The sequence below is a fragment of the Rutilus rutilus genome (genome assembly GCF_951802725.1).
Source record: "Rutilus rutilus genome assembly, chromosome: 12".
Lineage (NCBI taxonomy): Eukaryota > Metazoa > Chordata > Actinopteri > Cypriniformes > Leuciscidae > Rutilus > Rutilus rutilus.
Window position 1 is genome coordinate 28,130,684 of NC_140217.1, and position 144,179 is coordinate 28,274,862.

The following is a 144,179-nucleotide window of genomic DNA, read 5'->3' on the forward strand; positions in this document are numbered from 1 at the left end:
AGCCATCTCATCTAGGAAAGACTGATCTTTACATGATGTTTAATCAGGTTTAGATTAGAAAATTAAGAATATACCAAATATTCATTCACTTCAGTGCATGACAGACTATTGCATTAGAATGCTCATTAATCATGCAAAAGGGTTTAAGTATGATCAGATATATAGGCCTACACAAATTATTTATCTTAGGGCTCACTTTTAGAAAATCGTGTCTGTTGCACAGTACATCAGCCTCGTAATTCATCATTTCCCTGCTCTAGATGCTCACTATCAATAGAATGTTGTATAAAGTGTTTCTGAGTGCAAAACTTGAAGAACAAGTACAAAAACAAAACACTATAGTTCCAAAATGTTACTGCAATACACTCACAGGACCTAATAATGCAATTGATGATATTGATAATGAATGATTTTGTTGGTAAGGACTCTGAACAGGTTTTTTCAATTTGCATATTTCCTTGTGTATTATCTTGAATACAGTTTACTCTGACAGAGAGGTTTGTTTGAAAAGAGAGAGGGAGTAGGCTAGAGAGAAATTTACATGAACACATACAGTATTCATTGCTCGTCTGTGTACATGCATGATGTGAAATTAAGTCGCAAGGTTATGACATGCTATCTGTGTTTTTAGAATGAAATTGTGAATGGAGTTTCTGTGTTTTTTGTTTTTTTTTAAGCGCAAACTAGTTGCAGACTTAAAGGGAAAGTTCACCTAAAAACTCAGTCGTGTGTTGTTTTAAACTTGTATGCATTTTATTTTATTCAAAAGAACACAAAAAATAGGTATTCTGAAGAATGTTGGGGTCCAGACAATATTGATTATCACTGTATGAAAAAATAAATAACTTCTTTTGTGTTCCACAGAAGAATGAAGGTCATACAGCTTTGAAACGAGTGAATGAATGATGAGAATTTTCATTTTTGTGTAAACTGTCTTATCACAAGCTTCGGTCTTGAATTGTGAATTTGGCTAGATCTGGGTGTCCGACGGTGCAGGTAAAGAGAAGGAATGAAAAAAAATATGTTAATGTGTCTAGTAATAAGGTAAAGTAATAGTGGAAAGAAAGGGATCTGCAGCAGGTCATAAGCACACTTCATTTAACCTGATTAAACAAATGAGTCTTCAGTGTGTAGAATAAATAAAAATGGTGCTTCCGCATTTTTGTGAGAATATTGGACTGATAAGCTCATATTTTCTGGATTTAGTTGATCTACTGCATTTTGAACAAGCTACAGCTTATTTATGGAAATACTGGGGCATCCAGCCAAAAGTACATTACAATAATCAAGTCTTGACCTTTTCTGCATCTCAAATAGAAAGATATTTTGTAACTTATATTTATGAGACGGGGAAATGCTGTTATGAATTATAAACATTGAAAAGTGGCCTTCAAATGCTAATGACATGCTTGCTAATATCACACAAAGAGAACATGTACAAGGAAAACAACAAAGAGCCTATAATGTGGCAGTTAGTGCCAATCCACGAATACAATCACAATTCTCAAACGCATCAAGAAAAAAGAAGTGTTGCTTCAAATGATCTTACATATGAAATAATACATGACAGATGAAGAAGAAGCAGAGGCTATCCTCATGTACATGAAATGTCCTTTGTTAACAATATTCATTGACTCATCCATGCACGTATGCATTCAACTGGTTAAATGATTATGGGTCACAGATTTCATTTTGAATTAATATTCAACACTATTAAGAATAAATCATTCATTTATTGCAATAAGGGAGTTATGCTTATCAAAGTAGGCCAACATGAGGTTTTAGGCCACCTTATCAGGGAGGTCATTGTCATGTAAATTCAGAACTATCTTATTAGCATACATAGACTGCAAACTATTGCTTTAAAGTCACCATGAAATCCAAATGGACCGTTCTTATTTGATGGAATATTGGAGTGTTTATTATAAATGATTTATCTGTGCCCATCATTATTTTTTAATTCACCTGCCCTCGTAATCTTTAATCAAAATAACTTCCCCTCTCTCTTGCAGTGAAATCTCTTCGCTTCTCTGATGATGGGTTTTAGGGTGGGACAGTCTGTCACTCATACGACATCACAGCAATAGCAAACCACAAACATCCAATCAGCTCCCAATGGACAAAATTAAGTCCCGCCCTGATTTTTTTTCTTGTTCGAGAAGCCGATATATTTCTGCATCCCAATTCAGAGGCTGCATCTTTCGAAGGTTGATTGCGTCACCGCATGCGCGACAAAGACTACCAACTCGAAGGCTCCAAATGCGGCATTCGTTTCCCGTGAAATGAAGGATACAGCAGATGGATCCTTCGCGGCCTTATACCCCAGAATTCATTCTGCGATGGTGACGACAGGATTTTTGAGAGAAATTGCCAAATTACACTTTTAAACGCAAGAACTTGGTTTAAACTTACTCAGATATCTAATGATACGTAAAAAAAAAAAAAAATGGTTCAAATGTTGACTCAGCTTACTAAGATGCGATTATGTATAGTTTATACTCTTTATTATGTACAGAAATGGACCATGGTGAACATATTTAGACAGTTTGTGAACCCTGTTTTGTTTTCAGTCAGTTTAATATAACTTTCAAAAAAGTCCAGTTCAAGCGTCAGTGTCACTCATCAACTGCTGCTGACCTGCAAGTTGCAAGATGCAAATGATGCAAGACAGAGTCTTTTCTCTGCATTGCCAAAAGCAAGTGTGGTAAGTGTGCAACAGGAAGCACTCGATCTGGGTGGAAGGATGGAAGTGAAACAATGCCTGGAGAACTGCCAGAAGCTCCAGGTGAGTGACGTATTAATCCCTGATCTGAGAGTTTCACTGCTGAAAAACTTTCTCTCACCTTAGATAATTTGCTCTTTTAGCAAACATAGCAATTCATTGTTGTCTCATTCACTGGAACCCTGTTGAGTGATACTGGGAAACTTTGTGACATCTTTGTGTTTGTGTATTCCCCCCCACCCCCCCCCCCCCCCATACATGAACAACATAAAATACAAAACTTTCTAATAGGAACCATTATTATGTGCAGTCAAAAATCATTTCACAATATCTCAACCATCTTAAAATGTAAAAGAGAAAAGAGGAACAAAATGACCAGAGATTCAAGTATTGTTTATTATAATCTTAAACTGGACACTGGAAGAATAATAGTAAATTATTAGTAGTAACTTTGTAGTAGTAGTATAATATTGTATAAGGGATCATTCAGGCCCGTTTCATATTCTTTTGGGATACAGAAAGTTAAATACTCGAGGGTAAATAGGACTGTAAAAATCTCTGCAGAGAGATGTACAAGGACACCAAATTAATTCTGACATTGCATTCTTCACCTCCTGCAAGAAATCCAGCACTAAATTAAAGTATCCCTTCTTCCTCCTCCTGTGACATGATACATCCAATCTGAAAAATGTCTCATTTGATCTAAATCTCAACATCAGCAATTCTTTGTGGAGACATTTTGTCCAAAAGAACTTTATAGATAACTGTTCAAACTTTTGGGGTCGGTAAGGTTTTTTTCTTTTTGAAAGACATCTCTCGTACTCGAGAAGGCTGCATCAAAAAATACAGTTACAAAGATTTATTCCTGTCATGTTAGATCTGAATTTTCAGCATTATTGCTCCAGTCTTCAGTGCCACATGATCCTTCAGAAATCATTCTAATATGCTGGTTTGGTGCTCAAGAAATATTTTGAAAACAGTAGCACTGCTTCGGCTAATATGTTTGTGAAAACTGATTTTTTTTTTTTTTTTAAGGATTCTTTGATTAATAGAAGTTTCAAAAGAACCTAATTTAACTGAAATATTTTTATTACAACGAAAAGGTCTTTAGTGTCATTTTTGAGCAAATTAATGTTTCCTTGCATGAATAAAATAATTAATTTCTTTAAAAAAAAAAGAAAAATCGTACTGACCCCAAACTTTTAACGGTAGTGTGTATATATATAAACGCACTATAGAAATATGTAGTATTATACAATGTAAGGCTAAATAAATAAAATGCAATTTAATGCATTTTACCTGAATCACATTTTATTTCATTATGTTCTGAATCACAAACACCAGTAATAATGGCAATGATGAACAGATCAAATTGCACAGAAATGTTTGGAGCAAAGCAAAGTATCTGGGCTGATGTAACATTATTCTACACATTACGCATATGCAAAACCTTTTCTTCAGCTTAAAAAGCTACCTTCACGCTTAAAGTAGTCAGTCTAAACAGTATGTCTGGCTGGCAGTGATCAAAAGGTTATGTTTTAGGAAAAGAAACCGTAAAACACTGGATATGACTACAATAGACAGTGAAACTAGGATAGAGAGACCTGCCCACTGGCCTAAATTCTCTCACTGAAACTCTTAAGATAATCACCCTTCTTGAAATAAAACTTTTAAATTCTGGTGAGCTGGGGAAGTGGACAAAAAAAGAAGAAGAAGAAATGAAATAGTAAATAGGCTTAAATTGTGGTCTAAATAATTGTTTTATTCAATTGTAAATTAAAAAGGTAAAACCAGGAAGATGACAGCTAATAATAATAAAAAAAGCAGTTTTAAGTTCACATGATATTGTGGCGATCTGAAAATGCTCTGCGGTGTCCATGTGCATGAATCTACAAAATAGTTCTTGAGTTGGACACTGCCGAAGCTACGGATAGGGTTGAATTGTGGCCCACCCAATCAGAAGTCGGTCATTTTCCAAATAGATTAATAAATAATAATAATAATTATATGTCTTATCACACTATACTATTATATATTTAGTTAAAAGAATGATTATTGCAATGGTCAATACAGGCAGTTTCCATGTTTTCCCTCTTCCTATAGGTGCATGCCATACGCTTGTCAAAATGAAGAGTTTAATATGATTTGATATTATTAACTTAGATCAACTACAAAATGACACTGCTGTTGGGGACAGGCATTAAAATGGATTAGATCGTACCTATCAGACCTTTACCATTTAGTGTATTTAAACAGGGAAAAATCTAAGATAACGTCAGTAAATTAGGGAGTGCCACAAGGATCTGTGTTAGGGCCTCTGCTATTTTCTCTATATATGCTGCCACTTGGTAATATAATAAGAAAACATGGAATTAGTTTCCACTGTTATGTCGATGACACTCAGTTATACATTTCATTACGACCAAATAAAATCTCTAAAGTTGCAAGAAATCTCTCCAAGTTGACAGAGTGTGTAAAACATCGGATTGACCAGTACTTTTCATCTATTAAATTCGGATAAGACTGAGGTATTACTTATTGGACCAAAATCCTGTACACAATCTCTTAGAATACAATTTGCATCTAGAAGGATTTACTGTTACTTCATCCTCTACAGGTAAAGACCTGGGTGTTATATTAGACAGCAACTTGATTTTCGAAAACCATATTTCATGTGTTACAAAAACAACCTTCTTCCACCTCAGAAACATTGCTAAGCTACAGAACGTTACCTGATTCGGATGCAGAAAAGCTAGTTCATGCATTACTAGGTGGATTTAGGGTGATGGCAGCTTCATGGTTAAGAATCAGGCCTGATAAACAAAAGCTTGCATGTTTAGTGGCATGTCTCAAGAGGCACTGCAATCATCATAGTCCTGCTTTATTGCTGTTACAATTATTACAGACCCTGTAAATTCCCTTTGAATTGAAAAACAAGTTGCATAAAATCCATTTCCTGAAAATAACGGCACCCAGACCCAAAATGTGTCATGAATAGACAATTTGTATAATGGGAAATCACTTTAATATATCCAGCTTCTCAAAATACATTTCAGTGCACCGAAAACCTTCATATACATGCGTTTTTCCTTCAACATTCTTTTTCCTTCATTCAAACAAACTGTGACAATGATGTGACCACTTTGATTGAAATTAAAATACAGAAATCATCACAGAAAAATTAGCAATAACATTCCCGCCATGTTAAGTTTCCATCAAGAATCTTCTCAACTCTAAACACCGTCTAAAAAAGCTAAAACATAAGATAAATATCCTTTTATTTCATTCATTCAGCTGTTGTTTTGCCAGCACTTATACATAGAAGTTATAAAGGCGTTTTATAAAATACTTTGACTTCATATCTGATGGCCCAGTAACAGTACAAGTGGTCCATATTAATTCAACTCATCACCTGCAAATGTACACTCTGAATTCTTATTTTAGTGTCCAAACTTGTAGAGTTTTTATGCATGATTGCACATATAGTATGACAACGGTAGTGTAACCAAAACATGTGGTACGGAAATACATTCATAAAGCGCATAGAGATTTATTAATGCTATGATGCCAAAACATACATGACAACTCAAAACTTTCGTTCAGTCTTTCATAATGCATAAAAGCTATTTTATGCCAAGACTTGCATCTTTGAATTGCAATCGACATCTAAGTACATCCGTACATATATATGCAGGCTGGCAGTGTATCTCTATAAATAAGGGGAGCGTAAATAGCGGCATTGTTAGCAACGGAAAAGCCAGAAATCTCTCCAGAGGAGCCATTCGGAGTGATAAAGAACAGGCCTGAGAGAATGTCACGGGAGTCGGGCTGTCTACACAAACAAAGAGGACGAGGATCGAGATTAGTGTCGAGTTATGGCATTCCAGGAAATTTCAGAACCCTTCTGCATACCTTCATGTTGACTGAGCCTCGTTACTGACATTCCTCAAGCCATCAGCACCTTGACGATTATCGCTAAGGTATGATCCTAGACTCTTTATGAGACTTTGAAAGTTGATCTAGAGGTCAGTGTCAAAAACAACACGGAAGCAGTACATACAGTACATACTGCTACCGTTAAGTACATACTGCTTCATGGACTGACCCAAGGCCATGTGATTATGACATTGAGCATAAGGTCAGAGTTGTGGTCATAAAACACAACACTAGCATCTATAAAGTCAAGCTTGTAAAATTGAAATGAAGCAAAAAAAAAACAAACAAAAAAAAAAAACATAAAGACATGAAATGCTGCCCACTTTTACAACAGTAAAAGACAGCTTCAGAGGTATTACAGTAACACTGCAGATTTTTTTTTTTTGTATTTTTGTCTAATTTTCCAGTACAAAATATCAAAAAAACCTTCAAAGAAGATAAATGTACATACTTTTTTAGAGACAAATTTTACAACACTGCATAAGTAAGACTGCACACTATTGTTCAAAAGTTTGCAGTTGGTACGAAGATTTTTTTTTTTTTAAATAAGTCTCTTATGCTCACCAAGGCTGCATTTACTTGATAAAAAAGCAGAAACATTTATCTGAAAATGTTTTTAAATGTAATTTATTCCTGTGATGGCTAAGCTAAATTTTCCAGCTTCATTACTTCAGTCTTATGTGTCATTATAGTGATCCTATAAAAATAATTTGAATATGCTTATTTGGTGCTCAAGAAACCTTTAGTATCATTATCAATGTAGAAAACAGCTGCTTCTTTGATGAATCAAGAACAAGATTCTTTGATGAATCGAAAGTTGAAAAGAACAGCATTTATATGAAATAGAAATCTTTTGTAACATTATAAATGTTTTACCTGTACTGTTTATACTTGTGTGAAAAAATATGTCATGTTGCAGAGAGAAATACAAAATACACTAATATTCAAGTTATAACGGGAAGTCGTCTTAATATCTTCTGCAGTGTTGCTTTTCAAGCAAATTAATTCATCTGTAAATTCTACTGGAATATTTGACTGGAAAAAAAGTCAAGAAATACTTTAAAAGTTTTTGCAGTGTAGTATTGACTTTGGTTTTTGTTAATTGATTCATCATGTGTTTTTTTTTTTAATTACAGGTCCACAAATACTTTAAAATACAATCTTTCAAAGAATTATGCTGCTATGATTACAAAAAAAACCTGTGATTTTCATCATCTGAATAATTATATCTACGAAATAACTAAGTACAATCAGTGGTACTTTGCTATAAAGGCAAAATATGAAATGCAGAATGAAAGCAGTCTAAATGACTGATTCAAGCCACTTTGGCCTCTCTTTTGTCATTGTGGAAGCCTGCTATTCAAATGACAGCAGGTCAGGGTGGGATTCTTCGTTCTCCAAGTTGAGGGTTCGGTAATCCACAGTGCCGTTCCCCAACAGTTCCCCCTCAGAGACGCTGATGCGGCAGCCCCCTTTCCCTGGACACGGGGTGGAAGCCATTCTAGTTTCCGAGTTGGCCAGTTTCTTTGGGTCCAGATTGTCTTTGTGAATGAGATCTGGAACAGAAAGCAGCAGCTGTGACTGATCGACAGCCTCAGAATTTTTCTCATCCGTCACCACAGCTGTGGGCTCGTTTTTTAGTTCTAATCCGGGCCTTTTCTCCATCTGGCTGTCGACACGGTCGCCGGGTTCTGAAGGGTTCTCAAGGCCGGACTCTTCAAGGCTCGCTTCAGACTGAAGCTCAGCTTTATCTTTGGTGATCTTGTCAGGAGAGGAGACGAAGGAGGATTCTGGGGAGGCCACCACGGGGTCAGAGGATATCATCATGTCCTGGGTGGTCTTCAGGGCACGTGGGAGACGCTTTTTACCGGTGGGAGGTGGGGGATCAAGCCGAGGGAAGGAGTCCAGGGACATGTGACTGTGTGAGAGAAGAAAAAAAAAAAAAGCAAAGACACAATGTGATCATGCAAGGCAGAATGACAATGAAAGACTAGAGCAAATATATGGTCTGAATTTCTTCAGTTCTCTTGCATGGTGGTCCAAAATGATACTACTAAAAAAAAAAGAAAGAAAAGATTTGTAAGACTACATCATCTCTCTTACTCGGTCTTACTGTTGAATTCAGAAGATCATTTTTGGGCAGGATAAAAAGATGAGGAGAAGACAATTCATGCTTTGCCTCAAAGTTGACAGCTGACATTATACTCCATGTAAAAGTTTTAATTGCATTTTGCTAATTCTTTTATAATAATTATACATTACCTTTTTAATATAAAATAGAAGGTAAAACACAGTGACAAAACTTTTACTTTAAACATTTTTTTTTGTCTGAAAGAAATAATACTTTTCAAGGATGCATTAAATCAATCAAAAGTTAGTTACATCAATCAAATAAAAGCTGTACTCACTAAAAAGTACTCATTCAAACTTGTAAATGGTAGAGTATAATATATATGTTGATACATTATAAAATTATGTTAAAAAGGTCCATGGATAGGAACATTATATGCAATAATGTCATGGTCTTCTCAAGTCACATGAGATGCTCACAGTCATTTAGTCAAATTCTTGTCTACGTAATTGTGAACTTACCATAAATCTCCCATGATAACTGCACAATTCCCTCAATAATGTCACATGCTATGCAATAATAGCCTTTCTAGAGATAAGAAGCTGGTTTCTTGTAAATGCATCATTTCATTTATTATTTTATGATAGTGGAATTTGCACTTGGTCTGTTGAAGATATGAAAACTGATGAGAATCAAAGTCTATGGGATATTTTTTTATCCGTTTAAACATATTCATCCCTGAGGCACGAATGGTGAAGGATGGCTAACATTAAAAGTAGGCATTTGTTTAAAGCGCTAACTCCAAGTATGAGACCTAGTAATGTCTTTCAACGACTGTCTTAGCAAGCACTACAATCATGATCATAAATGCATTATTTCCATAAAATTTATAAGCAGGTATAATAAAAACGCTGGAAGGAATGTGGATACTAGATGTTGCACAACTGGTAAGATTTCAGCCAATTAAACCAAACCCTTGACAAGTCAAAGTTTGCCTGATGCAACACATACACAATGACTCATAGACACATGTACATTCTCTTGAAGGCTGCTGATAATGATGGTGGACACAGTTGCCTTCATGAAAATACTTTTTTTTTCTCTCTCTCAGAGATGTCAGTCAAATCTCAGCAGTAACCCATGGGGTTCTCGCATAATAACAGTGTTCAAAGACATTTCTCCTGTTTTCGCATTCACTGCTGAAAGGGATGTGAACTGCAATAGAACAATATGATCGGCCATCTGTCACGATGAATGACGGTCTGTAAGGACTGAATGAACTGATCAATATATTAGTGCCATCAATCGATTTAACTGACTAATTAAAGCATACATTTTTCTGTTTTATAAGATTTTTTTTCTCAATTTCTGGAAGAAATGAGTAATTATAGCCATTCAACATATAACAGTAATATTTTTTAACATTTAATAGGCTTTAAAATGTATAACTTTTAATTTAAGTGAACTTAGATGCTAAATCTAAGACAGATGGGCTTTAAAATGTAGATAGGATTGTAGATAGGCTAGATAAATGTAGATAGGCTTTAAAATGTATAACTTTTAATGTAAGTGAACTTAGATGCTGGCCTTGGATGCTGCATTAATTGCATTAAATATTTTAACACGTTAAACTGAACATATTAATAATCGCAGATACTAATACGTTATTTTTGTCAGCCATAATATGTTATATAATATATATATATATATATATATATATATATATATATATATATATATATATATATATATGTGCAAAAGTTGTGTCTTTTGCACAGTACTGTATATATATATATATATATATACACCAAGGGTGCCAATACTTCTGACCAGGACTGCATATACACAGACTTCATAAACACACTTTGGATGGAATACATTCACTCAACATTAGTGGATGAAAGTGTACTGGAACTAGATCAACAATCACCCCATGTTTAGAGGAATATTTTGTTTACTTCCTTTTTTATTTGACATTTGTTAGACAGGACAGTAAAAAGAGAGAATCAGAATGGGACATATCGCAGTCCAGCCTTGAATCCGCTTCTGTAGAAGCACTATGGTGATTAAAATGTCAAAAGCAAGTGCAACGCCTGACAATTTCCAAGCAATTTTATTCTCAGCATGAAGTCAACTGAACATAATGAGCGCATTGAGGTCATTGCCGTTTGCAGCTGTGAGTGTGAAATCTTTACCTGTGTTTTGCTGTATTGTGTCCTATCTCAGTCAGGTTGGACCACACTGGCTCCACGTTCTTATTCACCTCTGTGACTCCGATGTCTCCAAAGCTGTTGGGATCTTTTCGGCGGAGCAAGTCGTTTACCTTCGCGCCCATGGCTTTGCCCAAGTTCAGGGCGTTTTTTAGGTGCTGGCTGCCACCCGTCCTGGATCCTGCCAGGGCAGACGTGTCTGTGGAGCCTGCTGGACGAAAGTTCATCTTCGGCTGTTCCGCAGCATTGCAGTTCTCAAACATGCTTTGGTCCACTAAAGAACAAAACAACAAAAAGGTTTTCAGACAAAGTGAGGCACTGGGGAACTTTACTGTATTTAAATGAACATTTAAAAGTGAGCTGTGTCTTCAGTGGCTTTTGTACAGACTTAAAGGAGAACTCCGGTCAATTTTAACATTGAGCTCATTTTTTTGTACATTTGGAGTGCTGTCAATACAGAGAACAACGACAAAAATCGGTGTTGCCTACACCGAGTTATTCTATTTTTAAAATTTGCACCCTATTGACTTCAATGGGGCAAGTAGTAAGCCTGCTTTTTAGCCTCTTAACATCCTTTAAGTGTCATTACAAGTGCACAGAAAATGTGAGTGATTCCTTCCGAGTGAACACGAGTGGATCTGACTGCAGTAGATGTTAGAGATATTAATAAAAATGAAGTTAATTCAGCCAGCGCTCATACCTTTGTTTACATCCTGTTTTCGGTGGAAGGCCATAGTAATCGATTGTCGAGTTCACGCGCATAGGTTTAGTACCTATGATCACGCGCGTGAACTCGACAATCGATTACTATGGCCTTCCACCGAAAACAGGATGAATTAACTTCATTTTTATTAATATCTCTAACATCTACTGCAGTCAGATCCACTCGTGTTCACTCGGAAGGAATCACTCACATTTTCTGTGCACTTGTAATGACACTTAAAGGATGTTAAGAGGCTAAAAAGCAGGCTTACTACTTGCCCCATTGAAGTCAATAGGGTGCAAATTTTAAAAATAGAATTACTCGGTGTAGGCAACACCGATTTTTGTCGTTGTTCTCTGTATTGACAGCACTCCAAATGTACAAAAAAATGAGCTCAATGTTAAAATTGACCGGAGTTCTCCTTTAAATGCATGACTGTTTAACACTGAAAGCACAACACTGCTAGACAGTGTTCATTTAACCAGTTTGTTCAACATAAACCCAATATTGCTGCAATTAACCTTGTTTAATCCATCAGATTAAATGTAGGGATGCACTTTATTATTATTATTATTATTATTATTTAGAATTATTATTATTATTAATTATCTTGTAATGGCTGATAACTGATAAATAATGATTATTACATTTCTACCCTATTTCACAGATAATCTTTTTCTTTTTAAAGCATACAAAAAAATCATTCTAAATCCTAAAGTGGATTTGGGCATCACCAAAAATTCTCATTTTGAGGTTGGCAAAAAATTACAGTGTAATTCAATTATAAATGAGCATTAGGTGATGGCAAATGGAATATAAATGTAAAAACATGCACAATGAAATATCCAATATATCATCAACAGCAACAGATACCAATTTAAAAAAGAAAACTAATACATTTAAACGACATATTGTGCATTCCTATTTTCATGCAGTGGTGATTAAGCATTTTATACATAAAATGTTGAACAATGGACACAAATTCATGCAAAAAAACAACACAATGACACCAACATAGGCAGAAAATCAAATGTGTCAAGTCACAACATGTCATGTTTCTTACCTCAGAACCATTATTTCATGGTTAGCAATCAAAGTGACAAAGAAAGCATGATTTATTGTTTGCATCTATATAGATATTCTTTAAAAAACTGTATATTAATGCTAAAATATGAAACTACAGTAGTAACTTTGAACTTTTACATCACAATATAAAAAGAAATGAAAATGTACCTTTTACCTAAAAGGCGACCGAAGAGAGGTAGACCGACAGTGTTAAAGATGGAAAGATAGAAACAGCAATTTGCCAACGAAAGTGGCTCTGACATGGCGTTCCATTTCAAATTCAGCTTCAATTTAGGCCATTCAAAGCGGTTTACAATAAAAGCTGTATGGCTCTAATCAAATGTGATTTCAAGAAACTCTTGATGTGGCATAGTTATTTCCAGCTTGTTAAACTCAAACAGTTTCAACACTTGCTCATGGAGGAGTAAGAATTCTCATTAGCTGGTGACAGTCTCTTGTTGACGACAAACACGGGCCACATACGAGACTAGAGAGGCTTTTCTACACAAATATTTGACAAAGGGAAGTTATTTTGATGCTGACAATGTCTTTGCTCTGCAGGCAAGGCAAACAGATGAATGAGGGAAGTTTGTGTGCCAAAACAGCATGTTGTTGTCATGGTAATCAGGGGAAAAAATTGACAAAAAAAAATGTTGTTACCCATTTGTGACGGGTCTGCCTTTCTTTTCCAGGCACACCAGTGGGTACCAAGACGAGTTTAAATAATTCACAGGATTGATCTTAAAGCGTCATCTGAAAGCATTTTACTATGAGGCTTAAACAAGCACAACATGCTGCTATAATGAGCTCTGGAGAGAAATGAGCAGGAGAAAAGTAGCCACTTGTCTGTGGTTTCATGTGATTGTATCACTGCACATATTGATCTGCAGTAGTAATGAAGCCATCTGAAATCCCAGGGACATTATTTACTATGCACTTCAATGGCCGACATGTTATTTCATCTGGTAATGTTACAATACCCAGATTAGTTCAACTATGTTTGTGTAGTATCAGCCACAGGCGGCCCACATTTCCTTCACTGACAGTCTGATGCATATTGCACACAAAACTGGAAAACACGTGAAAATCAAAAGCTTCATTTCAAGCTTCAAAATCATGTTTAAAAAGTCTGTTTTGTGCCATTTCATCCATTTCAGATTTATCTACTCCTAAAAAGCACATAAAACAAAGCAATCCGTGGTTGGTCTTGACTCGTCCTGAGTGTGTAGTTTTTGGACAGAATAAGTGCAAACTGGATAAGGCTTTATGACGTAAAATCAAAAGTATGGGTCTGTGAGACTAGATTTTGAGTGAGAAAGATGTATAGCAAATCATCAGCTTTCAATTTAGAGCGTGACGCAGTGATCATCGGATTTGAACCTTCTCCACAGGGCTGGGCATAATCGTGTAGCTCGAGGCAGCAGTATAAATACCTCAGTTAGGCTCCACCAAAGAGGCAAATGCTAGGAGGGTGTCTGACACGCTGCTATTCTGGGCTGGTTTATGAGCTCCTGATGTGTCCCAGCACGAAACCTCTGGACCCAAGGGTGTCCAGCCCACACACACACACACACACACGCTGCATGGTACAGGGTTCCCACTCTTTTATGACCAATGGATTTCTATGATATATCCAGTCGTTCGAGTTTAGTGCATAATGATTTTTAAAAATCATTTTACAGCAAGGACTGCACTTATAATTTTTAAAAGATAAAACATTTTAGTGTATTCATATTTTCACAATTTTATTTTCTATTTCAAATATGATATTGATATTTATTAGTGCTGTCAAAACTATTAATTGTGATTAAATCGCAACAAATGTAAACATTTGTTTATATAATACATGCGTGTATAATATTATTATATATGGGTTTGTATTATATTATATTATATATGGGTTATATTATATATGGGTTATATTATATATATATATACACACACACACACACATACACATATATATATACATATACATCCATAATTTCACTTAAATGCCAATGAAAATGACCTATTAATTTAAGTGAAATTACTGACCTTAAATATACGAGCTTGATAAAAATTTCAGATGGCACTTAGAGGCTTTTGCATCTGAACTAAATATATATAAATAAATACACACACACAGTAAACAATGACACGCACACACATCAGTATATAAATATAATATATACACACACATATATTATAAACAAAAACTTTTACTGTTAGATGCAATTAATTGATTTGACAGCACTAATTCTGAAGACATATTTCTCAGTTTTCCATTCCAGAGGGAACACTTATGATCAAGACCCCTATATTTATGAACTGTACACAAATAATTAAAAGTGGCCAGATTTTGTATTTCATGATGCACTACATCATGTGGTAAAGAATCAAAAATGAGCTGCTGAACAAAGAGCAAATATATCTAGACACCAAGCCAAACCACTACCATCTCCAACACTTGGAGAATAACAATGAATAAATAAAGCATTTTAACCCATTATCTCCAACTTGTTTGACCTAGCAGGTGTTCAGGTCAGCAGAAGATGGTCCAAACATCAATAATTCATTTGAACCCCCTTTCTAGTATGAATCTTTAAACACAACGGCAGGGGGAAGGGTAAAATAAGTTAGCCCTGGATAACACATGATGAGAGGGTCAAGGTGGAGTAACTCAGAATGCATTTGCTCCATTTGACTCACCATCCCTGTTATCAACTCCATCATTAACACAAACGAGGTGGAGAGCTATAATGGCACAGCGGTCCAGAATAAAACCATCAATCTCAGGACTCCTAAATGAAAAGGGCAGAGAACTCCACAAGTAAACTGCACTGTTAGGACTATCCATTTGCTTTATCTCTGTTGAACAGCACTGCTGGCTGACTAGTCTCCTTGGTACTGTAGATATACTGTAGCGCATTTAAAATGAATAAAACCTCAAAAGAGCAACAAAAGTGGCACCGCCAAAAACCTTGAGGCATGGAAACCCTTCTGGTCAATAGCTATTTGTATGTTAAGTAGCGTATTGGAAGCCACACCAGCACCAGAAAAAAAAGAAAAAAAAAAAGGATTTTTGAAAGATGATAAATCTCAAACTATATCAGAACAGTGTTAAAATTAAGATGAGACCAAAACCGGCACTGAACACATAAAATATAGATCTGAGGATGTTTTTATGACAATGTTCTGCCACTGAAAAAAAAAAAACACTGAACATAATGGGAGACAATGCCCCCATTTTCGTTCGACTTCTCAGATCAATAATTAATCAAAGGCTCTGCCACATCAATGTCGAGCAGGAACATGAATGCAATGCAACTGCAAGTTTATCACCGGTGAAATGAAGGGATTTGGAGCAATAGACTGTGATGCAAGACAATGACAGCTTATCCACTTGATCGACGCTCATGTGTCTTTGAATAAATCATTGGAACCAGATCTGACTAAAGGCGCGTAACAGAGCATTCTGTGAAATATAGCCAATTAATTTGCTTTATTTAAAGGGCAGTTTTAATTTCATGGTGTGTCACCCTTCTAGGGCATGGAGGAGTTCAAATCAACTGAACTGTATTGGAGTTCACTTTATTACATGAAGGATTTTTTTTCCAGTCAAGTGCAGCGACAATCTAAATAGGTCAGTGCCCCGGACTTCACAAATTCACATCTCCTTGAGGACCCTTGCAGGTCTTTTCTTGTAATCCTGAAAGGAAATAGAATGAGAGTTTACGGTCTCTACAATAGATGGAGCTGAACACTTAAAGTACTTTGCCAACTACAGTGCGAGCAGGCTGGCCCGGGCTTGAGCTTCTAATTCAGAAGCACCCGAGTTTCCAACAGCTTCTCTCAGAAGCGGCAGCTGTACTAAAATGAGATGTGATATTGTTATGCAATTTCAATTACGCCGCAGGGAGAAGGATCAATCCGACAGCCGCTCGTTTCCCCGAGCGTGCGAAGATGAGACAGCAATGCTCCAGAGCATCCGTTAAATTACACAGCGATTCGGAGGGTGTTCTCTGCACTTGCTGGTTTTGTGAGCACACGTTTTAGTGGTTATTTCTATTTCTTGAAGCAGCTGCGCTTGCATATGGCATCTGAAGTGCTTTCATTTGTGTGCCAGCGATTCTTGGAAAATGAACCTTGGATTGAACCTCATCTTAACTAGGAAAGTCGATCGACTGCAATATTCACGATAGATGTAGGCCGACGTGTGTTCAATTAGAGATGACTGTTAAAGTGATGCCAATTTGTATAGCCGTTTTTAAAAGCTAAAGAACACCTTGATCCAGTAATTTAACTTGATGCATGTCACTGAACATTCACTGACAATGACTCTCACACTGAATGAACAGTTACACAGTCACGCAGTGGCACTGCAAAAATGACAGAACTCATTGTAAATGGCTTTGAAATGAGTCATATACTTTGAAAACTTGCAGTAAGCTACAGGAGGGACAAGTGATGGTTTATTATTCATGACACCAAAGACTGTGGAATAAATGTTTTTTTCTCAAAAACTAGCAGTGAATAGGATTCAAGGACAAGATCAATGGCAAATTAATTTGAAATAATTAGCAATGATTCCTCAGGCATTAGTATCATAGTAGAGTATGCTCGTGTAAAAATGTTCATGTTTTGAGTGGTTTTCTATAGAGTGGTTAGGGCTTTGTGGGCAGTTCCAAGCAAATTACTTTTCAAATCAGGAGTCCACCGCCAAGGTTCTAGAAATGCGCTTACACATACTTTAAAGTCACAGTGAGTGCGTTTACATGCACGTTCTTAACCCAATTACGCTTAAGTCGACAATGCATGTTATCTTGTAAACACGTTAACCTGTTTTCCTTTATCGGAGTAAGCCCATAAACGGCTTAAGCATAAATTGATCAACACAGCTAGATTTTTGCACCTTACCCTGATTTATCTCGGCATGTAAACACATTAAGCTGCGTTCTGCCGTCTTATTGAAGTGTGCATGTGTGATATGTGACAGGAAAGCGGCCTTACTGCGGATTTAAGCACATCCAGACAGAGCGAGCCTTTCGAGGAAATATATAATCACAAACTCTGACTCTTTCTTGACATAAGAAATGATGCTTTCATCTCATGTAGCTGAATTAGAAGTGTTCAGTGGAAATGCTGCATCTGTAACATGAGAGTATAATATACGAGTTCATAAATTTCCTGCTGACATATTAGAAAACATTTTTATGCTTAAATGCACTACTGGGAAATAACCTGATTTATTAAAGTCTTGTAAACGCAGTTTACTTGCATTGCAGGGCTATAGGTTTACACGTAAACCGGGACAACGGGTTATTTCAAGAACCTGATTTTTGGGAGTGATCAGCATATTGGTGTGCATGTAAACGTGCTCAATGAAAAGGAAGTAGCGACAGATCTTTTCTTTCATATTGTGACATACATTTGAGTGAACGGACTATCAACAACAACAAAAAAACGTAGGGTGGGAACTAACAATTGTTTCATCAATAGGTTGTTGATTGAATGGAGGCAAATAATAAAGCATCAAAATATGTAATGTATAAGCTTAAGTCTTACTGAAAAACTATCAGTTCGGTTTTTGCAAAGTTAACTAACAGACCTAGAAAATTAAAATGTATTGTAGATCAGTTTCATCAAGCATCCATGACATTAATTAGACTACAATCGGCTTTGTCGCTTGTGTGGCCACTCCAAGTGACGAACAACGAGCATTAAAAGGGTTAGTTCACCCAAAAATGAAAACTCTGTCATTAATTACTCACCCTCATGTCGTTCCAAACCCGTAAGACCTTTGTTCATCTTCGGAACACAAATTAAGATATTTTTGATGAAATCCGAGAGCTTTCTGACACGGAAGAGAAGTGTCAGAAGAGTAAGTGGTAATAACATTGCAGTCTATTATTTCATCAGAAAATACCATAATTTGTGTTCCGAAGATGAACGAAGGTCTTATGGGTTTGGAACGACATGAGGGTGAGTAATTAATGACAGAATTTTCATTTTGGGTAAACTAACCCTTTAATACTTCAAATATTTGATTATTTACATACAAATGAAAACTTAAGCTGGGCTATGCAAAAAACTATTAAATATAGACACGACTTCAATGTAATTCTATGGGATTTCTTCACTTATTTTATCGTTCACCTTGCAAAAAATCAAGTGATTGGTAAGAAAAGTAACATCACACTTCTGATCAAAAAGCTGCATGATTTGAGTTATCAATCATGCATGTAACAAAAACTATGTGGGATGAATTATGCACTAATACTACTTATTTTGACTTGCTCAAATCCCCAACTTGCATATAACAAATAACTGTGAAGCTTGTCCCTTAAGCAAACACCACTAATACAAATGTACTGCGTCCTTGAAGGAGGAGAAATCAGAAAAAAGAAAAACACCAGTCTTCTTGTGCTCAGACAACAAGACGTTTCCCTGAGCAGGATTTAGACCACGGCTCACAGCTGGGTCTTGGCCTCCAGACCTGCTGCGAGACAACACGACTGGTCATGAATCCCTCAGAGATGCAGCCAAGAATCTGTGGGAAGATTTTGTTACAAGCCTAAGGGAGATTTAAAGATGGTAAATACTTAATTTTAGTTTTGTGTTAAGAAAAAAGATATGCATAAATGGAGTAAAATACAGACATTTAAGACCAACAATGCTTTCAAAATCCTGTATGTGTGGGAAGACTTGCTTACCACCCTATTATTACCAAGCTAATCGTGTGCACTTGTCTGGCTCTAAATGACACTGAGTACACAGAGAGAGAGAGAGAGAGAGAGAGGGGGGAACGGGAAAATATAAACAGAGAGGTTAAAGAGGCGAGTAGTTTATCAGAGAGGTACAGGTAAGACATTGAAATATCACTTTTTAGAAGTACAGAAGAAAATGAATGCAAGAAAGCAAAACATATGCATAGCAGTCAGACACGACAAGCTCTTCTGAGTATGAAAATAATGAATAAAGTATGTGGGTTGTGAAAATTCTGACACACTAATTGGGGTTCTTGTTGGTAAAGATCTGACCGGTTTAGGCGCCTCGTTACCCTTAGGGTATAATTAGCGTAGCGTCCTCAGTCCACAGTCATTCAATTAAGAGTCTGTTCTGTCGTGCATGCTAAAACAGATGTAGCTGGGTAATTGTCTTCATTCTGAGCACTTCTGATGAAAGGTGGTCTAAGTGGCTGAGCATATCAGTACATACATATCTAATACTGCCCAGAAACAAACCTGCAACTGTACAACTGATGTTATAGATACAATATCACAGGCTAATGTATAAAATTTGTTCTAAAGTTCATTTCATATAGATGTACTGTATCTCTTGTAGTTAAAAACAATGACTTATTTGTGAATATCCAGCAATTGCTTTGTGGACTCTAAAGGAGCGTTAACACGTACAGCGATTCACAATGACAAGGGTTTCCAGGGATGCAACAAAGTTTAGAACTTAATGCAAATGAGCATCAGTGTGATGTGGCAGCTACCAATAGGAGTGAAAATGTTTGACATGATCCGCCTTCTGTGAGCGATTTAACTTTTCTAGATTTGTCACTTGCCATACTGTAAAAAATTATATGATCAATAAGTTATGTCAACATATGTTTTTACATTGCTTTAACTCATCACGATAAGTTAAGACATTTTGAACTTCAATTTAAAAATTATACTAAGTTATACAAGTATTATTGTATTAAGTTATACAAGATTCAACTCGTCTTTTTTTTTTAATTCAGTTTAATGTAATTTAAGTTGAAATTACTTAAACATCCAAGTTGATTGTACTTAATTTAAGGTAGCAACTTTTTTTTTTACAGTGTATGAAGGGATATAAAATTAAGGGATATAATAATGTTAAATTTGTTAATTTATAAATAAAACACTTAAATATTATTCAATATAATATTAAATTGTATTATTACTAATAATTTGTATAGTTTATAATATATACTAATAATAATAATAATAATAATCAACATTATTATAATAATATAATAATAATAATAATTATAATAATATTAAATATTATTACTATATATATATATATATATATATATATATATATATATATATATATAATTATTCATTGTTAATTGATCGTTAAAAATGATCCGTCTTATTCATATTATGCATGATGCACTGTTGCAATTGTACATAGAATGTCAACTTTTAGTAGCAAAAAACTGAGTCTTTGTCAAATTAGAGTGAATCTTATATTCCCAAGCAATATATCTAACTTGTGATCAAAAGTTATGGTCAGTTGCACAGCCCAGCAACAACACTGAAGTGTTTGGAAGTAGGGGCGGCCATTATGACCAACAATACTGCCACTAGAATCGCTGACTGCGTGAATGTCCCATTAGAGGAGATACAAGAATCTGACATCTAACGTGTGTCCCTAAACTTCAAAATGGAGACAACATTATTTACTATGCTTTGGGACCGTTTCCTCTTCAATACATCACATAAAAGGTAACAAACAAAACAGCCACCAAATGGGTAAAGTCGCCCTGGTGTCCCAGAATTATCAGCAGTACAAACAGCATAAGGTGGTTTGACAATTTTGACATTGATTGACTTGAACCGTTTAAGCAGAGCATCAAGCAGTGTTTTTCGAAGACGTGTGCACAAAATCACATTAAACAGCAATTTCGTCCTCCAAGCAGTCAGAGGGGGCATGTTTGTTCAGGACATTGAGCAGACGCAGGCTGCTCTCGTCCTGCGGTCCCCAGCTTTCATCACTATCATCTGTGTTTGACTCGTACTCGGAAGCAATTCCCGACTCGCGGAATTTTAGCAGCTCAAGGCTACCCAGAAGCTCGTCCCGTGATGAGGGCGAGACGCCTTGGGATGACGTGTCGGGGCTCTCATCCTGTTGGGGTGGTCCAGGGAGAAAGCGGAAACACTCAAACTTGATCAAGCACTGGTCCCTACCTATTGGACTGCACAGCGGCAGGGAGAGCGGCGTCCCGTCGTTGAGCGGAGGTAGGATGGCGTCCTCTGGTCTCGGGGTGGTGGGGTCGCATAGGACTGGGGGCACGTTAGCACGGAAGGTGATTTCAAGGAGACTGTCTTGAGAGCCCACTGTTGAGAGAGAGAGAGAGGGAGAGCTTGAGGGCATTTTCACACTTGGTTCGTTTCAAGAGCCTGAGAGCGCTTCACATGAATTTTAAACTAAAGCTCCAAAGCAACTTTAAAGCAAACTGAAAAGTAAAAAGAAAAAAGATGGGAAAATACAATAAATACATAAATAAAAATAAGTAAAATACTACTGTGCAAAAGTTTGGGGGCAGTAAGTATTCATCAAGTACACATTAAATTGATCAAAAGTGACAGTAAAAACATTTATATTGTTACAAAAAATATATATTTTAAATCTATGCTGCTCTTTTGAACTTTCTACTAACCAAAGAATCCTGAGAAAAATGTATCACGATTTGCACCGTAAAAAAATATTTTTAATATAACAGCTCAACTGTTTGCAACTGTGATAAGACGTTATATGTTTCTTGAGCAGCAAATCAGCATATTAGAATAATTTCAGAAGGATGTGAGTAATGATGACGAAAATTCAGCTTTACAATCACAGGAATGAATTACATTTTAAAATATATTAAGAGTTATTTTAATAATATTTTTTTGAAAATACTGTTTTTAAAGTTTTTTTTGATCAAACAAATTCAGCTTTGGTGAGCTTAAGAAATTTCTTTTTTAAAACATTACAAAAAAATCTTACCAACCCCAAACTTTTGAACTTTTCAAAATGGACTAGTCAGTGGTCTGCCTGAACCCTGTCTAGTTGTCTAGTTCTTAAAGAATCCCTGTATGAACAGGCTGGTTTTAGAGTGTTTACATCAGACACACGTTCTTACACTCCGACAGAATGAGCTAAAACGTAGTTGACAGTGAGTTGCTGACTGACCAACTAGATAACTAATCAATATGGCATTCTTAGGGTTACAATTTTAAATGAACTACTTCAGAGTTGCTGAAACTACTTTCAAAGAATATTCCCTAAATCTGGTGTTCAGTCTTTCCATTTGATCCTCTCTATGGATGTCAATGTCATCTGCCTTCCCTCATATTAAATAACACTTCATAAATGTCAGTTCTGCACCACTTTATTTCCCCATTTACTCCATCAGGTTAATAACGGTGCTCTTACCCCAGCAACGCATCCTCACTTGCCCTCTCTGAATATATCTGATGCGTTTCAGCAGCTCTCCTTCACTCTCTTTGTCTTTTCACTCAGACCCTCCCATCTGTTCCTCTTCTCTCTCCCAATCACATTTAATGTCCGTTGGCTTTTTAACTTCTCTCCTATCATCGCATGCACATTCCCCACAGGGGTTAATTTCAGGCTTATTTTAAAGCAGTTCATTTGAGGACATTCTCATATAGACCAGCAGAACCTTGAGATGTGCTGTTTTTAACATTAGCTTGCATGATAAAGAGCTCCCATCCTTTTCTGTCCCAAGCATCATACTTAAAGGAGTAGTTCACTTTCAAATAACAATTTCCTGATAATTAACTCACCCCCATGTCATCCAAAATGTCCATGTCTTTCTTTCCTCAGTTGAAAAGAAATTAAGGTTTTTGAGGAAAACATTCCAGGATTTTTCTCCATATAATATATTTCAATGGTGAATAAGAATAAGAAATAAGAAATAAGAAAGGTGACCTTTCCAACATGGTGACGTAATGTGTGGCGCATCTCAGAGATGGTACAAGACGGGCATTTGTGGTTAAAAAGTATATAATTTAAAACATTTTTTAGAAAATGACTGATCGTTTTGCTAGATAAGAGCCTTATTTCTCGGCTGGGATCGTGTCGAGACTTTGAGGCTGCATTGAGACTGACATTTGAACCTTCAAACTGTTGGTTGCCATTGAAGTCCATTATATGGAGAAAAATCCTGTAATGTTTTCCTCAAAAACCTTAATTTCTTTTCGACTGAAGAAAGAAAGACATGGACATCTTGAATGACATGGGGGTGAGTAAATTATCAGGAAATTGTTATTTGAACGTGAACTAATCCTTTAAGGTCACCCTTTAAGAGATGGCTATAAACAACAAATCTTCAAATCTCTTCTCACATCCTCTTTAATTATTACACCATACACTGCTCTGAAGTGAAGGTTAGAAGTGAACAGTCTATATTTTTTAATATTTTTTGCATGTTGGGATAGTGTGAAGATTTTCTTTTACTAGTTTATGCATCAGATTCTTGGCAATAGCCTATATCCGACGCCTATCAATTATTTGCAGGTGTGCTAGGCTAATTGTTTATTGCTAGCATGAAGATAAAGAAATTACAACAGAAAAACAATACTGCTCTATTCTACGCATGAATGTATTGTACAGCCTGAGACTGTGAGAATAAAAATTATTAGTGAATTGTTGCATGATAACCTCTTTCTACTTTCTTTCTACTCTAAAAAAAAACCCCTGACTATAAATAAATATTTCCATACCAAAATGTGTTCAATATTTAATGCATTTGGTGTCTTTTAATCTATAACAAACTATCTAATAAAGATGTTTTAATGAAACAGACTCCTGCTTATTCTTTCATTATTATGACACAATTAATTTGGTCACAAATCACAGATTTTAGAAGTTACTCTCTAGCACTGCTGAACACAAGAAATCATACTCACTAGAGCCATTTCCAGCCATCTTGAGCTCCAGCTCCTGAACCTGTTTGACCAGTAGAGAAATATGCTGCAGTAGGTCCTTATTCTGCAACAGCAGCTGGTGAACTCGAGCCTGAGCCTCAATCCTTGCCGCAGCTTCTGCGGTGAGCTGATCCTTCAGCAGATGAACCTGAGGAACACATAAACGATAAGTACATCCAATAGATGGACAAGGAGAAAATAGAACGAACCAGCAAAGCAACAATACAGAGACACCCAGCAGTTTATTTGCTGTACATCCTAGAGTCTTCCCTGCTAGGAACAAAAGACTCAAACTCCATTTACTTTTCAACTTAAAGGATTATTCAAAGTTAAAGAGTTCAAGGAAACAAAAATAATTTTTTATCATTGTTATTCTGAGCATTTCAAAGTCCTACTTGAAAAAAATGATTCATATTCTTAAGGTCGGACATCTCTAAAAGCTCTGTAAATGCATCCTTTCATGCACGTTGTTATGTATTTCTATTTAATATATTTTGAATGGATTTATACTGAACATGATAATCTTTGTGAAGTGTTACTATGAAGGTCATTTCACTTACTGTGTGGGTAGCTGCCATTCATGCAAATTAAAGAGCGCTTTCATTCAAAAAGCTTCTTTAACACCACATCATGAAAGACCTTTTAGCGTTTTTTATGTCCCTGACATTCCTCTTAAAATACACCCGAAGAGCAACGGCAGAAGGACAAACGCCTCTTTTCACATCCACTTTGATGATGACATCATATACTGGAGGTTAGAATCTAATACCAGTTTCATTCTCTGGGAGTTCACACACTTACAGTAGTCCTCTATACAATAAAAAAAAGAAGTACTATGAGTAATTCAATATTTCAGTCCAGATTAAGGCTGTGAATACCATGTTTACTGGGAATAAAGTAATACATTTAAATTCATGAGATCAATTATCCAGTTAATCTATCCAGTTATCTAATCTATAATTAAATCAGTCATATTTTTCTGTGACATAAAAACAATGCTAAAGGTGTTTGCATAAATAAATCAATTAAATATCATGGCTGTTTGTTTAACTAAATACCCTCAGTATTAATTTATCACAGCTGTTTGGTCAAGTAATTATTATCTTAATTCAACTAGATAAAGGCATTATCCGTAATAGTCCCATTCCCATTAGTACCAGACACATAAGACAGTCCCTCCATACATTTTGTAATGAAATACTGCTGGGGTACGTCCTGCTAATGACAAACGTTGCCAGCTGTAAAGGTATTCAAAGTGATTATGATGCTCTTCAGTGTCCTTCATAAGTCCTAAGATTCTACCCAGCGCTAGGAGGGCGAATCCATTTCCGCAGTGTCTTGTCTTGAGCACCGTCTAAGTGTCTGCTTGCTCCTAAAGTCACAGCGGCCGGCCTCCGAGGGGTTCGGGGTGATTTATGACCCAGCTTAAACCGCGTGCCCGCTCGTGCTGCCTGCCCTTAAGAACACTACATTCTCCAGACAAAGCCAATGAGCCGTCAAGATCAGGCCAACAGGGAGTAGCGCAAAAAATTTAGGGAAAAAAAAATTACCATACTGTAAATGTGGACTGAAAGCTTAGTTCAGGTTGAGCAGTTTGCCATCAGTTCTTGAGTGTACATGCTTGTATGCATGTGTGTGCGTGTTTTCTGACAAAGAGTGATTGTCCTTGGGAAAAGAGCTGCCTACCATGACAAAAGATGTTGTTTTCAAAAGGGTATAGGATGTAAATGTATACAAGCCTCATATTTCATACTGTCATAGTTTTATATCTCACTCTGAGTGGGGCACATTCATAAGCCAAGGCAAGTCAGGATAAATGTTGGAGCCCAAATGTTTTGATGATCATTATTTTCCTTTCCTTTTCTTCAGTATTTTATTATTGTCTTAAAGTAAACAACAAAAGCAGAGCTGAAGAATTGTTTAACGTCAATGCATTGCCATTGCAATCAGTTATTTTTCGTTTCGTTTTCAAGTCTACTAATTAAGCAATTAAAAGTTCAGTGTGCAATTACATTGGGAAAATGAAAAGAGTGAGAACAGTAATATCTCTGACTGTACGATGGGAACGATCGACAATAATTGCTGTCGTTAACATTAGCATATAGTGAGAGAAATATTAGCTACAGTGCTGTGGTAAAAAAAAGCAGCCTCTTTCAACATCAAGGACATGAATTTGAACAATTTAACCAGGAATGTTTCAGTTTTCAAACAGCCTGTGACATTACAGAAGCAGAGAGTCCAGTCAGGTCCAAAGTCTAAAGTGAAGTCCAATTAGCTATGTGCTGGTATCAATAGCTCATATCCTGATAACTCCTCAAGCTATTTATCATGTTACGGTATTATCACGGTATAGTATTGCATTTCGAAACAGGTTGAAAAACTTAATTGTTCTCAAATTACAAGTTTTAGTTACTTTTTAAACCCCAAATTGGCCTTTAAAAAGGTACCTTTGGTAAAAAAAATGTATATAAAATAAATGAACAGTTAAATGGACACTACAGTTAAATCACACCAAACCAAACCCAACCCAACCCAACCCAACTCAACTCAACTCAACTCAACCCAACTCAGCTCAACCCAACCCAACTCAACTCAACGTGACTAAAAACTAAAACAAAACAACCAAAACTAAGTTTATTTCCAAGTTCATGGGTAAGGAGAGTTAAAGGTTTGCATGCGGTTATTCACATAAACCACTATTTTCTAAAAACATTGTCATGCTTTCTCAAGACAAATTTAATAACACTAGAATGTCACCAAATGATTCACTTTCACAGACACACACAAAAAAATAAAATAAAGGAAATGTGTGTGATTCATGTTCTAACAATCCATTTAATCACAGTGGAGACTTTCATGACCATAGTAATTTCAACACAAAGGCAATCTTTTCTTTTTCTTCCACTGCACTGCAGTCATTACAAGGTTTTTATATGTCTGTTTAGTCCATTGTCGCTGCCCTCAAACTGCACCAGGTAATTACATCAAATATTTCAGTGTTGATTTTTCCGCACACACCCCATTGAAAGCTGCAAGAGGGCAGTGGAAATCAAGCAGTGCTGAAATACGAAGAGTTTGCAGAGGTCATTTTCTCGCTGTTTTGTTGGACGTGGATGTGCGTAAACTACATAAACCCTTGGTATACATCTATATTATTTTTCTACCCTGAAAAAAAAAAACCACTCCAGCAACCATAAGGCTTCTATTTGAGAGAAAATACATTAATTTGACTCTGGATGCACAACTATAACTCAATCACTGATTCAAAATACATTTTGCCTGAATTGCAATCATAAAGAATCTGAAATGTACGGACATGATATATAAAACTGATGTTCTGGAGATCTGACGTAGGCATCGTTTTCTGGAAGTGGCAGAAGCCAAATGTTTTTGACTCATTTTATCTGTACTGAACTGTCTAAAAGGAGAATATTCCACCAGAATATGATTAAAAGAAACACAAAGCACACAAAAATCTTCCTCCGCAAATAACCACTAATCTAGACTTCAGAAAAGCAAATATCGTTTCATCTGCAGATCATTTTCCCTAAGGATGAGGGCCAATGCAAAACAAATTGAGAAATAAATTAATAAGCGACGACTGACTCGTGTGTGTCGCTTTGATAGCGGGCTTCAAAGTGTCTCTTCTTCTTCAGTGACTGAAGACATCACAGCAGCCAGAGCAAAGCCAAAGCTTGTGTTGTGTTGCAAATCAAGGTCTGATTTGCAGTGGCTGGCTTTGCTTATCAGAGGTCTGACAGAAAGTACTATCCTACACCTCAAAGCAACACAGAGCCATGCTTGTTCAACAAAGATGTGGGTCAAGAGAGCGTGGAACGAAATTCCACCCCCTGTAAGCCCGTTCTCAAACCTGTGAAGAGTGAAGTGTCTTCCATGCAAAAAAAAAAAAACACTTTAAGAGAGAGCATACCCTCTGGCTGAGCAATATGCTTATGAAAAACAACCGCTTTCTCTTCTTGCCAAACACTTGGTGTAGAACTGTGGCTAAACAAGCAAACCGCAGGCTCTCAAAGGCTGAATAAACCAGTCTAGTGCCGGAGAGAATGAAAATGCTTAATAAACACAAGACTGCAGGTTTTTTGTTCACTCCAAGCCATTCACAGTCAGTTCTAATGTTGTGGTTCACATAAGAAGTAACAGCCTTTCAAAAAAGCGTTACTTAGACAAGAAATAGACATTCTTCACAGATTAACAAAAAGGTGGGTGACCGCACACATTTCACACCACAATTAAGACTGCCATTAAATCATTTCAAACTTCAAGAATCTCTCAAATAAACAGTCTGATAAAGCAGCTCGGTTATCTAAAAAGGATCCAGTCGAGGTCAAAAATATAAAATTCATCAGTGTAGGAACATTTTAGCCTATTTTCCTGCTCATAAATTACTGGAGGAGCTGAATCAGATTCCTGCAGAACAGCTGTTGTTTGTATTGTGTTTAAGCAGACAATGAAACATTTAGACTCACCTGACCCATAATAAAACAGAATTTGCATAATGCACAATGTGCATTAATAAAACTGTCCTCAAAAGAACAATACATGTAATTATATTGGCAAATGAGATGAGCTAGAGCTTTTTAACCTCTCAGCAAACACTCCTAAAAATGAATCCATTAAATGTATAAATAAATAGGGGTGTAACGATACCCTCATGTCACGATTCGATACATATCACGATACTTAACTCAACATACGATATTATTGCGATACTCCAAAACATATGATAAAAGGTTAACAAAAAATAAACTGTTGATTAAAATACAAAATGTAATATTACATTGTGGGTGGAAATCAATGGGCTTGGAGTTGGTGCTGGTAACCCAATGCAGAGGACAATGGTGACACCAGAATTAAAATATTTATGATTCTGAAGCTGAAAATACTGAATTATTTTAGACGAATATGCTTGCACTCTGTCACTGACTAGATATATTTTAAATTATGTAGGCCACTTTTTACTGGTAGCATAAGACATTTGGCATTATCAGGACCCACAAATATTCCCCCATTGCATTATTATACATTATATATAGTAGTTTAATGTAGTACTGACACTAAAACTAAAACTTTTTTTTTTTTTTTCTCACACAGTAATTTTTATTTAGGGTGAACTAATACACTATATATTGTCACTATCCATGATACATGTTGCATTTTTGTATTGCGATATATTGGGACATGATATATTGTTACACCCCAATACATAAATATAAAATTTCTGTAAAATCTACTGTTCAACAGTTTGGGGTCAGCAAGTTTTGAAAAAAAAAAGAAGAAGAAGAAAAAAATGCATTCAGCAAGGATGCATTAATCAAAGTTGCCGCTGCAAATTATCGGCTGAAAATTGCACTTGTTATTTAAAACATAAAAACAGATGAAAATATGAGAAAATCTTTTCATGCCACAATCTAAATATTATGCTATAGATCTAAATATAATGCTATAACCAACACTCTTCACGATTAGTTACTCTCGACAACTATAATAGTAAAAAACGTAATAAAGGTTTCGAGAGAGTTCCACATGTAATACTAGCTATTTCATATGCAAAGATGTTAGCCAATCACAGCAGTGGGCGTTTACACTGAAGTCTCATAGCAGACACGCCCCTTCAAACAGAGCGTTAACTCAGAGGCTAAAATCAGGGTAGCAAAAATACCTTTTATTTCTAAATTATGACAATTTTTTATGTAAAAATCATACTAAAATTATAAGTGCACCCCAGGAAACATTATAAAACAAAAAAGTTCATGTTTTAAAAGATAAAGTTTCCTTTAATATTAACTTACTTTCTGTCCAATTTTTGTGTTAGTATCAATTAAAGTGTGGTTATTTTATTTTACTGGCTTGTATTTTTTAAATTCAGTATCATTCAAATTATTGAATATCATTTTAAAAGTCTAAGATGAATAAAATTATACAAAAAAGCTCATTTAAAATAATAAAAAAATCTTTTTCGTTTTTTTGGCCCAGAATTTCGGTGCATCCCTATTTGTTACTAAAAGAATTTTATTTTTTAAATAAATTCTTTGGACATTTCTATTTATCAAATAATCCTGAAAAAAGTGTCATGGTTGCCACCAATAAATTAAGCTGCACAACTGTTTTCAACATTGATAATAATAAAGTGTTTCTTGGTCACCAAATCAGCATATTAGAATGATTTCTGAAGGATCATGTGACACTGAAGACTGAAGTAATGACTGCTGAAAATTCAGCTTTGCCATGACAGGAGAAATAAATATATGATATATATTATTATTTATTTAATTAATTAATTAATTAAATAAATTAGAATAACAAGTTATTTTAAAATTGTAATAATATTTCACAATATTATATTTTGACTGTATTTTGATCAAATGAATGCAGACTTTGTGAGCATAAGAGACTGTAAAATTAAAAAAAAAAGTTAAATATCATACTAGCAACAAACTTTTGAACTTGTGTATTTACATGGTAATGAGTAAACATATCTGATACCATGTGAAAAACGTACACAACAATAACCACAATAGCTCACAGCTCACTAATGCTGCAGGACACTAAATCCCACTACAACTACAAGTCTATAAATTGTCCATTTAAAATGCAGTGACTGCATCTCACCTGGGCCACGGCCACCTGTGTCTGCTGCTGCTGCTGGGTGAGCTGTTGCTGGAGCAGCTGGAGCTGATGGTGCACAGACAGGGGAGTGCTGGCCGGGACCTGACTGCCTGATGGAAGCAGCAACTTAGGGGAAGCCAGCAGGATGTTGGGCTCCTCAGAGGGCTGGAGAAAAAGAGAGAGAACACTTGTTTAGTCAAGATCGGTAATTATTCGACATGTTCACCAAAGGAAGCTTTGTCTGAGAATAAGAAACAGCATGAAATATGCAGTAGAAAAGTAGAAAATGCATTAAAAACAGACAATAGAGAATTGGCAAAGGCCTTTAACAAAGAGCAAAATAACAAAACAAGCTAGTTTCGAAGTCATTAGTGCATGGCAAACTCCATTTCAGCTCCTGCGCTTCATGCCAGTGTTAACTTAAAAACAACTGCATGTTTGCAATCAGGAAACAATGTTCTGCTCTGACCAACACTGTGGTCAAAGATGCTTCTACTGAGGCTCAGATTTTAATTACATCAGTTCTTGCAGTCGGTGTAGCTGTGCAAACAAACACAGCTCCGAGGGATGGGAGGCAGTCAACTGTGACAAATTGTTAGTTTTACCCTACAGCCAACTTATTTATACCCCGACGGATGAAAATATGGTAATGCCAGCTGTCAGATATTGACCTCCCACGTACAGAATGAGGGACTGAGTATGAACGCCTCAGCAGCAGTGGCCAGATATAAGACTGATTTTGGCTGAGATTGATGTGCTGCGAAGAGCCCTTTGAAATATTCTGGCATCGCCTGGTGCTGAATCACTAAACGAGGGGCCAGACGCACCAAGCCAGAGCTCAGTTGTTTGAAAAATCTAACTTGAGCATCTACTAGATGTACAACTGCTATGGACAGCCTAAAGCATGCATTTCAAGAGTCATGTTTTTCTTCAAAGTTAAATATGTTCTCCTATCCCAGTTTGATTTGCAGGGACAATGACAAGAATGATGTCCATAAGCTGATTCTGTCATGCTTCACGACACTGCTTTTGGAATAGTCCGACATCAAACAATTGAAAGTTTTTGGCAGGATTATCTGTTTGTCCCAACAATGGAGGACAGGGCAGGTCAGAAAGGAAAGTATGGGATGTTTATTCTAAATATATTAATCACATTTAGAACCACTTAAAACCTTTAAAAAAAAAGAAAAAAAAAGATATACTCGGTGTCATTTATTTTTTAATATACACTACTATTCAAAAGTTTTGTGTTGGTAAGATCTTTTAATGTTTTTGAAAGAATTCTCTTATGCTCACCAAGGCTGCATTTATTTGATCAAAAATACAGTAAACCAGTAATTTATTTCTAGGATGGTAAAAGCTGAATTTTCAGCATCAGTCACATGATCCTTCAGAAATCATTCTAATATTAGATCATTTTTTAACAGTAGTGTATAATACTATTAGAAACTGACTAAACAAAAGTATTGAGTATTTCTAAGTAACAATAAAAAATAACAACAACATGAATTCATGCAGCCTGGAGTGAATGCACAGCTGGCAAATGACAAGTCTGTAAAGACTACTATTATCACATGTAGTCTGTAGGCTTATATATAAATAGTTTGTTTTAACTCATCATTGAGAATGGTACAAGTAGCTTTTCTAAAATACAAATTGTATGAAATTATTAGTGAACGAAGTCTGTTATTTGTCTTTTGCTGGCTCTAGTGACAGAGAAATTACACACATCACCTTTAAACAATTCTCCTTTTCTTTATATTCTCAAAAGCTCCCCCAAAACATCCAGTATAGGGATTTTTACTTAAGACTAATCTGATGTCAAACAAGGTTGCGTGCAGTATACTGGAAAATCTGTTCACCTCAGCTTCTCATATTTTTCATTTCTCACATGTTGTTCAGGTGGGCTGCATGAGGATTTCCTTCTGTGTGTCTACTGACAGCTGTTTATTTGGGCATTGCTGCAGAATGGCACGTTGTAAACAACACCTGCGCCTGAGTGAATCTACCTCAGCCGGAGAGACCGGTGACATCCACTAAATTCATAGCTTGAAAAATCTGCATAGTGCGTGCCTGGGGAAAATGTCCTGTGAATGATATTACTGCTCATCTTCTGATGTAAACTGAAAAATTAAAGATAAGCATGACTCTGCTGATAAAATATTTGCTACTTTTGTGCAGTGTAAGTTTAAAGTCATCATATCACAAAGCATAAATCTTGGATGAAATCATTTGTTATGAACAGAATGTCTGGACTGAGCACACTGCAAGAAAAACAACTGTGAACACAGGAAGTAGTGTGGATTGGCTTAATGAATATTTTCTTAATGAATTTGCACATTCTTAATGAATAATTCATTGATGAATATATTTTACACACTTAAAATCCTAGTTCACAGCTCAACAAATGCTGCAGAAACAGACCCCTGATGTTTAGACGCTCTAAAAGGGCTGTCAATGATTTGAGACATGAGACAAAACAAGCTATAGAAATGATGAAATAAAAGTATGCTTCTTGCATACTCACAAAATGTGTCTTTCTTGCTGTAACTCAGCGTGTCAACAGTCAGACACAAATGTAATTGTAATATGCCCAATAGTTATAAATTTACAAATTCAGCATTTAACTACGATTAAGACAATGATACTACGAGGATGGTTTAAAACTGATTTTTAGCTACCTCTATTGAATTGTCACCAATTTCAGACAAATTATTAAATTTTTTGGACAAAATCAAACTTATTCTACTTAAATCCACATATCATATTTTTTCACTGGCATTTTACTTAACTCTTTCCCATTTCAGGCTTTCTGTGTTTTTTTTTTATTTAAGTTTATTTGAATAGGGACAAGTATGTTACATAAACTCATGTTACATACTACAACATTTTAGCCAAAGCTAATTCTCAATGTTCGTCCCTAATGGGCCTTTACATAAAATTAAACAATACATTGGTAAAATAAACATAATAATACAATATAACACAATATAAATGCAATGAACAGTCAGTGGTCGCATTTCTGACCTCTGAATAAAGAGTCTTTAAGTTTATATTTGAAGAGGACCCAGTTTGACTCTCCTTTCAGTTCAGTGGGTAAACAATTCCAGGCTTTAGTGCCTTGTACAGAGAAAGCTGATTGTCCAAATGAAGTTTTACATTTCGGAATCTGACAGTTCCCGTTCTGAGCTCCTCTAGTCCTTGAACCCACAGCCCTGAGAGTAACTATGCACTCACTCAAGACCTGTGGGGCTTGCTGGTTTAAACATTTATGCATCAGCTTCAACAGAGAAAATTTAGTGAAATTTGCAAAAGATATAATGTTTAAATTCCTCAGACTAACACAATGATGTGATCTAATGGGTTTTCCTATCTAGGATTTTAACCGCTCTATTATAAATCATTTGAAGTGGCTTAATTGTAGTAACAGTAGCCTGTGACCATGAGCAGATGCAGTAACTCATATGTGAGAAGATCATGGCGTGCATGAAAGTGTGAAGCAGCATGAAACGGTAGGTAATCCCTGATCAATCTGAATGTATAAAGATCTTCACTGTTATACGGTAGGGGGTGCTATTACGCATCTTCTAAGAAGATTCCTGAATCCTCTGATCAAAACACAGGCCAAAAATCAGCAGAAACAAGTGATAGCATATGTAAGCATATGCATACGTAAAATAACGCGTTCATCAACATTAAACAGCATATAAATCAAAACGACCCTGAAATGTCGACCCAGGATGAGCTATAGGACTGTGAAGCTTGGGGAGTGTTGATGGACTCGATCTACTCCATCTATTTTGTTCATCGTTCTGAATCCCATCCAGATGTAGTCTTAGACAAAAATGCGATTTTGCTTTTTTTAATGAAATTTACCAACAACAAAATAGTCTGGGGGCCATGAAAATTGTGTGAAAGTGAATGCTGGGGAAACTTTTTTTAAACACTTGTGGGGAAAGAGTTCAAATTAAGCAAATGATCCAAAAATAAAAATATTTAACGAGGTTGGCATGAACAAAATTATATAATATTACTGTTTGCTATTCAAAGTCCAACCACAAGCAAAAATATAATACTGGCAAATGGTTTTCTTCATTGGATTCATTTGCATATTGAATTGAGATCGGTCTTCTACATATATTTAACAATCTAAAGCTGCTAACATTGCAAAGGTGGCACAGAAGCTGTGCGTTGATTACCATCCACTGCCGACAGAAACCAAGACATAGGTCATTATGACAGCAACAAATTTTATGACTGTTCTAATCTGACATTTCATTTATAAAGGGCTTAAGCTTTTGCTGCTAAGCAAGCACCAGCATTTCCTTCTGTATATGCAAATATAGTTTATCTATTAGGGTTACTGGAATATTTCCATCACTCCGCTGGGAATAATTACACTATCATCTGTTCTGAAATCTGTATTTGAGTGTGTAACAGAAAATACAATGCAGAACAGACTTTGGTAATAGGTTGAAGAAAACACATCTGTTAAAAGGTATCAAGGGAAGTGCTGTTCATTTGAGTGCTTTCAATTAACGGCTGCAGAAAAGCCTAATAAGCCTCATCTGTGATTATGTGATGGATGTGTAATCGGCTATTAAAAGTCTGTAGTGCTACTTTAGCGACAAGTGTCATCAGGATCCATGAAAACATGAGGTTTTTGTCTGGGTCAAATGCAGATCTATAGTGGCAGAAAAAGGGCAATGAGGAGGAATATGGAAATGTCTGCCATGCTGCACAAACTCGACTCCCTAAAGGCTGTTTCACATGGGATTCTCTGCGAAGCAGCAAATCGCTGCACATGTTCCCTTGTTTTTGTGTTTGGTTTCCGTGTTGTAGTTAGGGGTGGACGTAGCCCAGAAGATTCCTTATGATGACTTTTAAAGCAATACAATGACAACAATCGGTTGTGCTAATTTCTAACATCTTCAAAATTAGCAAAAATGACATCGCTGTTTGCTGAGGACAACAAAACATTTAGAAACTAAGAAGCAGAATCTAGAATCTTACATACAGATCTCTACATTTTCTGCCTTGGATTTTCTACAACTGCTATCTCAGCCTATTCAATCCTTCAGACCTCAATAACAATATCATAAGATATTTTGCTCTAATTTTCGCATTTATGCCCATGTTAAGCCATTATTACGGTGGCTGCTGATTGTTTTTCAACTGTTGTTAAGGAAAGTTTGCACAGACTGTTGATTGAGGGCTAGTATATTGAACTAACTGTAAGAAACTCTTGACTCACACAGGTTTAGATTTATATGTCATACAAACTTTGTGTTGTATCGCCAGACTTTTGACAACTAGCCACTTTTTTCCCTCTCTACACGAACAATTTCCAACCAAGACATTTCTGTCCACACACATTCACATATTATAAGTACAGACCTTTTTTTTTTCACCACACTACTGTTCAAAAGTTTGGGGTTAGCAAGATTATTTTAAATGTCTTCAGTGTCAAATGATCCTTCAGAAATCATTCTAATATTCTGATTGTGGTGCTCAAGAAGCATTTCTTATTATTATCAATGTAGAAAGCTTAATATTTAGCATTTAACATAAATCTTTTGTAGCCATATAAAAAGTATTTACTGTCACCTTTAATCCATTTAGTGCATCATTGATGAATAAAGTATTAATATTAAAATATTTGGGTATAAAGTAATTAGTGGATTTGAACAAATTGAGCAGATTAGCTCTATTTACTTTATACTCAAAGTTCTGTCTCCAGGTACACTGGTGCACCCTAAACTGGTGAAATTGTGAGGAAGTGAGCCAATCAAATTGGAACAGTTGATTTTGAGCCAGCTCTTGCTATTTTCTTGTACAATACGCATCAGACGGCCAGTGAACATACTGTGAGCAGTCCATCTGAGGCTGAGATCATTAAGACATCTACTAGTCAAAAGACATCAGTGCAAAGTTTGCAGAAAACTGTCTAAAAGTGTAAATCGACTTATGCATTTGGAAGACGCATTTATCCAAAGCGACTTACACTGCATTTCAAGGTACACATTTACATTCTTATCAGTTCTTGCTTTCCCTGCGAATCGAACCCATGACCTTGGCGTTGCAAGCGCCCACGCTCTACTGTTTGAGCTACAGGAAAGCTCTAGCTCAAGACTTCACAAAGCAGATAAGCTGACTGTCATCCTGAGCAGCAATTCCTTGGAAAAATGTTGATTCCTGCTAAACATCAAATCAACCTCTTATCTAGCACGCAAAACTGTGATGAAAATGTGCTGAGATCTCTGATAGTCCAGGATGGATGTTTTGTACTTGAAAGCAAAGCATTTAAAAGTGGATTAGATTTAACAACACACTCATCCACCGCTGCCTGAGAACGTCTGCACATCTTGCATGAGAAAGAAAATATGCTGAATATTACAACGTAAGCCTTTCTCAAGCACACGATTACTATGCTGGTCTTTTTGATAATTGGCAAAACAATCCAGTGCTGCGGGTTCATTATACAAGAAACAAACTTAAAGACCTGAATGTAAAGCAGGAGCTTTTTTTAAACATTGTTTGATATTCCAGTCAGACACAAAACGACACACTGAAACGCTCAGAAGCACGTGAAATACAACAAGCTTGGGAGCAAACCACTATAACTCATGTCTGTACACTAGACACATTGCCTCTCCTGAACCTGCGCAATATGTCGACCGCTCTGAATGTGAAGTGTTAGCTGTACCCTGGCGGAAGGCACTGAGCCCTCGAGGGTAACCGAGGGTAAAAAAAAGAAAGAAAAAAAGCAATGTTCAGCTCACAGCTGGGCTGAGTGAGATTTGCTAGCGGCCACACAGATGCCCTCATTGCTTTTCTGCTAGGTAGATTGCTGCCTCCTTTTGATTGACCATTTTTTTCTTCTTTTTTCCTTGACAGTGTTAGATAGTGACGTCCTTTAGGTTTAAGAAGGTTTTAGTGATGGCATTGAGAAGCACATTATGAAATGTGATAATATTTGTTAACATTTGATTGCAAAACTTACTATTTAAAGTAAATGCAAAGACATTTTTATTACAAATAAATGGTTTTAAATAAACCAGAGACGCACATGCCGCCTAATTTTGAAAATAAAAAAAATAATTAAAATAAGAAAATGTATTATTTTAATAAACAAAATACATAAAATTACAAATAATTTATTCAATAATAACTCTGTTCAATAAATAAAGTTATATAAATACATTAATTCATTAATAATTTTGTTAGATAAAAGTGGCTCATTCTTTCTCTTGCATTGATGCCTTTCTCTACCATTCACTTGGACCTCCTATTTTTCACCAAAAACTCACATCAACCCAACCAACAAGGACATCATTTTTAAACCCTTTTTTTTTTTTTACCCCCTCTTAAATGGGTAGTTCACCCAAAAATGACAATGTGGTCATTACTTACTTGGACTCAAGTTGTTCCAAACCTGTATGAGTTTCTTTCTTCTGCTGAACACAAAATAAGATATTTTAAAGAATGTTGGTAACCAGACAGTTGACCATTGACAAGGAAAAAAAAAAAAAACCATGGAAGTCAATGGGTGCCGTGAACTGTCTGGTTACCAACATTCTTTAAAAGATAGAAAGGTTTGTAAAAACATGAGGGTGAATAAATCATGACAAAATTTTCAGTTTTGGGGGAACTATACAGTACCTTTAAACCCAGCTATAAGCAGGACAACAAATGTATGGTTACAAAATAACAAATAACATGTAGAAAGGTTTGGACAGCTCTTGTGGGATTAAACATGAAATGCAAGCATAAACACTTAACTTAAGTCAGCGATACTTGACATGAAGAACAAAAATCACTTTAACTCCTAAATAAAAACTATAACCTACAGCAGACTGTCTCACAGACAAGTGCACACATGTGATATTATATACCGTTGCTGTGATATAAAACTACTCAAACCATGATTTTGGTCCTACTGAAAAACCAAGAGCGTATCCTTTCAAGCTAAAGGGATCTTGAGGTTTTGTGGCTCCTGAGCTTTCCAAAGTCGAGTAGCCCTGAGGACAGGAACATGACATTGGGGATTGGAATACAATGCTGAAAGATCTTAACTTCAAATACATTCAGGATGTGAGTGAGCACTGTTACCTTTCTCACTGACATGACAGACTCTATTCAATAATGTCTGAAAGGATGCAAGGGAAAACAGTGTGCATTGTTATAGCTATGACACTAAAAGTTGCCTGAGGGTACCGGCACACCCTAGACAATAATACAGCTTAAAAAGATCAGACAAAACTTGTGTGTCTATTAAAACACAGTCCACATGGACTTCCTCCATTGACATGTCAGGGTTTATAGAGTATAGTACAATGACTAGAAACATCAAACAATCTCAAATAACGTCTTTTGAAAGCAAGTTTATAAAGGATCCATTTTTCACTGTGCTGGTTCATTCAGAACCTTGAAAAATATAGGTTAGCATTAAATATTGTGTGCTGGGATGGTTGTCAGACACCATCTGAAGGAGAATCACTAGAGGTGTAAGCTGTTAAATAGTTAACTAACTAGCACTAAAGATGATTAACAGCCACTATGAAGCTGTTGGCTTTTATTGTCTTCCATGCATTCAAACTAATGTTAAATGTCACTGTAAGACATTAGCATACGGATAGAAGTGAATGAACTAATCGCGCATCCTTTTGAAACACGATCTAAATTTATGACTGAATGAATTACAAAGACAAAAGGGCTTTGTTATAATGTCTGAAAGATCATTGAGAGTGAAATGCCAAAGCTTTATCAGCATTTAGCCTACACATCTGAGCACGGTCGAAGTTACTCTTTTGAAATTCATTTGTAGTTTGCTATTTGTAGAAAGCATCCATTGATACCTAGCAGGGACGATTCAATATCAGTTTTGTATGAATACTAAAGCAACAGTAGAAAAGTGTTTTTCTTCTTTCTATCTGTCCATCTCTTCTTTTCAATTTCATTCTTTGGTAAAGGTTCTGGAGAAAAAGGACCTTACTGCTTTTCTGTTTCATTCATGACACTAATCCATTGGCATGCCAGAACACATGTTTGTCAAAGTTGAAATATAAACATTATACAAAGAAACTGCACAACTCTTCTGCACAACGCATATTATTCTATAAGATTTGTGTTAAATGCAACACTTAACGGCGTAAAAAGCATAGGCTGGATTTGAGTTAATTGCTCAAGACCAAGGCAAAGATAAAGGGGATAAAACTGAACTGACTGCAGAGACTCTTGGAGCAGAAAGCTTTTCCTCTTCAGAGTCTGTTCTTTAATGTCTCCTCTCAGCTGCAATAAAATGTGTTTAGAAGCAAAACAAATAAAAAGATGTTCATTATTGGATTGAGTTAATGCTGACTGAACATGGTATACTACAGCGCCACGAGACACATTATGTTTTAGAGCTGTGAGCTTGCAGTCTGAAATGAATGTGATGAGAGAGGATGACTTGTCATCCTGAAATAATACAAACACTATAAATAAACACATAAAATCTATATAAATCTAGTCATGTACGTGTTTGGCAGACACTATTACTAGCAACTTACAATAAACATTTTTCCAATATACAAGTTGCCGGGAATTGAACCCATGACCTTGGCATTTGCAAGCACCTGTGTTATTGTGTGCAAACAAGGGCATTGGGTTTCTGTTGCCCAACTGGTAAACAACACAGTGAGCAAATCGCTTAATGAATGAGTTATTTATTTGTAAAAACAACAAAGTTTGCAAACAGCAATGCACTGGGGAGGATTTTCTGAAATTGAGCATTAGGGCAAAAGTAAAGCTGCCTCTTACACAGATACATGGGCTGAACTCAGTTCTTCATGAATTATCCAGAGAAACCAACATTGCTTTGAAATACATTCTGGCTTTTGGGCACCATCTAGCACTTCAGACCTGAGGGCTCTAGAGAGCACGTCTCCGTGCCACCATTGCCCAAAATCCCATCTCCAGACACTTTTCACATGAACAGTCTGATCTGGATGGAAGAAACAGGGCTATATTTACACACGGACTCGCAGCTTTCGGTCTGTGATGTCCAGCTCCTCGAGGTCCGTCTGGTTTTTAGAGTTATTCTAGCAGCATCCAGGAGATGTGCCCTGTAAGTAAAGGGAACTAATTCCTGGAAGGAACCTGGCTGTTTGCCTGGCACAGATAGTCTGATAAGATCACAGCTACACAGTAGCCTCATTTCTCTAGATTTAACATGTGAAATTCCCACAGTGCCTGCCACAGTGTTTCCGGACTGTGGTACTGAGGTCTGGTATTGAGTAAGATTCAGAATTGTTGAGGAGGGGGACTAATTGCTTTCATTAGTTATTCAGTGACCGTTTTGTGGAGAAATCCTCAAAAGCACACTGCGGTCTTTTATAAAATGGGATGCAACCACTTGTGCACACCAAGAGTCCCTTGCCCATTCATTATCAAAGCTCAAAGAGGAACACCATAGAAACTCTAAACTTCTCATCTTACTAGAAAGCATCTGCCAATTTCCTAGAAACAATATGGTGGGGTGAAACAGAGATTTGCTGCTCTAATTAACTGGAAAGGAAACAATAAACATGGTAATTTGTTCTACAATGCTTATTAAACAAGCACACACACACTTTTGGAAATGTTATGTTGAATTAAGGTAAAGCCACCCATTCCATATTTAATGACTATAATATATAATATTTTTATTTAGTTGATGCTAAAATAAAGTAAAATATAATGAAATGAATTGGGGGAAAAAAAAAACTAAACCCCTTTCTCTAAAATAAATAAATAATAATAATCAAAAGTTGAATTTTTAATTTAAATTTAAATTAAACCGAGTAGGTGTAATTTATTTCCCCGTCTTATTCCCATTCTGGTTAGCAATTATAATGTGACACGGCCCAGTTCAAAATGTGGATTAAAAATGCATTTAAAATGATAAGGTCACATTCATCAGTGAAAAAATCTCAGAAGGTACAAATAAAGACATTATTCTGCTCACTATCCAATATCCATTGATTCAGACTTGGGGTGAATGACCTCAATATAGACCGAAAGCTTTTCCGCACGCTATTACAAACATTGCCTCATACAGGGACTTGCTAATCAATTCTACAAATAAGTCTCCAACCATGAATCAGGAAAAGGTGCTCTTTAAAGCATGCACTGTGATTTGAAAACATTGCTTCATCTACTGAGTGAGAAATGTATAGTCTTATAATTGGCTGGGCTCAGGAAATGTCAAAATTACTCCACTCTGAGCTCATGTTCATAAACGAGAGACACAAAAGGCACATATAGTCGGCAGACTGACAGTAGAAGCACTAGCACAACTGACTGCAGGCTTACTGAACAACTCTGACACTTGTACCAGCCCTAAAAACAGCATGAACTCCTACACAAGCAGTCCAGTTCCGCTCCACAAGTCCTCGAGGATGGCATGAGTATCCCCGTACTGCAGTGCACAATAATCTGAAATGATCTGCTTATGTAGGAGTATGACAGCATGCTCTCAAAGGCTTTATTCATGAAGACATTTGCTGAAATGCTAAATTTAAATAGTTTTTCTACAAGCGCCAAGTGTACACGTGTATGATTCGGTTATAAAAATGACATTTCTTTGAAAACCAGAGACGAGAATTATTCTGCAGTGCCAAACAACCAGGCATTTCCAAGACTCTCTTCAGTTATGTGTCAGTGCATTGACAACTGTATATTTACTCAAACTGTATTTACCACACTAGCAGACAGAGATGGATCAACTAATGCCAGTATGATCAAGTAGCCAAAGTCAAAGACACGAATAATGTCTGTAACCACGATAGTGTCAGATTTCAAAAGTAAATACCGCATATCAATGGGTCTCATACAGCACATACCACCCAAACTTGTGATTAAATGTATTGGAAGTCACAACCAGATTTTAAAGTAGTCACTTGGGATGTAAAACATTACAATTTTGGACGATAACTTTTCACATATTAATGACCGTTAAGTGATAAATAGCCGATATTATAAATCCATATTATAACAACTATTTTTGTCTAAAATAAGAAAAGAAAAAGAAAATACTGAAACATAAAATCAATCGATTTACAAGCAATTGCTTTTGATTTAGGCATCACAACATTGTAAATGTTGAGTATATGTACAGATTTGCTAAATAGTGCACTTAGAGTTATTATTAAATGATTTGTTTATATAAAAATGAAGTTATTAGATGATGATAGCAAAGGTATTGGAAATATAAAAATAGAGGAAAGGAGCATGAACAATTAAATATCCAAAATCAACAGAAATATATACAATATCAACGGACACAGATAACAAAAACTCAATCAATTAGCAAAAAAATATTGTTCATCCCTTAAATAAACGTATTGAACACATTCTTCTTTAGTATAGCTATATGGAATCAGGACAAGTATGAATTTGTATGATGACCAAACCTAAGAAAAAAATCATACACGATATGAGTATCAGGAATACAATCAAAATACAATTTATTTTTGGATTTGACTAGGAGCTCATTCCAAGAGTCATGCTCAAGGACTGTTTTAAAGGGGCCTTGCTTTTGTTAACCACACTGACCTCACCACACTGCCACCACACCTCATTTGACTTTGGAATTCATATTGGACTGCAACATTTCCATTTGGGTCAAAAACAATTTTTGAATACAAACGAAACCAGGACACAGTGAACCTCTGAGGCTGGCATGTGAAATTTCTCTGGTGCAGAGTAAAAGTTTCTGACTGGCTTATAAATCATATAACAATCATCAGAGACAACCCAAATATTTCTGACATTGTAATTTCCTGAGGAGAGGAATGTCTTATCAGTCTCAGACATGATTCCAGCCTCATCGCCCCAGACACTGATGCAACAAACCCACAAAATCACGCCTGAACGGAAAGATAAACATGCTTCAGTGAGGTAGAACAAATAAGCTATATGGACAACAGAAAACCAGCATTCAACACAATGAATACTCATAATGCTATTTTTAGGCTGACTCAAATCCTCAGTCCAACTCTATAAGAACGCTTGTCATTTAGATGGTGAAACTTATCAATGGAGATGAATTCCATGCAGTGACGACAATCCAGGTCAACCAATACTCCGGTACCTTGTTTGCCACTTTCTTCTCATCAACACTAAACTGTCATTACCATTATAATTCTCTTGAAGAATGTCTCAGCTAGTCAGGGTCACAGTATCATTAAATAATCCTTTGCAGCGCAGCTGTTTTCACACTAAAAGATTATGCTAATAGGCTTATAGCTGCATCTGGACCCCAGGCTGAACACAGCCGTGAGCATTAAACAAACCAAATCTGCAAAACAATGTGCATTGAACATCATTCCCTCGATTACTAGAGTTGACTGGAAGATACAGTGCAAGGGATGTGTGCGTAAAAGCTGATGTGACAAACTAGCTTGAGAGCTTGATATTATGGAAGATTGTGGTTAATTATTGATATGAACTGAATAATTAAGTGGGCAAGAGAGCTGCAGCTGGATACCTTTTTGTCCTTGGTGACATCTTCCTCTTTCTTGGGCGCATCCAGGTCAGTGACGCCGCGACTGAAGTCGTCCACTGTGCTGTCGGGGAGGGGAACCTCCTCTGCATCAATGTCCGTCTCATCTAGAGCTGGCTTTTCGGCCCCTGTGAGCTCCCGCTCTTTAGAGAGATAAACAATTTATCTTGTTAAATGTTCATTCCAAAGCTTGAAAGCATGATACAGTGATTAAAGAGACTAAATTCTCTCATTATTTACTCACCTTCATGGCATGCCACTACAAACTTTTAAAGCATGAGCCTTACTTCAGGTAGGTTTATGCCACGTACAACCAAGGCAACATTTCTCATTTTAATTTAGTTTAACTTGAAAAAAAACAATCTTTTTTTATTTTTTTTATAAAACTATACAGTTACAGAAAAACAACTATAAAAAAAAAAATGACAAAAACATTATACTAAAATAACACTTGTTTGAAGGGACCAATGTTTGTTATTGAGAATATTAGATTTTGTTTTTCTTTTCACAACTTGTCTATCTCCACATGTATGTACAGAAACAGATATTCTGACTAAACACTGATGTTTTCCCAGGCAAGCTGTGGATCCCCAGTGGGGGGGATTGTGTTACTGATACGGGACCCCATGCATGTTCCGACCACACCTTCGCTCGGTCTGTACAGTAGATCTGTATTTCTGGAAATGAGTAGTTGACATGACATGTCAAGCAGTGACAGCCGTGTCCTGTGGTGTGACATGCTATACTACATCTAAAACTATTTTGAACATCATTCTTGCATAATTATATTTTAAGCATTTAATTTTTATTACATTAATTGAGGGACATTAATTTCGAAAATTTATTTTTAGTAAATTGTGCAAACAAATTAAACAAATACATGGGTGATCCAATAAATATTTGCATTTATACATGGTAAAAAGAACTATGAAATCATTGCATAAGTTCACTGTCATTAAATTAACATGCAATTTGTAGGGATTATGGCTATTTTAGGGTGACAATTTGACCCAGATCATAAACTGTGTATTGTATTACTGAACATAACACGAGAGTTAAAAAAGGAAATAGAACTGAGGTCGGAGGCATTTACTCCACACTGAGCTACATGTACAGTCCCTTACAGATCTTCACTGGCATTTCCACTGGCGTGGAAAAAAGGTAAAAGGTCATTCTGGACCAGAAAAAAATCTGATGCATGACACAAAACAAAACTAGATTACTCTTATTATGAACAAAGTTATTTACAACACCCCATATGACACACATTCCGTTGACAAATCTCATTCATATGAACAGTATATTGCACATCGGCACAAGATAATATATTTTCCCAATCTGTCTAAGATAAAATATTAACTAATATAATTTGTGAGTGTATTGCTATTCATTTTATTCATTAAATATTTATATAACTAATAACCAAATTTGAAGCCACAAAAAGCAGCTTGTGATGGCATGAAGATTGCACAAAACTCAAAGTATTCATTTTCTCCTCTAACATCTACTGTACAATCAAATATAAAATTAATTAAAAAACCCATTTGCTATAAATTATTTGTTGGATCTTAGACAGCTGCCTTAAAGCTTCTCTTTCTGGGATTAATACACTCAAACAATTTTTAAAACTCGTAAGACTCATAAACTAAGGCCGCAATGCACAATGCTTATTAGTCGGCAGGTTTTGTAGTAATTGAAACAGTTACGGGCTTGTCTGTTCTGAGACCTGTTCTCTTTTTCTCCTGTGTGAGTTATTGTCTCCCTGTCGTGACACCGCAGCGTGTTGGTGCTGGGGAACCCTGTGCAGATTAGAAGCAGTGCGTGGGTGAGTGCGAACTCATCTGCATTTGAAAGGAAAACCTGTCCAGAGGGAGCTGTGGGAGGATGATCAGCCTGAACCCATGGCCCATGCACAGTGAGATCTGCCCCACAGACACAAGCAATCAGAGGTGCTGTTCCATCCTGCCTATCAAAGCCCTGGCGCACAAAGATTTCCTCAAACACTGCAGTGGATTGCACCAAAATACCTCGAACAACTGCATGGATTGCTAAATGCAAAGCGTGTCACAGATCAGCAGAAACATCACTCATCCATAATCCTCTCACACCAAGTTCAAGGGACACAAACAGACAGTTAGAGGGAGTCTGAAGAATAAAAACCTGACATGGTAGAGGACTACACTGATTTCAAGTAAGAAAATGAAAAGAAAAGTGGATACCATTCATTACAGTACCTGTTACTCCAGAATCTGTGCAAGTCTTGTCAACGTCACCGTCTTCCTGGCCATCTGCGTTTTGCTGGGTGTGCTGAAGGCTAAGTTTATGACAGACCTCAAAAGCCTGACCCACTGTCCGCACTATCCGCATGGCTTGGCTCTAAAGAGACATCAGGGAGAGCTTAGTATTATTAATGGACTGAAATCAGTTCTTGGATGAACCAAAAGTCAAAACCGAAAATGGTAATAGTTATCATACAGAATTTATAGGATATTCCTTATATACTGTATGTATGCACATACATATACACACACACACACACACATATACATATATATATACATATATATATATACATACATATATACATATATACATACATACATACATATATATATATATATATATATATACATATACATATATATATATATATATATATATATATATATATATATATACACACATACATATACATACATGTATATATATGTATCACATCACATCCATACATGTATGATTGGCAGCATTCCTGTTTTCCACATTTGCTGGCTATATATATATATATATATATTTATATATATACATACAGGAATGCTATCAATCATACAAGCAGACAATCAAAAGACTAAGAATTCAAAACGTTTATTAACAATTCAAATAGAAATGCTCTAAATGTTTGTGCATCAGACAATTTTACATAGTGTGTCCCAAAAGCAATGTGGTAATCATCAAATAAGAGAAATATGGAAAGAAATGTAATTAAACTGATGGATTTTTTTTAAATGAATTTTAATTTTTACTTTATGTCACCAATAAACTATGGCAGAATGTGAACAACAGGCACATACATTTGGTAAATAATAAAATTATCTTAAGCACCTCTATCTCTATCAGATAGTAGTTTCATATTGACCAAATTGGTTGACATTAATATAGTTGTAGTTATCTTTATAATTATCGTTCTTGGTGTGAACAGGCCTCAAGTCCCCATTCTGAGTGCACACTTTAAGTAACTTGCTAGTTGTGACAATCCATTAAGTGTTACAATATAGCCTAATTCAAGGTACATTTAAAAACTGGATCAAGTCGGCTGACTCAATGAGACTATTGCACAAAAATCGGTTAACAGTATTTTGATGGATGATGGTGAGAAATGGAAAGACAACATTATTCCGACTACAAAGTTTGAATCTGCAGAAAGTCAAAGGAGAAATGAGAGCACATTTTATTGAGAGCATTGAGCACACTTGAGCAGTTGATGTACAATTATTTCCCGGAGCAGCTCTGAATGACCTGGTCTGTAATGAACAGTGATCCCGGGGAGAAACGGACCAGACAGGGCTTTCAATCGAGCGACTTCTTTCTAAAGAATCTGTTAAATAAAGAATAATTCTTTCTTGCTTGCCTTTCTCCAAAGCCAAACTTCTGCTCTATAATCAATTGCCATTGTGGAAATCCCACATTTTCATGACGAAAGGAAAAATATTGAGTACATGTGTCAGGCTTTCGAAATAACAGTCTTCTACAGTTTTCCTAGTTTTTAGTATTGTGGCAATGTTATTACACTGTGTTCATTCTGTATGCTATTTGCAATTTCACATCCAAAGAATAATAAGGAATGAAACCAAACAAAGTCAGTTTGAAGATGACTGGAAAGTTGTATTCAGATTAATTAGTGTCTCTCGCAGCCTTTTATGTGAAAGGCCTGTTCAGACTTACAAAACAAACAATGCACAGACTAGTTCCAGTGGAAAAAAGTGATGTTAATTTGCATATACAGTAGGTCTTAACTTTACTGCTTTGCTGAAGTGTAAATAAGGTACAAAGTACACTGTAAAAAAATGTTTGTTAATTCTACAGAAAAATTGCTACTGTAAAAACCAATATCCATACATGGTGAACATTTTATATACGTAATTCTACTGTTACATAATGTCAACTACATGCTTTTTACGGTGAAAAACATAATTTTCTTTTTTGGGGGGGGGATTTTTTATTTATTTAACAAAACAACCTAATGTAGATTGATATATTAACATTATATCAGATGATAAAATACAGTTCTGTTGTACAATTTACAGGCACCAATAATATGCCATCCCCTAATACCAGAAATACTGTCATTATTTTTTAAGTTGAATTTGGCAACCACAGCTGCAGTTGTTTTTACTGTACATTTAACAGCATATTTTTTTACAGTGCATGAGAAAACAAAAGATGTGGTGACCTAATGCAGTCAGACTGTATGTGTCCGTTACAGTACGCCTTACATATACGTACTTGAAGTCTTTGCAAACTCTTCTCTCGAAGCCCTAGATCCTTGTAAATTTCTCCAAGCTCCTAGCATGAATTCCTCTCTATATTTATAGACTGTGTAGGCACCAGTACTGGAGAGAACATTTTTTTTACTAATTTTCCCTCTCTAAAAAAATCTTATTTTGATTCTCATGACATTACAGATTAATTGCCAATATTAAAAATAAATATTTAAACCAGTCAAGCAGAGAAAAACAGATTTAGATTCAAATCCTTCTCAGAAGTGGTGGGCGTCTTTAGCTTTTTAGATTCAAATCCAGTGCAGAAGCTTGAAAGGGATCAGAATTCGACAGCTTTAAGAACTAAAAGCAAACCCTGTCAGTATATCATCTACATGCTCCACTGCAAAATCATTGTTCTTCTCTGCATGCTAGACAGAGTGAGAAGAAAAATATAGCCATTCTGAAAAGTGCACTTCAGTTTCATGGCCAACGGCTGCTGTTCCTTTTTTTGCACGATGTTTTTTTTCTTTTCTTCTTCAACTATATGCCCTGAAGTAAAATACATGTGCTGAAAATGGAAGGAACAGACAGTAGCTTTCATTCACTTGGAGCCTCAATGACAAGGCTCCAACTCAATACAAGGCTCCAACTCAATACAAGGCTCCAACTCAATGGAAACCAACTCAATGTCCTGACTAGAAGACACGATCAAGAGAGGCCAACCTTTTTCTTTGATTTAAAGACGTTACATCGAAACACATTGCTCTGTCCATCTCTTGCAATGTAACTGAAGATCTTCAAATCTTGCGAGTCGTGCGATACGTAGAATATCCTGTAAAAAACAACAAAATAGGGAAGATATTCAGAAACATATTAAACCTTGTGTAAGAAATCAACATCAACCACAAGACCTGAGGCAATTACATTTAATAATAAAAAAACAAAACCTAAAATAAAATAAAACCTAAATTTTAAGGTTGGCCAAATTACAAGGACAGCAGATTCAAGTGGAGCAAAAATAGATAAAAGGAGAAATGTATTAACAGGAGCATTTCTGGGACAGTTAAAAGCTTTTATTCCTGCATTTGGTTCATTTTTGTTGTTATATTTTGGTTCAATCACACCGCAGTGCTCAGCACTTTTATCAATAATCCATTAATGTTGTGTGGAAAGGACATTTATGAATGACCTTTGGCTGTGTATTTTGGTAGGGCATCTAAACAAGAATGTTGTTAGTATGGCAAACAAAGCAGCAACAACATAAATCATACATTCAATTCTATTGTAGCATTGTGTGAGTGCATTTACCCTAAAGGAAACAGGACTTAGCAATGAACAAGTAGCAGTGCAGATCAGAGTGTAAATACTAAATAAACCACAAGATAAATAATTGACGTCATGCAAATCTGGATCAATTTCCCCCACAAGACAGCAGAGGACTGAGCTTCATAAAAATGACAATGCAGCTGTCAAGGCATTGAGGAAAATCCTGAGCAGAAAACTCTGAATGCTTTGTCGCAGATGAATAAAACACACTGATGTCAATTGCAACTTTTTTCAAGCACATCCACAGAGAACCTTTAGAAGAAATTATAGACAAATAGCTATAGATCGCTAGACAACATGACACATTCACCAAGAAAACGCAACTGGTTTGGTCTGTGCTGGCACCTTGTATTTTGCTATTCACTGAATAAACCTGTACAGACAAGGGAGAAACACTGACACGTAATGGTTTTATACTGTACAAACTGTATATTATATCCCCTTACATTAACCCTAAACTATATCAGCACAGAAAACAAAAAAAACAAAAAAAACAACAACCTTTAATTACTTTATTTTTAAACCAGATTTACAAATGAGGGAGGTCTTGGTCACTTATGGGTACAAATTTGTCCCCAAAATATAGTCAAGTAGGCACATGCACACAAGCACGCACAATCTCAGATTGCTTTGCGTGTTTGTCAGAGTGAATAAATGGCAGCAGGAAGCAGATATGCCTAAACGCCACTCAAATCATCAAACTGTGGGTTTGAAAGAAAGTTGATAGAATGAGGAGTCTCAGGGAACTATCTAATAAAAAAAAAAAAAAAAAAACACCTTATATAGTCAAAATGACCAAAGAATTAGGGCTGGGAATGAAAAAAAAATTAAATATTGGAATCATAGGAACCTGCAAAAACATCACACAGATTGGAAGGTCATGCAGCGTATCGTACAACATCTGTAAAACAGCCGGTCAGAAAAAGTGTGTCCACCTTCTGTGTGTACATTATAAATACCCTGTTCTGTCTGGTATTTTTAAATATCTGAAATGGATTATATAAATGATGTATTTTACTTTAATTACCAAAGTATACCTTTAGCAAAAGAATGTGTGTTTAGTTTAAAACTCGACACCATCTTTAAAACAGTTCTCATCCAGATGATAAAAAACACAGATGTGTGACAAAAAACATCCACGGGACACTTGTGTAAATAGTTCTGCAGACAAAGAATGTGTGAGAGGGGTCCTTAAGTCCCACAAATAAACACATATACAGATGTTTGTTCGTAGCGTTTTGCTAATTACTAAATGAAAAATAAATAGAATATGGAAAATGTAGTTACTCATCTCGATTAAAATGACCCTAAACACAATACTGTAGAGAGTATTGCATGCTAACATGGCTAAAAAACAACAACAAAAAAAAACACTATACTGCAGGAAAACTACACACACAGAAAATATATGGTAAATATATAATCAAAATCGGTTGTGATTTCATATTAATATAAATTTGCCAATTATCTGCGAAAATATCAGCCATGATATGCATCCCACATATCTAATTATTTGAGACATTAGAAAGCAGATCTCACCAATGAAGAGCAAATGCAGATTGACCTTTTGGGATAAAAGCCTGACAGTGTTTTTAAGGCTCACAAATGTCCTGTATCGTCGTTGAATTAGCTTGGGAAATATTTATTTATTATCGCTTTAGTCTTCATTTGGACCATTGCAGACTTGATATGGATCCAAAAAAAAAACACACACTGCTGAGAATGACAGCATGTTACATGTCAGGGCTTGCAGATACATGCAGTGACTGATACAAAGGGATTGAATAAACCCTGTAAGAGAGATGTACTATAGACAACGATTATCTGAACTATATTAACTTAGCAGTCCACTCAAGGATATATTCTGATGCACAGTCCTAGACAGATGGGAGAAGAGAAACTCCGATCATTAATTGAATTCTCTTTGCTGTTGACACTTCAGGGAAACATGCTGCATCAGCGATTTGCACAGATGACACATGCTGTTTAAGAGCTTTTTTTTCCCCCCGCCACTTTCATTTATCAAGTCTGAAAGCAAAATGAGGAGCTGGAATATCTGATGAGTATATGTAACGCACACTACTTCGCTCCTCAAAATAGAAAGAGAGAGTGATTTTACTACACAACCCTGTAGCCTGATTTAACTGGTTGTTCTGCTTAAGACATATTTTAAGAATATAATGAGCATATTATACTAGAAGGTAAAGTGCTGCTTTGCTCATCTCTCAGACGCCAATGACTAATGTCATTTCTATATTAGAGGCAAGCACACATATTTAACAGGCAGAAAAGGCTAGAGAGATGGTCCATTAGTATTCAAATCTCAAAGTATTCATCCTGATTCAATGAAAAATCAATAGTGACAAAGTACTATGACTTTTGGGGATACCTGGCTTAGCTAAAAAATGAGTCATATGTAGGACATTGTACGTTTGCGCATTATTAGTTTTGTTCACTAAGGTGGGCATTATTAACTATATTAAATATTAAACTTATTAAATATACTGATAATTCCTTATACTGTATTTGAAGGCTGATAACCGATATATTGGCCGATAAATCTAAATAAAAGAAATTATATAATTTTTGAGAGCCTAATTACATAAACAATAGTCTCACCATTAAATCCATGCCCCAAGCACACAATTATAATGATGTTCTCATTATAATTTTATGTTGCCTATATGACAGACTTGCCTGTTGCGTTTGACTGTATTTCCCTTTTTGAAGTGATTCCAATCATATTTCAAGCAATTCAAAAACATCATGGAAAAAAAAAAGTGTGCCTCTGGAGTGTCTCAGCTGAAGGAAATAATACATTATTTATCTGCTTTAAGATATCAACCAAATTTTGCTTATCATGCCGATAACATTAAAAATGAACATATGGTGGCCGATATTAAACATTTCCATGTAACTCGTCCTGCACAGTTTATGTTACAGACATGAATGATACCTCAAATTACTGGACGACAAAACAAAACAAAAAACAATAGATGTGAATTGAAAAGTGGATCAAAGTAATATTAGAAGAACCAGAATATCACAGACTTGGGGTGGGCTCTTTTGGCTTGGGCCAGAACGCAACTATCAAGCAACCATCATGCAATGCTATAGAAGCCACCCAGAGCACACAGGCAACCTTAGAACCACCCAGAACACCTTAGCAAGTAGGGATGCACGATATTGCATTTTGGCCGATATTCGATATGCTGATATTTTCAAACTAATTTTGTCCAATGCCAATACCGATACCGATGTATATACACATTTTTCCCCTGATATATTTACACTTTAATTTTACTGAAGAGAAATCCAAGTCTCTCCTGTACTACCTTTACCGTATTACACTCATGTGTTGTAGATAAGGCAATACACAACAAAACAACATTTGATTCTACCATAAATGTATCATTTTACAAATGTAGACAGACATTCATCAACCCCTGAAAAATAGGTAAATTATTTCACTTGGAGAATAAATTATATGCCAGTGCCACATTTTATTTCAAACTTCAAACTTCAGTCCTTAGGAGTAAAATAAATAAAAATTAATTTTCAAATAAAAAATGTACATCATCTCCTACTTGAACAGGTCTACCAAATGCTCCCCTGTTTTCAGTGCTGATGCAGTGGTGACCCGTTCATGTAACATGTAAGGGTGGCGCTGCCAATAAAGCAACTAAAAGCTGTCACAAAGAACTGCAAAAGTAATGATTATGAATATGTCAAATATAGCAAGGAGACTACTTTTAATTGTTTATTAATAAACAAGTGTTTTCTGTGTCAGCTGCAATGATGAAGTTGTCGATGCTGACTTGCGATCTTCGCAGTAGTGAACGCGCCGGAGAGAAATGCACATTTCGGATTACATAGTTTTCTTTCGTTTTGAATTGTTCTGTTTAAAAATGTGATTTCAAGCGTTCTGTAGATAATATATATATATATATTTCTCAGGTCTGTGAGGCAAGTAGGCTATGCTGAGTTTCGTTTCATTTATGAGCGCTGGTGCCTCCGTGTCGTGATATCTATTATCTGCTTTACTTATTATTTATTAAATCCAGGCAATTGGTTGATGAAACATTGATTAAAATTAAGATACAATTAATACAAAACGAAATTCACTTAGAAAGGCTTTGTGCTTTCTGTTTGAGGTCTCTGTGAAAGTTTTAAAGCAGTCTTTTAGTGCCGGTTTCAGAGCGTTCACGTCCGTAACCGAGAACTGTCACTGTTTTTCCTCATAAATGCGAACACGAAAAATAAAATAAAATGAATATTTTATGCTCTGTGGAGAGCATAGTAGCTTGGAGAGCTTACATTAGTGAGCTACAGGACATCGTCTTTCAAAACATGACCTGCACGAAAGAGGAACTGCGTCATTGTACCCAGCACTTCTGAAAATGCACTTGCGAATGCGTCTCTGTCCCCAGCACATTTCAAACCAAACTGACGCCCATGCTCGAAATGCCTCCACATGTTGGAAGTTTAAGTTGCTGGCGCTCATGCTACGTTCACGGTCGTCACATGCACATAGGAAACACGCCACCCTATCGGCAAGGCTCATCGGCAGAAATATTCATATCTGCCGATGATGGTCATTTAAAGCTTTTATCGGCCGATACCGATGTTGTGCCGATATCATCGTGCATCCCTACTTAGCAATAACACAACCAACCCTAGCAACCATTCACAACACCTTCTAGATACACCATTGTAGTTAGCCACAACAACATCAGAGCAACCACCTAAAAACACCTATGTAACCAACCAAAATACCCTAGGAATGCCCTGACAACCATCAACAACAGACTAACTTTTTTAACATATGTGACACGTATGTGTATGTGTAATTACTAGAGCAATTCTTCATAATGTTTTTCCATTCGGCATGTATGAAGTCATGACTTAGCTTTATAACATAATTTCCAAACTCCACTGCCCCTCTGGTGAATTTTTTTATGTGTTTTTTACACAGGCAAGTGCAGTCATGAGGACAGTATGGATGAGGCATGACTTTCTCTGCACTTTACAATAAATGAGAGATCTGAATTATTGATGTCTCTTATTATATTCCTGTTAATAACAGCAGGCCAGTTCTCCCTGCTCCTGGTGCCAAGTTTGTGCTCTGGGCGACAATAAAGGCACACAAATGACACCATTGCTCTTCAGTAGGGGGGAAACAGCACACCTTTAGAGCTGACACGGCCCGAGTCCCATCATCCCAAGAGAGTCCCATACACACATTATTCAGTCTCTTCAGCTTGCAATCACACACTGTCAAGTGCCTCCTGGGGTTGCTGCTCCTTGTTTAGCAGGCTTCTGGATAGCAAAATCATTGTAATCACTTAACTACACTCAAATTATATAGTCAAACTCAAGTGTTATCTTCATGTAAATGATTTAGGATGCGACTGTTTTTCCATCCATGTACTCAACTAGCTCAAAATGTTTAAAAACGAAACGCCGAGATTCAAGAGGGCCACTGGACCCCAATCGTTTACGGCTTCATGTCTGCCAGATAAAAATAAATATTGTCCTGACATGTCAGCTGCCTCATCCAATGAGTCAGGGGATTTCATGGGCATGTTGTCAAGTTCAAGCGGCAAATTTCAGTGAAGATGATTAATGTGTTTTGATTAGGCTTTCATGCGGTTTTGCATTTGCTGAGGACACACAGACAAACAGGATTTTTAACTGCACATTTATACCATTACCATCAGCAGCAGTTGCATAAGAAACAACTGCGTTGCTAAAAGGCTTTGCAAAGAACAAACACTTCTAAGCACCTTCTCCTGAAGCTTATTGGCTGCCGCTTTAATTTCCATACAATATTAGCATTTCATTTGCATCATTTCGTTTTCACAACCACAAGCTGTGTGTCCTTTTGCCACACGCTGACTTAACACAATTTGTACTGTGACTTTAAACACACAAAATTACATGTCATCCAAATTGATAATTTCTTCAGGGATACACAATTGCTATTAAAAGTATCTCTAAGTGAAATGTTACCACGTTCATGCAAATACAAAGTGCATGTGGGTCTACTGCCTAATTCCTATGATTGCACAAAAGGAGCTCATGAGTGTAAAATTGCTCACTTTGTCATGATTGTAGTAGATTAGAAAACTAATAGCTCAACATGCAGCGTCGCTTGAATGATTCCTTTATCTATGTGGTATGAAGATATTGAAAATGAATATTCATGTGGTAATATATTCAAAAAGTCCTATCCAATCCACACTACAAAAATGTACCACATCATGTCATCATAGGCAATTACTTTTTTTTTTTTTACATTTGAAAGGTATACTCTACACAGACATTAGGCTAAGTTGAAGCTCAAACTTGACATGTAAGCAAAACCCTGTGATGTAAAATGACAGCACAGGCCAAAAGAGATGCAGTGATAAGTGATATTCACAGATCTGAGTGCGGGTGCGGAAAATGAATTATGTAAAAAAATAAGGGGCAGTAAGATTTTGTTTTTTACAAAAGAAAGTAATACTTTTAATCAGTAAGAATGCATTCAAATGACGTGACAGTAAACAAGAGTGACAGTAAAGACCTTTATAATGTTACAAAAGAATGTCATCTCAAATTAATGCTGTTATTTTGAACTCTCTATTGATCAAAGAATGAATTATGCATCCCCAAAAAATTAAGCTGCACAAGTGTTTTCAACATTGATGTTAATAATAAAAATGTTACTTGAGCAGCAAATCAGCATATTAGAAGGATTTCTGAAGGATCATGTGACACTGAAGACTGGAGTAATGACGCTCAAAATTCAGCTTAAATTAGAAAATAAAAAATAAAAATAAAAAATAGAAAAGTTCTTTAAAATCAATATATTTAACAATAATTCTACTGTACATAATAGAATATTTTTGATGTATTTTTTTTATCAAATGAATGTAGCCTTGGTGAGTATAAGGCCCTGTTTACACCTGGTATTAAGATGTATTTTGGTCGATTGGATCACGGAAGTAGGAAGTCGATCGGAAGTAAACGAGGCAGACACATACCCGTTTACCCCTGGTGTTTTAATCTCTCTTTTGTCCACTTTCAACCACTTCTGTCCTGATTTCTTTGAGGGGAGGGTCTATGTAAATGTATGTGTTTTTTTCAGATCTTTTGATCTAAATGGACATAATAAGCTTGTACAATTTAACTTTTGTTTCTGCTCTGACAGCCGCAAGACCATGTAGAATGTGTGTGTTAGAAATCAGGAATGATGAGAGAACACTGTGCTTGGTATGTTTTTCGTCTTCAAACCAAACTAGGGTCTCCAGTCCCGTCTGGCTAGCGCGCTTCCAATAATGTTACGCATTAGGTCGGTAGGCGGAGAGTATGCGGCCTTTTGTGGCTATTTGACTACATGTGCGTTTACACGACGAAAGCAAAATGCGTTTTAGACTACTTCTGGAAGTGGTTGAAAACGGACAAGCTCAAAACGTTTTAGACCTTGTTTACACCTGTATGTAGCGTCGTCCACTTGTGATCCGATTGATCATAAAGTATCTTCATAACAGGTGTAAACAGGGTCTAAGAGAGTCCTTTAAAAACATTTAAAGGATCAAACTGGCCACAAACTTTTGAACGGGAGTGTATTTAGAATAATAAATGTAATTTTATTTAATTACAAGCTCAAACCCAACGACACCCTCAAATAACACAAACCTGAGCCGAATCTGGAACTGTGGGGTCCTGTCATGCTTGGAATGGATCATGTAGTAATCCTCTGGTATACATTTGTAAATGAAAGATATGAACGAGGAAATAAAATGGTAGTGACAGGAAAAAAAATGCAAGAAATGTAGATATGGAAGAAGCTGCAAGTTATGGGCTTATGTTCAATCTCAGCATATTGTTGGCATTTGAAAAAATGAGGAATACACCACCTCTCCTGAAATCCAAATCAACTTAAGAACTAACAAACTCTATATTTAAATACATAATGTTTCTTTAAACAATAGCTCACAAATGTACTACCGGCAAACATCACATTTATTTTCTAACTGTGCTATTTAATAGTGCTGTCAAAGAGATGAGAGAATTTAAGCCTAGACTGACTTTTCTGACTTGGCTGTTCTACAAAGACATGAGAGAAAGTAAAACAACGAAAGGGAGAAAGACGTTCTTGACAGTGAAGGAGGGAAAGAGGTCTTAAGCTGACACAGCCATTTAAACTTTTCATTAGGAAAGCATAACAATGACAAAAGCCTTTTCAGCACACAACACTAGCTGACTTAATGTTTTTTTTTTCTCTGGGCTCTTAGCAGTTAGTGCGAGTTCCAACACATTCCCATGCTAGCAACGGGAGTTCAGGTCCGACTTGCGTCATTTCCTGAACCCGGTCCCCTCTATTGTCAACATTTCCTGTTCTCTCTCTGCTATCCCTATAACTTGAACATGGGAAAAAAGAAAAAGCCCTTTTATTGCATATTTTTTCCTATTAAATCAATCATTAATGCAGCTATAATTATGATCATTGAAAGATAATAAATAAAATGCCTATTGATTGGTATTCACTGCTGAAGCCCTTCTGCATCCAACAAAACTGAAGTGCCATTGGCGCACATACATGTGCGCACACACACACGTGAAGCTGGGAGAGAATAGAGTGAGCAGATGGCCAAGATAGAACATCAGGACAGGTCAGAGACGTGTGTTGCATGTGCCCCAACACAGTGGGTGAACAAAAACACTCAAAATGGCTTATTAGATTTCCAAAAGATTGTTTGTTTTAATAAGATATTAGATAATTTACCTGACGGACATCAGCATGTACATACAGGTACAGTACATCTAAGTACATAAACCAGATATTTTCAACTTCCATCTCAATATTGTGATGGAAGCAACAGATGTAGGCTAGTTCTTTATGCAGTATTTAAAAAAAAACAAGTAATAAAAACTCAGTGAGTGTTTTAGCGCAATTTTCTCACGTCATGGGATCACAACACTCAAAATTCAATTTTTGAAGCATAAAGGAAATAATTTTGATCAAATCAAAATTTTTTTTTTTATATTATTGTAAATTTTAGAAGCTATTGATTGCAATTTGTTTCAACTCGATAGCTATTATGGTTGCCGAGAAATTTGCAAAAAACTGATTTTTTTCTGGAATTTCCAGGAAATCCAAAATCTTTTCCTGGATTTTTTTTGTGCGTTCCCGAGATTAGACCTTCCTTAACATAATGCCCGAAAACCCGAAGTCTCTAGGTGGTCTGGTTGAGGAGTAGATAGAAGTGCAAGATTGGTGCGTATATATAAAAAATTATATATATATTAATGAGGCAATTAACTACATAAGAGTTCATTATTTTAAGCTTGTCTTTTGACAAAAAAGCTTTAAATTTTCCATATTAATAAAAAAAAAAACTGCCAAAATGCAATAGACAAAGATCAGACAATAATTATTTCAAAATGAAATAAACATATAGCAATAATCTGCAAACTGATGTGCAAAGTTAATATATTGCATGTTCCTTTTCTCTCATCATATTTTAATCATCAGCATTTCAGACTTATAATACTTTGGGTTTCAATCAGTATTATCTTTGTTACTTTAAAATAAAATAATAAAAGGCGGCCATTTATTCCTTCGGCTGACCAAACCTGTCAACAAGCATCTTTGTCAAACTCCATTTATGAAAATGACAGCTATATCAATCAATCAAACTAAAACACAGACCAATTATTACAACAAATGGCAACCTGATTGAACCTCTGTTGTGGAGCGGGACATAGCATGTAAAATATGGAACTGTCCCGATTTGAATCAAGAGGTCTGTTCGCTGTAGAGTACAAACACATATAATCACCCTTAAATGTCTATTATTTAAGAGTAACAGGTGAGTTTGTACAGTAATAACGTCTGTTTCCTTCAGCAGCTTTGACAGACTCTGAATGGATGTGTCGGGTACACAGTGACGGGGCAGTAAAGAGAGAAAGGCGAGAAGAATCTAAATCTCAGTGTCGTAAGCTGCCAAGCGGGTCAATAATTAAGAGCCATCCGTCTATTCCTCTGAGCTCCCACTGACACGTCTAATGAGACCTCTTCTCTGGTCTCTCTGCTCTTGGAAATCTGCAAGCATACACAACTGTCTCCTTTCTAAGACAAATGTTGTCACCCCACTTCAAGCATCTCAGTAAAAACAAAGAATAAGATAAAAAGAAGAGTAAAAAGAGGGACTCTAATGGTTGGGTCAAGCTTGAATTTGGATAATATCAATCAATCAATAAATAAATAACATATTTTTTAAAAACTGGGTTTTTGAGCTCTGCGAACTCTACAAGTTTTAAAAAACTGATGAGCATGATTTGTGAATGTTCCAAATGTATTCTGGTTCATTGTAGGCAAGAACGTCTAACTTTCTGTATAAAGGAATTCACATGATAAATGAAACAAAGTTGCTTATATACTAGGGCTGTGACGAGACACTTAGCTCACGAGACGAGAGAGGATTGGGTTCACGAGAACAAGACAAGATTTTTGTGGGGTTTTTTTTTTTTAAATCCTCAATGACAAAATTCATGACTGGAAAAATAGTCTGCAGGTGCTTTAGAAATCTTTTAACAAATCATCTTGTAATGAATGCCATTTCAGTTCTACTTTCCGAGTATGAATTATCATATGCATTGAAAGACAACAATATGCAAGCACTGTAAAAGATTCTGCCACAAACTCAACTGACTGGCTTCTCTCATGTATGATTTCACATGAGTCTCTTCAGACAATTCAATTTTTTGCGTGAACTATCCCTTTAAGGTGCTTTTCCAAAGTTCAATATGCTGTATCCTTTACTGAATTCACCAAAGTGATGAAGATGCAGGCAACTGCATGTACAGTACGAGCAGCTCTGTTAAACTACTTCAAGGTTGGCTAAGGATCAAACGGTGTTGGATATTGGGAAGTTTTATGTGCATCCCTCTAGGTTAGTCTTTAAACAGCCTAGTTTCACATACATATGTTCTGGAGGTGCATGCTGGGTTCTCAGGGATGCCCTCCACTAAAACGTTATAGCTTACGGCTTTCCAAGCCTCCTGTAATTGAGTTTAACACCAAATAGAGGAAAACATACAACCCTCTGTCTATGCAATAAGTCTTTCTGAGGGCATATCTGCCTCCGCTTCTGCTTTATCTACAGCCATTCAGAGCATTCTGACAGTAATCACCCACAAACAGACGACGTGCTCGACATACTTCATCAGCCTCACACCTCACACCCTCCATGCCCTCCGGTGGCTCATTTAGACGACCAATGAGGTGGACCTTTTATGTATTCATGAAATATCGGATGCAGCGCTACAAGCTAAATGTGCCGTGCAATGAGGTTTACGCAAATGGCAGCACGGGTACAGCGCTAAAAAAAAAAGCAATCCGTCTGGCATATAAATTGATAGCATTCATCTCTGACTTTTCAGAAGGAAAACACAACAACAGCAATTCAGGCCTTTTCTTTCATGATTAGCCGGCAGGACATTTCCAAAAAGCAAGCTTTCTTTGTAAGGAATAATAAATATGCCAAAAAAACCCAATATGGAATGGATTGTATAAGACTTTAAATCAAACTGAACTTTTATTAGCAACAGCATTCCTCAATATGTTGCAGTGCTAAAGCCAGGTCATTTGCGTCAATGGTGAGAGAAGCATTGCCTGGCAAAAACTATGCCATCCAGCATCAATTCCAATCAGCCAGTGTGTCAGCAGTTTTCCTGTTGGCCTTCCCTTGTCTACTCTGCTGATGAAAATGTCTGCTGAACAAGTTCAGAGTTTTAAAGAGCACCAAGGTCATCCCACAAGAGACATCTGCAATTCAGACCTAATAATGCTATTCACTACGTTTTTGTGAGAAAGCATACTAGCCACAAAATTATACTTGCGGTATTTTTGCAGACATTCACACTTACACTCAATCAATCAAAATAACGGGTTTACTGATAAATGCTGCCATCTAGTAAGTCTTTAAAAATATCACCTAATGCTTTTAATATTAGTGTTCAACCGAAAAAAATAAATAATAATCTAGACAAACAGAGAATCACAAATTTTATTTTTTTATTAATTTTAATTGTGTGATTCTCCCACGATTCTAAACAGACAACTAAACAAAATAACATGTAATTTACTAGAGGTTCTGACAAAATGTTAATTGCTGCAGTCTATTTAAAATGATTAATTAATCTGAATGAATTAATAAAAAAATTTTTTAAAAAAAAGTAATGAATGATTCAATGACTCACTCATACATTGTTTCATTACTGGATGAATCAGCATGAACATATCTCTGAAATGAATGATTCAATGACAAATACATATTTTAATTTTTAACAGTCATTTGTCACCACCTGATGGAGTAACGATTTAATTGATACATCGTCGTTTGAAGAGTCAAGTTACTTTCAAAAGGTGATTTGCTCTATTTTGATCGTGTCCATGGACATCAGTGTTTATATCAGGACTATAAACTTTTATGATTATCACTTCTGAGATAGAATAACAAACGAAATGTGTTAATTGCATAAATTAAAAAATTTAGGGTGTTACACAACAACGATGCACTAAAAATGGCAAAGTATTTCCCTTGCGTTTTTTCCCCCGCATACAGACAACATTGTCAAAACGATCCTCGTTCACACGGATCCGCGAAAACTAAAAACACTGCATTACGCATGTTAACTAAAAGCTAACCCAAAGCTAACTAAATTCTGACATTCATGTCTTTTATTGAACTACTAAAATGGTAATTCACTGAAATCTTTGAGAAAACTGAATGCACATCATTGCAGCAATCAAATATGAATCATTCCTACGTATGAAATAATAATTAAAGTATAAGAAAACCCAGTTACAAAAGATTGCTTGGGGGGAAAATGTCTACACTTTTCTAGTTAGAGAAAGTTTGAGAAGAGGCAGGAATCACTGAAGGAAATGATTAAATGATCAACTTTTAGATGGAAACAAGTCAGAACTTTAATAAGACACAGACAACTAGACCCTTGTGTCAGTATGGAAAAGATTTCCCAGAAGGGCTTACAATCTTTCTTGCACACTTAACTGATAAAGGGTAGCAGGATCTAGAAAAAAGAAATCTGGGGAAAGTGAACTAAATAAAAGAAAGCTTTTGGGAAATGTACATTGCTGACTCTTCAACAGCTATGCATCTCTGTACAGACCTCAAACAGAAAGCTACCCACAGTTCCTGCCAGGTTGCAGACACTTTGTGCTTTGTGTACACTTGCTGCGAGCACACATTTACATCTGCACATCTTATACTACCCAAAACAGGAAACTGGATGTCAGTCTAGACAGAGCTGTTAAAAATGACAACACAACAACAGGCTAAGGGCCAGATTTAAGGAGTTTCCCTTTCAATTACAAAATGTATGGGAGGAGAGCATTTAAATGAATCATGCAAGGTGATTTACTAAGTTTTGCGCAAGACAATTTACTGGTATTTGCGGCATTATTTAACAACCAAAAACCATGTCTTAACCAGACACTAATTTGCACTGCTCTTGGTAGATTGCGTTGGTCATTATGGAAATGATCCGCTTAACTTCCCACTACCATCAGTGCTTTTTTTGGAATTGTGCTCACGCTAATTTGCCCTATTTAGTAAATCTGGCCATAAATGTCAAATACATAAATAACCCTGTCACAATTATTGATTAACTGTCTGATCGTAGTTATTTAATCTAATCGCAATTTGACAAAATGAGGTTTGTGGGATTAATCAGACTGCATGACATTACATTATATTACATTATATTATATTATATTATATTACATTATATAAATAAATATTATTTTGACACAGCATTATAGTTTATCACATAGGCCTATTTTATGAATTTTTATAATATCATATACAATTTCAAGTAAAAAAAAAAAAAATTGTGTAAGGCTATACACTAAGTGAACTGACAGAATTAAGTTGTTAATCGCAATTATTTGTATGACAATTAATTATCAGCACAAAATTCATCCAAACCAAATGTTCAATGAATACAAAATGTAATAAAAAGAATCAAAATAAATAAAAAATTCTGCCAAGTAATTTAGTTCATTAGCTTAAATAACTGTATACGGTTGCCAAGTAGTATGGCAACTTGGCACATTGATACAGAATTCAATTAAAGATGTACAATCATCGATTTGCATATTTTTTGTATACCTTTAAATTGACAAGTTTTCCTCTGTCTTCATTGTCACACGATCCTTCAGAAATCATTCTAATAATATGCTGATTTAGCTCAAGAAACATCTTTTATAAGTTGTGTTGCTTAATATTTTTGTGATACATTTTTTCAGGATTCTTTGGAAGAACAGCATTTATTTGATAAATAAAAGTATAGACAAGTGGAAAACACTTTTACATAATAACATCAAACTAAAAATGCAAAAGCTGCTACTTCAGCAAAGTAGAAAATGCAAATAAAGGAGAAAAACTATGGAAATAGTTTCTCTTTGAACTAAAGTTACAGTTGCATTGATTGACTACTATGATCAAAGGTTTAATTGGTTGTATGTGTAGGAAACAATTTGGGTGATGTAATTGTTATCAGGGTGTGCTCAGAACAACAGAGATGCCATATGCTTGCAGACTGTGTTACTAAAAAGGAAATAACAATAAATGCACTAGCACATACCAAAGGGTGTGACGTGAACCGTTGCTTCATTACTACATTTACACTAAAATTAAACTGCCACTAGGTCTTCACACCCTTTCCCTAGTGACTCACACAAACTATTGGGCAAATAGTCTTTATGATACAATCAGATTTCCTTATCTGAGCCCTTGTTTACACAGTGATCAGATCACAAGCACAGCTGTAAACTGGGTCCAAACGGATCCAATAATTGAAAGCACATAAAATACATGTAAATTGAAACGCAAACATCACAGAACTTGCAGCATTAATGCAAAGCCGTCCTGATAAATGTCAGACTTGACGGCTTGCTCACCATTTGAGATGCGCGCCAGTACCAGGTGTAATCGACCGTCTGTCTGACAGATAACAGATGTTAATAACTGGTGAACTTGGAACTGAACAAAAACATTGAAATATTGCTTAATCAGGTTAATGTGTGTGGGACATTAAATTAAGCAAACAATAAAGTGAAACTGCACCACCACAGTAACACTCATTAAAGGAACAGACATTCATGTCTTTGTGAATTTCAATTTTAATAAGTCTCTGCTTTGTAACAGTTGAACAGTAGAGGTATGGCTTACACAAGGTTTTCTCCAACACCCACCCAATTAAAGTCCACGCACCCAATTAAAGTCCACGGCTACAGCATGAGAATGAGAAGCTAATAAAATAGGTATTATGAAGGCATGAGATGGCATTTAGAATTAAATTTTCAGTCTGTTTCAGCCGACACTACAGAGAGAGAATATGAGGATTAAGCTACTTTGGTGGTCTACATCCTGAAACGCTCCCTTAAAGCATGAGCCCAATGCAGGCCTTAATGGGGTGTGAACACAGAGGCAGGATTTGTGGCCGAGTGTGTGTTTCAATTGAAACATTAAATTGTTTCAATTGAAACATTAAATTGTTTCAATTGAAACATTAAATTGTTTCAAAGTGACAGTAGACATTTATAATAGTACAACACACTTCTAATAAAAAATAAAAACAAATAAAAATGCTTTCTGAACTTCCCATTCATCAGGGAATCCTTAAATAAATAAGGTTTTTACAACAATAATGAGCAAAACAACTGTTTTTATCATTGATAACAATAATACATGTTTCCAAATCAGCATATTAGAATGATTTCTGAAGGATCATGTGACACTGAGGACTGGAGTAATGATGCTGAACCAGAAAGGAATAAATCAAGTAAAAAACATATTGAAATAGAAAACTATAAAAATGTGTATATTGTAATAATATTTCACAATAATACAGTTAATGCATTTTTGATCATATAAATGCAGCCTTGGAGAGCATATAAGACTTTCATAAACACTGAAAAGAACACTGGTCAGAATGACTTGGAGATGTAGCCTAATTATGACTTTTTATATTAAAGGAGCATTTCATCCAAATATACAGTAAAATTTCAACTAGACAGGCAATATAGAAACAAACAATGGTTTTAGGTTTGTGAATTGGGACCTGAACTATATTGAGGGTTAGTTAAATTGTACATAGAGCAAAATATGAAATTTCCATCAGATGACAAACATTCCCAAGATATGCATACATGACTCAAATCTTGACATCACAAAAAGTCATGTGATTCTGCAGTAAGGTAAGCTGAAAGTCACATTTTAATTCAACTCTTCAATGCACCAGGAATTATCAAAACCTGCCATTGGGCAGTCAGCCTATGCAGCCTCGCAGGGTTTGCTATACAAACAGTGAATGTAGTCCCTGTCTTATTCTGATCAGATAAAAGTCTAATTTATAATTGAGATGGGTGGTCTGATTCACATGCTGGTCTATTCTTTCAGCTACACACACTCTATGGTTTAGGTGTACATTGCAATGCGGTAGATTCATAAACTCATTGATCAGAGCCAGTAAGTACAAAATCCAGCCACTCATTATTCATCATCCTGAGATGACGTGCTTTTTGCCTAGTACATACTGTAATGTATTCCGCCTCTCGCTGGGACTTTGCGAACTATTTCACCAATGATACTGGTGAAGGGAATGTGAGGATATGGATGAATTATCACATCTACACCGCCAAACATCACCCAAAACCATATTTTTTACACAATAAGAGAGAGTACAAGTGATCTGCAGTATGAGAGAGATGCATTTGGGAGTCACATGCCTGCCAATTCTGGAAAAAATGCATAAACATGAAGATGCCAGTATGGTATCCATTATGATAGAGTTGGTTTTAATCATGGAGTCATGTATTATCGGCTGCTTGCGGTGGATACTCCAGCACTAATGGAAGTGTATTCAAATAAAAAAAAACACACACTAATGGTTTGTGTGTCCTCAACACGCAAACAAACAGAAACAAACACACACATGCTCACACACATACCCTTGAGCAAGGACGACCGAGAAAGCTTTTCATATTCGAACGGGGACGCTGCGCTCATATGTTGCCTGGGAGATGAAGCATTCTGGGGCTTTTTCAGCAGTGCTGATGTAGATATTGGCTACTGCTTTGGACCGATCCCAACACTGTGATCCAGGAAAGATGAAGAGTTGATGAACAAAATGATTGCATGCCTTAATATTTAAGACTGATTTTTTAACATCTGCTCAGTAATAAGCAGACTTTTTTATTTACTAACGTGTATAAACTATATGAATGCAGCAGCAAAAAGTATATGATTTTGAAACTAATACAAAAAATGTGCAAACGCATACAATTAAGATTGCTGCATATGTACAGTGTATACTAAATGACTAAAAGTCTGATAAAAAAGCATGCTGAATAGGAATTCTTGTAGCTTAAAAAGTATAGACAAAGTCATGAGTTTGATTCCAGTGGAACACATGAGCATAATAAAATGACTGCAATGCAAGTTGGTTAGGATAAAACATTTGCCAAATGCATACAAATGTAAACATAAAATGTACCAATCAAAAACACATCGCAATATCAGTGCTTGCATTTTATGGGAGCTGCAATTTAACATTTGCATTTAGTGTAACAGTGTGCCAAGACCACTGGCTTTCTTACAATGCCCAGATGTACAAGGGAACGTTCAATTCTGACTGAGCTAATGAAACTGAAGAGGCGATTTTTTAAAGTGAAATACAATAGACCAGATTAGGATTACTGTTCAAATGTTTGGGGTAAAGGACTACTTTTTGAAAGTAGTCTCTTATTATGCTCCGTAAGGCTGCATTTATTTGATAAAAAAATACAGTAAAAACAGTAAAATTGTGAAATATTATTACAATTTAAAATAACAGTTTTCTTTCTTCTTTTTAATATATTTCAAAATGTAGTGCATACTTGTGATGGCAAAGCTGATTTTTTTCTTCAGCCTTCAGTGTCACAATACTTTAGAAAACATTCTTAACATACCAATAAAAATCTTTTGCAACATTATAAAATATCAATTAAATTGATCAAAAGGTTTTTTTTATATATTTAAAAGTACTTTAAATTGAATGTGTCCTGATTAAATGTATTAAAAAAAGTCTTATTGACCCAAGACACATATACTTATGCAAATACACACACACACAGTATAAAAAATTCTAAGAAAATCTGAATATTGAATACGCTTTTTTTTTTACTGACTCTTTAAAGGTGAGCATTTCATGAATTTTTAAATGACAAAATTGTCTAAAAAGTTTCAAATGGAAATATTCATGACCTACGTATCCAAAGAACTTAATCTTCATTCTCAAACAAATGCAAAAACTCAAAATTCTTTGTGGCTAATAAAAGCTTCTTTCATTAATAGCCCCTACTTCCATCGCCACTTAAAATCATCAATAATTTCTCAAATTGCTCCCAACTCAAAAGACAGACTCATGAAAGAATCAGTGCAAAACGATTTCTTTATTCTCTGTACTTCTATGCCTTTTACAGACAAACCAACCCGACCGCATTTCACCGAATGCCCTTGAGTCACACGGCTCAACTAAATCCTAGATAAAATACTCGTACTCCAGGTGGCAGCTATTGTGGATACAAGGAAAAGATTGCATCTCGGCCATCAGATCATTTCTACTTTGAGTCTTATAAGACTGTCCTGTGGTTACCACTGGTAGATGTTTTTGTGACAATGCAGTTGTTCCCTGCCAGCTCTAAATCAATCTGATGCTTAGTATCAGGGCGTAAGTGCAAGTAAAGATTAATACTGATGACATAGTGTGGTAGTCCCCTCATTTTTCATTAAGTCTGTCAGCGACTGGTAAATTGGATCCTGCATCCTCCTCAGCAAAGCTTAGAGGAACACAGACAGTGGGCTGTGTATGAAATGGCTGTAAGGTAATAATGACCTTGCAGTCCCAACATGACAGTCACCGCAAGGGTTCCTCTGCTTTCTTTCGACTAATCCAGAGATTTGATCTCTTAACCACAACATCTCATGATCCAGGATTTGGCAGACACAGTCGGCAAACAGCACGCAAACTGATCTGCTCCGCAAAATTCACTTTGATTCCCCTTGAGAAACTCCAAAATATATTAAAGGCTGCGTTCAATACACTGAGATAAAGTAGTACATTGATTTTTCCAATCTGCAAAACACTCGCTGTCCTAATTTGCATAATCAAAAGACTAATCGGGTGTTAATTGAGCCTCCCACTGTCTAATTACTTAAATGAAATAGAGTGCAATTAAATCTCTCGGTCTCATTTATTAAATTGTTCTGGTCAGTAACTGAAGCCTTTTTCACAATCCTATGAAGCAGAAAGTACGAGTGTCATTTGAGTCTTTATTCGGCTTCTTTTATTATTATTATCTGATATGTAGCACATTAACAGTGTGTGACATTTGAGAGCCAGTCACAGCAAGTCTCCTCATGGGGAGAAATACCAAACTAGACTTTAAGGAGGACGCATCTGACGGATCAAGGACAGGTTGAATGAAACGGAGAATTAGACTGAGAACAAAACATTAGTAACAGCAAAATCGCATTGGCTAAAAAAAAAAAAAAAAAGAGAAACGTCTGACACAGACCTGTACTTCAAATCAACAATTTAAAATAAGAATCCATTCAGACATAATTTGATCACAACAATCTGTTGTATAAACAATCTGAGATTCACACTTGATCGTAAAACGGTTGTCAATCTTAAACACTGACTGTTCAAACACTGCCAATGTGATTGTGAAGGTGATATATTTAGGAGCACGGTTTAGGGGAAAACATGACAATCATTTTATTCACCTTTCCCACTGAAAGCCTCCACTTGAGGGCTGACACAAGGAATGACTCACTTACTCTCAGGACTGACAGATCCATTGGTCAAGAGCTGGATGCAGTTAAAATAAAAGAGTGATTTTATGAAGCTCCGCACCTGTATATTGGGTCTTGCATCACCATCATCTTGCTTTCATCCCAGGTCCATTCTTTTTTCTGCAGGAAATCAAAGAGATCATTTCAGTACACCACAAGCCAGGCTTTAATATATGATAATATATCCGAGGCAGAAAACTTGCTCTATCAATTTTCTCATTTAAGTTCCAGCTCTAAATTAAACCAAGAGACAAAGCACCTGTGCAAATCAATACTTTAGGTTTAAATGTACAGCACAAGGCAACTTCAGATGGCTGACTGTACCCATTAACTTTGAGCTAAGCATTTTGCCAAAGGACAAAACCATCCTGGAAACCAGCTTTAAGGCCTATTTATACTTCTGCGTCGAACTCACGCCGTAGCTACGTCGTAGGCTGTGTGTAGCGCGCGTACCCTGACGTGCACCTCTCCAAAAATGTAACAATGCGTCAACTCTACGCGGACGCAAGCGCTGTGATTGGTCTGCTAGAACCCCTCCCTCAGGTTTCACATGCTCCCTCTGCATGTGTAATTGCGCGTCAACGCGGACAATGACGCAGAAGTATAAATGAAAACCAACGCGTTGCCTACAGCGTAGAGGCTCCGGCGTAGGTCCGACGCAGAAGTATAATGAGCCCTTCAGGCAAAGTGTCTTGCCAAAGGGCGAACACAGTAAAGAAGAGCTGTGATGCTTGTTATTCTCCACTGATCTCAAAAACTCCAGGATCAAACCCTTAGTCTAAGCTTAAAGCTGCCTGAAGCTTATAGCCATCATCCCCATCTAAATTATGACATGCAGTTGTTACTAAAAAAGGAGGTAGAATCTAAGCAATCCACCCATAACAACCAAAGTTACCTCTAGATAGGTTATGTAAAATGTATTTAGTGCAAGTGTTAACTTCCAATATGAACATTTGTACTATACAACCCAAAAACAAATTTATAGCACAATATTTTCATGCTTAAAAGCCAATTATATATCATTGCAAAGACTCTCTATAGTCTCTAACATCACACGAAAATACTGATTCAGAGTTCCTGGTGCATTTAATGTGCATCATCATCCTACATTAACATTCAGCTGAAAGTATTGCGAACAATATACTTTGCATAGTAAAAGTATTTGTCTGTAATAGCTGAATTATAGATTTAAATCTGTAGCATTTACTACAGCTACTACATAGACTTCACTATTCTAAAATAAAGCTTAGCAAATTCTATCCTTCTGTCTCCCCAATATGTGATAAGTGTAAAGCTGCCGAGGGTACTCTGGCACATCTTTTTTGGTTTTGTGCACAAATTGGCTAGAAATGTTCCAGTTTTTTTTTGCCAAGGTCTATAACTGTGTTTTACTTCCTGACCCAATGATAGCAATTCTTGGTTGGTCAGACTCACTGGAGTCTCTCAGTCCAAAGGTACGATTACCTGTTCAATATGGAATGACTGTCGCCAATAAAGCAATCCTGCTTTTGTGGAAGAAAAATACTACGTTCCTCTTTTCTGACTATCCGGACTCACTTCTATGTTACACCTGGAAAGAATTAGATACACCATTTCTGGGAATTCTGCAGGATCTGAATTCCCTTTTTGTAATTATACTTTGTAAGAGAGGTTGGCCTTGTATATCATCATCCTCCTATTTTGTTTTATGTTGGTTTCATTTTGCACATTGCACAGATTTTTGGTATATGAAGGGTCTCTTTTTGATGTTTGAAAAACCATAATACAAATACACAGTAAATTCCACAGTGTTAAATCAACACTGCTCAGAGCAAATATGGTCCCACTCTACAGAGTGTTAAAGTAACACTAAAGCGGTGTTAAAGTTAATGAGATAATTAAGTGATTAATTGAGTGATGATTGAGCATTATTGAAGACACCTGATGTTAACAAGCAGAATCACTGAAGGAGAAAATCATAAATTGTAAGTTACCATTATAGTGATGGGTGTTTGCTTTAGTTGGGCTCTTGACCCTTATATATTTACTTTAGATTTTGTTTGGCTGCTGTATCTGAGTTATAACTGCCAGATGAACAAAGGAAAAAAGTGATCTGATGGTATTGGTTATATTATGACATTCATCATTTGAACTTGATCACTGACCTCATTATGATCCTTATTTCTGACTTTGATTTATGCTGTTGGTTACAGAATAACTGTGATTCTGCATAAATATCCAGAATTTTTTATATAATATAAAGGATTTCTTAAAAGTTGTTTAAAAACAAAAAAATCTTTCTTTTAGGCACACACAGATGTCAAGATTCAGTCTATGCATCTCAACAATGGTGACGGGCAGAATATTCAATTAGGAAAAGTAAATTACATAGACAATTCAAATCATAATTTATTCATACCGCAATGCATGATGGGAGCCATTAATGAGTTGTGATTGGTGGCAGCCACTGCAACATGCTTTATTATTGTCACCATAGTTGAGATTCACAGGCTGATTATTGATGTCTGTGTTTCTAAATGAATTAATTTGAAAGTCTTTTGATCAGAACAATGTTTATGAAATATTTTAGTACTGATAATCATATGCTATTAAAATCACAAAGCTGCTGGTAACAAGTTAAACCAAACTATCTCAAAAAGTTTCATTTTTCAGATCGCAGCATGATTATGTCAAAACATAACCAACACTATCAGATCACACTTTACTTTGTTCATTTAACTGTCATAAATCAATAACAGCAGACAAACAACAGTAAAATTTAAAGTAAACATATAAGGGTCAAGAGCCCAACTAAAGCAAACACCCATCACCATAATGGTAACTTACAATTTATGATTTTCTCCTTCAGTGATTCTGCTTGTTAACATCAGGGGCCCTATCTTGCACCCAGCGCAATTGACTTTGTACACGGACGCATGTATCATTCCTATTTTGCACCCGCGCAAAGCGGACTTTTCCCTCCACAGAAGCACGTCGGTTAACTAAGAAATACACTTGCGCTCCCCGGGGCGGTTCAGCGCAAAGAGGAGGCGTGTTCCGGCGCAAACGTTCCCTCATGCTATTTTACAGGTTTAGAAAACAATTGCGCCACTAACCGAAAAAAAAACAGTTTAAAGTCAGTGGCGCGTTGCGCATGTTATTAATATGCTATTTTAAGGGTGCCTGCTTGGCCTTAATCATGTAGCGTGTGCACAATGCGCATACACTTTGATTCTCTCATCTACACACAGACGCAGCAGTTATCATTTTTGCAAATCATACATTATTACGAAAGATAGATAGATAGATAGATAGATAGATAGTTTATTATAAAAGCATACATCTAGCTTACACATTTACCCAAATTATCATACGCCTGTTTAACCGAAGTTAATTTGGGTGTGTTTCTCCATCCCCAACGTCCCTGACGGGAACGTCGGTCTCCTCGGCTGTGAACCGCTCCTGACGCGCGTCTGGCAAATCCGCCGTTATAATAGGAATTCGCTTTAGAACAAGCGCGCCTGCTCTTAAAGGGAATGTGAGATGTCGCTCTGATTGGTTTATTTCACGTTACGCCCAAACCACACCTATGAATAATGAAGCTACTTCAGACCAACCCCTTTTAGATTTGCGCCAGGCGCAAGAGTCATTTATCCCGCCGGGAAAATAGCAACAGCGCCAAGACCCGCCCACAAAGTTACTTGCGCTTTGCGCTTTGACACTTGCGTTTCAGATCGTTAAAATAGGGCCCCAGGTGTCTTCAATGATGCTAAATCATCACTAAATTAATCACTTAATTATCTCATTAACTTTAACACCGCTTTAGTGTTACTTTAACACTCTGTAGAGTGGGACCATATTTGCTCTGAGCAGTGTTGATTTAACACTGTGGAATTTACTGTGTAATATAAATTTTTTTTAGCATCTTTTTCTTGTTAAATGTCACTATACTACTGTGTAAGAATAAAAAATTAAAATGAACAAATGAATAAATAAAATACATATGAATAAATAAAAAAAATTTAAACGAACAAATGAACGAATGAATGAACGAATGAATGAATGAATGAATATAGCTTCACCCTTTAAACTAACAAATTAATTAACATTACCTTTTTCTTTTTCCGCAGCGCTACTTTCACCCCGTCCACGGACACGATGATGTTGACCTTCTTCTTTTTGATATTCTTCACTTTAAATTCATACTGTAAAGAGTAGAGGAGAGATAGAGATCATTATGGGAAGAAATATCAATACAGAGTAATTAATTTTCCACCCTTCAAGGACACCCATGGATACTTAGAGGAATTAAATTCAATCTTGGCCTCCATTTAAATAGAAATAGTGTGGTCTGTCCTCAGCAAACATCAATAACTTCACTTTTTTTTTATTGGCGAATATGTACTTGTAGAGAACGAGCTCAAATGCCATTAACATTTTTACAATTGAAATGCAAGATCGGAACTTTTAAATGAGCCAAGTGCTTATCAACAGCGTGGAAATCAGAAAGAGAACAGCAAAGCCTTTGAAGTGCTTCAGGGTAGAATCGAGTTCTCTAGTAAATGGGTTTCTCTATGGCTCCTCAGTTGTGATGTACAGTATGCAGCGCTCTTCCAAAATTCACAAAGGCATTAGCCTGCTTAGAGATGTATGGATGTGGGTGTCGGTACAAACAACTGTGAGCAAACATGTTTGCACAAGTAAACAAGTCTCTGCAGGGACAGTATGAAGAGCAGCATGTTCTCATTTTTCATTCCTACTTATGTGCGCAGTATACAAATATACACACAATATTGTCAGAAAGTAGACCAAGTTGGACCATTAGGAAAGTTTAATTTATAGTTTAATTACATAATGTCAACACCTTCAAAGCTATTCACCGTCAAGAAAATATAGTACTCTGCATCTTGTTTATTCACTAGCTAATGTTAGATAATGAGAAGTAAATTAGGAGAAAGTTTGCTTCGTATGTGTTTTCCTTCTTTCAGATATGCATCATATGAAAGAAAAAGTGGATGACTCATTTTTGGGCTGTTTTGACCAACCACAATTTGGACCTAGCCCCTCTCTGCAGTCATGCCTTCCTGTCTCATTTTAATTGAGTTTCTTTCAGCCACCTGGACCCCATTTTATGTCTCTCAGCAGGTGCTGAGTGGAATTTCATCAAGTATTGACACACTGGGGTCAAAAAAAAAGATACAGACACTGCTGTCTGTGAGAAATGTATTCGAAAGATTAAGCCACAATATAAACCCATTTCACCAGACTCTACCTATTACAAGTTCTGCGATTCAACATTATTTTTTGAGTGTACCAAATAGTAATAAAAGGTGTAGCCTATAGACACAGCATCGTGGGATTTGCTCAAGATGCAGATTACAGGCCTGGCAAAATTTTACACCAGTGTTAAAATATGAGCGAAGTTGAGACCTGCATAATCGTCTAACAATGAGGAGCATTGAGCTTATCTTGAATTCCTCTCTGAGCTGAACCTGCAAGGTCACAGCAAAGTTTAAACAACCAGACCAGAAAACTAGCAGTGCTTTCAGAGCCAAACCTAAATATTTTACAAGGCAAACTGAGAAAATACTCTGTAGCACACGTAATGGGATAAAACATTCCTGCGCTGAACTACCGATAAACCTTTAGCAAAGATGAGTTGAATTGAATGTGATGAGACCAAAAGACTATTTACTAAAAATAAACGAATCCTGAAACTATAGCGATATGCAAAAACAAGCATAGCCCCACCAGTTTAGTCCGATTTATGAACATGACTTATGAATCGGTTATTTTAATAAATTGTTCAAGCTCACAAATTATCGGTTTGATGAATCCATCACTGAACAGACTCAGTGAATTGGTCAGATGTTTGTTTTGTAACAAATCTGACTCATTTGCTGAACTGCAAGTTATCATTACTTATCAAAATGAAGCCATTTGTTCACATGACATGTAGTTACAGTTATGTACAGACATAATAATAATAATAATAATAATAATAATAATAATAATAATAAGACATGTAGTTACAGATACAGCAATTGTGATTACTTTATAAACATCCACAAAGGAATCATTCAGGCAGATTTGTAAACCAACCTCTTTTCATTAAAAAAATTATAATAATAATTATTCACTTACAAATTGGACATCATTACAGCTTTAGTTTTTTTTGTCATTTATAATGACTTTCAGGCCTGGAAAATTAAAAAAATTCCCTGTTATTTACAACTTTTCCAAAGACCGTGGGAACATACTGTACATACACTATCGTTCAAAGGTGCTGATGAAATTAAGTTAATGATTCTATGATGATTAAATCGCGATTAATCACATTTTACAAAAGTCTTTGTTTATATAATATGTGCACATATACTGTACATATACACACACACATACATAAATATACACACACACATAAATATACACACACACATACCTAAATATATACACACACACACACACACATAAATATAAACACACACACAGACATAAATATACACACACACACATAAATATACACACACACACACATACATAAATACACACACACACATAAATATACACACACATAAATATACACACACACATACATAAATATACACACACACACACACATATACAAATACACACACACACAGACATAAATATACACACACACACACACATAAATATACACACACACACATACATAAATACACACACACACACATAAATATACACACACATAAATATACACACACACATACATAAATACACACACACACACATATACAAATACACACACACACACACAAATAAATATACACACACATACACACACACACACACACACATACAAATACACACACACACACACACATAAATATACACACACACATACATAAATATATACACACACACACACACATAAATATACACACACATACACACACATAAATATAAATACACACACATAAATATAAATACACATACATAAATATATATACACATACATACATATACATATATACATATATATATATACACACACACACACATACATATATATACATATGCGCGCGTGTGTGTCTGTGTATATATACACAGTGTATACATATGTAAATGTGTGTTTGTATACAGCACACACACACACACACACACACACACACACACACACACACACACACACACACACACACACACACACACAGTAGTGTATATCTGAAACACTGGTCTGGATCTGAGAATGAATAGATCACTGAACTGCAGGTTACGTCTAACTCTTGTAATCCGCTGCAAAAACAACATCCTGTAATCACTTTATTCTTCCCGGCATCATATTATTCTTTAGATAAAAAAAAAATATATATATATTTGACTCAAGAAGCAGATGTTCATTATGTTATAGCTTTAGCTCTGGAATGCATAAAATCTTCCAGCTTGCAACAACTATGAACACTCTTTACTAATAGGGCAGGCACCATATCTACCAATCCCACTGGATCCCTAAAGTCATGTTTATTCTGCTATAAAAATTAGGGGATAACAATTGCTATTATCTATTATAAACTTCATAGACGGCGAGGACGCTATTGCTCAGCTATAATGATGCACAAGTAACAGAGCATAAGCCATTCATTTGATCTACAGCACACCTTTAAAATGCCAAGCTCGTTTTGCTCATTGCAACAGCATTCACAATTCACAAATATCGGTCACTTTTGAGAAATGGCATCTTTCAACAGAGTGACATTCACGCGCTGTTGAGGCTAGATTAGGATTTTAGTAATCCTCCTGGGAGCAGGAGATTCAGTGGGTTAAATCGTTCAATGCCAGCAATCTACAAATCAAATCCTGGGTTACTCGTGACAGCTACATGCACATACACAGGCTGGGGCAATGCCTTCCTACTTCCAACATTCATTCTATCTTAGCATGTAAGATTAGGCCTATGGGTTGATTATTGAACCACCCAGAGAGGTAGGGTGATCCATCATAATGTCATCCTCCATCATAGGCGACACTTTATTTTGTATTGTCCCAAGACAACATTACTTACACAGCAGACTTGATAGTCTGATCATGGAGGTGGGTAAGAATTAAAATAAGGTTGTATTAACTAATCAATACAATTTGACCATGAATAATTCAATAATGAATTACATAATCGATTAGTTGGGTTTGCACTGCACATGCAACCCACTTGGATAAAGTTATTCGTACAGCACGGAAGTATGCAACCTGCTTTCATAAATCCATACATGCAACAATTGTTGCACAAATCAATGAGAAATTTCCCTTTTTATATCCCCTATTTCCCATTTTGCAGCAGGACAAAATGAATCATATTTTATAGTACGATCAGTTTGATCCCATTCATGAATCAAATTATTCCTTGAAGTTGATTCTTTTAATGAATCGTTCAAAACGACTCAAACTCAGGTGTTTCTGGTCTGATGAATCCTATACTGAATCTGTCAGAGCAGTTTCTGAATTAACATCTGACTCAGAAATTATTACTTTCAGTTTAAATGTACTAAAGTTCAAGGAAACTTGCTGCCTTTTTTTGTAAAAAATAACAAATAAACTAAAAAATATATATAAAGGAATAAACAACACAAGGACTGTATATCTGTTATATAAGGTAATAATTTGTGGATTATCAAATAAAAATATAACTATAAGCTACTTGTTAGTTGCAGCCATGCTGAATGTCAAGGAGAATTTGTGTTTAGAGCTTTGATATCTATTCTAACATATAATAATTTTAACAGATTTTCAAAGATGTTACAGATGCCTAAAACGAGCTATTGCATGAGGTAAAGGCTAAATCAGACAGTGGGCTACATTATAACATTCCCACCAAAGGCATTCTGACAGTTCTTGGAAGAAAGGGATGGAAATCAATGCGATCTGTACATTCCAGGGTAAAAGAAGTCACGGCATTCTGTCTCATGGCTCTTTTACCACACCTCTTTTGAAAGAGTTTTGCATTCTAGACAGCGAATGAGTCACATAGCTGTCCGTACAGTCCTCGAGCAGCACAATGGGACAGACAATGTGTCAGCATTAATCATCAGACATGGAGGATATCTTGATGACAATTTCTGCAGCTTATCAAAAAGTCGAGGTGCAAGCGGAGAAAAAGGTCTCCGATCAGACAGTTCTTGCAGGGGAGAAGCACATCTGTCTTGCAAGTTTACGCAGACAAAAAAAAAAAAAAAAAAAGAAACTCTGAAATCTATATCCAGACGATATATGACACCAACATTTTACTCTGGCACAGCAGAGGAAAAACTTTGACTTTGTCAACAAGTCTTTTTTCCATGATACCAAAAGACACAGACACGCTCTGAAACAACATTTAGATTCGTTCAGTGTCCAGGCCACACAAGATACTATCAAGAATGGCGTTCCCATAGCAACCTATAAAGATGTCCTCAAGGCGCCCAAGGACAACCAAATTGTTGAAAATAAATTGATGGACTGATAAGTTCTGATAAAATGACTGGCAAATTGTTTTGAAATATTATTCCAGAATAACCAACCTTTAGTCTAGCATTAACTTCCAGTGAGATACAGGGAACAAAATCAGTTTATTTAATCTGTATGGAGTAAACCAAGTTTCATTGCTTTATAAAAAAATAAATACAAATAAATTCGGAATGTCATAAAAGACCTAAGCGGAGGGGCTCCTCTTGTGGTGACAGTTTTCAGACAGCTTTCAAAATGGCCGCCAGACAGCGTGAACACATGAGCTGTGTCTGAAATCGCTCCCCATCCACTATATAGTGCACTATTTAGGGTGTCGGCCATTTTGTAGTGGTGTCCGAATTCTGAGCGAACGACATCATTCCCTACATTCGTTCACTACTTTTACCCACAAATCCTCTCTGAATTCGAGTGTACATCCGATGTACACTTGCTGAGACACTATATCCCACAATCCAACACGATAAGGCGATAGAGCGCGAATGAAAAATAAACAAAAATGTCACCATGGCAACGGCACACGCGAGATAGAAAACAATCATTTATAAGACCAGACGCCTGGTTATTTATTTATATATATACCGTTATATCTATATTTGAATAAACAAATGTGCTGTGTAGTGTTTTGTTCTCTTTTATTTTCACATATAAATGTAAAAAGTAAACAAATATGATAAGCAAGTGTTTTTATTATCTTTTTTTATCAAATAACGCAATAAACGTGAAAAATACATACATACAATTGTTACATACAATTCATACAGCCAAAAAAGGAAATATTAAAGAAGATGGGTATAGGTAATGTTTATGACGAAATTGTCCGAGCTCTCTGGCGCGTGATAATTATGTCAGCGTCCGAATTCGCTCACTCATTTTCGTTCACTCTTTGCTGATGTAGTGCACTCAACTGCCATTCACTATGTAGGGATTAGTGAATGAGTGAACGAGTGAGCGGTTTCAGACACAGCTATGGATACACATATCTCAGTGTGCAATGGTCTGATTGGTTTAAAATTACAGGAGGTATGTAGTAACAAACACATCAATTTAATACATCAAATAGGATAATACATTGCTGTTTCTTTTTATAATCTGAGCTCCAAGATGGTAGTGTGCTTAATGGGTACTTGAGCTTAATAGGTACGTTTACCCTAATTTCTTAATAGACAATAATGTCTAAGCAAAATGAAAAGCAGAAAGTGATACACTGAATCTCTTTAGAATAATTATATTACATTTCGGTGCCACAAAAAAAAAAAAAAAAAAAAAAAAAAAAATTGCTACCACAATTTTAAGGATGGGTTGTGGTTTAGGGTGGTTGCTAGGGTATTGTGAATGATTGCTATAGGGTGGCTGTTTCCTAGCTCAACTAAAAAGAGCGCACTAGTCTCTATGGCCCTGTTTACACCTGGTATTAAGATGCGTTTTGGTCAATCGGATCACAAGTAGATGAGGGAGATATTTCCGTGCACCTGGTGTTTTAATCAGTCTCTTTTGTCCACTTTCAACCAATTCGGTCCAGATTTCTTAGAGAGGAGGGTCTATGGGTGGGAAAACGTATGGGCTTTAAGATATTTCGATCTAATGGACGAAATAAGCTCACCAAACTTGGGTCTTCAACCGACACACTTTTAAATCCCATCTAGCGCAGATCCCATAATGTTTGCTTTAGGTCAGTAGGCAGAGAGTAGCTGCACTAAAAAAATTTAATAATAATTTGATGCTGTTCACTTTGTTTAAACCATTCATTTTGATTTAACGCCATTATATCAGGTTTCATGTTCAAACACAATTGCACCATGTTAAACTGACTACTCTTTGGCGATGTTTTCATTTTGAAACAATATGTTTCAATCAAGTAACCCAGAAATTAATTTAATCTGGTAGCTTACGTTTATGCCTGACCACAAAATATTTAAATAAATTAAATGTAACTAAGTGCTTTAAATGGGGATGAAGTTCATTTAGTCTTTTATTCACATATATACATTCACACACTCAAACGTGCTTGACACATAATAAACAAACCTCAGCTCAAGCTTCTCAATTAAATTTATTAATTAAGCCTGTGTCTTGTTGGAAAACTTGGATAAAACAGCTATATTCATATGGATTAGCTATGTCTTTATGTACTTCTTGAAGCAAAATATTGATTGTCTAGACTTTTAATGGATGGACAAAATGATGACAGAATTTTCATTTTGGGGTGAACTATCCCTTTTAAGTAGGCTACCACTTTTCTTTCTACTTTGTAATTAAGAACCTTAGGCTAATGCCAAATTAAAATTTATTAAATGAAAATTCAATTCAATTTAAGCTCTAGAACATTCAGCCGATAAACCCCTGAAATTTTTTCCCAATAAAATCCTGCTGACAAACAACTTTGGAAGACGTGCTGTGAAAATGAAAGTACTACAGGGTTTTAAATGGGTACACACTCTACTGAATAAACACTACTCCGATCCTTCACGCCTTTATTTTAAGTTATGAAAATTTAAATGTCTGCCCTCACAAGGGTCATTTTTATGAAATGTGGTGACATACACTAACACTTTTTTTCCCCAATGCATTTAGAAAAAGGAGCTTGACCAGGAGCAGAAGTCAGCAGTCACCATCATTGCTGTTGAGAAGGAAGAGGGAACGTTGTCTTTAAACCCACTGGATGTTTTGGTTGAAGATGAGGTGGTGATGTCTACCAGGCTATGTCTTGGTCAGAAGCACAGCTGCTGTTTTTTGCACTTATTTATGCCCTTATTTAAAGTACACTAACTTCTCAAAGTTCATACAGAAAGTGCTGTTTAACCCAGAGGAAAAAAAAAATCTACCTTTGACATAAAAATGATCCACTCTGTTTCTGGTGGTGTTAGAATTATTTTATATTTAAACATTTTAAACAAACATATTTCCTTGCGCAGTCTGATAAGATTGTTTTAATGTTTTATATATTTTTTAACTATAAAGCCCACTGATTTTGTTTTATGCTTGGGAATATTTTGTGAAGTAAATTCTTTGATTAAACAAAAAATGTAAGCAAGATGAGAAAATAGGGAGACTTGTTAATGTTTAATGTTCTATTATGTTGGTATTTTAAACGCCTTTCTGATATGTAGGTGTTTATGGGTGAGTTACCATTGTGGTAAAGTGTCGAGCATGTGCTTCAGTGACCTGCTTTGACCTGCTAACAAGAATTCAAGTTGCTTTAAAAGCAACCAATAGGTGTGCTAGTGATGCAATCAGTACCATCTTTAGACTGCCAACATCTAACATCATATTTATTAAAAGAAAATACATGTTTGTTGATCGTATGTTATTTTAACTCTGTGTGTCTATTAAATAGACACACAAAAAATAACTGTTTGGCTGAAAATGATTTAATCATGGACAGTGGTTCTACACGATGGAACCATGTTATCTCAACTCAAATACTTCATGTTGGATGAACTTAAGCGAAGTGAGAGGTCTTTTGTGGCTGTTTCGAACACATTTGACCACATGAGCGTTTACACTATAAAAGCAATCCGGTCGAATGAGTTTTCAGCTACCTCTGGAAGTGGTCGAAAGTTGACAAGCTCAAAAGGTTTTAGAGCCCGTTTACATATTTAGCATCGTCTACTTATGATCTGATTGACCAAAACACACCTTAATACCAGGGGTAAACAGGGCCTATGACACTCAGGTCCCTATAAAAAAATAAATAAAAAAAAAACAACATTAGGAAACACTAGCTTCTGGCTCATAGCTGCTTTTCCCTAAAAAAAGGGGACACAATGACTCTGAACATTATAATTAGGCTGGCTGTGAAGAGCCTCTCAGTATAAAAAGCCCACTGGGGAATACAGCCTCTTCACATTCATACTTCTCTTTTTCTCTCTCTCTCACTGTCAGAGACCCCATAAGATGATGCGGAGGCACAACATAGCCTTGTGACATAGCTGTAACTTACAGGTAATGGCTTGTTTCATTACAGAAGCAATGGCAGGCTGACCTACAAACATAAGACCATTTCTCAAACCGTTGCCGGGCGGAAAATACCTCACTCTCATTTCATCTTGCACATTTCATCACTCTAAGCAAATGCTGTTTAAGAAGTAATCCAAAACAGTTTGGACTTGTTACTGCACTAATATGTAAAAATCCAGAGGGTTATTAAGCATTACAATTATCTTCATGCACACATTCTGGAATAAACACAAAGCTACACTTCAATTTAAAGCTGAAAGTGAGAAATTTCTCTCAACACGCATTACCAAATTAAATTGCGCAAGTAATATTCAAACAGCTTTCTCCAACACCATCCCTCATCTCTTATTGGTCAAGCAAACAGATAGTCCCGCCCCAAACTCACACCATTGGCCAAGCCAATGTCGCTGTGTTGAAATGCTCCACATTAATGTAATGTTTTGAAAGCACCACAGAGCCGAAATTGACAACCTAATATTTGGTCGAAACAGGGAGAGAAGAAAATAATGAAATTCATTTCGGCCAAAACAAATTTTGGATGGCCGGAATAATGTGTTTAATCAGCGCTTTTCTGATGTCTCGTTTTGACCACGTCAGTGTCTATTTAGTGCACACAACATATAATCAGTGTGAACACTTCACTGTGACAAAAAAAATGCAATGCTAAAGTAGCAGTATATAAAAGTTTTACATTTATCTCCTAAGAACATGCTACCATGAACATAAGTTTAATTACTGAAACTTTAGGTAAAAAAATCTTTGGGAGCATCACCAATTATAACATTGCATTATAATATTTGTAAAATACTTACACTGATAACATTTGATCTCACTGATCATTTGATCTCAGCATTCTTCAAAACATGGCTTTCTGAATGATGCATTTGTTACCATTTCTTTCAATATAGCAGTGAGTCAACTGTGGTAAATAGAAAAATAAAGACCAGACTGTGAGCGTGTATCTGCGTGGATGGGATGTTATTATTGAGAGTAAACAAGTCTCATAATGAGCATGGGTTGAAAGCAAACACTAAATGCCATGCACACAAATATGTTGGCATCATGAGGGTTATGTCTTTAGTTAAACAATTAAGCCAAAAATGCACAGAAGCATCATGTGCAAATAAACTAAACTGAATGGGACTTTGTGCAATGTTTTGTGCTGTAAATGAGGAGTGATAGAGCTTGACCCTTCAGTCTTTTAATTATAACATTTAAGACAACTAACAAACATCACTGAAAACAAAAGACTGGCAAACCTCTCAAGAAACTGTGGTGGGGAAAAAGTTGAATATGTGGCTTACAGCAAGAGGAAGATAGAACCACAGCCCTCACACCCCTTCCTTTCAAAGGAAAATCAGAGAAACAGTCTCTGACAGGTACGCAGGGATTATATTTAACCGCAGTGCTGTGAATCACTACTTTATTATAGAAAAACAAGATGAATCTCCCAAGACCACAGGAAACTGAAATGACTGTACAATGAGGTATGACTGAGTCAAGTTCCCCACTAATTCTGAATATGAAAAAATATTAATGACACAAGAGTGAGGGGTCTTGAAACAAATAGCAAGGCCAATAAATGTGAAACGATGGAAAGCAAAACTATACGCTGTACCACAAGTTATTGGCCCTTTTATTTATTTATCAGCCAATAATGAATAGGCCTATGTAAATGTGCATATTCATTTAAGCAATTTTTACATATAGATCATCTAAACCCTTTGAAGTAATTCTTTAAAAACATTTATAATTTAAATGTAAGCAAATCTCAAAATGAATATATTTTTTTCATTATTTACATAATGTTGTAATGCCTAAAATCACTTGTAGCATTTAAAACGGCTGATTTTAGCTTTTAGTGCTAAACAGAATTTAATTTTAAAGGAATAGTTCACCCTTAAATGAAAATTCAGCCATCATTTACTCTCTCTCATGGTTTGTTCATCTTTGCAAAATGAAACCGTCACTTCTCTCCTTCCACTAAATGTCCATTTCACCATTACTTTGACACTTGTATATAAACATTAATCAACACACATATATGCAGCACATCAAATATGGTAAACAAGAGCTCAAACATACTTGCTTGACCCTTTCATAATGGTTTATCAGTTATTGGTAATAATAACATGAAAATAATTTCCAGCTTTTTATAGGACTGGGTATTGACAAATTTCAAATTAATAAGCTTTCGATTCAATTCTGATTTCGATTTGTTTTGATATCGATTAATAATTAGTAATCTATCAGGTACAGCACATGGCAAATTTTCTCAAGGAAAAACAATATCCCTCAACTAATGCTGTAACTAATATTAAAAGCTAAAATTAACTGATTTGTATAGGCTACCTATTCATTCAAATGACAGTAAGGACGTTTTTAATAATAATAATAATAATGTTATAATAACTTTTTGTGCTGTAACTAGTGGTAAAGCAGAAGTGATGATCTGTTCATGTAGCTACGGTCCACAACGCTGCCGTTTTGCTTGAACTGAGGCACTACAATGATCAGTCACGCCACATTAAAGAGTGTCAAAGCAGTATTTATTGTTTAAAAACTGGCAGAATTTGACTTTCACTTCTAAAGTGACAAAGCACAAAGATTATTGCGATTTATTGGATGAGAGGCAGTGATGCACGCTACAAAGTTTTGTTCATTCATCAACTAAAAAACACCAGACTAAAAGATCAATTCTTGTGATTTAAGAATCGATATCGATTCATCAAAATGTGATTAGAATCGAGAAATCAATATTTTTAACCTAGCCCTTCTTATCAGTAACAGACAGAATTTAAATATCAGTGCATCCCAAAACAAGTCCATCAAATATAACCTTAATTTCAGAAAGCAATGCAGAAAAACAAAGAACCAAATTAATTCAGTTCTAAATAATCACTAACACCACAACTAGAGAATCCAAACAGGCATGACGTGACAATATTCCAATGATAAGCAGAACAGAACATTTCTGTTCACTTCACACTGAAAGACTGCACAACTTCTGTTTGCAATGCATCATGCTTACTCACAACACTCTCAAAAAAGTGGCGGTCCTAATCATTTTTCTGATTTTGCATAAGACTAATCTGGATGAAATCCCTCTTATAAATAAAGCTGGAGCCTTTATTGTTTAAGATCAGGATAACAGCCCTTCATGGCATAGCCAATTAAAAGCTGCTTGGGAAACCAGAGCGATTTCTCCTCGTGTGGGAGTCGTAATGCACACCAGATTTTGACCAGGGTTGCGCAGAGCAAACACAATCTTGCTCTAGGCATAATCTCTTAAATGCTTTCTCCCTTAAAAGTTATGAAATCTTCCCATTTTCTGACCTTACTCTCACATCTGCTATCTATATAAACAGAATGGCCATTATGGCCATCATCTTTCCTTCTGATGGCCCTCTCAGCTGAATGAGTTTCTCATTTTGAGCTGCTATGAATATATAAATGTCTTCAATTTCCACTGTAAGAGAGATGAAGTGTTATTTGGGAGACAGAACCGATAAGGTTCTATTGTTATGCATTTTAAAATTGCTACGCAATAAAGCATCACTTCTCTGAAGTGCCCACTTTCAGCTTTATACACCCCATAATCTAGCGACATATTTCTTGCTATGTACTGCCTTCCTGTTTTTATGCTACAATAATGTTATATCATATTTTTAAAAGTGAAATGCATTTTAAAAAAATCATAAATTAATATAAGTTTATTCATTTGAAATATTGGTATTGCGACAATGGCTGTGTGGTCGCTGAGTGGTAAAAGGCAGGATAAATAAATCTATTCTCTGGCACAAATGTTGTGAGTGTCTCCACAGCCATTATTAGTTTGGAGCCTGGATGGCTATTGGCAATCTGCTTGCTGCAATTCATAAAGTTAGCAAGGGCCCTTCAACACTACAGCACCACGTTTCTGCTGTGAAATCAAATCCAACACTTAAAACCACGAAAGCCACAGGGATCTGCTGTGGGGATAAAAATGATGACCACAGCATTCCCCGTCCCTCTGAGAAACTGCCGTTTTTTATGATCGAAGCTGACCTGCCTTATTCGCAAGCTTATCTCTAGAGAGATATGTGACCCTGGATCACAAAACCAGTCATAAGTCGCACGGGTATATTTGTGGCAATAGCCAACAATACATTGTATGGGTCAAAAATATCGATTTTTATTTTATGCCAAAAGTCATTAGGATATTAAGTAAAGATCATGTTCCATGAAGATATTTTGTACATTTCCAACCGTAAATATATAAAACATTTATATTTGTGAGTGAATGCAGCAAAATCGCGATAAATGGACAACTTTAAAGGCGATTTTCTCAATGTTTTGATTTTTTTTTGCACCCTAGTCAGATTCCAGATTTTCAAACAGTTGTATCTCGGCCAAATATTTTCCTATCATAACATAATAATGATAATAATAAATCTCATGTGACTGGTTTTGTCGTCCAGGGTCACATATAGCAAAAGGGTCTCAGAGGAAACAGAATGGAGGCAGGACAAAATCCTTGATGAAATCTCTCTCTCATGTTAAGGCTTTGGCTTCTAAAATCCAAATGACACCTGGATCAAACAGACAGTGAAAACAATCAATATGCTGTTACACAAAGAAATGCTACAGTTTGTGTGTATTGGTCTTTGTTAGTAGAGTTAACAACTACGTAAATCTCGATGTAATGCTGCTGAAAGACTGAAGAGTTTCCTAAAAATAATGTTATTATTCATCATTTCAAAATCAATAAATGGAATGAAGTCAAATATCTAAAAGAAGAAGAAGAAAATAACTTTCCCCTCAGACACCGATGTACTAAAAAGTTTTTTGGTCAAAACTTTTATCCTTTTCCCCCTCCACATCACTCCTGGCTATGTGAGCTGACATCAAATGGTGTCATTTAGAATGGATGGAGAACGATTTCTGATAAAGTGCCTTGTTAAATATTTTAGTATAGAGTCTGCAACAGACATCTGTAAAGAGGTTTCATTTCTATATGAAATATAAACAGATGAAGAGTATCTAACATTCAGGTGCCATCATCATGTGGCTTAGCAACGTACATACAGAAATTCAAATGGCGTTAAAGGGTTACTTCAGGATTTAGCATTAAGCTTTGTATTAGTAGAAAACCTGTAGTATTTTCGAATTACCATGCTTTCCACCCTCATATGACCCTGAGACAAGAGATTTATGTATTTTTTGTCTGGAAAAAATCCTCCGATGACGCAAAATTCGTCATTTTGCGTCATCGGAGGATTTTCTGGCCAGAGGCTAAAGACTACAGCCAGTAGATGGCGTTGTTCCGCATGTTTTCAGCCCGCCCATACAGGGTGGGATCTCACTCACAGAATGTACACACAGTCAGCCTTTCTTTGGAAGCTAAGCTAGCAAGCTCTTGTTCTGTGGAGAAAGCTGAATAGTAGGAGAAAGCTGAGTAAGTAACCATCCTCCTTTTCCCGGACTTGTCCGGCGATTCAAAATGTCCGGGATTCAGCTTTTGCTTTCTGCGGTCGCCATTCATTGTTTACATACATGCACACCTTTCAATCTAACTGAATTCATTCCGATTGGTGAATTTAAATGTAGTGTTTACATGAACGTTAAACAAGTGATCGGTTGATGTGCGTTTTACCATTGCTAAGAAAAATTCCCGCTCCTCCGTGAGAGATGCGAGACCCGGCGCGTCTCAGTAATCTCGCCACCGGCCTCGCGCCGTTCTCCCGCGGCCGTCAGCCTCGTCCTGCTCGCCACAGTAAACATGATGAATGGCGACTGTAGAACGCAAAAGCCGAATCCCGGACATTTTGGACGATCTCTAAATCCCTTGCAAACTCATCACGTAGGATAGCTTTGTTGTTTTCAACAACTGCGCACTCTTACCGATAGGCGTGGCCTCCTAAGGCAGCGAAGCAAGTGCATTCTGGGAGTTGTTGTCTTTCATCCACATAAGCCAAAAATACATTTTCTGGCTTTTCTCAGTCTAGAAAGAGACTGTTCAAAAATTTCTTCACATTTCTTCTACTTAAATGACCTATTTTAAATACACATTCATCTTCCCAGAGGTGAAGTATCCCTTTAAGGTGATGAATTGAATATCAAATTTTGCAATTTCACAATGCAAATAGATTGCAGTTGGTGCAAATGGGAGAAATGCTGTGAATGCTAGGCTATATACTGTTCTTATGAATTACAGCCCAAAATAATTATAAAACACTGAACTAAAAAAAAGAAGAAGTGTGCAATGTGGTGGTGACCAGGTGGTGCTTAATTTTCTTTACTTGGGAAAAAATAAATTAGGGGGAAAAAGCTATTGAATATTTATCCCCAAACAATTTAATCTTGGTGCACGCAATCTTCACATTTCACTCTTGGTTAATAGCAGGCCAATAATAGCAGACTGAAAACCTCATCAGAAACACAGTCAAGATAATTAGTTTGTAATTGAGAAGGAGCCTAACCTCCAATCGCTCCACTCGGATACAGATATAAGAGAAATATAAGGATGTAACAAATGAGCCTCATTCACAAATGACTACATGCAAGTTGTGTACGCATGCACGCAGAAAAGGCTCTAAGCTCAGGTGTGTATGCACTTGAATTTGTTCTCCATCTACAGTGGAAGCATCAAATCTGCATTCATGCCATCATATAATTAGAAACAAAAGACGATTTAAAGGGATAGTTTTTTCCGTCATCATTTACTCATCCTTATGTCAGTCCAAACCAATAAGACTTTTGTTCATTCTTGGCACACACAAATTATATTTTTAATATATGATACTTCACTCATTTTTCTTTCAGATGGGGTCTCTTCGGAAGACTATATTTTTTGATGCATAAAATATCTTCCATATTGATCCAAATATGTGGACATTCAATGGATGAAGGAAAAGGTTAAGTGAATAATAAAAAAATATCCACAGAATGAAAGTCTTATGGGTTTGGAATAACAAAAGGGTGCATTTTTTGTGTGAACTCTCCTCTTAGATGTTTATACCAGAAACATCATAAGCTAGTTGTGATGCAATGGAAAGAGGATGTTAAATAATATACTAAACAATATTTTAATAAATGTATTGATATGATTTGTACGTAAAATCATTTTATTTCAGACAAGAAAAAAGAAGAAAGTAAGACTTGTAAGGTCACTCAGCAGTAGTTCTACAAAATAAATGTTTTCAATTATTTATTAATTTAATCCACTAACTAAATATTTTCTTACAAAAGGATATATACAGACTCCACTACTTATACCAGACAATAAATACAATGGTTTAAAAATTTCAGCCTAAATTGAATTCACATTTACATTTGAAACTGATTGACTAATCACTATAACAAGTTGGGTACAACGGTAACATTGTATTAGTAACTCCCCCCACACATACTTTTTAAAACAAAGTTACGCCACTGATTGGCTCACATTATTTCGCTTAACCAGACCTTGTTGTATTGACTATAGAACAACAAACTTTTATTGGCAAAACCCCCAGATGTCATAAACTCCTTTGAGAGGCTACCAGTTGACAAAGACATTCCCCTGTGGCGTTATACCATCATCCAGTCCTCCTCGTCTTCCTCTCCCTAAGAGCCCTGACACGGCACAACAGACGAAGCATGAAGATATGCAAGCCTTTGAATGGAAGGCATGTAATTGGAGTGCATTTCAATGCCCCCGATGCTGTGAGTGAGTAAATGTATCAAAGAAGTCAGCAGGCAGGATTTACCCTGCTGCAAACGGATGAAGCAGCTCTCTTGACACTGAGCCTGTGTTAAGAGCCAAGGCTATCTGAATGTTAAATATATGCACATTTTCTGTAAGGCTCAGTGCTCAGCTCAATTTCCTTCGAAAGGCACTGAAACAGACATTTATGAACAAACGAGCAAAGCCTTTATAAATGAGCAAAAGTTAAGTTTCAATAACACCGATACTAAATGTGTGGCTGTAACAAGTGAGAAGCTTTAATTGGAAAGCAAACATTGTAAAATGTAATTCAAGATCAAGAGACTTCACCATGACTGGAATGTCCTTTGCGGTTGAATGAAGGCCCTTTCAGAAGAAACCATTCAGATTTACTGAATAAATACTCTCCTCGAGTGTTAAGATGTATCTCTGCCTTGAGAGTAAATCAAAAGAGGCTTGAGCTGTTCCACACTGTTCTCTGTAACTCCTACTGTTATTCTACAGACTTTTGTGAGGTTTCCATGGTTACTCCTCATTTCCCATTATAATCATCTAGATTTCAATATACCTCCTGAGCCTTGTAGTCACATAATATCAAACACAGAAACCTTTATAAAGAGGACATTTTCTACTTGTATAAGGTTCATAAGAACGCATTTGTGGGTCTTCATAAATGGTCACTATGTACTAGGGCTGGGCGATTTAAATCGTGAGATTGTTATGCGCATCTCGTCAGTAAAGCCGGTTCTTTGATTAGTAGTAAATCGCCATCACCTGCTTTCAGATGGAGCGGCATTTACTACAAAGAGCCGTAGTTAACTGACAAGCTGAGCCATATCGCATTAAAATCGCGGACGTATCGCCAGCGATTATTAATGCGATATGGCTCAGCTTGTCAAACGTCCATAACAGTGTTTAAATAATTTTGACAGATAAATTAAAATTCTAAACATTCAATATTCTGTTCCTGGCTAGTTTACTCTTGCCATGCTGTAATGTCTATGCTGTGAACTCCATAAAGACCTAAGTGACCATCCAATTGAAATCCTTCAGACTGCAAACATTTGGTTGCAAATCATACAGAGGCTCATCAGGAGTTAGAAATCAACTGTTAAAAATGGCCAAGTTCAAAAACAGGCTTCTCTTTTCAAGCTATTTTCAAATACACTGTTACAGCACTTCCAACAAAAAGAGAGAGATAATGATAGAGAACAATGACTGAGAATTGTTACATCTATGGCCACATCAAAAATGCAGAAGTAATACAAAACTCAGAAAACTTGCTTTAATTTTGGCTCTCAGAACTATGTAGCTTGTCATTTACCCAATTAAGGTTTAAGATTGTCTCGATGAGTTTGAAGTTTTTAATAAAATAACTATCCAGCTTAATCTGCACCGATGGAAAGTTCAAAGACAGCCTAGGCCAATGCTTAATTAAGCTTATCTGTTAGCCAGAGAGCAAACATTGCCTTCAGATATACCCCTTTTCCACCGACACTGTTCCAGTGCAGGTTCCTGGCCTGTATCTGAACCATTCCACACATTTCCACTGCAGAAAAGATGGTTCCGGGCCAGAAACAAATGCTGCCGCCGTCTTGTTGAGCAATCTAATGACATTGCACTATAATGCCCTTAATATCTAAATATATTAAACTATGCGCGTGAAAGAGCGAGTAATTCAGCGGTTTCATTTTCAATTTATCTCCGAAAAGGACAGATAAGAGTAGCGGTAGTTTACTGTGCGCACTGCCTGTACAAACACCGGGATACGCAACCATTCTGGTGGAAGTCGTAAGAGTCTCCCAAAAAAACATTTATGCCACCATGAGGCGGAAAAAAAATACCTTTTTTCTTCAAGCCACGAAATATTTCCGTCTTCCCAGAATAGGAATAATTTTCATAGTTTAATTGCATAGCTCTGAAATCTAGTTAGAGACCTTAGAGCCCTTGTTCCAATTTGAAAAGTAAAATAAATGATGTTTTATTAACAAAGTTCGGGAGGAGCAGGTTCAGATAATTAACCAAATTATGCACAGCTGGAGATTAATCAGTAATCAACTCAATGACAGAGTATAAATTCACAGCAGACCTATCTCTGTTCATTGAAAGTTTGTCAGCATCCCTCCTCCACCCCATCTCCTCACTTCCAGTTCCATCTACACTTACCAACTGGGGGGAGTACTCTGGGTTCGGGCCTAACTCCGAGCTCGGAGCCCTCCCCCCGGACAGCACGCCAAATACGCATAAACTTATTGTACTAATTATATGTAGATGTGAACTGAACTCGTGAAACAAGTATAATAGTTTCAAATACAACATCAGTGCATAAAAAAAAAAAAAAAAAAATGTGTCAAGAGATGCGTTTTACTGATTTTATCATCAATTCAAGTCAAGTATGAGGAAAGTATAAATAATTATAAGTAAATGGGACTATTGGTGCAGAAAGCATATGCCAGTGGGAGAATAAGAAGGCATTAATCATAGCGATGGTTGAAAGTCATAGGTCACATTGCCATTATCCCCAATTAACTTAAGATCAATGGTAAACATCAAGCCCATGTCATTGTAATAATTGTGGCCACAGCAGGACATTGCACTGGAAAGTTATTGTGGCTTAGAGACTTTCATTGGTGCATCTAATCGATTAGCATTTGAGGGACACCAGAAGGCGCATGTAGAAATTGAATCAGCTAGTGCCATAAAAGAGCCTATATTCGGCTTGTGTTCGTTTAGTTACACTGCTTGCAAAAACTACCTTCTCTGCTCGCTTATAGGAGGAAAATAGTCACCACACACAGCACAAAAAACAGCAATTATAAGAATGAGACCAAGTGTAACAGAGGATGATTACATTACTATTTCAGATTTTATGCTCACAAAAGATATGCTCACATATTTTCTTATTTTTAACAAAAATGGAGATATTGGGCAGAATGTCCATGTCCAAGTAGATGGTGATTTTAAGGCCAAACACAATAAATACAACAAAAAAAGGCCATTAAATCATCAACAAGTAGTCTAAGCAACTTATGTGCTATATTCAAAGTCTTCTAAAGTCATATCTTTCTGTTAGAAATAGACTCGGATTTAAGTTGTATATATGAACTACTTTAAATGTTTTTTTGTTCTGTCAGGAACCTTAAACAAATTATGAGTTTGTGATCAATTATATATTTTTAAAGAAATTAATACTTTTATTAATACTTGTAATACTAATACTTTTAAATCATTCAGCAAGGATGCATGAAATTAATTAAAAGTGACAGTAGACTTATTTGCATTGTTACAAAAAATGTTTCAATTAAGTTCTATAGAACTTTCCATTCATCAAAGAATCCTGAAGAAATGTACCACTGTCTTCACAAAAATATTAAGCAGCATAACTGTTGTAAACACTGAAAAAGAAATGTGTCCAGAGCAGCAAATCAACATATTAGAATGTTTTCTCAGGAATCGTGTGACGCTGAAGACTGAGTAATGGCTGCTGAAAATCCAGCTTTGACAACACAGGAATAAATGAATAATAAAAAATGTATAGGCTATATAAAAAAAAAATTAGATAAAATTGCATGAAGGTGGAGTAAATGATGATAATATTTTCATTTTGGGCAGATTTTTATTTAAGGCTGTGCAAATGACACCAATTACTGGCTAACCACTGGCCCTCAGTGTCACAGAACTGAGGAGCTTCTCATCATTAAAATGTATAGGTCGCATTATTTCCTGAACTGGCAGAGGCGCCTGTAATTCCTTGCCTATTGAGACGCTTAAATGCAGACACATGCCTTGAGGGGTCAGCAAGGCTGTCTACCTGCCCAGATGACATGCAATAGGTTCTGGCAGGGCAGTAATCCCTCATTTCAACCAATTACTCTGAGGGCAAATTGTTTCAGCTTCGGTGAGCACTGTACTTGGTACAGTCTCAGTATATAACTGGAAAGACACACGCAGACTTTTCTGGAATGCATGTTATGGATACAGATGAAACAGAATAAGAGGTTAAAATATAAGTGATAGCTCAATAATTCCAAATGGTAACTATCAACATTATAATCTTTTGTACACCAACCAAACCACTTCCTTGTCCCTGGTATTTGACATAGGTGTGGTCTTTAGTACGGTTGCTATGTTGGTGTAACTATACACAAGCGAAGCGTGGACCAACTGTGGATCCCCTTCCTTCCTTCCTTCCTGACAGGCCTGATATTTTGGCCAAAGCAGTGATATAATCATCCCAGGCCACGGCTGTAGGTATGTACACACCATCCCTCATCTCAGTGAGCTTGGTCTCATTGTTCTTTAACTTCCTTTCTCCCGTCCAGCTTTCCTGCTCATACACTCCAGTTCTCCACGAGCGCTGTATGAGCATATTGGTTTGGGGGCTGTGTAGCGTAAACGGAGGGTGGTTACTGTTTCATGCCAACAGTATGTGATAAATCACAGAGCATCTGCCAATGTCATTACCTGCTCAAACACAAAGGGTTTTCATGCTGCTATTCTGGCTTCAATGGAATTCAAAGTTTATTATTTAAGGCTAAGGTTGTGAACCAATAATTGGTTCTTCTTATTCAGAACCGTGCGAAATTCCTAAGTTTCGGTTCCGAAAACAGTTCTGGTGCGATGTGTGGGCGAAGTGCTGGGAGCTTATCTTTTAAAGGGGTGGTTGATTATGATTTCACTATTCTAACTTTAGTTAGTGTGTAACGTTGCTGTTTGAGCATAAACAACATCTGCAAAGTTACAATGCTCAAAGTTCAAAGCAAAGGGAGATATTTTATTTTTAAAGAAATTGCTTTTCAAACACCCACGCGATCTTATTCCTAAATAACAAAAACTTCACACCGAAGAGCAGTTGTCAATATGAAACAGCTTTACTTTCACAGTCTTTTCAACCACACATAGGGTGACCAGACGTCCCGAAAAATTCGGGACCCGAATCCGTCCCGAAAATTATACTAAAGCAAAATCTTGAGTAGTTATTGTCTGATAAAACATTAAAAACTGTCCGTGGAGGTTGAGTCATCCTGCAGCCAGCCCCCGCCGGCTGCTCATTGGCTGCAGCATCTTTTTTGTTTCATTTTTTTGAAGTTCTACAAAGATACCGTAGGCGTGAATTTAGATATGCATTGATAAGCTAATTTTCATTCATTCGTTTCATTGACATGACTGGTGTACCGGAACCCCAACACGCCACTAAAAAGCAAAAACATCTCTGCAGGTACCGGAAGGAGTGGCTGGGGATTATTTTTTATTTTGTGCAAAAATTGCTAAATAATGTTGAATTTGTTGACATTACCAGTCTGTTAAACTCATTTGACAAGTATAAGAAACAGTCACAAAAAGGATTGCTCATTTTTCCCTTACTACTAATTTTGATTGGTTGTTTTAATAATTTTTATTGAATGGGAACCGGAATCGTTTGGCGATTTTGTATCAATGTTACACTTTAAAGGGACACCTCACACCCAAAAATAAATAAATACAATTAATTAGCTTACCCTAATGAAGCTCCAAAACTGTATAACTTCTGTGGAAAACAAAATATATTTTGAGAATTTTTTTTTTTTTTTGCCCATTCGTTGAAAGTTTGGTTACCAACTTTTTGTTTTTAAAGAATAACCTTTCGTGTTTCACAGAAGAAAGTCATACTGGTTTGGAATGACCTTATGGTGAGTAAAATAACACTTTTTTTTTTTGAGTGAACCATCCCTTTAAATGTAATGTAGGCTCAGGTAACTACAAAAACTGAATGAAGAACAGAAGATAATTTCAAACCAATTTATCTATAATTAATACTTAAAAGTACTTATGACAAGTTTATTTAATATCTGAAATCATAAGTGGATTTATGGCTTATCTACTCCAGGACAAAGAATTGGGCACATGAATATCAAAAGTTATAAATACAACTTATACAGATGTCTTGATAAAGTACTGTTTGAGTGATCTTAAATGTTTATCATAAATAAATATTTTATTATATATTTATTTTACTTTTAATTAAATGAGTTGGACCAGATAGTACAAGGTGGTACTTTGAATAATATAAAATATATAATAGATTGTTTTTGTTACTACATATTATCTATACTTATATACTTATGTGTATCATTCTTATTTTTGACAACTTCACGATTGTTGTAAAATATGGAAAACAAAATAGGTGTCTCAAAACTGCTGGTGTCTTAAACATATGAAATTATGATTTAGTACTATGGCAGATGGTTGTCAACCCTTTCAAGGTTAAATTAAGCAAAAAGCTAATTAAGAATTTCCCCAACTGGCTTGAATACAACAACCCCAACAGCTCCTCTCCATAGGTCTACTTCAGCATAAACTGCAATTCAATCCCAGCACTGCATAACTCCACATTAACCATAATGGGGATCGTTATTCAGCTGATGAACAACCATCAAATCAATTGCCTCAGTTTAACCCTTCCACATTAAAAGCTTCAGTCCACTCATATAAAACCAGGACAATGAGGACATGAATCAAATGTCAGGTTGCCATGACAGATAGGGAGAAATGCAATAAATGAAAGGAAAAGTCCTCCTTTCCATAGCACTGGTTCGTGTTGTCCTGTTTTGTGTGGACAAGCAGTCTGTGAGAGCTCTCATTGGCTGTGTGTTTGTCTCATGTTTTGTGTGAGCACATGGCTCTGTTTTGTTTGTTTATGAGCTCCGATGTCATATATTGTCTTAACACCGCCCTTCTTGTTACCCGATTATTGGTTTATTTTCCCCACCTGCTTTCCAGTTGTTACCCTCCTCATTTCTTCTCCTATTTCTTCTCAGTCCTGTCCCAGTTTGTTGTCAAATGTTCCCATAGTGTGTGCTTTGCCTGGTCCTGCCCTGACCAGCTGTTGGTCATGTTTTCCCCCATAGGATAGTTTTTGTTTTATTTTATTTTATTATTAAAGCTGCAGTCGGCAAGTCTGGCAGATTGAGGTGACTTAGCCAAAATTTTGAATGTTTACAACTCTCATGCCCCTCCCCCACTACCAGCGAGCACCCTCCCATCGAGTTCGTGCTCGTCAGTACGTGTGCACCAGATTTTCTGTGAACGCGTCCGTCTCTTCAGCATCGATCAACACCATGGACTCGGAGGTAGGCTGCCCTGGCTAATCTACCCATAGATAGCAATAACCGAGAAATCAGAAGCTTTTTAGTAGATTTTCTCTCCGCTATCACGCTTCGTGCAATCCAACACACCTGCGAACTTCAGGCGTGTGCATGTGATATTGTAACGAGCGCGGGGGAGGGGGTATCTGTGGCGTGTGCACGAACTGTGATTGACAGTCAGATCTCACACAGCCCTGCGCTGATTGGACCAGAAGAACCGGGAGCGGTGGATTTTTCTTCTAAAACCGGCTGATTTATGTTGTTCTGTCGGAGTAGTGTCGGTTTCAGTGAATATGATCAAAAAAATCTTGCCGACTGCAGCTTTAATAAAGAAGCCCGCTAAAACGCTGCATTTGAGTCCTCACTTCATCCTTCCCTTGCAAAACCTGACACTAACATGAACATACATGTTCAAATTAAGTTATGATAAAAAATATAAACCTCACATTTCGGCCTTTAAAACATTTTTTTTTTAAATTCAAAACTATAAATGATTATAGGTGCTCTGTGAATAATTCTAGATAACTTATCCAAACTGTTTATTTTTAGAACTCACATTAGCTTATTTTTCATCAACTGGTTAAAGGGGTGGTTGAATATGATTTCACTTTTCTAACTTTAGTTAGTGTGTAATGTTGCTGTTTGAGCATAAACAACATCTGCAAAGTTACAATGCTCAAAGTTCAAAGCAAAGGGAGATATTTTCTTTTAAAGAAATCACTTTTTTAAGGACTACAACAAACAGCTGGTAGGAACTACACGACATTCCTTCCGGGTTAGTGACATCACCAAGCCTAAAATTTACATAAACCCCGCCCCCGGAACACGATTTATAGATTATCAAGACTAATATGCTAATCAATGACTAGAAGATAACTACACATATACATAAATTCACCAACTAACCTTTCAGAAATGTTGTCTACATGTTGTCTCCTTTTCTTGAGTCTCTTCATCTTTCTGACTCCGGTTTAAACGTAAAAGGCTAAAAGTTTTTGAAATTTCCAGTGCATGTCTGTGTGAGGTAAAAGGACACAAGCTGTTGTAGCTCCACCCTCTGTGCTGGGAGCAGCAGCTCATTTACATTTAAAGGAACAGACACAAAAACTGTGCGTTTTTGCTCACCCTCAAAAAGTGACAACTTTTCACATGCTATATAGAAATATCTGTGGGGTATTTTGAGCTAAAACTTCATATACACACTCAAAGACTTAATTTACATCTTGTGAAAAGGGCGTTATACCACCCCTTTAAAATGTACAACAGTGCATAAATCAGTCAGAATGTTGCATTGGTCTGAACAAAAACAGCAGACAGGCTGATTGAACATGTAAATCCACTCTCTAACAGTGCTCATGTTATCTAAACATGTTTTTCTCTTTTTCTTTTTCTGAATGACTTTTTCCCCATCTAAATGCCACGGTTTGAGGTGGCTCAATGGTAAGAAAGTTCCTGTGAAAACATACAAAACTAAACTTGTATGTAGACATTCTCTAACAGTAGGTGGCGCTTAGGAACAGCAGAAACAGAACCGTTTCCCTGGTAACGGCTGTACACAAAGCAGCGCTGCGCTAGTTAACACTACTTTATTAGGCATTACATGGAGGTAAGATACAAATCTTTTAATCTGGAAACTAACTGCATTTCTGAACATGTTCTTCTTTGCTTGACTCATTCCAACTAACTTACATGCCATGGTTTGATCTGCCACAATGATGTGGTAAAATAAATCATCAGACAGTAACAAAAGGCAAGTCCAGTCTGAATGTTTTATATGAATACATCAGAAAAATATGAATTTGTTTCAAAGTGCAAAATCACTGAAAATTCTTCAGTTTTTTTCCTTGTCTGACTCTTTCCATCTACATGCCATGGTTTAAGCCATCACAATGGTAAACCTGGAAAGAAAAACCATGTGACAGAAATAAAAGGCAAGACAAATCTGAATGTTGAATACATCAAAAAGCTGCATTAACTGGTGTTAAAGTGCAAAACGAGTCTTATTCTGGAAATCACTTTCTGAACATGTTCTTTTATTTATTTCTTCGCACGACTCTTTCCATCTAAATGCCACGGTTTGAGCTAACACAACAAATAATTAGAGATGCACCGATTGATCGGCAGATGACCGGAATTGGCCGATTTTCACGTGATCGGCCATGACCGGCTACCGGCCGGTCAGTCTGACATATGCCGATTTTATGCCGGTCAAATGCACTCGGGCGCCGCATGATTAACCTTTTGAGCGGTACGGTCTCATATATGAGATGTGTATGTCTGTGCCCATGAGAGTACGGTGCGGTGCCACATAGATGTTCAGTGACGTCGCATAACTGCCAGATTCAAACTGTGCTTTCGCGCGTTGGCTGCCTGGCGCTGAGCCAGAGTCGGACGCGTTCAGCGCTGTTATGGCACAACTAAGCAGTGTTTTCAACCTCATAATGTTTATTTTAGGTTTCAGATATTTAAATACACATAAGCACGATTAAAACAATACATTTGGAGTTTGTAAAACACACACTGATGTCTGTGGAAGCAGCAATAACAATCTATTCAAATATAATTTGCCGACATGTGTGTTATTCATATCAGACAAACATAGGGGAAGTAACTATAAAGTTTACTCTATTCTTCTCAGTTCACCGGCCACTTTCTTGCATTTATTTCGGAGAAACTGATGAATTCACGTGCTGTAAATCCGACTGACAGGTGTGTCCTGCCCATCTCATTATAGATCAAGATTAAAGGTTTTTAAACGACCACTCACTTACACGTATTTGAGAATCGGAATATCAGATAGGCTAGTTGATGACATGGTAAGCAAGTTTGTGAATATTTTGAATAAAAAAGGAAAAGTGAAATAAAAGCGACACATCTGTCATACAGTTTTATTGTGGCTGCGGTGTATCGCGTGACGCGTCGCCATGGAAACATTAAAGGGAACGTTCGCGAAAAAAACTCACTCTGGGGGTGGGGGTGTCAGTTAGAATATTTTAAACTTACGCGTGAAAGGGTTAAAGAAAAGATGGAAAATAAATATTTGTGTGTGCTGTAAAGTGGTTAGAAAAAAATTAAATCGGAATCGGCTAAAATCGGTATCGGCAGGTCAAACTCAGTGAAAAATCGGAAATCGGAATCGGCCTAGAAAATTGTAATCGGTGCATCTCTACAAATAATCCAATATGATTTTTTGTAGCCTATATGAATGAAGCAAAAACTTTATGAACTTGTTTTAAAGTGCAAAATCACGATTTCTGAACATGATCTTTTTTTTTTCGCATGACTTTTCCCAACTACATGACATGGTTTAAATAAAATAAAAAATGATCATGTGACAACATCAAAAATCTGTATCAACTTGTGTTAATGTGAAGAGCACAAATATTTCATTCTGGAAAATCACTGTATATCTGAAAATGTTTTCTTTTTCTTTCTCTGAAATTGAATGACTTCATCTACATTCCATGGTTTGAGCTGTTGCGATAAGCAGAAATAGCTAGAGCTGCAGTTATTTGTAATTAATTTCATACTTGAACATTCTGCCACTTTTATACTTGAACAGTAGTTTTGTAATCACTTTGGATCTTGTTGTTCACAAGGGCAAACAAGAAATCTGTCTATTTATAAGGTAAATCTCTATAAAAATGCATGAATACTGCAAAACTTACTGACTTGTTTAAATTAAGTTTGTTAGGAGAACAATCAAAGGTAAAACATGGGACCACAGTAGCTATGAATATGGAGAAAGGTCTCAAAGGATAAGAAAAACAAATGCTTCAGGCTAATTATTAAAACAGAGTTTGCAATGCAGACAACTAATGTTTCAATAGAGTATTTTAAAAGCAAGTGCAAATAATTTGCATCACAGAGTCTGACATGACAGGTCTGGAAAGACTTCAGACAGAAGACAATGTGCACCGTTATGATTGTTCACATACAGGCTCATTACTTCGACAGCATAGAAGACTTCCCCCTGATTTAATGACAGCTTGTCAGGACTTAATGCAAAAAAAAAAAAAAAAAAGTGTAATGATAATACCAATGAACACTTGGCAAAAACCATTTACATATTTGGCAAATTTCTGATAATTATTTAATTCCGATTAATAAATTAACATCCGTCAAGTGAAGAAAGGCAATTAATTTGCCTTTTACAAATAATGCATATTAATGCAGTATGCCTTTAGCCAACATTAGGGCTTTTGCACCAGAGGAACCTTTTCATAGTTCCTAGAACTAATGGCGGAAGAATCTGCTTGTTTGGCATGTTCGCACCGCAGGAACTGGGAACGATTTTAGTTCTAGGAATGCCTTTTGGGGGAACTATATTATCTCCTACTTCAGAGTAGGATCTAACCCAGCACAATAGAGTGGCGCAGGTATAACGTCACTTTGTAGGCCAACCGGCAGTTAGCATCACGCTGGTTCCCTCGACAAAAACCCAATAGGATTTTCCCACTGGCTTTTGGATTATCGCAAAAAACAAGCTCTGTGATCAACAAAAGTTTATGATACATGCCCATTTTGTCCATCAAGATAATTATCACAGATGAACACAAGTTTTATGAATTTTGAAGCTTGAATGCAGTCACCAGAAGTAAAAAGCTAAAGGTAGGCTATAAAAGAACTACACCAAGGGTTGGGGTGAGGGGCTTTATATATTGTGTTGGAAAACAGAAGGTTAAATAGGCCATAAAAATGTTTTGAAACTGAAATCTCACAATTATGGTAATATAACTGCTGATATTTTTTCTATCAATCTTAAAATGGCAGCTCTAACGTCCTGATGAGGCAACCCATGTCTTCGATCAGAAACCAAAGAATGCTCGAGCTATGAAGATTCAAATAAACACAACTAGACAGTAAATCACCCCAGGGTATGAAGTGGGTTAAACACAACACTAGAATGAGAGCTGTAAAGAGAAGCACTAAATCACAGTATACAGACATTCACAGTGACTGAACCACTCTGAGTCTTCATTGTGCGGGCGGGACATAACTTATGTGATAAACTCATTTGTGACCCTGGACCACAAAACCAGTCACATGGGTCAATTTTTGAAATTGAGAGTTAAACATCTGCAAGCCAAGTAAATAATCTTTCCATCGATGTATGGTTTGTTAGGATATGACAATAATTGGCCGAGATACAACTATTTGAAAATCTGGAATCTGAGGTGCAAAAAAAAATCAAAACATTGAGAAAAATCGCTTTTAAAGTTGTTCATGTTCACGATTGTGCTGCATTCACTCACAAAAATAAAAAAATTATATATTTACGGTAGGAAATTTACAAAATATCTTCATTGGAAGATGATCTTTCCTTGAAATGATTTTTGGCATAAAAGAAAAATCGATAATTTTGACCCATACAATGTATTGTTGGCTTTTGCCACAAATATACCTGTTTTGTGGTCCAGGATCACATTTTAGTATTAAAATGAAGAAGAAAAAAAAGAGCCACAGATTAACAGATGTGGTGTTTATTGATGGATATTCTTGAATCTTTAATTTATCAGGTGATCAAGTTTTCTTAGCATCAAGGACATTATTAATCACGCTTGCCCTGGCTTTAAAAAATTTAATAAAAATCAATATGCAACAGAACCGGGTTGCTGGATTTTTCTCAGAGATGCTTAATAACTTTTTTTTTTACCCTCACAGAAAGAAAAATCACAAGGAATGAGTTATACCTCTGAGCCACTGGAGACGTTAATTAAAAAGGAGGATCAAATTAGGCCAGAATATTCATTTGTTACAATGAAAGGTCTCAGAAAAGGAGGTTCATTTAAAAAAAAGCCCACGCACACACAAAACATGTTTTTAAGATGAAATTTTGCTCTGTGTTTGATGGGGGTGAAAACAACCCGTATAACAGATCGCAAGGCAAAGACACTCCAAGGAGAAAGGAGAGAGTTATGAGTCAATTTACTGTTCTCCGTTACTATGGTTAAGAAGGGGACGGGCTCGAGTATCCTATGGCTTTGTTGTTCTGACGCTAGTCAATGTTACACAGAGGATGTTCAGTTCTTGAGGGGATAGAAAGCTTTTCTAAATCTAAAGAGGCTCTTTGGAGACAAAATGAGGCACGTCAACAGAATGGATCCTGGCCAAAAGTCTTTCCTACGGCTGGATTTGGTATGACACTGTCAAATGTCATCCAGTTTAATTCAGATGAAAAAGTGTGAATATTTACCCATTTGATTAAAAGAAAGGAAAATGGGCAAATACTGGCCTGTTGTAACAAACAAAAAAAGCCTTTTTTTATTCTTCTGAAGTCAGAATGAAATGAAAATTAACTAGGGATGCACCAATCATATTTTTCACGGTCGATTGTGATTGCTGATTTTACAAGCAAATGGCCCAATTCTGATACGGGTTGCCTTTGACCTTAAACAAAATGTATCAGTAGCCATCTGAAATTAGAGGCAACCACTGCATTTTAATCACGATGAAACAAAGATGCTACACACAGTTGTTTTTGATATATATTAGATTGTATAATTCCAAGACATTAACATTGCAGAATGGTCTGACTTTAGGTTTGTGAAATTATACTACATAAAACATACATGCGCAAAACAAAAAACAGCTGTAAACAATGCAGCGCTTCACTTATAAACACTACTTTATTAGACATTACATGGAGGTAAGAGGAAAATAAAATGCCATCGAAACTTTTCTGAAGACAGTCAGTTCCCTTCAGAGAATACATGTAAACCCCCAATTCAATATTTAGGACATTGTGAACCGTGAACTTGCTGTACCTACAGAATCTTCACTCCTCCTTGTGTCCGTCTTCAGTGTGTCCTGTTTACGGATTTCTTAATATTTCCACACAAATGACATTTTGGGAAATTATTGCAATGCAGTTTGTGTGCAAATCCGGAACAGAGATCAGCCAAAGTAAAACAAAACTGGCAAGGTTTTACTCCAAACACACAATTGGCAACCAGCTGTTTTTTTTTTGTTTTTTTTTGGCCGATCTCCAGACTTAAAATTCACCCCATCTACTTTCTAAATGCATATAGATTAATGTGAACAATTCATCCGTGACCTTTCTCTCTTGTTAAGTGTGAGGGACATCAAGTGCACGTTCATCTGGCTCCACTTTTTGAGCCCACATCTCAAAATCCAATCAGTAACTGATGAATAGAACCAACTATTTTTTTTTCTGATAATCCGTTACACTCAAATGTATGTCACCATACGGAAAAAAAGATCTTAAACTCAAACAACAAAGTTACATGAACCAATGGGAACAGTTAAACTAAACTAAGTGTTACGTCCAAATGGGTTTGATGAAAAGACAAAGGAAGAATCAATAAGGGGCATTAGAACACTCTTCATGACCTTTCTGCTTTCATTCAACATAGCTAAAGGAGAACAGAAAATCATCTATTCAGTGACAACTTCAGAGGTTCCATGTCCCAAATGGTGCCCCTAGCCCTCTTCCTAAACCCTTTAAAATAGAAATCCGTTGTGAACCATACTTTCATCACATAAAGGGAAAAGGGGAGCTTCACATGGTCTTCACATTCGGATGCAGAGAATGTCTTTAATAGCATATGAACATAAGGCTATTCATTTTTCAGACAGGGTTCAGCTGGGACTGGAATCCACCAGTTACAACAGCAGTGAATCACAACAAGGAAATCAATTCCGACAAAGGAAGAAAATTCCTAAAAATTATATTCAATAACTATAAGTTAGGTGTCAACATTTCCACTTCCACAGCGTTAGAGGAGATACCTCAACGTGAAGGAATTCATTCCGACATCACTTTAATCAGTCAGTTAATTAAGGTGCTGTTTTAAAGTGCAGGTCATCAAATTTTCCAAAGAGTGAGGTTTGACCATCTTAAAGCTAACAATATATAATGCAATAAATTTGAGACACAGCAATAAGAGCAAAGTATGCTGGGCTATGCAAAAGAGTCTAAAAGCTTTTACAAGAGGACTGCAAGACTGTAAATTTTTCCCTTTCCAAAATCTGACAGGAACATCTACTCAATGCTAATCATCCCCACAAAAATAATGTCACGATCAGGTTCTTGCAAACAAGGTGTCTGCAAGCCTAGGTATCTCGTAATCAGTGAAGCTAGAGTAAACATTAAGGTAGGCCTACAATTTAGTCCACTTGTCACACATTGGGTTAGGGTTTGTGTCACACGTTTGCGTCAAACAAACCACTTCTGCTGCTTGACACTAAAAAGGCTTGAAGTCAAGGAAGGCTTGAGGCTTAAGTGGATTTGATGCCATATATTGTGATGCTCAATAATAAAAATAAAAAAGGCTAATTGGGAGAGATCATGTGGAAGTAAAGTGAAGCTTAAGATACTGACAGCACAATCAACCACTATAATACTTAACTGTTGTTCAGACAGCGATGGGAACAAGATAAGCTTTTATAGGGGATCTAGACATTCATTTACATTTATTTGGTGTTTAACATAAACATTTTTTTTGCACCAAATAAAGCATGACAACAGCCTAAACACTTCAGACTCCAGCTCATTATACTGGGTAAACTGAATCTGGGTGTGGTGAAAATGACCAATGATTATAGGCTTCAACCTTTTAATTCCCCAATGAACACTAGGCTAAATCACCTCTTCCTGCACAAACAGTCTGTAATTTTTAACATAACTATTGACCAAAATGTCTGAGGCTCCTGATCTCACCTCAATATTTCCACTCCTACATGATCTGATTTGAAGTGAAACCAATATATTCACCGGATCTCTTCGACCCAAGTTCCTTTGTCAGGGTGATGGCAATTAAGATCAAAAGGTAGATTAAACGGAAATTATTTCCGACAGCCATTGAAATGTTCTCCTTTCCTTCATAGACACCACATCATAAGATCCTACAAAGTGAAATACCACAGAACAGAAAGCACTATACTGAAACATTTAACTACTTATGCACTACTCTCTTTACATTAAGCTTTCACGTTGAAATTACCAATCTAAAGTTGCAAACGGCAATAATGCATTCTGTAGATGTTACATGACTCCTTGGAAAAATGGAAATGTCCTCCTATGTTGGAACAAATCATATGCCATGGTGTACATTTTGTTAAAGTACACAATAGCAACAAACAGTGAGCAATAAACAATAGACAAAACAGAGAAGCTGCTTGCCAAATACATTACAGTGAATGGGACTTAAAATCAAACAAGTAGGATCTCTTTTGTCAGCATTATTGCATACAATTTCTCCTCAAAATGCAATGTTTTGTATGCAACATATTTATGCATGGTCTGATAAGTAATTATCACACACAATATTCTGCAGTGCAACAACAAAATGCAGTAACTACAAATTTTAAGTAATCAACAGTTAGCAAAATCCATCCAGTGAAGGAAAGTATTGGCTTAACTGTGCTCACGTTTATAGAAAAGAGCGTTAACACCAATTAGAAACATTTATCAGAATCAGTGTTGTATATGTTACTGTATGCGCTGTCTTTATAGGGCAGTCTACTGCAAGCTCAAACAATGCTGTCACTGCTTGAACTTAAAACTACTTAACCACTACAGGATGATTGGTTTTGTGCAACTTTTGTGTTCACACAATATTTCCCTGCTGTAAAAGCATGGTTGTCCCTTAGCCAGCAGACCATTGCAGGGGGTCCAGCGCACTGAAAAGGTTAATAGGATCGTTTGCACCTGGTGTCTGCTGCTATGCTGGAAACCAGGATGTTGCAAAAACAAACTAAAAATGCCTTACAATGGTTACATTCAAATCACCTCGTATCACACTTCCCTGAAATAAGTTTCACTGTAATAGTGAAATCTGGCCCATAGAATGCAAAGTATACCAGGAAAAGGAAGTATGTTCAGGTAAAACCTCCCTGACAGCAATACAGTAAGTGGATGTTTGAGAACCTGCCATTACAGCTAACTGACAACAACAGGCTGCCTTGAAGATCAGACTTGGGGGTAGGGAATAAAAAGCTAATTAATTCCATACTATTTTTACCTCTACTTTCATACTTAAGAGCATACTGTCATTAAGTTAAATAAATATAGTAAAATAAAGTTTGGGGGTTCAAATGTGATGAGCTACCGACAATTTATAATAGGCTACATGTTCATCATATATTTTCTTAAAAGTTGATGACGTTGTAGGGCATTTCGATATAAGCAAATTGTGCCTAGTAAAGTGAAATACAGATTATCACCTACTGAGTTTAGGAACTGAAGCAGTGAACACTATAGGACCCTGGGATTCAGAACGTATAGCTTGTAGACCCCATTAGTTACTACATGTAAATGTGAAGATTTTAAATTGGGAAAAATGTGTTTAAACACAATTACAACAAAAATAAAGCAAAACGTAAGATTTCTGTATCAAGGGGGGTCTACATAGGGAGCCACTGCATTCTCATCGCCCGTGATAGGTGGGCGCCAAAACTGAGCTTTACTTAGAAGACCCCCACTTCAAAGAGCCCTTCTCTGTTTACACACATGAAAATCCCAAAACACTGTGGTAGCCAAAGGCGACGTAACTTACAGGACTGGTGTATGTTTATCAAAGCAACTTTGACAGGGCTATCAATATCCCATCATTTCATTTTGTAGGCAATTTGCTCATTGATCTGTCCTGCTTTTGTATTTTGATTGTTGCTCGAGGCATGAAGACCACCCATGCGGAACAGAGACTGAGTCATTTCGTCGTAGCACTTTATTGGAATACCAAGAAGACACTTATATACATCTAATGACTGACATTAGTCAACTTTGTAAGCTAACTCGACTTTAGGTAGCAGTAAAAGTAAACTGGAAACATAAAAACTCACCCTTATCCGCCTCATGGCCGCAACAATCTCCACACGGCTGTTGGGTCGAGCCACATCCAGACTACCGATATACTGGAAATCAAAGCCAACGAGATGAAATCTATTAGATCTCCTGTCGACAAGTTGGGCTTAGTAAAACTAGACGTGGTATCAGAACTCATGCGCTCAATTAAATTGACAATACGGAATGTAAACAAAGGCAAAACAACTTTATGTATCCTAGGACTGGAAACAGGATTTGCAACAGGATGTAAATAAAACATGCTGCTGAAAAACATCTTCATTCTCACCTTTGCTTCGAAATTAATCCCATGTTGGAATGCTTCCTCGTTATGTAAAGGAATCCGCAAATCGTGTCCATCATCGACTAAATTGTATTTTGTTTTGGCAGGCATGGTGACCGTGTTACGTCCTTCTCCAGAGTTGAAAAAACAAACAGCTCGAGGGGAGTCAGAACTTAGTCTAACTCTTGCGATCCATGTCTTTTTTTTAGCCAGAGGTCACTCTTATTTCTCATGCGTGCTCGCTTTTGACAGAGCAACTTTTGTAGAAATCACTATCTTCTTCAATCCTACGTCGCCGAAGTGGCTTTCCAGTGTGTACGTTTGACAAAATATGAATGATCCGCTCACTTGTTCCCATTCAAGCGGGCAGCCCTAAGCTTTAGCTGGTGTAGTAGTGCCAAAATCCTGCTTCCTGGGCTTGTCCGTTCCCGACAACTTCACGCCAGCAGCGCCATAACCGAGCCCACACATCCTTTTCGAAGGGATTGTTGCGAGGGCAGAGCGCCATTGGTTGAAAGGGGGAATTCCACCTGCTTTCATTGGAACACGGCTTCAGGTTTGGAGGAGGAGAAAAACACCTCGCTTGGCATTCAACACCCAACAATAGTGTTCAAAGGAGAGCGGAGCCTGGCCTCTAGTGGCAGAGTTCGGTACACTGTGGCTATAGCTCAATAGCTGAGACGAGTTGGCAATGTTTCAAGAGAACTTGAACATATAAACCCCCGGTTTCACAGACAAGGTTAAGTCTAGTCAGACTAAAATGCATGTTCACGAGTTCACATCTACATATAATTAATACAATAAGTTTATGCATATTTGGCGTGCTGTCCGGGGGGAGGGCTCCGAGCTCGGAGTTAGGCCCGAGCCAAAAGTACTCCCCCCAGTTGGTAAGTGTAGATGGAACTGGAAGTGTAGATGGAACTGGAAGTGAGGAGATGGGGTGGAGGAGGGATGCTGACAAACTTTCAATGAACAGAGATAGGTCTGCTGTGAATTTATACTCTGTCATTGAGTTGATTACTGATTAATCTCCAGCTGTGCATAATTTGGTTAATTATCTGAACCTGCTCCTCCCGAACTTTGTTAAATAAAACCTCATTTTGAGATGTTTTAACTGAACGCAACTTGCACTGGCATATATGTCACTGCCATTGTTTTGTCTCAAAATGCACACCATTAGTGTTTTTTTCTAAGGCACGTTTATAAAAACGACTTAAACGTCCTATTTGAACTAAGGCCCAAACCTGGCTTAATCTAAACCCTGTCTGCAAAACCGGGCCAAGATATTAACTAAGCAATATCACTTTGCTACTTTTTCGGCGTAACTGCTAAACCCGTTTTAAAGAACTCAAACTTTAGTATTTCTTCAACTTCGACACTTCCTGTACATTTCTTCTTTTTTCACTTTAAAAAGTTTTTACTTTTTTCCCATTTTGTTTAATCTAGCCTATAGGCTTACTTTTTGAATTACTTGTATGTATGAATTGTGTATGTTCTGAATAGCCAATACTGCAGTTCTGCTTTCATCAGTTTTTATTGTTAATGGACTGATTTTCCCAGATTGTTTGTGGTAAAATAGAATGCATAGTCAAGTTACTGATTGGTTTTAAATATATGTTTTTATATAAGCACAAGGAATGTCAGAAAAGCTATTTCAACAGAATGAACACAATATTGAATGACATTTAACCAATTGATTGATGATTAGAGCAACACATCAATATTGCTGTATATCAGTATTGATGCACTAACATAAAGTGATCCTTTTGATGCTGTAATTTTATTAGTATGTGTGTTATGTTCTTTTATAAGATGGTTCTCATCTCGTAACTATTGTGATAGTTGCTCAACTCTAGTTCACGACTTGCTTTCCTGAATCCTCAGCCAATATAAACATTGCAGTTCTAGTTTCCCTAATCCAAAGCAGAGGAGAAACGTCTAAGGGGAATGTTGTAGTGCTTTAGTTATTTTAACTTTTAAAATAGTTATTTTTCTATTTTTTAAGAGACCCAACACTTTATGCCAGGGATGTTTCCCAAATTTATTATCACATCTAAATGCATAGGCTATTATGCACATTAACATAATCCACAGCATGCTTCTAATGCTGCAGTAACATTTCAAACCTTTTAAACATTAAATGTATTGTAGAGTTTAAACCGTGGTTGGAAACCGTGCTGGTGTTACAAAGTAACCGCTGGGGACAGAAAAGGACTCATTTCCCGTACAGCATTATCTTTAGCTCTGTTTATTTAATAAAAGACTGAACAATGTAGGTTGTGAGGAGCACTATGAAGTGACATTCTGGGCTGGCGCCTTTTCTGTATCCCCCAGTTGCATGGAAATACAAATATTTGTTTTTGTGAAGTAAGGCATGATGGAAGTTATTAAGTTGCTAGCAAATACACGACTGTGTTAAAATAAATAGAATAGATTAGAACAGAATCCATTTCAGAATACATATCCTATTTCACCCTCTCCTGGTGGTTTTTGGGAAGTACAACTCACTTGTGATTTGAATTGATGTGGGTTGTGCTAATTAATGAGCACAGGTTACTGCAAGGATTAAAAATATATTTTTTTCACTGGCAGCATCCGAGATCACAAACTTCCCTACTATTTATTAAAATTACTGTGTTTTCAATGGCATCTGCTGTAAAAGGCAGTATAAAGCTCCTGGATCACTTATAATTTTCCACAGGAAATTTTTTTTGGTCAATTGAATTTCTCTGAAAGATATTTTTCACCGAAGAGATGTATGTCTATCCCTCTCAGCCTCGCTTTCATCCCCTTTAAAGATGGCGCTGCTGTGAATGTCAATTGGAGAAAGTGTAACGGCTAACTTGGATCACGTGTGCCTTGATAACCAATCACATGACAGCCTTGACATCATTGAATTTCGTTCAGAGTCGTGCGACAGACAATCACTGTTTACCATAGGCTGTGTTCCAATTCAGAGGCTGCATCCTTCGAAGGACTGAACAAATGGGATGGTATAGCCTATCGAGGACTGTTCTTGTCGCCTAGCAACTATGACAGCTGCCGAGGCAGTGTTTGCACTGGACCTCGGCTGCCTAAAAACAAAACAGGGTTCACGAACTGTCTAAATATGTTCACCTTGGTCCGTTTAGATACATAATATATAAACTATATAAAATCGCATCTTTCTTGGTAAGATCAACATTTGAACTGGTTTAAAGATTTTAATTTTTTTTTACATTTCTATCAGATATTTGACGCAATCGAACTTTGAATGCGGACTTCGAAGGATGCAGTCTCTGAATTGGGACGCAGCAACAGAAATGAATTTTTTTCAGTGTAAACTCTTAAAATAGATCAATCCAAAACAAATGTTTGGGCTGTCGATTCATTAAATAAGACATTTTCCCACAAAAGTAATGAGGCCTCTCCTCCATTGACATCCATTAACAGGCTCTGATCTCATTCATTGCGTACCACAGGTGTTCCATTTTTTTTTTTTTTTTGTGCTTACCATGCAGACTTGTCTTAAGTGGCTTTGCATCCAAAAAATTAAGGCAGCTGACTTGTTGCCTCGCTGCCTTAGGCAATGACTTTGTAGACACAAAGGTACCTCACGAAACAGCGTAACTGTTATTGATCTACAGCAAAATAGAGCGAGCTTTGGTGATAACTAAGCAAATATTTAATTACTACAATAGTAATTTCTCACTAGAAATAAAATCAGAAGTGTAAAATGTTGGTAAAAACCTCCATTTAAGTACACACAAGCTGACCAGCAACCACAACTTTCAGATGCCATCTTTATTTTTCTAGCTCAACTGTCACAGAATGGAAAGCACAGGATTGTGGGATATCAAAGGCAGGGAAGGATATATATCTATGCTGCTTTCAAAAATCCATCAGATGAAGGGATCTCACAATGCATCCTCAGAAGACAGCATTTTTTAATTTTCGGACTCCGCAGGACAGCGGCAGAGTGGGACTGACGTTGCCCATCCCTGTAGTAGGCGAAAAAAAACAATGTGACAAGAGGTGTGAATCCACAATACTCAAAAAGCAGGCAAAAAAAGAACCCGGATGATGTAATTGTCAAGACACGGACTCAAATTGCAGGCAACAAAAGGTTGACTTCTCTTCAAAATAGGAAACACAAAAGCCTGTCAATACAGGAACTCAAAACAGACTGAATTTCAGAGGAACTTCCAGATTAACGTCCTCAATAGATTGACGCAACATCTGAAGAGCCAGAACAAAGCGGTGTAGCACAGAGGGACAGGCTGAAGAGGCGGGAGGCTGGCGGCTCTCAGGTAGCACGTGAAGCAGGGCAGAGAAAAAGGTAATCCACGACAGTAGACCAAGACCAGGGCTGAATGCAGCAGAACTGCCTGGGGAAAATCAGGAGGAGATAGAGAAAATAAAACAAAAAAAAGAAACAAAAACTGGCAACAATCCAACACGGTAGAATCACTCACACATAGCTCAAACAACAATCTGGTACAAGAAAACACACACGAGGAGACTAAATAGGAGATAGAAGGAATTAATTGATATTGGATCAGGTGAGGTGAGTCAAACAATAACGAGGTAATGAATGGGATAACAAGGGGGCGGGACGAGACGCTGCAATGACAGTGAAGCACATGGTGAACTGTCAAAACGACACTTTACTTTCCCATAAGGCCACGGGAGAGGATTTGTGAATGACAGGGAAGCAACACAACTGACGCTGGTAGTAGGTCACACGTGACGTGACAGTGACAACATGGTGAATGTTAGGTATTAGGAATTAGGTAGCCTAATACACATATTCATACTATATAGAACATACTTTTTTAGCACTCGCAAAGTAGGCCTACTTATTCAGTACCTAATCGAGAGTATGCAGCCTCTCAATTTGTGCTTCCTCAGAGGAGAAAGAAGGAGATTTTGTGTGAAATAAGGGTGTGTGATATTGTGTGCTGAAAATATATGTAATCTATGTAAAAGATGTAATGATTGGGACAACTGTAACACAATATGCGCTACAATCACAAAACAACTGGGCAAATTACTATGCCACTTTATGATATCAATGAAAATCACATTTTAGTCTCTGTGTAGCCAAGCCAGTGGGTGTTCAAAAGGTCAGCAGTTAAGATGCCTCTTGATGCCTGGATGTTTAAATGCTTAATCTGAATTCATAATAAAGGCTCCCTAGGAATATGGGACACGGGAGCTGCAGAAACAGCCCAAACACAAGGACTGTAAACACTCTTGTACAAAGAGCAAAGCAGCCGAGGACATATTTGTTTGTTCATGCCTGCTGGCTCCTCAGAAGGTTGTTTTTACAAGGATAAAGTAACATTTTTATGTAGGCCACTGGTGTAATATGTACTGGTTCTGACAACACTAAAACAGTGGCAACCGCATTAATTCTGCTTAAATATGAAAATGAATGAAAAACGACTAATATTGAAATAAATGATAATTCAAGATCTTTAAAACATCATATTCATATTCATAGAAGTCATTTCTAGCATTACTCCAATCCGATAATAAACCACAGAGGGGCAGAGCAGTGCAAGAAAGCAACTGGAAAAGCAAATTACAAAAACTTTTCAGACCGTATTGCTATCACTATTGTAAGCATATGAACACCAGATTTGAGTTGTTTAGTTATTTATTACCTAGTTATACAGTACAGTGCATTGCATATAGACACCAACTCTGAACACTTACAAATATTTATTTATTTATTTATTCATATTGGGGGACATGAAAAAGGCTAATGGTGAAAGCTGTTCGTTGTTCCCCTTAACCTACATTACAGTAATGTGTCAGATTGTAATCAATTAGATCAGTCACCAAGTTTATGTAAAAAAATAAATGTGATGCAACTCATCACTGGTAATAGTCAGTTTTGAGGTCACCGTTGGGCTATTAAACTTTCTGGACTCGTTATGCATGCTGAAGGCTTCTCTGTTAATTAGGTCAAGCTCAAGGTAAAGGTGGTTGAACAGGTTTTTATAACAGGAATGTCAAACACCACAATAACAGTCATTAATCTATGGTTTGCCATATCAAGGCTAATTTCCCTCTGTAATAAACCATATTCAGCCATCAAATAATGACATTTTTGACCTTGTCATTGCTTTTAGTCACTAGTAGATCAGAATCCAAGTATCCAAGGCAATGACATGCTTTATTAACTTGGCCAGATGGTTTATTGTTGCCCAGGCCAAATGTCTAAACAGTCTTCATGATTTAATGGTGTATTTGGGTTATGCATTCTATACCAATTTTCTGCAGGGAAAGGCTGTGTTTGCATGTTTGGCCACATAGTGTCACTGTTGTTCTGCTGTTAAATTTATTTTACATCTCGAAAGGGCATTTTTGAAGGCTCAACCGAACCATAATGGTTTCATCGAATCTTCTTGTCTGAGAAAGTGTTATCAACTGTATGAATGAACTGTCAGCGATAGCTATGGACTTTTAAGGTAATCAGCACACCTAACTAGTTATTTTTTATTGTTGCCGTTTTATTTGATTTTAATATCCGAATGTTGGTGAAAAGAAGAAAAAACTTTTATGTCAACCTGCACATCTGATGGATATCAGTTCTCCTTTAAAGGCATCTTGAGGAAAACATATTTAACGTAACATGTAGGCTACAAAAGAACTGAACCAGAAACAGTGCAATCGGTTTTACTGAATACTGAAGTTTGTTGCACATAACCAGTAGCCTATAAGTGCATGGATGAAAAAGGTAGCAGCTCTTAAAGTCCCCATAAAATCTAAATTGATTTGCTTTTGGCTTTTATTATGAATATGTTAGCCCAAATACTATCTATCTATATCTATCTAAATGTGGTAAGCTAAACTGCTCCAAAACAATGACAGAATTTGCATTTAGATGATATAAGCATTCAAAACTTACAGTCTCTCACTTCCGCCAATATGAATCAACGATTTTGATGACATCCCCTGCACTTCAGCTTCTCATCAGATTTTCTGTTTAATCAAATGCTCTCTAGAATATGAAGCGTCCCACCCCCTACATTATAAATAGAAGCTGAATATGTGACTTAAATTGGTCACTTGTTCACACATTTACTATTTTATGGTGAATGGCACATAAAGCACACTATAGGGGATAGATAGGAAACTATTCAGACTGTGCAAATATGCTTTCCACTGGGGCGAATGAAATGTCTGGTTTCGCGTTAATGTCATGCGAACCGCCACTGCGTGCACACAATCTGCTCCGGTCCAAAACACAATAGCACAGAGCAGATCATATGCGGTGCAGGCCACAAAACATATTGGACCCATTTGAACTCTACTCAGATATTATAGCGAAATGGGGGGGGGGGGGGGGGGGGGGGGGGGATTTGGAGGAGAAACGCTTAAACAGACTCGCTTTTTTTCACTACACTGATTTGCTTTAGTAACAGTTTCATATTAAATCTAAAGGGGAATCTTATAATAATTGGGAATCAGCCAATTAGACAGTGGCTGTCACAAGCTGTCAAATGCGGCTTTGCCGACCTCAACGGCTCTGGCCGAGCTGTGATATAAGTGAAACGCTATTTGCCATTTTAAAAAAGGGGAGGGGGTGCTCGATGTGTCCTACCCTGTCTTCCTGTTTCAGTGGAAATTACATCACCACATCGAAAAACGCTGCGTGTTTCAAGGAACTTCAGTGGGCCTTTAAGTAGCAATTAATTGGTTCGTTTCACTTTTTAAACCACTTTAAATGGAGTCACTGATGAAGAAAATTGGGTTTAAACTCTCTAAACAATGACAAACACTTTTTTACAGTGATGTAATGACAGTTTCCACAATATATCAACATTTCTTGGGATGGTGCCCTTATTGCTAAAAGACTGCAATGTTGTCAAACTGTCTATGTTTGTGGTTCTCCTCTATTTACTTGAACGTTAATGGTGCAGAAACAAACTCTAGCTGCTTAAGTCATGACAAGTTTAATAACTCGGATTTCTCTCACAAGTTCTCTCTCTCTGTTAACCTAAATTAGCTGTGTTTGTTTGTTTATTGCCCTATGTCAAATCTTTGTTCATGTTCACACTTTCTCTGTTTTGTCCCAGAAAGCTTAGCCACCAGCACCTGAATTGGCCAGTCTTTTAGGTAATGAGACTTCCTCCTCTGGTGTTTTGGATGCACTCATGCACACCAATCTCACGATTTTAAGTGATCCATGACACATCTTTACCGTAACCTTGATTACTTACAATACTCTGGCCGATGACCCGAGGCTATGCATGTCTTTTTGACATTTACAGGAAGATGGTAGTGCTGCTGGCGTCATCCACGGGTTTCACGTTGTAATTGAGCATGTTCCAGCCTGATGTTCCTCTTTCCGCCCAGAGAGCTTTCCCAGCCCCTCTCCCACAGCCAAAGCTTGATTATAGGACTGCAGATCCCCCATAGACCTCCACTGTGGGTCAAGAATCCAGTGCTCCATGTGTCCTGTTCCATATGGGACATGTGACACGTACAGTAGCTGCAATGCTCTTTTTATATAACTGGATTAAATTAGGACATACACAAGCTTGAAGAATACACTGAGTGTTAAAGATGGGCAATACCGAGTGGAAAAGATGTAGAGACTGAAATACATGCAACACAAATTTGCTTGCATGAGCATTTCATATTTCATATTTATTTTCACCAGTAACAACTTAGGCACTTATTTACTCTACAACTACTAAATATTTGAGAGTTTCCATTATACATAGGGTTACCTTTCAATGATGTTTAAACTTAATATTTAACGGGCCCTTAATGTAAACGGCCGTTTACATTAAGGGGCTGTTTACACGACACCGTTTTTAAAAACGTAAAACTTTTCATGCGTTTGGCCATTCATTTTTGGGTGCCTGAAAACGCTAACTTGTAAAAATGGGTTTCAAAGTGCAAGTTTTTGAAACCGGTATGTGTAAACAACAAAAAAACGCGAGTCTCTAAAGACGATGACGTCATGCACGTGTGTATTACGTGTTCAGTCTATAGCGTTTTATCGCCATCTAATGGCTTGGCTGCAGAATACAGTCGTTTTCGTGGATCCGTGTGAATGGGGATCGTTTTGACAATGGTGTCGTCTGTATGCGGAAAACTCAAAGAATCTTGGATACTTATTTACATATTTAAATACACCATTCATAACATGATTTATAGTATATATATATAAATACTATAATAAACTATAATATCCTATATGTAATTATACTATACTAACTGTAATAGATTGAATTTAGACTGAATTTATTATCGAAGTTTAAAACCTCCTCAACCAAAACCAGATAAACTAAAATTCATGGCTTTTCAGCACTTCTGTTTACAAATTTGAAAACTTTACTTTATGAACGTCTTATGACTTACTACCTAAAACTAACTTGTGATTGTTGTCACTCTAATGCATCTCCTACAGAAATTTCAGGACGAGTATAATGGGGGTCATTCCCGCCTCGAATCATTCACTATCTGATGCATTTGCTGCCATCTCAATTCACTCTGCTAATAACGCAGATGTGCCCTGAAAGGACCACATTACTATGAAATGGAGGGAGCGACTGCCAGGGGGGCCTGAAAGATGATGCACTAAAATACATGCTGCATAACAGAGAGCCTCTGATCATTTCAAACCAATAAATGAATCCACACCTCTGTAACCTGTAGAAATGGACTGATTCATCAAATGGACTGCCTCGTTGTTGAAAAACAATTCCATTATCTTGTCAGTCTTGATTTCACTGAAAAACAGATGTTCGTTCAGGGAAAACATTAATCACAGACATTTAAATCAAATTTTACTCTCCCTCATATACAGCGCAGTGTGTTGATGAGACAATGTGGTGTGGAGAAACACACTGTGGACTTTCAAATCACATGATTTCGTAACGCTGAGGTTGAAGTTCACTCTGTCAACGGGCCTAATCAGCATCAAGCAGTGATGAAGACTGAACCTGTCGAAACCTCATTCTTTCTCAGCGCTTTGAAGCGTGCTGAAGATGTTCTGATTTAAGGGAACAATCTCTTTGGTCTTTCAGTACACAAAGCGGATAGCATGCATGGGTTTCAAACACACACACACACACATAAACAGTCCAGGTCTCTGCTGAAAGGAGCAATGGACCCTTGAACGCCATCTGGCCAAATATTCACCTCTTTCTGTGCTGCCTGGCACGTAGCTCCACGTTTATTTATGTTCCTGCTAACAGACACGGCCACATTAATTCCTCACACATGCTCCCTCGCATGGGTCAAACACTTTCTCACTCTCTTAGACAGTTGGGGGACAAAGGAGTTTGTTTGTTTGTCATTATTTAAGTGTGTCATGAATCAACTGATGATATACTTACTGGAAAAGTATACCATTACACAATCCATTCACGTCAACAGTATTAAACAACTTACATTAACAGTTTGACAGAATTTCACTCTGAAAAAATCTTTAAATCAATATCAACTCAATATTTTAAAGAAAATTTAAATAAATAGAGGTCACCTTCGTGTCACCGTTCATATTACAAGCCATTTTCCATTCAGAGACAGGGTTGTAAATGACCATAAACGTCCCAGTCCTGGGAACGATATAGAGAAAGCTTAATGGCACCTGTTTTACAATATACATTTATCATCTGTCTTGAGTTACGTCATCAGTCTTTGAAATACAACAGATAACCAAACGCTGAACTTTAGACTCGAAAACGCTTAGATGGGAAGTTTTTTTTAATCAGTTGTATGCTGAAGATGTGTCTGTTTTAAAGGAATAGTGCAATGAAAAAATTTACTCAGCCTCATGTCATTCCAAATTTTCTTGCATGAAATAGAAGATATTTTGAATAATGTGCTGTTCGTTCTTTTTCTGTGAATGGGGACTGAGGCTATCAAGCCTCAAAAACCAAACACTGAAAAAAAAAAAAAAAAAAAAAAAAAGTTGAAAGTTGTTCAACTCATTTTGATGAGTTAAATTAATGTAAAAACATGTGGTCATAACTTATTAATCATATAATTTTTCCCCATTAAGTATCATAAATAAAACAAAATGAGTCAATATGACTAATGCGCTAAATTCCAAGAAGTCATTCAGTGATAATCTTCCACTCCAATGTGCTGTTAACTTTTGTTGCCGAATCATTGAGTTAGCGAATCACTCGAGAAGTGGATTAGATTTTAGAAAGAATCAGATTCAGTGAACTGATTCAAAAGATCTAACTCAGAACATGTGTATTGTTTTCTCTCATGAACAGCTCTTAAATTGCTCTCAGTTCCTCCCACAAAGCTATGGTATGAATTTGACTTTTTATGGTGTTTATATGTTATTGTGGAGCTTGACAGTTCCAGCCCTCATTTAATTTCATTATGTTAAAAGTCTGGCCAAGATGTTCTTTAAAAAAATGGAAGAAAGTCTGTCATATTGGTTTTGAACAATGAGGAATATGGGTTTTGAGCAGTTTTTTTCTACTATTCCTGACATATACTATAAATAGTTTCTGTTTTCATAAAAGCAAAGGGGCATGGGTGCTTTTACATTACATATAAATGAGCTCACAAGAACAGAATCACGTCCTTGCTGATTGTTGTGTATATGTGTGTGTACACACAATATGGTATTAACATCTGTTAAGTGTAAGAAAAACATCAGTTTCTTATTAAATTACAACCTTATTCTAAAACTACTTTTGGAACAAAACTGTCCAGTCAACTACAGACATAACAAAAAAACAAAACAAAATGTGGCTTGGACACAGCATAAAGACAGAACAATCTGTGAAGCCAGTACTTATTAACTTCTGGCAAGCACGTTTCTTCACTGCAGCTTTTCATGGACTGTTCAATGATATTTCTGAACCGACAACGAAAGACTGTTATTATGTTGTCTGGCCATGGCAGCATTGAGCTAGTTGACGTTGATTGAGTGTTGAGCACTGTGTTTTTCTCTCTCTTTATCTGAGGCAGATAAGACTAAACCCCGAATAGCACCTGTCTCTCATTCAAGCAGAAATGTGTACTGAAGGTAGTGCGTAAAAGCGGCGTTGATGGACTAACTCTAGCATAACAAAGGAGGATGTGATATAAGTAATATACCTATGTGTTGTCCCTGACGTGTTGTCTAAATGTTTCATTGGCTATAAATGGTTATTTTTAAAAAGCTATAAGCTGCCTACTACCTAAATAGAGAATTGAATTCACAAGGTGCGGTTACATTAGAAGAATTTCAGCCAAATTTAGAAGGCAGAAAAGGTCCATTGTCTATTATCAGTAGTGTGTGACACACAAACTCACTTTAAAATCAAGCAGCTTTCTGTTGGTCAGTGCAGCGAATCTGTGTGACCAACTTGAGCCAGTGCAAAGTCTGCATGGGGAAATCTTTAACACAATAAACACAATACATTAACTCTTAAATGTATGAATGTTTCGCCAATCATTATTACATATTCTTATCTTTAGCTACCCGGATCTATATCTAACACGGATGGATCTCTACCTGTCTCGATAACATAAAACTCTCCTGATATTAGAGTAACAACTATAGAAGAATAAAATAAAGCACATTTTGTTACATTTGGAGCTTGAGAGGGTTCAGTTTGAGCAGATGTTTTATACCATCATCACTGTCCTCTTCAGAGTTCATTTCACAGTACATTCAGCATCTGGCTCATATTCGCGATCTCAAACATATTCTCAAAAATATAATTTTCAACATCATCAAAAAAAAATATTTTGATCGCTGACAGCTTCTTCACCAGATCCACCATTAAGTGACAGTTACACTAATATTTGATTGCGTTTTGCTGATGATACTTCCTATTCTTTTGTTTTCTGCCTGCAGAGACTATGAGTGAAACGTCACTTCATCATTGTCTATCAAACATTGCCACTTTGTGGAATAAAGGTGAATTTATAGGTCCATTTATTCAGTCATCAAATATTAAATTATTGTTGTGCAGAAAAAATATATACTTACACTGTTACACACCTCAGGTCGTTAGCGACCCAATAGGATGTTTACAAAAAGTGAATGGGAAAACAGGCATGCTTTTATAATTTTATAATTTTTTTCTTGTTATATTGTTTATGCTATGTCTAACTTTTAAAAAACTTACGAGGACGAGGCTAGTGAATGATGTCCCTGCAGGCCACTAAAGACCCGCGGTATATTAAACTATTTTATTTATTTATACGGCACTTTTCAGTCTAACAAAATATCGCCAACTTAAATTGATTTTTTCACTGATATCGCAATGCATTCTGGCATTGCCTTCTACACATTGTAAAGTCATGATGTAATAAATACTTTTTCTTGGTCTAAGCTTCTACTGCTTCAGCTGAGAATACTCAACAGCTGTTTATGATCACTATTTTTTCATATCACACATTTATGCTATAAGCTTTTAAAAACGCACAGTGCGCATTACAGTCTCCGGCCTCACAGCATCCCGGGCACCAATATTTTAGCAGTTCATGAAAGATTAATCACTATATGTCCATCTGACATATGGATATAAAGCTTATAGGATCATGATTTTTCAATAATATTGCAGAACACCGTTATATTTACACAGTTTGTTGTTTGCTTTTGGCATCTGATTGGACCTGGAAACTGTGCGGCGTGACATAAGACTTAACAAGCAGATACTGTAGATGTGATCCTGACTTATAGTATTTCAAATTGGCTTAATTATAAATAAGATTCATATAATTTCATAATAAAATGTTGCCTCTGTAGGCAGCTCACTGGTTTGAAATGGAGCAGGTGAACAAATCTACTTGTTTTATTTCGTTTTTATTTATTTATTCTGATTAACCTGATTAACCCCAATGTTTTATGGTGAAAAATGACCTGGAAAACCTAAGGCCACCATGACTCTATTTCATGTGTAAACGCAGCAGCTGGAACTGATTTGATATGACATTACTCTGAGGTGAACCATTCAGTTTTGTTTCCTCATGATTTGATCGACTGAGAGATAGAGCGACATTAAACACTGTTGAGCCAAGAGCGGTGATCTCACCTCACAAGCTTGTTTCTCATCTGGAGTCTGGTTCTTTGATCAATATGCCTGTGCATCAACTGAAGTATGAACTTAGAAGGTTTTGTGAGGTGATGTATAACATATTCAGCTTGAAGGAGAATAGTTCCTCCATGTGAAATGAACCACAGGTTGAATCCCGGCCAAACCACTTGCAATGACTGGCTACAAAACTGTTCTTGAGGCTTGAAGCTACACAAAGCGTTCAGTCAGTGGTTCCACACTTAAAGGGTTAGTTCACCCAAAAATGACAATTCTGTCAGTAATTACTCACCCTCATGTCGTTCCAACCCCGTAAGACCTTCGTTCATCTTCGGAACACAAATTAAGATATTTTTGATGAAATCTGAGAGCTGGATCACTCCTCCATAGGCTTCTAAGGCATTATAACTTGCTGGCCCAGAAATTGTATTAAAGACATCGTTAATATAGTCCAAGTGACTACAGTGGCTCAATCTTAAGTTTATAAAGCGACGAGAATACTTTTTGTGTGCAAAAAAACCCCAAAATAACAACTTTATTCCACTATTCATTTCCTTCTCTCTGGGCCTCGAGTCTTTTCACGTAGTATAACTGCGCAGCGCATCTGTGTTGTACGTCACACGTAGGCTCACTATTGGCCGACGCTGGTCATGTGTGTGATGCGTGTGACTCTCAGATTTAATAAAAAATATCTTAATTTGTGTTCCGAAGATGAACAAAGGTCTTACGGGGTTGGAACAACATGAGGGTGAGTAATTACTGACAGAATTTTCATTTTTGGGTGAACAAACCCTTTAAAGGGTTATCATAATTTACTACTCACCCTCAAGTTGTTCTAAACCTGTATGAGTTTCTTTGTTCTGTTGAAGCACTCTTCAACGGTAAATGATGACAGCAATTGTATTTTTGAGTGACCTGCCCCTTTAAAACCCATGAATTCTGGGTTCAGTACAATTTAAGTCAGTGTCCATTGTTGAATAGTGTTGGTTGTCATGGAAATTTATTTTAAAAAAGCAAAAATGTTGGTTACAGTGAGGCAGTTATAACGGTAGTGAATAGGGTCAGTTTGCAAACATTAAAATACTAAATGTTTCAAAATTATAGCCACAAAAACAGTATGCATGTTGACAGAATTTTAGTGTGAAAAAAAAATCATTTGCTAACCTTTTTTTGTGTAGCATTATATCCAATTTTACAACGCCACTGCCATGTAAAACCCATAAACCCTAAAATGACCATGATTTAAAGGTGCAATATTTCTGAGGATCTATTAACAGAAATGCAATATAAGATCCATAACTAGGTTTTCAGTGGTGTATAAAGACCTTACTTAATGAACCGTTATGTTTTTATTACCTTAGAATGAGTCATTTATATCTACATAACCGCGGGCACCCCCCTTCTATGAAGGTCGACATATTGTGACGTCATGTTTCTACCGTAGCCGACAGCGAGCAAACAGCGCTACAGAGCGCGTTTCGTCACTAACTTGAATGAGAAGCAGCAGAAAAAGACGCAGCAGAATACTCAGGTTGTCCCTGACTCTGCAAACGTGGAGAAAAACATGCTGTCTGAACGACGCCTCGGACATTCGTAAAGTTAGCTATTTCCCCTTACCTAGCTGCTTTGATGCTCTTATCCATAGCTCTTATCTTATACTAACTAGCATGGAAACAAGCTATGGCAAAGTCAGTGAATAAAAGACTAACACAATGATGAACAAGTAAAAATAACAATCGCAATAACATGTGGTTTTACTGAATAATTATGTAAATATAATTTAATATAAAATATAATATAAAGAAACCTCATTGCTTGACTTGCTACTCTCTGCTGACTCAGACTCAGACGACGATCTTCCGATCCTGCGTCGGCCACCGTAGCTTCTCCTTCGAGTTTGCAATTTGAGGGATAGGCCGTGAGTAACTGACTGTTTGCAATTCGCAAACCTCACCACTAGATGCCGCTAAAAATTACACAGTGCACCTTTAAACAGCTTTATAATACACAATATACATACTTATAAGATGCTTTGATAAGTTTCAGATTTCTGCTTTTAAATCATCCAAAAACTGGCCCAATTCACTTCATTTTCCCCCCATTCACCATTCAGTTTGATTTTATTCTTATTCTTATGCTTTTTCTTTCTTCTTTTCTTCTTTTTTTTTTATTGTTACTGTTTGCCATAAAGGCTGTTTGATCCTAACATTCCATTAAGGTAACAATAGACACATCAATCAATAGAAGTCTAGGGCTATAATCTCTGAAAAGTATGTTTGCATGTTATCGGCCTATAATTGCACCCTGAGGCGTGAATGTACCATCAGACGACAATTTTCAGAAATTGCCCTATTTTGTAGTTTTGCTCTTGTACATTATGTACTAGGCATAGATCCACTTTAATCCCTCATGCAAGATAAAGACACAGTCAGGTGTGTGTAACGTGCTATTTTCCAACATGCTAATCAATAGCACAGCAATTTAGTCTGATTTTTTTGGCAGGTAGTTAGAAGGAGATGTCAAAACTCCACCTAATGGTCATATTTCTATGCACAATAAACAATGGGCCTATAACGGGGCATGTGTCTGCATGACGAAGAAGTGACAAATGTATATATATATGCATATATATTTCACGCATTCATTATTATTATTACTGATATTATTGTTGTTGTTTGTACTAGTATTTATACTTCTTTTGTGGTTTCTGTTTCTGTTTACAGACTAATCTTGCAATCTAGGAATCATTTATCTACAGGAGACTGCATTGAATGCGTAATCAGTGAAAAACCTCATAGGTTTCCAATATCTAAAACTTAATGGAGCTGAACGGCTTTGAGTCACAGCCCCACATCTGGGACCAGGTAACTTATGATAAGAAGAAAGGTGTAGGCTAATATAAGGAGAAGGTGACTTTTCCCCTGAATATGATCTCATATGACCTTAGTTATCATATTCTCAGTCTGCCCTGGTTTAAACTACTGTTCATTCATACGCACCTTATATGGTCTAGCTGATGCAGTTGAATGAACTGGAACTGATAGACTTACTGCATAGTTTTTTCTGGTTCTGAAGTCACAGGTTTGTCTTTAGGCATTTGACTAACCAGAGCTATTGATAGGATTGGTTCAATACTTTGCATGGATGTGTCAACAACAATTTGAACGGGACAGAGTGAGAAGAGACGTGCTTTTAAGCAAGTTTTGTGGACAAAGTCTGTATGTGAGAAGCAAGATGAAATCGAAATTATTCAACCCCCATTGCAATTCAGGTTTTTTGGCAAAATGTACAGACTTTCAGTTTGCAATGAACAGATCAAACAAAAATAATTGAAATAGCTCAACACAACAAATGTTTCAAGTGGTTTCCCCAAATTCAACTTAAAATGTATTCATATGCATTCATTATTATTATTACTATTATTATTATTGTTGTTGTTGTTGTTGTTTGTAGTAGTACTAGTATTTATACTTCTTTTGTGGTTGACTATGAAAATAGTTTCTGTTTCTGTTTACAGACTAATCTTGCAATCTAGTAATCATTTATCCACAGGAGACTGCATCGAATGTGTAATCAGTGAAAAACTTCATAGGTTTTCAATATGTAAACCTTAATGGAGCTGAACGGCCCACGTGCTTTGAGTCACAGCCCCACATCTGGGACCAGGTAACTTATGATAAGAAGAAAGGTGTAGGCTAATACAAGGAGAAGGTGACTTTTCCCCTGAATATGATCTCATATGACCTTAGTTATCACATTCTCAGTCTGCCCTGGTTTAAACTATTGTTCATTCATACACACCTTATATGGTCTAGCTGATGCAGTTGAATGAACTGGAACTGATAGACTTACTGCTTAGTTTTTTCTGGTTCTGAAGTCACAGGTTTGTCTTTAGGCATTTGACTAACCAGAGCTATTGATAGGATTGACAACAATTTGAACGGGACGGAGTGAGAAGAGACGTGCTTTTAAGCAAGTTTTGTGGACAAATTCTGTATGTGAGAAGCAAGATGAAATGTGACTGAATCAATATATATATATTGTAATCAAAATGATTCAACCCCCATTGCAATTCAGGTTTATTGGCAACATTTACAGACTTTCAGTTTGCAATGAACAGATCAAACAAAAATAATTGAAATAGCTCAACACAACAAATGTTTCAAGTGGTTTCCCCAAATTCAACGTAAAATGCAACTTTTAATTACTTCTGCAGTCTCAAAATTATTCAACCCCTTCATGGCAAGCATATTTAGTACACCCTTTTGCTGTTATGACCTGCTGCAAACAAGACACCAGCTTCTGTCAGCATTTTTGAGCAATCTTAGCCCATTCCTCATGAGCAATGGCCTCCAGTTCAGTAATATTCTTGGTTTTGCGTGCTGCAGCTGCCGCCTTCAAATTCCACCAGCGATTTTCTATGGGGTTCAAGTCAGGTGACTGTGATGGCCACTGTAGACCCTTCTGGGACTTCTTCTGCAACCAAGCCTTGGTGGAATTTGTGGATCTGGGATCACTGTCCTGTCGGAAGGTCCAATAATGCCCAAGCTTCAGCTTCCTCACTGACGGCATGATGTTTTTTAGGATTTCTTTATATTTCAATGAATCCATCTTGCCTTCCACACGCTGCAGGTTTCCAGTGCCAGAGGATGCAAAGCAGCCCAAGAGCACTGTTCCTCTAACTTTGAACTTGCGAACTATGCTTCCAACGGTGTCTCTAGGAACATTTAGTGTCTTCACTATCTTTTTGCATCCTGTTCCTTGTTTTTGAAGGGCGATGATATCTTCTTTTAACTTTTTGGACCATTCTTTTGACTTAGCCATATTTCTATCGTGCAGTCAAACGTGACACTCAACAAACCCCTAGCCAGTTCAAATATTTCATGTGTTCTAGCTCAAACACACCTGGTACAACTAATGAAGCCCTTGATTAGTTGCATCAGGTATGCTTGAGGCCCCGTTTACACAATGGGAAAACGCATATATTTCCCTGCGTTTTGGCCTGTCATTTACACGAAAACGCCGTTTTTATCCAAGAAAACGATTATTTCTAAAAACTCCGGCCACAGTGGAGATTTCTGAAAACGCCGGTTATGTGTTGCCATGTCAACTGGGAGAAACGGGGTTTTAGGTTCTCAAACGTCACATTATGCGCCAGAAAATGCTTACGTCATGTGAGCGCCCTATGTTTAGAGTTTGTTTGGCTACTATTTGATCATGGATGCTGTTAAGGTGGTACTCATTTTTACTTTTGTGCAAACGTTTTTGACCTGTTTGCATTTGCTTCGCTGTCTGTCCACACAAACGAATCTCGCGCCATGTCTGTTGTTTTGAAAGGAACTGGAAGTCGCTCTCGTGCTATTCGTTGTTGTCGATTTTGAGGATTCTGATTGGCTTGCATGGCTTTACCCTTCTCCCTACACTGCCGCCCATAGGTTTGGCATAATTATGATGTTGCTCGACGGCGTATTTATGCGGGTTAATGTAAACGACAACTTTTTTGAAAACGATGTTGTGTGCACGATGTTATTTTTGAAAACGGAGGGGGAGAAATATTAGTTTCTCTAAATACCCGGCTATGTGTAAATGTGGCCTGAGACAACACGTTTTGCAGATTTCTGCTGTTGTGAGGGTTTCTATTCAGGGGGTTGAACAATTTTGAGACTTAGAAGTCTTTAGAAGTTGAATTTTTGGTTAAATTCGGGGAAACCACTTGAAACATTTATTGGTTTGAGCTATTTCAATTACTTTTGTTTGATTTGTGCATTGCAAACAACTGAAATTATATATAGGCTATATAAACACACACACACACACACACACACAGTTGTAATAGAAATTATTCAACCCCCATTGCAAATCAAACTATTGTTTCTTAATAACTTCCTGAACTGGTACATTCAGATAATTGAGAACTTTCTAAGTTCACAAAGATATATTTTACAATGTGCAATATTTAATTAACTCCAAATGTTGATGACATGTTTTGAAATGTTTCCAATATTTCAAAATTGCAGTTAGAATGTCTTTCTTGCAATAAATTATTTGCTATCAGGATTTTAATGCTTCCATAAATTTTAAAATGAAGTGTATTTCCTTTGTGAGAGGGTAATAGATGATCTTATACTGACCTGACATGATCTGATAGCTCAGGGTGTATATCAGGGTAATGATAGCCAGTGATTAGCAGTCTGTTCCTGTCTCCATATCATTACAGAATTTGGCCTTTTGCCTTTTCCTTTTGGTCTGTAGTAAATTATTATTTTTTTATAGAGATTTGTGTCATGACTTGATCAGTTCAAAATAATAATGGGGTCTTGATATAAAGGAAATATATTTTTTTAAGGATTTATTGAAATGTAGGACTTGGACAGAATAAATGTTCAGTTGCCTTGTGCACAGCTTTATTCTCATTTGTAGTGGTCCTAATGTGTAATATTTATTTCTTCTCACAGGTCAATTTCTTAAGGTCATTGAGGGGTACAAACAAGTTAAACTGAGCATGGAGACCACAAGTATTTGACAACTTAGAGAATGTTGCTTCTCTGACCTTAAGGGCTGCATGGTGTCGTGGAGGTCAGTCAAAGTGTTTAAATACATTTTGTGCTGTGACTGTTTGTTCAGACCGCTCTGGTGAATAATGGCAATATTATGACACAAACATGACATTTGGAAAATATAAGATTTGCATAAAAAATATGAGTGGTTTTAACTTAAAAAAGAAGTGTAGAGAACTTTAAACTATACTTGGGTGAAAAAAAATGAAACCATATGAAGCTTAGAGCTCTATAAATGACATATTAAGTTCTACTACTACTGTTTTTTTTCTTCCATTTAATTTTTTTTTTATTATTAATTTAATTTTATATTTAATTAATTTTATTTATTTTTTATTTAATTTATAGTTTTGTGAATGCATTCAAAAAATGCAGTGAAAGTACACCACAAAAAAAATCCATCACATGTTTATTATACATCATAAATTGATTTAGGTTCAACAACAAACCTTGTCTTTGGTTTGAATTTTTTTTTTTTTTTCAAAATTCAAAAACTTTGGAAATTACCTTGGTTTTGCATCTGCTTGGTTTCTGCCTCTGTTGTGATTGGCTGGCTCTTCTGTTGTGAAGGCTGGGGCTGTATAAAAGAAGAGTTGTAGGAGGAGACTGCATTGAGATTGTGAGGATCTGCTTTGTGACACACTCTTTTTCTGTAGCGTTGGATTTGTATTACGCACCAGCACCATGTGTAAAGGACTCGCAGACCTGCCCGCAACCTGCTTAAAAAGGTATGAATATGCTCATTGCAATTTATAGATGATATTCTTTATTAATAGTTCAATGTTTCAAGACTTTATATGTTTTTATACTCTGTATACTCTCAAGTGGACTAATAGCAACATATGTTGTTTTGATATTTCAATATTTGTTTTAAGTAATGGAAAAAGGAAAATAGTTTTATTATGCTTATAGTAAATTAGAAGCAGTTGTTTGAGAGAAATTTAAGAGAAAAGATGCTACTTTTAAGTTACTTTAGCTTTCCATAATTTTGTTTTTCACAGTATAGTCTTTAAAGCCAAAATATTAATTTAATTACATATTTTCTTCAACAGCGCCAAAGACATAAAGCATAAGATTGGCTTTCTGCTTCAAAAGCCAGATCCACCTCAAGAGCAGAAGGCTTTGAAGGAGAAAGAGAAGGAGAAGGCGAAGGTCACAGAGGTGAACAGGTAAGGCTGGAGCAACATGGCTATTATATTATATTATATTATATTATATTATATTATATTGAACATTTTGGTTATTAATTCTTCATCTGATTGTAGAATCTCTCCTGCTGAAACAGAGAAATGGAAAACATCATTTAACAACCTGATCAAAAATGATGGTAAGCTTCCAGATTATTTGGTTATGCAATAAAAAAAAAGATTGAACAAAATCTGCTCCTGATTAAATCTTAGAAACCAGCATGTGTTAATGATGAACCGGCTGCGGCTTACTAATGGCTTAATAAGTAAGCCTGAGACTTCTTCACTGCCCCTTGTTTATTCGGCCTTGTATTCGCTGTCAAGGAGCCCCTGGCCTCATTAATGTCTCTGTTAAAGGAGACTATGTTTATAATCGCTCTGACAGGCCATGACCATATTTTTCTCACGCTCCAGAGCGCGCGTGCTACGTGTCCGCAGACTGCACTGGTGGCCCCTGAAGAGCTCGAGTGTTCTGCTCTGGTGGGCTTCAGGGGTCATCAACCACTAGGGCAGTCCTCAGAGAATCCCCTCAGACTCAAAGCCTTGACCTCTTCATTCCAAAACCTCCTCAGCATCCGCTCCCTCTGAATAATGAGATTAGATGCAGATTTCAATGTCTTCAGAATTCTATTCTATTCTATTCTTATTTAAAATTTTATATTCAGTATATTGAGTGAAATCTCACTTAAATTCTTTCCTTTCAGATGGTCGGAGGGCTTTCGCTTCCTTTTTACAGTCTGAGTACAGTCAAGAGAACATTGAATTTTGGGTGGCCTGTGAGGATTTCAAGCAGACATCAGTGGACAAGATGAATCTGAAAGCTAAAATGATATTTGAGCGTTACGTTGATGCCGATTCCCCCAGTGAGGTGAGAGCACTGCTTGACTGCACTAGGTCTATTCGCTTATCGCATATAAAATGTCCTCATTAATCTCCATTAATCTTTTTTTTTTTTTTTTTTTTTAGGTGAATTTGGATTCGGCCACCAGAGAGCAGGCTAGGAAGAATCTGGAAAGGTGTGACGCATCATGTTTTGACGAGGCTCAGAGTAAGATCTTCACCCTCATGGAAAAGGACTCGTACAGACGCTTCCTGAAATCCAAACTGTTCCTGGAACTGTCTCAACCACTGACGCAAAACAAACCCTGTAGTTTAGAGAAGAAAGGAAAGCAACACATTTCTAACCACAGTCAGTGCCTGCCTAGTTATGCCTAATCTGACCCTAGATGAACAAGGTGTATGACGAACTTTGCCATAATGTGATTTCCATTCACTTTGGCTTTGTAATGCTTGTTCATGTTTATGAATAAAAAAAGGTTGTAAGCCAGAGCCAAACTAGACATCATTAGATGGTTCAGCCATTGTGATCGTACACATTTGCCACTTTCAGCTTTGCAGCAATGTTGTGACTTCTTCAGAGTGAAAGTCATCCTCTGAACGGATTTTACGCAGGCAGTGCTTTCACTGACAACAACCCCCCCCCACATGTATTCAACCTTAAAATTCCCTGAATTGGCTTTGGGAAAACAATACATGTGTTGTAGTTTACAACTAAGTGACTGTTACAGACGGAAAAATGATTGTGCTTAGGATTTTATTTGAGCTACGATGAGAGTAGCATCATCATCATCATCACTAACAATAACCAATTGTATTCTCTTTAACCTTGTAATGTCATGTAATACGAGTATGTATATATGTCAATGTATAAGCTCTCCTAACTTTAAAGGTGATGTCATTTCTTTCTCCTTAAAATGTGAACTTTCCAGCATTTGTTTTTCTATTGGCCATTCATCATAATCCACAAAATGACAAATGAATGTGATAAATGTGCATGTGCAATGTATTAGCTGTCATTGCCAATCATTCACGACGCGTTCCGTTGTGAAACTGTGTCTCGGCTGTAAGGCGGACTTTACATATCATATCACAAATGCTCCGGTTAGAATAAATGGCCACATGTGAGATGTTTACATATTTGTTTACTGGTATCATATTTATTTTTGTCATATTTATGAATAAAATAATATCATAAAATTCAAATGGTCTCCGAAATACTTACAGATCTAACAGACAACTGCTGCATTTTACATTTTGAAACAAATTGCATTTGAAGATTTAGTCTTGAAGGGTTAGTTCACCCAAAAATTCTGTCAATAATTACTCGCCAAAAAGACTTTCGTTCATCTTCGGAACACAAATTGAGATTGAAAAAATTGAAATCTGAGAGCTGGATCACTCCTCCATAGGCTTCTGGGTTGCTGGCCCAGAAAGTTAGTAAAGACAATGGTTAAAATAGTCCAAGTGACTACAGTGGCTCAGCCATAAGTTTATCAAGCGACGAGAATACTTTTTGTGTGCAAAAAAAAACAACTAAAATAACGACTTTATTCAACTATTCATTTTCTTCTGTGTCTTTACTAACTTTCTGGGCCGGCAACATAGAAGCCTATGAAGGAGTGAGCCAGCTCTCAGATTTCATCAAAAATATCTTAATTTGTGTTCCGAAGATGAACGAAAGTCTTACGGGGTTGGAATAACATGAGGGTGAGTAATTACTGACAGAATTTTCATTTTTGGGAGAACAAACCCTTTAACAATTTTAAGCATATTGAGGGTTTTTGAGAGAGCAAAGAGCCATTCATATATCTTCAATAAATAGTCATTTAAATAGTAAAGAATTGTTTCTGAAAACCATTTTACAAAAAATGCTACAGTCACATAATCTGTATAGAATGTTTTTTAGTATTTACTTTTTAAGTATTAGTATTTAATTAGGTTGCCATCTGTATCTCATTACTGGAAACATTTCCTCCACCAAATATATTAAAAGCGTCATGCCAATAACCATCTCAAAACACATGATAATGACCCTGCATGCAACTTGAGTATGACGTAATGGAGGATTGCAGTACGTTTTTGGATGTGGATGTTTAGGACATTGAGTGAAAGTGTACAGGAACTTCAGATATCTCAAAAACCATAAGTTCTCTCATGGGAATTTCTCAGATATTCCTAAAAGACTATTTGAAACTGTCTATTTCACTAAGATTACTTCTTATAGTTGTATTTACACATTCAGATAAGTATTATATTCATAGATATGCCAGAAACAATTTGGTCAATATGTCTCCTTCCTAAAGTACACTGCTAAAGAATGATTCAAAGACCTTTCAATTCGATTCACATTTATTTGTATAGCCAGTGCTTTTCTCAATCGTTTCAAAGCAGCTTTACAGAAAACTCTTAACAGTAAACGTGACCTTACATGCAAACACGTGGTTGTAATTAGGAATGTTGTTAAGATATTGATGAAAAGTTGTGAGAGAACAAACAATGATCTTTTCTTTAATCCATTGAGTCTGTCTCATCTCTTGTTGTTTTTATAACAATGTAGAGAGAGATTCTCTTTTTGTTAGAAATCAAAGTGCTCAAAGAGGCTGAGCTGGAGTGGGTTCTTTTCGAGACGACTACAGGATGGGAACATTTAGTTCTGATCTCGTTTGAAGTGAAAAGCAGAGAAAATCTATGAATGCAAACAAATTATGTGACCTCTTCAAAGATGCATTACATTCAAAGGAAAGCATAAACACAAATGAAGTGATGAGTGAAAATGATTAATATGAAATATTGCTGTACATCTCACACAGAGCTGTAGCCTACAAAGGAAATGTTTCCCCCCCCCCCAAAGTTTATGATGATTGAAAACATGATTGAAGTAGCAAATGATCAAAGAAGCTGTACTGAAAATCATTTAAGAATGAAGGCAGTGAGGATGGACTTTTATCCCATATTCTGGATTATTATTATTTTTTAAATCAGGATCCCCTGCAGCGAAACTATAAAGTAGCAGCTTATAGAGACAAAAATGATAGAGCAAGGGTTGTCATTATATGCAAATACACTTAACACAGAGTTGAAAAATGTTCAAATCGAAAATAACTTCAGCAAATGATATACCATTTTCGGCTTATTTCAAAACACTCTTTATTGTAGCAATAAAGCCTTTCTGGCTTTTAGTATCTAAACAACGTATGTCCAGCAGCTACAATATTGAAAGCATGTTTCATAAATGACTCTCTATTGTGATTGTAGCAGTTAATGAGCCCACTTTACACATGCTTCAAAACAAGTCTATTAAATCTCACTTAAAGAAAGCAATTTATTTCTACACAGGCATCTTCCAACTTCATCCCCAGCCAAATGTACAGCGTTTCTAGTGGAATTTTTAACCGAATTGGATCCTTTTTTTAAAGATTATATAATCCATCTCCAACTTCAAACTAATTAATTTTATGTTAAAAAAAGATTTAATCCTTTAAAAAAAAAAAAAAAATGTTTTTCTCAATTTTAAAATATAATTGTTTAAATATTTTGATTATTGTTCATTATAAAAATGAACAAGTATTGTATTATATTTATAATAATAATAATAACAAAAATGATAATATTTATATATTCTTTTAATGAGTACACCTTAGATCAACTTACCTCAGTCAACCGTTTTGTAACATGGATATGTAATATAATATTTTGCAGTGCATATAGCAACACATTGTTGTTTAGTAAAGTGTTGTGGTGGTGCTTGTTTTGGGAATTTTTTTTTTTTTTTTAAAGGGCCTTTTTACCCCAAGGGGCTTTTAGCCTTTTTGCACTCTGCTTCCTGTTCAATTAAATTCAGTGAAAAGGAAAGTGCAAGTGGAATTGAGATGACGACTTTGAGTGAAGGGCATTATGGATGCTGCCATTATCATCGCAGTCGTAATTTGCATATACGATGGGTAGACATTTCAGTTATTTGAGTCCCATAATGTGCTCACACACCGTGTTCAAAACAACCTACAAAAACAATTCAATCACTATCTACATAGCTGTTTTACATTCCCAAAAGAAATGTGTGACTTCTCAGCACCCCTCATCTACACTGACATGACATGTGTTGCCTTTGCCCGCAGTCCCAGAGGAGCAAACGGGCGTCTGGTTGAGCAGAGAACAGGCTGTTTTTCTCGAGCGATTTATCTCCTTTTCTCTGTTCTCTTTGGTGGCAGGATCTTGCTGCAGGACAGAGTCTGCTCATTATGGCTCGGCACAGGGCTTGATGTAATTACACTCTTCTCTGGCGCTTCAGGTGCTGCAGTGCCTGTTTGATCTGTTTTATTGGAGTGGGCAGCTTTTGAAATGGCAGAAACATACACACGGAACAGCATTGGACTTGCTTGAAGCAAAAAAAAAAAAAAAGAATAGACCATAATCTGCATCTGAAAATCTATTTAACAAGGAACACTATGGGTTGAATGAGAGTCCAGTTTAACAAGGTGCTGTTTGTGATGGTTCTGTGCTTTCTAAGAATCTAATGGTTCTCAATCCCAAAATGCACCACAATAACAAGGCATTTTTGGGCAACAAATAATACAATCCCCCATTAGTTAACTCTAGTTAATGCATTAACTAAAGATGAGCACTATATTTGTTACATCATTTATTGATCTTTGTTTATGTTAGTTAATACAAATGCAACTGTTCATTGTTCTGCATGTCCATTAAATAATATTAACAGATACAACTTTTGATTTGAATAATGCATCAGCAAATATTGAATGAACATAAACGCTTTAGAATTATTGTTTGGTCTTCAACTAACTACTAACATTTAAATGAATAATCTGATACAATGCAATTGTGTGCATACATGTACATATTTTTACATTTTACTTATAATGTCATTTATTATTATACGTATATATACTGTAATATTTATATAATTACATCTGTGACTAATTTATGTAATTACATCTACATACACCGTTAACCCTTCCCTTACTCCTTAACACCCTTAAACCCAACCATACCACCAAACAAGTCCATATAACCTTTATACCTGTAACCCACCTCAATAGCAAAAGTGTTTTGCAATGCAACATCGTAACAATAAGTACACTTATTTTTTACTGTGTCCTTTTTACAATGTTATATGCAGTGACTAGTAATTATTATAAATTATGCATGCATGCAACTAACCCTAAACCAAACCCTAATCCTAAACCTAACTCTTTAGTTAATTATTAATAATAATAATTATTATTAATCAATACTTAAATTACACTAAAACACATACACCGAAGTATAATATAAAGTGACCATATTTTTCATTGTTAGTTCATGTTTACTATTAACAAATGGAACCTTATTGTAAAGTCTTACTGCATTTTGCAAATGATATGCATCAAGCTCTATCCATATAATAGCACTGTTTGGTATATTTAGTTTTTAATTTTGTTTGCTAAAACAACAACAACAACAACAACTGTTTTGCAAGCCAAACTTACAAGTTCAATATTTAAATTTCCTAGAATGTATATCCTCCTATGTAAATCTTGGTAGCCATCAAAAACACTGCACATTCACAGCTGTCTCTTTAATGAGAGCGGTCTGGTTTTACTACGCAAATGACCATATGAAGTGAGTATTTACAGACCATTATCTTGCCTTCCATCTGAGCCCTGCACAGTCATTATCTGGTTCCTGGTTTTGTTTTTGTGTATTCGAGCCACATTTGTTTCCATTTGTGTGCATCCACAAATAGCTGGCACAACATTATTGTGCCAAAGGGGCACGATTAGCATCCATGGTCCACGTCTGGTTTGCTATCCTTGTTGGGGCTCTCCATAGATGAAATGTTTTTTTTTTTTATATTGTACAAACTGTATATTCTATCCCCTCACACTAACCCTAACCATCACAGAACACTTTCTGCATTTTTACATTTTCAAAAAAAACTTATTCTGTATGTTTTATAAGCTTTTTTTTTCTCATGGGGACCTCAATTTAGGTACCCATGAGTCTGTGTGCATTCAGGTTGAAGTCCCCAATGGATAGAAAAACAAGCACGCACACACACACACACACACACACACACACACACGCGCACGCACATTTATACCTTGTTATAGCTTAAGCTCGAGCTGTCTTTAGATTGGCATTAACTCCTGGATAAGATTTAATATTGTTTGGCCTTGATATGGATTGAAACATGCCTGTTGTACATGGTTTCAACACTGAGGTAACGTCACCACGACTGTGTCTAATAAGCACTGCCATAAAAAGAAATTTGGCAAGTGAACTGACAGGCTATTTGTTAATGGAACAGATACTGTACATAGTGGCCATAACAAGCATTTGGACATATAATGCATGAATTTCTTTGCATTATATAACAAAATATCAAACTAAGTGGCATTTATTTTAAAGGAATACAGCACAAACACACATTTCAAGCTAAACATTTGACAATAATTACATTCTACAATAATAAATACAAGCTTATTTAAATTATAAAACAATAGTACTTTATTTAAAAAAAAATTTTTTAAGAAAAATAAATTATACTTTTATTCAGCAAGGATGCTAAAGTGACCAAAAGTGACAGTAAAGACTGTCCAAGAATCCTGATTTTTAAAAAAAATAATCACGGTTTCCTCAAAAATATTAAGCAGCACCACTTTTTCAACATTGACAATAATAAGATATGTTTCTTGAGCACCAATTCAGCATATTAGAAGGATTTCTGAAGAATCATGTGACACGGAAGAGAGTAATGACTGTTGAATATTCAGCTTTGTCATCGCCGAAAATAAAATTACATTTTAAAATATATTTATCCACTAAAGACACTGGTTAAACATAATAGCAAACCTGTTGCAGAAATGTAAGTTTAGCTCTAGGAAGAGCTCTTGCATCATTTGTTTGCATATTGCAGTTTCAGATCGGTGTGATATTTACTAATACAAATACATTCCGACATTTATTGAGTGTGACTAATTTTTAAGCATCCTTGAGTTTCTGAATACGATTTAGGGCCACTGTATGTGGTTGAATATGCTTATGCATTTTTTGGTCTCTTTAACCCTTTTCAATTGGGCCTAACTTAAGTAATTTAATTTGTAAGTAAAGAATAAATGGATGTGTGCTGTTTAAATAAAAGGAGTTCTTGTATGTCTTTGAAAAGAGCAGTACAAACAAAAACAATTTAATAAAGAATGCTTTTGGTGATCCTGACTTACAGTCTGGACAAAGCTAAATGGAAAAGCTCTTTTGTTTGGCATTTAAGAAAAGGCTGCTTTGTGAAACAACTCGGTAATGGTTGAAGGAATGCCTTTTCACTTCCGCCAATCCCCCAGGGGTTTGACCCCCAGTTATGAGTCATACATCTATTTCTAGGAATAAGAGTGGTAATGAATGTGAACATGTTTGTGTCTGACACTGTTTACTTTGGCAACCTCCCATCGCCCATCTGCTTCATCTCAATTTTCCACCTCTCCCTCTTTCTTTCTTCTTATATTTTTTATACTTTCTATTCACACTGATCCACTCCATCTTATCATGGTTGTGTGAATGAAACACTCTGTTCGAGAGGCTAAATGAAAAGGCTGAGAGTGCTTTCCAAGCAGGAAGCCAGGAAGCAGCCGCATTATTATTCAGATTTGGCATTTTAACAATGTTCTCCTGGGAATACAAATATTACTGAAATTCGCATGATTGCCGAAATGGAGTACCATTAAGCAACTTTGAGTAATTCCATGATGATTCAGAACAAGAGGAGGAAAACAAAGTAAATCCAAAGCTTAACGTTTTAGTGTCTGAATTACATGGTAATGGTAAAGAAAAGGACAAATTCAGGCATCATATATATTTTTTATAAATAAAAGAAAGGATACTTTTTAACTTGAATATTAAACAATCAGACAATAAATCTTATAGAAAATAAATTAAAATGAATTGTTGCTGATATGTACATCTGAAAAAAATAAATAAATCTTCAGAACTTTAATGTGATTAGGATTTTATATGATCAACAAACATACATGCATATAGTTTTATGCAGATTTATTGAATAAGCAAGGTACTCTGTAGTCCTTACTGACAATTTTGACAATCTTATTAGGCTAGAATTGTATTATTTATTAACCACAAAATGACCCATTTTTAAAATAATTATAAAAACACTTTTTACTAAAAGAGCTAACACTGCTCTTAAAATTCATGTCGAATTCATTTCATTTCTCTTAGGTGATGATAGCCATATTAAACTAAACCTGTCCTGCAGTGAACTAAAAATTTGCATTGTGGGGCATCAGTAAGGACTTCTGTAAGCACCAGCCATGCTCATGTATGAATGAATGTTATTCGATTTAGTGACACAGGTACACACACAGTATAATAAAGAGAAACATGCAAGAGTATAAGTGTCTGAGAAACACATTTTAAATAGTAATAATAATAATAAAAAAAACATGCAAAAGGACACTGAATATCACACTTTTGTGTTATATATTTTTGATATACTGCAATAAATTGCATACCTCTTACAAATTATGACTGGCTGCACATGCTAAGAGTAAATAATAGATGTTAACTTCAATAACATTTTTGCAGTAATCATTCTAGTGTATAGGTCTTACAATGTGTGTATATTTATGCTATCGTGATAAATGTTTGCTGTAGAAAGTCGGGGGAAAAATCGCTTGAATGTTTTGGGTTTCCATGACTTAATCTAAATGTGTTCTGCTTTTAAAGTGGCATGGGAATAAACATTTCCTTTAGAATAAAACATTTTGTGCCCAGTGCTTTATAGAGATTCCCTCCTACTTGATATTCCCATCTTAGCAACTTTCAATAGCGGTAACCCAAACAACAAGTTCCCAGAGACTGGAGTGCATCTTAACATGTCACACTTTTCTTCTAAGCACTGACTTATAGTTAAGCTTTCGGTACTAAGTGGGTTGTTTCTTCATGTTTTCCTGCGGTTTACCATTTGGGTATTTTAATATTAACACAGACATTTCCAAGAAAAGGCCTACGCTCTCCCGTTCCCATTTCCCAGCCTCTTCTCCTTGATGAACTTGCTGCTTAGATGCTCAGGTCAGAACGTCCTCATCATAAGTACATGAACCACTTCTGCACTTTCCCAAAAAGCCATAAATTGCAAGTGGGGATCGGTTTTAGTCTTTATTTAGTCTACAAGGGTCAGAGAAGATGGTGACTCCAATTAATAGGACACATATAGAAGTTTTGAAGAGGCGCTTTCACAAATTAATGACAAATCACACTTTTATGAGGAGCAATGTATACTGTCTCTTAAACCCTGATCATTAACTTCTTTTATTGAAGTTCTTGACTTTGACATTCAGAGCACTGGGCAGGAATCACATTAATTTTACACAAATGTATGTTAAGATGTTCTTGTTAGCAATGGGCCGATTCAGTCAGCTGCAGGGAGACATTGCAACTGTGCCCGGTGTTTTCCACTTACACCAAATAAACAACTGTGGTATCGTTTAATGAGCTTTAGAAATGTGCCAAAAAGTGGATATTGAAGTGTTTTCTATGACTGTGAAGGGACCAAAAAAAAAAAAAAAGAGTCTCCCTGCAGCTGGGCAAGTCAGTTTACTTGAGGAGTTCCTGATACTGCTCAGACCGCAGGAAGCGACCGAAGGAGTCTTTCTCCATCAGGGTGTAGATCCGGCTCTGAGCCAGCTCGAAGGTGGCCGGAGAAAGATCCACCAGGTTCCTCAAAGTCACATCTTTGGTGAAGTGGTCGATGTTCACCTAAAAGCACGATGTTGTTAATAAGGAAGAAGTGTATAAAAGTCAGTCACAAGATGCTGCAAATTGGACAAACATAATGAGATAAGAAACACATTATGTCAACATTGGCAGTGACTGAGAACTCTAGGGGGCTGTGGAGAAGTCAACCTCCCAGAATAGCTAGTGCAAGAAAAACAAAAATGCCAATTGGACTGATTCCCTGTGGTTTCCACACTCTATTTCCCCCTGACCATTATACTGATCTTATTAGTTTCCTTACATAATCTGGTATATAAAAATGGCTAAAAAGTCTTTGACTTGTGTTATTTAAAAAAGTTTTGCAAGCAGCAACAGTGTGCACAACGCTTTCCATTTGTTTTGACTATGCCCTACTCATCTAGTTTTATATGTATATGAAATTGGATAGTTTTGTATTATTGTAATATGCAATATCACAGTGTTGGATCATAATATTTAATGCACAGAAAAATTTTTTTGATGAGGATACAATGAAACAATTAGCTAAAGTTATGTTAAAATGGTAATAAGACTGTTTGCATTTCACTGCTTTTAAAAATAGTTATGTAACTAAGGAACAAATAGCTATTGTAACATTTATCAACGTTTGTATGTGTATGCTATCTAATGGCTATTACATAACAGATACTTTAAACCTCAGCACACGGCTGTGTAAACTTCCTGATACAAACGTTTTTCAAAAACATTGTTTGCTAAATGATTTTTCAACCTTTAGATTAAATAGACTTATAGTACATATACTTACTACAAAGACAGCATGGGCTTAAATATGACATTTGAAAAATGAAACGACCTCCATGCATAAGGCATGTTTTACTTGCTGGGATCAGCATCATCAGTTTTGCATGAAAACAGCACGACCATCCACCAAATAGACTAGCACTATACTAGCTCTAGCCTCGACCAACATGGAATTCATGCTAGTTTATGTTGGATTTTTCAACAGGCCTGGCTAAAACTCTAGTAGAAATCCCCATTTTCATTAGCTTACATCCAGCTTGAGATGCTGAAATAGGCCTATCAAATATAAGTAACCAACAATCATAAAGTTAAAACAAGGAGCTGTACTTACAAAATGGTAATATTAGGACTGCAATAACTAACCGTTAAAATAGATGAATCGATATTGTAAATAATCGAATTTGATTATCGATTAGTCGTGTCTGCATGCTGTGCACGGAAGCCATTCACCACCTCGCTTTACAGCATTGTATAATACATTTATATTGACAAAACACGTGGAAAATTGCGGAGAACACAGAGTGAGGTGCTGCAGGAGCTGGCAATGTGTATCTATAGCACAAGTTCATGCTTTCATTTGGCATGCTCTTTATACACAAAAGTCATCTTTTCCGTGCATTTGCTATGCAAATTTTACCAGTTGGCGTTGACATTAATTGGTTGTCTAGCAACAGCATTCCGACAGGACTTTTGGTTGTTTAAAATGAAAATGAAAATATGTTAGAGGTAGGTTTAATAAGTTATGGGTAGGTTTAGGTATGCTAAAGGTTAGGGGTTTATGAAAAGAATGATCAATCTGTATGTATTTAAAATATTATCAGTCGGCTCATTCCGTGACCATTTTAAATAGGCTGTACATAAAGATTGATAATTCCTTTCCTTAATCTAAACCCAAACCTTTTCATAAACCTACCCATTAAACCTACCCAAGTTAAATGTATACAATCGAACCTCAGAAAACACAGCAGCATTTGTAAAGCTTGAATTTGGAAAATGCTTTGTAAAAAGCAATACCCATGAAATAGCTCTATGGGTTTGGAATGGATCGCCCACAAAGACGCACCTTACAGACCGCTCTTCCAATACAATGTAAATGAATAGGAAACCTTGGCTGTAAATGTCCAAATCATTTTCATTATACATTATTAAATTGTCAACAAGGGTTGGCAGATTTGCGTAACAAAACCAGCCCAGTTGCTATTCAAAACCGGCCAATCACAGCCAAAACTAGCCCAAATTTGGGATATTTCCATTGATTAATCGATTAATCAAAGAAACAATCTACAGATTATTCGATAATCAAAATAATCGTTAGTTGCAGCCCTAGGTAATATTGAGCTCTATAACCTTTCTCAGTGTCCTGAAGGTACATTTATTTTAATCAAAGTTAATTTCCCTTAAAAAAAATACTTAATTACTTTAAAGTTTTTTTATATCTCCTTGGGGACGTTCAGTGGGGAGAACATGGGCCTCAGCGTTTATACAGTGATCTAAACCACT

General features: G+C 36.4%; 3 protein-coding genes across 3 annotated transcripts in view; 1 reads left to right on the forward strand and 2 right to left on the reverse strand.

The window, feature by feature from the left end:
- Positions 1 to 5,707: 5,707 nt before the first annotated feature.
- LOC311301087 (carboxyl-terminal PDZ ligand of neuronal nitric oxide synthase protein-like) lies at positions 5,708 to 110,261 on the reverse strand. Its single transcript, XM_084425940.1, has 12 exons — positions 109,578 to 110,261; positions 109,288 to 109,359; positions 74,346 to 74,438; positions 70,316 to 70,374; positions 49,736 to 49,844; positions 46,769 to 46,910; positions 44,520 to 44,677; positions 31,013 to 31,174; positions 24,365 to 24,530; positions 21,638 to 21,787; positions 10,925 to 11,213; positions 5,708 to 8,576 (listed from the first exon to the last, which is right to left on the reverse strand). Exons 1-12 carry the CDS (start codon positions 109,680 to 109,682, stop codon positions 8,015 to 8,017), a joined length of 2,067 nt encoding a protein of 688 aa, XP_084282066.1. The 5' UTR covers positions 109,683 to 110,261; the 3' UTR covers positions 5,708 to 8,014.
- A 20,461-nt stretch (positions 110,262 to 130,722) lies between these two features.
- Positions 130,723 to 133,355, forward strand: rgs4 (regulator of G protein signaling 4). Its single transcript, XM_084426788.1, has 5 exons — positions 130,723 to 130,856; positions 131,181 to 131,297; positions 131,394 to 131,455; positions 132,020 to 132,183; positions 132,282 to 133,355. The coding sequence occupies exons 1-5, from the start codon at positions 130,813 to 130,815 to the stop codon at positions 132,528 to 132,530; spliced, it is 636 nt and encodes a 211-aa protein (XP_084282914.1). The 5' UTR covers positions 130,723 to 130,812; the 3' UTR covers positions 132,531 to 133,355.
- Positions 133,356 to 140,137: 6,782 nt separating this feature from the next.
- The window catches only part of rgs5a (regulator of G protein signaling 5a), an 8,919-nt gene continuing 4,877 nt past the window's right edge, over positions 140,138 to 144,179 (reverse strand). The window contains exon 5 of the mRNA XM_084425510.1: positions 140,138 to 141,920. Coding sequence (XP_084281636.1) covers positions 141,759 to 141,920 — 162 coding nt within the window. The 3' untranslated portion in view covers positions 140,138 to 141,758. The remainder of the gene's footprint in view (positions 141,921 to 144,179) is intronic.

Excerpts from the sequence above, each read along its gene's own strand:
- rgs4 (XM_084426788.1), top strand. The coding sequence starts at position 130,813 with ATGTGTAAAGGACTCGCAGACCTGCCCGCAACCTGCTTAAAAAG. Across the intron at positions 131,298-131,393 it reads AAGGTCACAGAGGTGAACAG|AATCTCTCCTGCTGAAACAG; the intron begins GTAAGGCTGGAG and ends ATCTGATTGTAG. Across the intron at positions 132,184-132,281 it reads ATGCCGATTCCCCCAGTGAG|GTGAATTTGGATTCGGCCAC; the intron begins GTGAGAGCACTG and ends TTTTTTTTTTAG.
- LOC311301087 (XM_084425940.1), bottom strand. The coding sequence starts at position 109,682 with ATGCCTGCCAAAACAAAATACAATTTAGTCGATGATGGACACGATTTG. Across the intron at positions 46,911-49,735 it reads TCTTTAAATCAAAGAAAAAG|AGCCAAGCCATGCGGATAGT; the intron begins GTTGGCCTCTCT and ends ATGTCTCTTTAG. Across the intron at positions 21,788-24,364 it reads GATGGCTGGAAATGGCTCTA|TGGGCTCTCAAGACAGTCTC; the intron begins GTGAGTATGATT and ends CTCTCTCAACAG.